This window comes from Muscardinus avellanarius, assembly GCF_963383645.1.
Source record: "Muscardinus avellanarius genome assembly, chromosome: 16".
NCBI lineage: Eukaryota > Metazoa > Chordata > Mammalia > Rodentia > Gliridae > Muscardinus > Muscardinus avellanarius.
The window spans coordinates 25315244-25456199 of NC_137802.1; the positions used below are offsets into that span (position 1 = coordinate 25315244).

The following is a 140956-nucleotide window of genomic DNA, read 5'->3' on the forward strand; positions in this document are numbered from 1 at the left end:
AGCAGAACCGGCGGGAGCAGGCACCGGGGCGGCGACTGGGCGATCCCCCGGGAGGCGGGCCGGGCGGGCCAGGTGCTGCGCAACCCGGCCGCGGTGCAATCGCCCGCGACTGCCTCCAGCGACCTAGGGCTCCGCTGCAGGGCCCGGCGCGCCGGGAGGTCAGAGGCCAAAGGAGAGAGGCTGGCGCGCTCTGGGCACAGCGTTTCCTTTGTATTTATTTATGAGTGTGGTTCTGGGGGAGGGGGTGGGGCTGACCTAAGTCTGCACCCAAAGCAGCCAAGTCTGGGTGCCCTTGTCTTAGGATGCTAATGTTATAGTTTCCATTCCCCGGGGTTTCTGCTTTGCCGGCTGCAGGATGACCCACTTACATCTGTCCCGACTTAGGGCCACAAGACACCAGTGAGGTCTCTCTTAACCAGGTCCCCCAAGTCACTGAAACTTTGAAGACAGGAAGGCAAATTTTAAACTGACCATTTGTGGATCCCATCTACAGTTTTAATGCTAGTGGATTGTTTACTACTTTGTCAAGACCTTTTCCACTTTTTAAAACATTTCTTAAAATCAGGAAAATAACATGAGCTGGAAAAAAGTTTAATCACTAGGAAATGTATTAGGTGGAAAGTTGACGTGTTAACCCTCTTACTTCCTTCTACCAGAGATAACCAGATAAATTTTTGTAAGGAATCTTTCCAGACGTGTGTGTGTGTGTGTGTGTGTGTGTGTGTGTGTGTGTGTGTGAGAGAGAGAGAGAGATTGGGGATTGAAGCCAGGAGTGTTCTACCTCTGAGCCACACCCCCAGCCCTATTTTATTTTACTTTATTTTATTTTGTTGTTCTAGAGATTGGACTCAGGAGCATTTTACTGCTGAACTATACCCCCAGCCCTGTTTTCTAATTTTTACTTGAGACAGGGTCTCCTTAGGTTGAAGAGAGTCTTATTATTTGCATAGGCTATCCTCAGACCTACTATTTTTCTGTCTCAGCTTCCCAAGTACTGGGATTACAATGTATACCACCATGGCCAGGCATGGTGGTGCACGCTTGTAATCCCAGCATTCGGGAGGCTGAGACCAGAGGATCATGGTTCGCAGACAGCCTCAGCTACTTAGTGAGGCCCTCTGCAACTCAGTGAGACCCGGTTTCAAAAAAATAAAATAAAAAAATAAATAGGGCAGGGGGTGTAGCTCGGAGGCCAAATGCCTTTGGGTTCCATCCTCAGACCCGCAAAAAGAAAAGAAAAAAAAAAAAAGAATAGAGCCCCTAGGCTTAAATTCTCTCTCTTAAATTCTCTCTCTCTCTCTCTCTCTCTCTCTCTCTCTCTCTCTCTCTCTCTCACACACACACACACACACACACACACGTGCATGCAGACACAACCTGTCACCTGAATATTCTCATTGCAAAAAACTAAAACTGAGCTGGGTGTTGTGGTGTACACTTATAATCCTAGGGAGGCTGAGATGGAAGTATTGCAGGTTCAAAGCTGGCCTCAGCAAATAGTGAGACTCTCATCAACCTAGGAAGAGCTTATTTCAAAAAATAAAATAAAGCCAGGCGTGGTGACACATACTTGTAATTCCAGCATTAGGGAGGCTAGGACAGAGGATCGCAGTTCACAGACAGCCTCAGCTTTTTAGTGAGACCCTTTGCAACTCAGTAAGACCCTGTTTCAAAATAAAGAATAAAGCTGGGTGAGATGGCGCATGCTTGTTATCCCAGCACTTGGGAGGCTGAGACAGGAGGATTGTGCAGGTTCAAAGCCAACCTCAGCTACTCAGTGAGGCTCTCAGCAACTTAGTGTTTCCAAATAAAATATAAAGTAGGTTTGGGAGTGTATCCCGGAGGTAGAAAGCCCCTGGGTTCCATCCCCAGGACCACACACACAAAAAAATAAAATAAATAATAAGGCTGGGGGTGTAGCTCAGAGGTAGAATGCTTCTGGGTTCCATTCTTAGTACCACTAAATAAATAAATAATAAAAATAAAATAGTGCTGGGGTGTAGCTCAGAGGTAGAATGCCCCTGGGTTCAATCCCTAGGACCACACACACATATACAAAAAAAAAAAAAAATTAAATTAAAACTGTGTGGATGAAACACAAGTCTGCCTTGCCTGTTCTATAATCCCAATCTCTTCCCAGAACATTTATTTTATGAATATGAAAATATATGTAATATACCTGTTTATTCATATACATATATGTAAGTTTTTAAAATTTAACATTATATAGTATCCTTCAACTTCCTTTTTTTTTTTTATTGTGGTGCTGGGGATTAAACTCAGGGGCATTCTACCTCCAAACTATACTCCCAGCTCTATTTTATTCTTTTATTTGAAAACAGAGTCTTACTAAGTTGCAGATGGCTTCACTAAGCAGCTGAGACTGGTCTTGAACCTCTGATCCTCCTGTCTCAGCCTCCCAAGTACTAGGATTACTAGTGTGTGCCACGATGCCTGGTTTAACTTCCTTTTTTCATTTAACAGTGTAGTATAAGCTAGACATGGTGATGCACACCTGTTGGGAGGCTGAGACAGGAGGAACCCAGGTTTGAGGCTAGCCTCACCAATTTAACAATCCCCTGTTTCAATATCAAAGTGGCTAGAGGTAGTATGCTTCTGAGTTCGATCCCTAGCACCAAAAAAATCCAAAACAATATTCTATACTAATATATATGGTATAGGTTTTTGCCAGGTCAGTATATGCAAATCTGCCTCATTCTTTTGAATAACTGTCTAGTTTTATAATTTTGCTATTTGCCTGGGGATGCATACTTTTTTTTTTTGGCGGTACTGGGGATTGAACTCAGGGGCATTCTACCTCCGAGCTACATCCTCAGCCCTATTTTTATTCTCTCTCTCTCTCTCTCTCTCTCTCTCTCTCTCTCTCTCTTGCTCTCTTTCTCTCTCTCTTTTGTGGTACCAGGGTTCCTGGAAACCCTTATACTTCTGGGCTATACTCCCAGACCATTTTTATACTGTGTTTTTTTGGAAACAGGGTCTCTTAAGCCAGCACAGCTGGCTTCGAACTTGTGCAGTCCTCCTGTTTCCACCTCCCAAGCGTGGGGATTACAAGCGTGCGCCACCACACCCGGCTTTTTTTTTTTTTTTTTAAACAGGGTCTCACTAAGTTGCAGAGGCCTCACTAAGTAGCTGAGGCTGGCTGTGAACCTGCGATCCTCCTGTCTCAGCCTCCCAAGTGCTGGGATTGCAAGCGTGCACCTCCACACCCTGATATAATGTGGTGTACATTTATATTTATAGATTTGCTATTATAAACAATTAGCTTTGCTTATTGTGTGAATATCTCTATAGTTGAATTGTCCAAAGAATATACACATAATATTTTCATAGAAAGCTGGGCGTGGTGGTGCACGCTTGTAATTCCAGCATTTGGGAGGCTGAGAAAGGAGGATCACGGTTTGTGCACAGCCTCAGCTACTTAGTGAGGCGTCTGCAACTCAATGACACCCTGTTTCAAAATAAAGAATAAAAAATAGGGCTGGGGGTGTATCTCAGAAGTAGAACACCCCTGGATTCCATCCTGTACCACACACACACACACACACACACACACACACACACACAAAGATTACTCAAGTGCTCAATTCAGCAGCACAAATGGAATGATACAGGGAAAATTAGCATGACCCCTGTGCAGGGTTTACAAACAAATTTATGAAGTTATATATATATATATATATACCAGGTTATACTCCCACAAACACATATGAGGATTTCTGCTTCTCATTCTTTTATTGATGAATGTTACTGACCTACTAAGTAAAGGATTGTATGTACCTATTTCACATGTCTGTGACTGTTTCTGAAGCTGAATATTTGTTCATATTTGTAGGCCATTTGTATTTCTGCATCTATAAACTTGCTACCTGTGTCCTGGGCAGCAGCTACAGGGGCCTCTGGACTTGAGCCATTGCACTCTATGTGTTCACTGGTTGCCTTTACTTCTTTGGGCGTACTTTCTATGTAAAGAGGCCTTCAGCTGGGCGTGGTGGCACACACTTGTAATCCTAGTACTTGGGAGGCTGAGACAGGAGGATCACAGGTTCGCGGCCAGCCTCAGCTACTTAGTGAGGCCCTCTGCAACTTAGTGAGACCCTGTTTCAAAATAAAGAATAAAAAATAGGGCTGGGGGTATAGCTCGGAGGTAGAATGCCCCTGGGTTCCATCCCCAGGACCACACACAAAAAGGAAGGCATAGATATATAGGTATGCATGCACACGCACACACACACACACACACACACACACACACACACACACACACATTTTCCCACTTATCCTACTCCTTATGTGGTAAGTACTATTATTATCTCCATTTTAAAGATGGGGAAGCCAAGGCATTGGCTTAAGTGATTTGTTCAAGACTTAGTAGGTATCAACGTGAATTTGTTCTCAGTTCTGTGGCTTGACATCCAAAGCCCGAGCTTTGTCACTCATTTATTTTTGTATTCATTGAATTTAGCAGTTGCTCGATAGATGTATATTATTCTAACCTTTTATCATAACGATCTGCAAACATTCAGAAAAGTTAAAGAATTTTACAGCCAACACCTCTACCTGCTGGATTAGCATCTTCTTATCCTTGCTTTATCACGTTTTTATCTTGACCCATACATCAAGGTATCTTAAAAATTTTGACATATCTCAAACTATATTGCAGCAAATTACAGTAAATTACTTCATCCCAAATCCTTTAGCATATAAATCATTAACTTAAGTTCAGTATTTGTTTACATTCTTTTTTCTTTTGACTAAATATTTATGCCCAATAAAATGCATAAATCTTATGTATACTATTTGATTACTGTTGAAAAATGCATCTTCTTCTTATCTCAAGCCCCTATCAGCATGCAGGACACGGACATCACAATTTTAAGTTCACTATCTCCAGCATTCCCAATGCCTACCCTGCAAGGATAACCACTGCTCAGATTTTTTTCTCTATAGGATAGTTTTGCCTTTACTAGAACTTCATATAAATATAATCATACTGATACATACTCTTGTCAACAACTTCTTTCCCTCTTGCTTCACTTTTTTTTTTTTTTTTTTTTTTGGTGTATGTGTGGTACTGGGGGTGGAATCCAGGGGCTTTCTATCTCCAGGCTATACTCCCAGACCTATTTTTTATACTTTATTTGGAAACAGGGTCTCACTAAGTTGCTGAGAGCCTCACTCAGTAGCTGAGGCTGAACCTGTGAGATCCTCCTGTCTCAGCCTCCCAAGTGCTGTGATTACAAGCGTGCGCCACCACGTCCGGCTTCACATATGCTTTGATTCATCCCTGTTGTCATGTGCATTAGTTGGTGTTTGCTTTTATTGCTGAGTTGTATTTCTTTGCATGAATATGTACATTGTCAATTCTTATACAGGTAGATGCACATTTGAGTCTGGTTTTAAGATGCTTATTATGTCTTGACGTGATGAAATAGCCAGCTGGGTTAACAGATTATACTTTGTTTTGGTTTTGGAAAGAGGAGAGTCAAGATAATTTAGGTACATCTCCTCATTTACATATACCTTTCCTCTACTTAAAGTTAGAAAAGGCTTTTGGTAGTAAAGTTACCTTCACTAGAGTGAAGGGAGAGGGTAAGACAAGAAGGAATCCAGGCACGGTGGTGCATGCCTGTAATCCCAGTAATTGGGAGGCTGAGACAGGAGGATTACAGGTTTGACCAGCCTCAAAAACCTTGTAAGACTTTCAGCAACTTAGCAAAATCTGATGAAAAAAAGAAAAGAAAAGGAAAGATAAAGCTGGATTGGTGGGCGGTGGTGCATGCCTGCTGTCCCGGCTGCTCGGAAGGCTGAGACGGGAGGATAGCAATAGTTTGAGAACTATAATAGGATAGTTTGAGAACCTCCCTAGCAATGTAGTGAGACATTAGCAGCAACCTAGCGAGAGCCTGCTTCAAAACCAAAAATAAAAAAGGGCTGGGGTGAGCCGGGCATGGTGGTGCACGCTTGTAATCCCAGCACTTGGGAGGCTGAGACAGGATCATGGTTCGAGGAGGTGTAGCTCAGATGTAGAATGCCTCTGGGTTCAATCTCCGGTACCTCAAAATATATGCGTACATAAAATAAAATATAAAGGGTTGGATATATATAACTCAGAGGTAGAATGCCCCTGGATTCAATCCCCAGAACACATGTGCATGCGCACACACACACACACACACACACACACGCAAAGAGGAGGTGGATAAAAACTGCATCCTGGAATGGGGATTGTGGAGGTGGTGGTTTCAGAGCTGTGGGAGGCTTTGGACCTGAAGACAGGAGATGTTGGCAAGTCAGGAAGGTGGTGGAGCCCAGCTTGCTAAAGAACTGAGGCCTGAGGAGCAGCAGCAGCTGCAGCTACATTGTGGATCTTGTTTCAGAGGAGAGGCTGCAGACAGCCAGGTTGCTCCAGACCTGTGGCTTAGGGGAGAACCAGTCCACAGCCAGGCCTGGCGGTATGAGGACGGCAGTGGGAAGGGAGTACCTTGTAAGCTACACAAATAATGGTGGCAGGGTGGGAGTGGTGGGGAAGGGCTCAGGACTCAGTCTCTGCAGGCCCCAGAGTTGGGATGAGAAGGATGTCTTTGGCAGCAAGTTAATAACTAACCTGTATCCACAAGAAATTGAGTAGTTGGAATTTTCAAGCCGGAAGAGGCCTAGATGATCTAGTCCAACCTTGAGCAAAATGACAGGCCCAAGGTCTTCCTGCGATGTGTTGACAGATCCGGACCTAGATATCAGATCTCCTGAAATTTCCAGCTAACACTGTCCCCTTTTTAGGGCTGAGACTGCTGCTTCTCCTGCTGCAGTAATAGTGAGGGGCAAGCTCAGCTGACACAGGGATGTGCGTGAAATTACTTCTGAGGGACTTTTTTTTTTTTTTTTTTTTTTTGTGGTACTGGGGGTGGAATCCAGAGGCTTTCTACCTCCGGGCTATACTCCAAAACCTATTTTCTATTTTATTTGGAAACAGGGTCTCACTAAGTTGCTGAGAGCCTCACTAGGTAGCTGAGGCTGGCTTCATATCTGTGGGATCCTCCTGTTTCAGCCTCCTGACTGCGGGGATTACAAGCGTGCGCCACCACGCCCGGCCTGAGGGACATTTCTAGCTCAAAGATTCTAGAATTCTGGGGACTTTTTTCCATTAAAATTTTTCAGCTATTGCCGGGGGTGGTGGCGCACGCTTGTAATCCCCACACTTGGGAGGCGGAGACAGGAGGATTGCACAGATTTGAAGCCAGCCTCACTTGGCTTAAGAGACCCTGTTTCCAAATAAAATATAAAATAGGTCTGGGAGTATAGCCTGGAGGTAGAAGGGTTTCCAGGAACCTCAGTACCACCAAAAAAAAAAAAAAAAAAATTTTTTTTTCAGCTATTTAACCTCCAGGTAAGGATGGCAGAATGAGAATTGAGTGTCTTTGTGGGACAGCACTATAGGCAGGTGGATTTTTTTGTGGTCGATACTATTATTTGTCTCTTCTAAATCCACAAAAGTTTTTTCCTATTTATTTATTTATTTATCTATTTTTGTGGCACTGGGGACAGAACCCAGAAGGCATTCTACCTCTGAGCTACATTCCCAGCCCTATTCTTTATTCTTTATTTAGAAAAAGGGTTTCACTAAGTTGCTAAGGGCCTAAGTAGCTGAGGCTGGCTGTGAACCTGCGATCCTCCCGTCCCAGCCTCCCAAATACTGAGATTACAAGCATGCACCACCACTCCTGGCTCCCCTCCCTTTATTTCTGTCCACAGATATTTCTGGAGCCATCTTCTAAACCCGTCCCTTAAGAGAGCATGGGTAGTGACTAGCTGACAATCCCACACTGTGGTATATGATGTCTGTACCACATTCCCACCAACAATCAGAAGAGAGACTCCCTGGTGAGAGTAGGGCATAAAAGAGAGGATGTTCCTCATCAGGCACTCCCCCACTCCAGCGCAGTCCAGTCCCGGCTGGCCAGTACTGTCCCTGGCTATGTGCCGTTTGGACTTTAGATTTCCTATTTTCCAACTCCCAGCTACTGTTCAAAGACCATTTAGAATTGGTAAGTTCAGAGGGAACTTTGTTTTACCAAGTAGAAACTGAGGTCAGAGAGGGAACAGGGTTCCACAGGAGCAGGTGACCTGGCCAGATTTCCTACCTCTTTCGACATGCTTTACAACTAAAATTTGCCTTAGAATTGCTCTGCCTAGTGTGGGAGCCTCTAGCCCCATGAAGTTAGTTTGAATTGCAACATGTTCTAAGTGAAAATGCACAGTGCATTTTGAAGACCTAATATGGAAAATAGAATGTAAAATATCCCAATGGTATTAATGTAGATTACATCTTGAGATAGTATTTTGGATAGATTACATTAAATATATTATTAAAGTTAATTTTATTGTGTTTTGAAATGGAGTCTTGCAGTCTTGCTATGTTACCCAGGCTGGCCTCGAACTCTTGATCCTTCTGCCTCAGAGCCTCCCAAGTAGCTGGAATTACAGGTGTGCACCACCATGCCCAACACTTTTTATCTTTTTAATATAGTTAGTAGAAAATTAAGAATTACATATATTGAATTATAGTTCTTGTGGGCAACACTGCTCTAGAAAGATGTGTTGGTCTGCCAGGGACCATATGGAGCAGGGTGCCTTGCAGAGGGGAAACAATTAACCAGTGCACTGGGGCCCTTGGGAGTTCCTGGCCTTGATGCCTTCCTGGGCATTATTGGGGGGATCCCTGTCAGTGGAATGGGGATGCTGGCGAGCCTGGCTTGGTTGTGGGGGTGGGGAACACAGGGAGGAAATGCCTGTCCAGGGCCTGGCAAGAAGCCATTGCCAGAAGGGGTAAACTTATAGATCCCCTGTCTGGAACGCGGAGGGGGAGGTTTTCATGGAGCGAGAAAAAAATTACAGTTAATTTTTAATTAGATGGTATGGCCTACTCTACTTCTTGTTCCCTGCTGGTTAGAACAAAAAGGGCTCTCTCAGCTCCATCCCCACCAGGTTTTTCTGAGTCCTGTCCCCATAGGGTATGCAGGAGTGGGAGTAGGTTGGCGCCATAGGTGCACACATCTAGAGCTGGGGCTTTCTCTCAGCCTGTCACAGCTTTCTTCCTGAGGCTATATTTAGGTGTTGGTCTGGGGAAAAGGATGTGAGTTTTTCAGGATCCTGTTTATCCAGAAGATCCCACCCCACCCCCACCTCGAAGCTGTCTGTCCTCTGTTCAGTCTGAAACTTCCCCTTCTTTCCCTCCTGCCTCACTTGGGGCAGCCAGGACCTAGAACGGACACAGTATTTGCCACTGAGATTCAGCATGGCCACTTATTAGGTGACACTCAGCATATCCTTAACTTCTTTTTGTGTGTGGTACTAGGGATGGAACCCAGGGGTATTTTTATCTTTGAGCTATACCTTCAGCCCAAGGTTTTTTTTTGTTTGTTTGTTTTTTTTTAATTTGAAACAGTATCTCCCTAGGTTGATGAGAATTTCACTACTTTCTGAGACTGCCTTTGAACCTGTGATCCTTCTGTCTCAGCCTCCCAGCTACTGAGATTGCAGGTGTATACCACCACTCCTGGCTCCCTTAACTTTCCAAGCTCCAATTCTTTTATTTATTTATTTTTTGTGGTGCCAGGGATGGAACCTAGAGACATTTTACCTCTGAGCTATACTTCCAGCCCCTTTTCTACTTTTTGTTTTAAAACAGGAGCTTGCTACATTGCTGAGAGTTTTGCTCAGTTGATGAGGCTGGTCTTGAACTTTTGATCCTCCTGTTTCAGCCTCCTTCCTCAGTATTAAGATTACAGGTGCGGGTGGGTCACCATGCTCAAACTCCATTTTCTCATTAGTAAAGTGGAGATAATGGTATATACCTTGCAGGAACACCTTGTGGGTCGAATGGTATAGCATGTGTGAAATGCCTGGTGCCGGGCCCAGCAAGAAGAGTCATTACCTAAGTGTTGGGTCCTCTGAGGTCTTCTGTGAGGCAGTGCCTCGGGCTGCTCCTGTGGGGACAGTGGGCTTAGGAAGGAGCCCAGGGACATGTGGTGTCTGTTGCTTCAGTGGACGTGGCTGAGGAGAGGTGATGGTTCACAGTCTCTTTTCCTTTCCTTTTGTGTTTTAATCTTTAAATCTTTTATCAAGCCAGGTTGGCTTGATACCCACTTGCTTTTGCCAGCAGATCAGGTCTCCCCAGGCATACCTAAACTTTGGTCTAAAGGATTCAATTAGCCAGGTGTGGTGGTGCATGCCTCTAATCCCAGTACTTGGGAGGCAGAGACAAGAGGACACAGGTTTGCAACCAGCCTCAGCAAACTCAGTAAGCCTCTAAGTTGTATCAGGCCTTCCCCAATTTAGTGAGACCCTATTTGGGAAGAAAAAAAAAAAAAAGCCAGGTGTTGTGGTGCATGCTTATGATCCCAGTGCTTGGAAGGGTAAGACTGGAGGATTGCAGGTTGGTGGCCAGCCTCAGCTACTTAGGCCCTCTACAATATAGTGAGACCCTGTTTCAAAATAAAGAATTAAAAACTAGGGTTGGGGGTGTAGCTCTGAGGTAGAATGCCCTAGGGTTCAATCTCCAGTACCACCCCCCCAAAAATAAATAAATTAAAAAATTAGGGCTTGGGGGTATAGCTCAGAGACAGAATGCTTCTGGGCTCAATCCCCAGTACCTTTAAACAAACAAAGAAAGGATTCAGCTGACTGAGCTAATACTGTATAAAGCAGAGGACCTGCTATGTAACTAGTACTCAGTGGGAGATGGTTGGTTATGTCTGGACTAGAGATGCAGGAAGAGGCTCTGCTGGAATAATCTTTTTCTCTGTGTCTGTTTACAGCAGCAAGGTGGGTCCAAAGGCCCTGTGCTCAGCATTCAATCTTCTGGGGGTGTCACCCTTAAAAACAGCATCCCATCATGTTTAATTTAATGAAGAAAGATAAGGACAAAGATGGCGGGCGGAAGGAGAAGAAGGAGAAAAAGGAGAAGAAGGAGAGGATGTCGGCCGCGGAGCTGCGGAGCCTGGAGGAGATAAGCATGCGCCGTGGCTTCTTCAATCTGAACCGGTCCTCCAAGCGTGAATCCAAGATGCGCCTGGAAATCTCCAACCCCATCCCCATCAAGGTGGCCAGTGGCTCCGACCTGCACCTGACTGACATTGACTCTGACAGCAACCGGGGCAGCGTCATCCTGGACTCGGGCCACCTCAGCACAGCCAGCTCCAGCGATGACCTCAAGGGCGAGGAAGGCAGCTTCAGGGGCTCCGTGCTGCAGCGAGCAGCCAAGTTCGGTTCGCTGGCCAAGCAGAACTCCCAGATGATCGTCAAGCGCTTCTCCTTCTCCCAGCGCAGCCGAGATGAGAGTGCCTCAGAAACCTCGACTCCCTCCGAGCACTCTGCAGCGCCATCGCCCCAGGTGGAGGTGAGGACTCTGGAGGGTCAGCTGGTGCAATATCCTGGCCCAGGGGTCCCTCGGCTGGGGCCCCGGTCTCGAGTCCCCGAGCTGGTGTCTAAAAGGTTCCAAGCTGACCTACGCCTTCCTCCCTTGGTGCCCCCGCCGCCCCCTGCGCCCAGGGAGCTGGAGCTGCAGCGACGGCCCACTGGAGACTTTGGCTTCTCCCTGCGCCGCACCACCATGCTGGACCGGGGCCCCGAGGGCCAGGCCTATCGAAGAGTGGTTCACTTTGCCGAGCCAGGCGCAGGCACTAAGGACCTGGCCCTGGGGCTGGTGCCAGGAGACCGACTAGTGGAGATTAATGGGCACAACGTGGAGAGCAAATCCAGGGATGAGATTGTGGAGATGATCCGGCAATCCGGGGACAGTGTGCGGCTCAAGGTGCAGCCCATCCCGGAGCTCTGCGAGCTGAGCAGGAGCTGGCTGCGTAGCAGTGATGGGCACCGCAGGGAGCCAGCCGATGTGAGTGCCTCCGTGGGTATGGGGGTGAGTGGGGATCAGGAATGTGGGCGCTTTCTGCAGTTGTACTTAGGTGGGTGACTGCGAGTACCCAAGAGCCGAGGTTAAAGCCTAGCCAGCAAGGAAGGGGAAGCCATGCCTCTCTCAGGACCTGTAGGGAGGTGCAACCTCAGAAGGTAGCCTATAACAGATGTTCATTAAAGGAGTCACATCTCAGTCTCTACGTTTCCCAGGAGCTGAGGACAAGTCCCAAAGGTTCACCGTGGTAGAGTTCTCAGCAGTTCAGCCAGGCCTCGTGGTATGAGGTTTTCCTTCAATTAGAATTGATTGGATTCAAATTTCCTGACTTGATTGATTGACTCGATTGAATTCAGCAATGCCTTTCTCAAGGTGTGGGAGAGACCAGGTTCTGCCTGAACTTTAGCCACATCCCTGGAGTCCTCTGATGATGGTTGGTAATGGCCATGAAAGTAGTTGGCTTCATTTTACAAGGATGGGTTAGGGGTTTGGGAATCATATTTCCTGTGTCCTTGGTTAGGGCCTATAGGCTAACATGTGCTACTTCTAAATAAGAGATAATGTGGACGCTAAAATATAGGATTTCCATGTTTATTTAGATTTCGGGGGTGGAAAAAATGACAAATGATTCCAATTCAGGGCTGTTATGGAACATCTGGGATGTGCAGCTGCTGTGCTTATGGCTCTGAAGGAGAGGGCCTCCTCCAGGGTCTCTGCCGCCCCTGAGTGAGTGAGGTGTTGAATACCATCGAGGTCTTAGCAGGGGTCAGGTCATGGAGGTCCTTGTAAATCATGGTTGTTTAGATTTTATCCTGGTGACATTGGACTATTGAAGGTTTGAAGCAGGGGAGTGATTTGGTATGATTTATAAAGATCATTTGGGCTCCGAGAATCTTTATTACTCTCCTGGAAGAAGAAAAAACATGGCTCTGGGAAATGAACAGAAATCAAACGTACACAGGTGGTGTGTCCTGTATCTCTGAGCCCCCTCGAGCTGTGATGCTGCCCACAGAAAACCAGTGTAAGGCACAGGAGCAGAAGAGATTTAGATCAGAGCTATGGGCAGGTCTCTATGGGGACCAAGACCTTAATCCCTGGGGTCCTTTGGTGGGGGAGTGTGATGTAATTTGGAATGTCTGTCTTGCCTGGAGACTCACATGAAGGGCAAGTTGATTTCGGGCCACCCGCTCCTCCCAGTCATAGGTTTCAGCACTGTCCAGTGCACAGCTGGCTGGGACTTTTCAGCACCAAGTGACCATACAGATGTGTCAGAGTCAGAAGGGGGAGGAAGTGCTAAGGAGGCAGGCAGAATCCTGCTCCAGGCTCTCTCCCGGGGGCAGGAAGTGCATGCGCAGGACGGCTGCTCAACCTGGCAGCACATTGGGGCTGAAGGGGACTGGGAGTGGCAGGGTCGGGCTCTGGCATGATGCACTGGACTTGGTTTCAGGCCTTCCTTTACCCTGGGGCTAGCTGGGCAGCTTTGCAGTTGGGGCGGGGTAGTGAGTAGGAGGAAGCCTGTGTGGGATCTAGGAAGAAATGGTCTCATTGATTCCAGAAATATACATGGAGCACCAACTATATGTTAGCCAATAAGCTAGCCTGAAGCTGGGGAATCATGACTTAGAGGGGGAAGAAAACGGGAGGGGTTCTTATTTTAGTACTAAAGGTCAAAATATGTCATCATGTCTGTCTATATTCTCCCAGGCTAATGTTGCTTTTAACAGATGGAATTTTCTTCTTAAGGCATGAGTCCCGTAGGGTATTGTTGCCAGCTCTCTGCCGAACCACAGCGAGGCCCCTGTGGGGCCCTCATCTTGGCATCCCAGATGCCGTTGGGTTCTCTCTTTATAGCACAGGGATGGTCCTGGCATCTCACATTTCCCAGCCATTTCCCCTTCTCAGCTAGCTGCTGCCATCCCATCCCCGGGGAAATGAATGGTATAGCTTTGGAACTGTCAACGGAATCCACGTTACAGCTGGCATCCCTGAACTACCTGCTTGTTCTCGTTCCCATGGGGCAAGCCCAGCTGGCACCCGGAGGATTTCTTCCCCAAACCTAAGATTGGTGGATCTGCCAGGGGACATAATAGACAAACTCATCCCCATGTGTCTTCCTGGAGTGATCAGGCAGCACAACAGGGTACATAGGACTGAGAGAATCCCTGTACCTGTTCCCACCTGGCTAGTGGGGGGCATAAGCAGAGGGGAGTGGAGTGAGCCCCAGCATCTCTAGCTTCCTGGGACAGACCTTGGGAGCTGGCGAGGGGGAGGACTGCAGCCCTCCTGTGGCTCTCACCCTCCATCTCCTCCTCTCCCTCCTACTCTGACTCCTGATACTTTTCTTGGCATCGGTTCTAAGTTCAGTTCTGTGTCAAGAGTCTTCTCGGCCTCCTCCATGCTCCTGGTCAAGGCACCCCAATGATGGCAGTCCCACAGGGACAGCCCCTGGCAGCCTCCTTGCCTGTTGGGCCATACATCAACTGCGTCCACATGTTGCCTGTGTCCTGGGAGCTCCGAGGGCGCGGCATCACTGACTGATCTCTCCTGCACACAGATGGGGGCCAGGGCCCTGTGGCTCCTCTCCAGTCCTTTTCTGAAGGCCCCGGGAGAGGTCCCCTGGGGTTTTTCTCTCACACTGTGCAGAATGCTTGGCCTACGCCTTCCTCATGCATCCCTGGGGAGCAGGGTTGAGCCAGGGTGGAAGGATAGACACGAGGTCTGACAACTCACTCAGCATCCCTGAGAGAAGCATCACTTTCTTCTACTATCCATCCTTCTACCACCTGTTAAACAATTATTGAGTGCTTACTGTGTACTCTGTTCTGAGGTTCAGTAGTGAGGAGCATATAATTGTACCTCTGAGGAACACATAGTCTAATGGGAGACAATGATGGGGTGTTTTGTTGTTGTTGTTGTTGGGTTTTTTTTGCAGGTCTGGGGATGGAACCCAGGGGCATTCTACCTCCAAGCTACACCCCAGCCCTATTTTTTATTCTTTATTTTGAAACAGAGTCTCACTGAGTTGCAAATGGCCTAAGTAGCTGAGGCTGTCCACGAACCATGATCCTCCTGTCTCAACCTCCCAAATGCTGGGATTATAAGTATGTGCCACCACATCCGGCTTAATGACAGGGTTTTGGAACAATTCAGTGACCGTATCGAGTACCGGACACCAGGGAACATAGCTGGGGGGGGGAGGGTCAGCAAAAGCTGTCATCTGCACAGGAGATGAGTGATGGGAGGCAGGACAAAGGGGTTGCTGAACCATGCTGAGGCCTGGAGGTTGAGAGGAGCAGGGCTGGAGGACAGAGTGAGGGGGAGAGCATCTGGACCAGGCCACCCAGGCCCCAGTGAGCTCTGCCCAGGAATGTGAACTTCAACCCAGGGGCAATTAAGGCATCTTGCTGGGGAGTACAGGAAGACCATTTAGACAATCTCTCTGGCAGCTTCTGGAAGATTTTTGAGGAATTAGCTGGGGTCACCGTGGGGAGACCAGTTGGAGGGGCCCTTGCAGTAATCCTAGGAGAGTGGATGGAGGCCTCAGGGTGGGTAGAAGCAGTGGGGATTGATGGAAATCTCAGCCTTGATCAGCTGAAGCCAGCGTTTAGTCTTGGTGACGGACTCTTGTGGGGGAGAGGGTGACAAGGGGTCCAGTGGTCTGCCAGCTTGGGGGAAGAAGCTCCTCCTTTCCTTGACTTCACAGGAAAGGCCTTTGGAGGCATCTGTTGGGTCAGCTACTCCATGTTTGCTAAGGTCCAGTGTCTCCTGAGTCTGGTGAGGGTAGGGGAGGTACCGGTAAAGAGGAGGACCTTTAAAGTCAGCTGGATCTCAGTACTCAAGAGGTTGAGACAGGAGAATTGCAGGTTTGAGGCTAGTGTGTAGTAACTTAGCCAGACCCTGTTTTATTTTTTGTTTTTCTGGTACTGGGGATTGAACCCAGGGCATTCTACCTCCAAGCTACTCTCCCAGCCCTATTTTTATTATTTATTTTTAAAACAAGATCTCACTAAGTTACAGAGGGCCTCACTAAATTGCTGAGGCTGGCTTTGAACCTGCAATCCTCCTATCTCAGCCTCCCAAGTACTGGGATTACAAATGTGTGCCACCATGCCCAGATTAGACCCTGTTTTAGAATCCAAAAGGCTGGCTGGGCACTAAAGCACGGGAGAGGTGGCTGGCCCTTTCTGTTTATGTCCTCAGTGGCCCTGATTTTCCCACCCAGAAAAGCCCACCTGCCTAAGCCCTGACCACTGTGAGGAGCTGGCCTACATTGGTACCCTCAGAAAGCACTACCTCCCCACTTTTGAAGATGTATTGGAGGGGGCAGGGAGTTTTAAAGGAAGACTCCTCCTCTCTCGCAGCCAAACCTAGTTTCCAGAATCTGATATGGTTGCTTCTTGTGGACCTTGGAGTTTGCTGTTGAAGGCTCTAGGACTGTCAGGTTCCTTAAGAGCTGGCTTACCTTGTTCATCTAAACCATCTCCACCCTCAGGAGTCTGGGAGCATGCAGGTTATCGTGAGGAGAACTTGAACTTTGGGGCTAGGAAGACCTGGTTTGGGTTTTACCAAAGTTATAAAACCTTTTGAGGCGTCCATGTCCTCATTCGCTCAATTATCAATAGATAATGAAGTCTGCTTTAGGGCTAGGCACTGGGGGATTAAATAAATAAAATACAATCTTTCCTTGAGGAAGAATCAGCCTAACTAAAGACAGGCAACCAGGCATCATGCTGCATCGCGAAGCCTGTGCAGGTACGCGGGGGCCTCAAGGAGGAAGGGCCAGTTCTGCTCAAGGGAAGGAGCAGCAATCAGGAGAGGTTCTCTACTGGGTGTGACCCTTGATCTTTATAAAATGGATGTTCTTCCCCCAGAGTTTGAGAAGTTCAAATTGGAGAAGGATGCACACTCAGCCAACTCGCTGCAGGCATCTGAGGACAGATTTGGAGGTTAGCAGGAGACCTCTGTACCATACTTCGGGGGTCTCTAAATAAGGTGAACGTGTTTGGGTAGTGGATGAGCTCACATATGTGAGAGCTTGGCAGGTGGTGAATGTTAGGAAGCTCAGGTCCCTTCCCCTGCCGGGTCTGTGAAGCCATCCAGGGAATGTGGCCTGCTGGCGTTCTCCTGCCCTTCTCTCTCAAGGGCTCCCAATGCTTTTGTCCAAACTTTCTTTTTAGTTCTATCCTTCAACACAGCTGAAGGGAGAGGGGCTGCTTAGCGTTCCCTAACCTTTTCTACCTTTCTGGAGCCCATCAGGCTTGGGCATCAGTGTCCCTGAAGGAGATTGGCCGATCAGGGTTGGCTGTGCCTGGGAGGAGGGCTGTTGTGGAAGCCCCAGAGCCCTCGGTGGGAATGGGTGCAAACCACATCAACCTTGTCCCCAGGGTTCATGGGTGCTGTCAGGAGTTCCAAGGAGAGCCTGGAAATTGTACTGCTTGTAGGTCTGCCCAGCTGGCACTGGCCCTGGCCCCTGAGCACTGAGCTTTCCTGGGAGTTTCTGGTGGTGGAGGAGCGGCAGGGTGCTGCCTGGCCTCAGTGTTCTAGAATGCTTCTGTTCCTAATTTTACTCCAAATGATCCTTGAAGGGCTGTTTTGTTTTTGTTTGAAACAGGAAATTTTTATTTCATTTTGTGCCAAAGCTTCAGGCACCTCTGGCATGGGAGAATCACGCAATGAGGGCCCAGGCTCGGGGGCTCGGTGTGGAGCCCAGATGAAGTCCTCCTACTAATGAGGGGCACATGGGCAGGTGCCAAGGGGACAGGAAGTGGTGGGCAGAAGGCCTTTGGGAGCATTTGGGGGTCATCTATCTGGTTTAGTAGAGCACATGGGCACCACAGGGGGAGCCGGAGGCTGGCTCATGTCTGTTCTGCCAGGTCTCCCCTCTCTGTCCTTGGGCACCCTTTTCCCTTTTTCCCTGTGGGATGCTAGATGAATAGCAGCCCGAGTCCTGGCCACCCCGCCTGTGGGTGGTGGGCACACTGCCCAGGCCACACTGAGTGGGGTGTGGGTACTGCCCTGGCCACTGCTTGTTTCTGCAGGCACGGTAGGAGCCCTGGCCCTGGGACAGGTCTGAAAGGTAGCCTGCCCTGGCCAGAACCCCTTAGGCCTTCCCTGATACCCCAGCTACCCAACCCTTTGCTTCCTTCTAATCTCTCTTATTTACATTGAAATGGTTCTGGAAAATACCAGATAGGCAAACACCCGGACTGGGGGTGGCTGGGGAGTGGGGTGAAGGGGAGTGTGTGGCGGGTGGGAACACAAATATTTTAAAAATGCTGCAGATCTCTACAGCGTTTCCCAGAAACCACAAGCACGCGCTCCTTCTGCCAGCAGGGTTCCCGCCACCCCACTGCCCTGAGCTGCTACACTGTCCTCCCTGCAGCCTGGTGGAAGGCAGCATGGGGGGGGTCCTGTGACCCAGGCGAGGTGGGGGCTCCCCGCAGCCTGGGCAGCCTGCCTGGTACCTCCATTGTTGATGTGGGCAGCGGGTACGGATGTGCACCAGGCGTCTGGCGGCACTGTGGGCACCGACTGTGTCAGACAGGCACTGGGGAGGGATGGTGGTTTTGCCGCCCCTGCCCCCTGCTGTTCAGCTTTTGAGGGGGGCAGCCAACTCTAGAGTCCTGCTTGGTGTTTGGCAGCAGCTTCTGTTCTATTAAATACAGGGGACCGTGTCAGCAAAGCTTATTTTTTTCAGTTGCTGGTCCTAGTTTGGTTGGGAAACTATTTCCTTAGACCTGGGTCACCACTCTGGCTCCCTTACTCTCCCTGCACACGTCCCTCAGAATCAGGGCATGGTGTACTGCCCCGCGCTTTTGCCTTCCACAGACTGGCCAGGGAAGAAGAGAGGGTTCCATCCGTGGTGCCCAGTACAACACGAAGCACAAACATGCTCCCGAGTGGTGTTTCATGGCCTGGATGAGATTCTACCAAACAGGGCTGGGATGTGGCTCAGTGACAGAAAGTGTGCCTAGCACATATGCGGCCCTGGGTTCTATCCTCAGCACCACAAAACAAGAAAAACCCCAAGATTCTACTGAGCAGATGTGACTTAAAGATGTGAAAAGTAGTGGAAGGTGAGACTATGGTGAGGTTCACTGTAAGCCAGGCACTGTTCGAGAAGTTTCACATATGCTAACTCATTTAATTTCCCCAACAACCCTTTGAAGTAGGTATTATAATGATCTCTGTTTCACAGATGAGGGAACTGGCTCACCCATCACTGGATCGTAGGTTAAAGTTAAACAAGTCGTGTGAGCCGGGCGTGGTGGCGCAAGCTTGTAATCCCCGCGCTTGGGAGGCGGAGACCGGAGGATCGCGCAGGTTCAAAGCCAGCCACGTGCGCTGGCTTATGAGACCCTGTTTCCAAATAAAAAAATGTAAAAATAGGTCTGGGAGTGTAGCCCAGAGGTAGAAGGGCTTCCAGGAACCCCAGTACCACCCAAAAAAACAAAACAAAAAAAACCAAAAAAAACCAAGTCGTGTAAGGTTGCACAGCTATGAACTGACCTGGCAGGGTTTGAACTCAGGCCATCAGTGTAGAGGAAGGCAGTATGTGATGGCCGAATAAGTCAGTATCACCCCAAGCCTCTTCATCTCCTTGTCTCTCTCCAGAAGGGAAGGCAGAGCCAGGATGACCGGCTTCTCTTGCTCTGTGAGCGATATTCCGCAGAAGGCTGTGACAGGTGAGGGTCACCATGGGAAGTGAGCCCAATGGCAGTAGGCAGAATTCAGTCTGGGTGGGGACTGGGAAATGAAGGAAAAGGTGGCCTTGGGAAGCCTCAGGAAGGGAGAGGCAGCTGTGTTGGTGGGTTTGGGAGTGGCCCCCCAGGACTAGAGGAGGGACACATTGTGGTCCCTTTTGCACTTCCTTGCCAGAGCCTAGATACTGCAGGCAGGGACGTTGCTTCTCTTGCCTTTTGGCCCATATTGGCATACTGATTTCCACAGCCCTTGGGGCGGCAGGATCCCCAGTGTCACCTCTGACCTTGAGGATGTGCATTGTTGTTCTGTGTGCGTCATGGGGAGAAAACAGGGCAAGGCCCTTAGAGGCTCTAGCAGGTGGTGCAGTGCAGAGTTCTGACCAGCCTCTACCTGGAGCTCCTGCGGGTAGAGAGATGGTCCCTTTCCTTGCCACCTGCATACACACATGCACAGTGGTCACAGTTTGAATGTCGCTTCCTCGGGGAAACCTTCCCGGATCCTCTTCCTGGATCCACATTAGGTCCCGCCCTGGTAGCACCCTTCTTTATAGCATCCTTCAAGATTCTGAATGATAGCCAGGTGTGAGGTTTCATGCTTGTAATCTTAGTACTTGGGATGCTGAGACGGAGGATCACAGGTTCAAAGCCAGACTCAGTAACTTAGCAAGGCTGTCCACAACTTTTGAAATCCTGTTTCAAAGTAAAAATAAAACAGGGCTGGGTGTATACCTCAGAGGTAGAATGCCCCTGGGTTTAATCTCTAGTAACACATACACAAATAGATTTTTTTTTTTTTTGGCAGTACTGGGGATGGAATCCTGGGGCATTCCAAGTGACATCCCCAGGCCTATTTTTTATTCTTTATTTTGAAACAGGGTCTCACTGAGTTGCAGAGGGCTTCACTAAGTAGATGTGGCTATCCTTGAACCGTGATCCTCCTGTCTCAGCCTCCCAAGTGCTGGGATTACAAGCATGTGACACCACGTCCAGCTCACAAATAGATTTTTGAATGATTATAATTATCTGATTCTTTCTCTGATACTAGATACTCCATGAGAGCTCTGAATAGTTTGTTGAAGAAAAGATGATTCTCTAAGCAGGAGCAGGTTTTCATCCTCCCTTTCTAGTCTTCCCTGTTTAGCTTAGTTTTGGTTCCTGGAACCCTCCCTCTAATGGGCCCTGAAGACTGCTCTGTAGTGGTTACCAGGTCCTGCCTCCATCCACTGTCTGTTGTGTGCCTGGGGTCTTGGCATCTCATGGGAGTGGAGGAGAGCTGGTTCCATCGACATCCAGTAGCAAGGGCCTGGGGAAGGAGGGTTCCAGGGACAGCCTGCCTCTTGCCTGGCATAGGCGTCCCCAGGAAGGCACTGGGTTTGAGTGAGAGGACTGGGGGTTACCTTGGGGCCACACAGTGTTGGGTCAAGGGGATCTGGAGACCTGTGCCTGTCTCTCTGGCTGCAGGTCGCTGAGGGTTGGAATGTGGCCCTGCAGGGCTCAAGGCTTCCTCTTCCCTCCTGCTGCTTTTCCTAGACTGCCTTCGTGCAGGAATGTCAGCAGGCTGGGAATTTTCATGGCAAGGATCTTTCCCAGTCAGAGCAACAGATTCCATCTGGAGCCTGAGAACAGCTCCCACATGGGTAGGGGCATGGGGGCAGGGGGGCCATGACGGTCGCTCTGCTCTTGGGGGCTAGGATCTGTCCGGTCCCCTCTGGGACACAGACACAAACATCCCTCTCCCTCTTGGGCGGGTCAGGAGAACTGGGGCTTCTGGTGCTGCAGGGCTCAGGAGAGGCAGCTGGAGGCCTTGGAGATGAGGACTTCACTCTTAGGAGAGAAGAGGCTGGCCACTTCCGCAAGGCGCACTTCCTCCAGCCCATTCCTGAGTCAGGAAGGGAGCCGCCTTGGATTCCATCCTCAGGCGGGGCCTGGCTGCCCGACCCAGGTCTCAGGTCTACTGGGCCACCCGGCCAGAGCAGGAGATGGTCCTGCTGAATTTGTCGCCCGTTTCTGTCCCCTTCTCTGTGGCCCCACAACCTCCAGGGCCTGGTTCCTCTCTGAGTGACTTTTCCTGGCCCCTGTGCCCTTTGGCTCCAGATCTCATTTCTGCTCACTCCCCCCTCTTACTTCCATTTCTGTAAGGAGCTGACTCACTCCCTCCCCACCTCTAACTGCCAGGCCCTTGGCAAGCAGGGCAGGACGGGGAGGCTGCCCCTGGCCCTGGGGCAGGGAAGGCTGACTACGAGGAGGGGAGGAGGGTAAGCTCCCCAGTGAATGAATGCCTTTGCTCAGTCAGGGAGGATGTCAGCAAGTCCTGAGGAGCACCCGCTCCACATCACACTAGGGCTTGGCTTGGTCTGTGGAGGAGAAAGGTCAAGGGTGCTGCCCCTGTGATTAGAGAGCCTGCCCTTTCTTCAGAACTGAAGACATCTATGAAGAGCTAGGTCTCAGCCCTGGGTGGATGGGCTAGAGGCCAAGCAGTGACAGCACGGTCAGGCAGCACGAGGCCATCGCGATTCTCTGTGACACCCGGTTGAATGCCCAGCCCCATCACATGGGGGGAAGTAGCTGGAGATCCCAGCGTGGTGATGCAGAAGCGCCTGAAAGGATCTGCTTGTGCAGGCTCTTCCTCCCTCGCTGGGCTGGCATCTCCCACCTCGCCCTCTCCGGAGCTGTCCAGGCTGTGGCAGCCTGTGTGCCTGGCACTCCAGGCAGCAAGGGACCCGGCCCACACCGAGCCTGGCACAGCCTCGCATCGTCCGCACAGGTGCCTCGGTTACCTAGAGGACACGAGCGCTGGGTGAGGTCATGTCCCACGCGCTTGGACAGGCATCAACATCAATAGAGGCAGCAGGGAAACGGGGCCTGAGCCTAAGGGCCTGGGGACTGCTGTGGTCGGTCTTCCTGGAATCCAGTGACCAGCAAACATCCAGCCCTTGGCTTTGCCTGGCAGGCCCCCTGGCACAGCAGTCTGAGATTCTGGCCTCAGGATTTCTAGACAATGACAGAATTTCTTGTATAGGTAGGTATAGGGGGACAGACAGGGATGAAGCCTAGGTTGGAAGAAGGTGAGAGGTGCCAGCCCAACCACTCCACCCCAAAGGCTGTCACCCTCCCTGGTGGGAGGAACTGCCCTGGACGGGTGCACAGATGGCTGTCTGCATTCCTCTCCCAGGGCTCCTGTGTTGTTCCTCGTCTCCACCTATCAGTACTTGGCCTCAGTGTGAGGAAGATAACCAAAGAACTAGGCTCTGTGACACCCACTTGGGAATGACCTGGCCATACACATACACTTTGCAGAATCTAGACGGGGTATCCTTTTCTCCAGACCTCCTCCAAAGTATTTCTGCCATTCTCTGCAGTCCTAACCAGCCCGCACTGTCTCTGTCCAAGGGAAGGCTGGCTTCAAACCAGAGGACTTGGTCTCCAGGGAGGGGAAGCTGAGTTTTTCTGCTTTAATCAGGGCCCTGGGTTTTCCACCCAGTGCCTTTGTCTTTCTTCCACTGCTCTTTTTCAGGTCTCTCTTCTGAAAAGAGGGAGCCATCCTAAAAAGGCCTCCCCACCCTTATTCCCACCCATACTCTTCATCCCCAGTCGGCAGTTCTTATTGTTGCTGTAGGAACAGATGCTTGGCAAGTGGGAGCTGGATGGAAGGCTGGTTTGGGCTGTAGGAACTGCTTCTAGCTTGGAGGAGGAGGAGGAGGAGGAGGAGGAGGAGGAGGAGGAGGAGGAGGAGGAAGAGGAGGAGGAGGAAGAGGAGGAGCAGGAGGAAAGTACAGGCAGAAGTGCCCAGAAACAGGAGTTTTGTGAGGTTGTATGAGTATCATGACTAAATTGTCATGTGTTAGGTGGTACATGGACTCCGGCTAGACTGCCTGGTTCAAATTTAGCCCGTTACTCACTGGGTGACCTGAAGCAAGTTGCTAAATTTCCCTGGGGCCTCATTTTTCTCATCTGTAAAATGAGAATAATAGTTCTTTCCTTCTAAGTTTGTTCTGAAGATTAAATGAACCAATACATATAAAACCACTCAAAATAATGTCTCTTAGCCAGGCATGCTGGTGCATGCCTGTAATCCCAGTACTTGAGAAGCTGAAACAGGAGAATAGCAGGTTCAAAGCAACTTAGGGAGACCCTATTTCCAAATAAAAAAGTAAAATAGGGGTAGAGTATAGCTCAGAGGTAAATCGCCCCTGGGTTCAACCCCTAGCAACACACACACACGCACACACACACGCACACACACACGCACACACCAGTGACTCTTGCACATAGCAGCCTCCCCATCCATGAAGAATCTATTCCAACACGCCCAGAACTATGGATAGTGCTGAATCCTGTGTATACCATGTTTTCCTATCCATTATAATAAAGTTTAATTTAAAAATTAGGCACAGTAAGAGATTAACTAATTCTAAGAAAAGTATACCAGTATACTCTAATAAAAACTATGTAAAAATGATTCTCAAATTTTCCATTTGAGAAACATATTGTAGCAAGTGGCATAAGGGGTGCTGCTGTAAGGGCTCAGCAGTGCATGTCACCATGACCTTTAATCTGTGTCTGACACCCTGGGGAGCACTTGGTGCGGTACATGGGCCTTTTTCCACGGGAATGCCACAGGCCCTGTTCCTGCTAACGGCTCAACTGCAAGTCCTTTACTGTCATCCTCAGGCTGGTGTTTCCGCCCAAAGTGCCTTTCGGTGGAACAGGGACACAGGCCCAAGCTTACTCAGGGCCACGACGCACCTCAGAGGGGGATGGCTCTGTCCTGAGTTTCCAATCCGGTCTCTCATTCAATGCTAGTTTTTCAAATTGTGCTGCTTTTGACTCTCCTCAGTTAAATTCTTGGCTGATGCCAATACCTTTGGAATGCCAGGCTTCTTTCTATTAATTTCTCTTCCAGTTGGACAGACTCGCTCTGCTTATTTGTCTTTATACAGCCTATTCTGTTTCTTCACACTTGTTTTGCTTCTGATAGCCCACCTAGGTTAAGGCCAAGCAAGAGTCAAGATATTGTAGAGAAAGACAGACAGCCCTGACCTGCCAGTTCTCCAGTCTGTCCTTGGCTTCTTCCTTCACACATATGAGCTCACCTTGAATTTAAACTACTGTAGCAAAACCTTCCAGACCGCTGGGCATTTTAACACACACTTGTAATCCCAGTACTTGGGAGGCTAAGACAGAAGGATACAGGTTTATGGCCAGCCTCCACAACTTAGACCCCAGTTCAAAATAAATAAAATAGAGCTGGGGCTGTAGCTTGGAGATATAATGCCCTGAGTTGAATCCTCAGTGCCCCCCTACACACACACACACACACACACACACACACACACACACACACACAGGATGTAGTAGAATGGTTGGATCTATGCTCTACTGCCTGGTTCTTTGTGCATCCAGGCCTGGCTTGTCTGAGCCTCTCTAGTGTGTCACAGGTGCCTAGGGTCCATTTTCCACTTCTTTCTCATTTGGTCCATCAGCTGGTCACACAGGGAGGTGTCCTGTTATGGCCCTCACTGCCCCATGGCAGAATTCCTGGCATTTCGCCCTGGGCGAGGTTTCATTGGCCTTATTTGCCCTTGAAAGTTCAGGGTTCTGTTGGGCCTTTTCTCTGGAGCACTGACATCTGATGAGTCCTGCAGCGGGTGCTGGGGAAACCCTCAGGCCACTACATTCCAGATGCATGCCCCTGAGACTGCAGAAACAAGGAGCAATTGTGTGGCACTGAGGGGCTTTCTCCCAAGCCTGGGATGCCTTGGGATGGGGGCAGGCTTCCAGTCAGCCTTGCCTTCTCAATCCAGTGACGTCTGGCTTCTGTTCTCAAGCTGGATGTTAATTGATTGTGTTTGCAGTCCCCTCTCCTTTTTTTAAGTACTGAGGGGCAGTTTACCTCCAAGCTACACCCCAGCCCTATTTTTTTTTTTTTTTGTGGTACTAGGGATGGAACCCAGGGACACTCTATCTTTGAGCGACACCCCCAGCCCTATTTTTTATTCTTTATTTTGAAACAGGGTCTCACTAAGTTGCAAAGGGCCTCACTAAGTAGCTGAGGCTGGCTGCAAACAGCGATCCTCCAGTCTCAGCTTCCCAAATGCTGGGATTACAAGCATGCACTACCATGCCTGGCTCCTATTTTTTTTATTCTTTATTATTATTATTTTTTTTTGTGGTACTGGGGATGGAACCCAGGGGCATTCTACCTCCAAGCAACATCCCCAGCCCTATTTTTTATTCTTTATTTTGAAACAGGGAGGGTCTCACTGAGTTGCAAAGGGCCTAAGTAGCTGAGGCTGTCTGTGAACTGTGATCCTTCTGTCTTAGCCTCCCAAATGCTGGGATTACAAGTGTATGCCACCATGCCTGGCTCCCCACTTCTTTCTGAGGCTGAGAGAATAAGACAGCACACATGGGGATGGGACCCTAAGCAGACTCTGGAGTAGAGGTGGGAGAAAGCAGCAGGAGGTCAGGGCACAACCTGAGGAGGCTTTGGGGGGAATGACCAGGCTACATTGGAGGGGGGCCGCTAGACCAGACCTGTCCAGCAAAGCATACTGCAAGACAGTGATGCTCTGTAGCCTGTGCTGTCCAGCTTGGTAGCCATGAGCTACACAAAATACACGTGGCTATGGACCACTTGAGACGTGGCTCCTGTGACCAGGGAACTGAATTTTACATTGTATTTGCTTTTAAGCCAGTGAGAAGTAACCCCACTGTTTTAACTTCAGTGCAGCCACCCAGATAACTAGTGGTTACCATATTGAGCAGGATGGCTCTAAACAGCTCCCCAAAAGCAAAACCTCTCAGACTTAGTCACTTCCAAGTGATAGTGGTCAGATCCACACTCTGTTGCCTGGTCCTTTTGTGCCTCAGATCTGGCTTGTCTGAGCTAGGGAGGAGGAGGTGGTCCTGAAGTTTCTCCTGCCGCAGAGTCCCCTGGCACAGTGGGGCTGGTGGCATTTCCCCTTCCTCAGGAAGGAAGGTTTGTCCCCTCTGCAATTTCTTTGCCTCACTAGCTCTGGAATCCTGATGCCCCGGGGCCAGCAGGTCCCTGGCAGTGTGCCACCACAACTGGGGCAGTGCTTCCGCACCTTGCCAAGCTCTTCCTCTGCCCATCTTGGTAACACACAGGTGCTCACATGCCCAGTGGGTTTGGCAGGCCGAGTGTGGGGGCTGAGGAATGGCAGGCAAGGTAGGGGCTTCTGCTTCCTGCTTGCATGGGGACTGGCTGTGTGCTTTGTTTTTACTTCAAAGGTTTCTAGAAACAGGCCCAATAGGGAACTCCAGAGGCGAGTGCATGGATCCTCAGATACCTACTGAATGAATGTCCAGTGTCTGGGACAACCTGAGACACCTTTAAAGGAGCCTCTCTGACTTTGAGAAGAAGCACCGTAGGCTGCCAGCTCTCGCACCTAGAAGACCTGTGGATCCCTTATTTAAATCTGTGCTGTTGACCCTTAAGCTGGGTTTCCTTTTGCTTTCCTGAGGAAATAGAGAAGAGTTGTCATTTATATGAAAAAGAGAACAATGCTTCATTATGCTCATTCTCACAAGTCTGCCAGAAGGGGTGGGATGGGAGTACAGTGTATGTGGTGTATTTAGTAGACTCGAAAGTGACCCAAGTCTCAGAGAGATTTGGGGTAGGGGCATGGAGTGTTTTGGGACGTCAACTTCAAGGCTGGCCCTTGGCTTTGGGCCTTTTGGAAGCTTGAGAAAGCAGAGACAGTTTGGAAATCCCCACTGGCCCATGAGGAAATTCCTCGTAGCTGTGAGTCCCCAGAGAGCAGCAGCTTACTGGAGCTGCCAGTCAGGTGGTCCCCATGGCAGCCAGGACCTGACTGGCTACTTTTTGGGACACATTCTTGTTCTTGACAGAGGATGGGCCCTTGGAGCCTGGCATGGGCTCTGTGCCCATGAGATGGTGTGGTGGCACTGGGCTCTGAGCCTACCTTTGTGTATTCTAAGGCAGGGGCCAGTGGAATGTAGGGGCTGGGGAAATGCCTGAGCCTTAACACTGTGACCACCTCTGGGCAGTGGTCTGCCCCATGCCCACTGCCCCTCTTGACTGCTGGTCCTGGATCTCTCCCTACAACGCAGACTCAAGGTGTCCCTAGAGTTTCCTGACCATGAATTTAGGTATTCACTAATTCATTTTATCCTATTTTATCAATAGGTATCTATTCAGTGCCTATTTTGTGTAGGACTACTTTATGCACTAGAGCCGTGGTGAGAACAGAGTGGACCCGGAGCGCATTCCTGCCTCTTTTTGCCATATCCCTCCGGGGTAGGGCCAGAGGGCATCTTGCCCTTGCAGCCCCTCTAGCCTAGAGCTCCCCAGGACTCCTTCTGGAAGCAGGCCTGGAGGCCCTCAGAGTGGAGGTGAATTCCCGCGGCTTTGCGGCGCCAGCGAAGGCATGAGAAGGGTGCGGCTGCCCTCTTCTGGGCTCCAGCGGCGCTGCAGGGCGGTGCATCGCGGGGCTCCAGGCGCATGCGCCGAGCCCGGCTCCACCCCTGCGCCGGGCGGGGCCAGGAAGCGGAGGTCGCCGCGCGGGGCTGGGGCCCGGGCCCCTCGGCCTTGCTGCTGCCCGCTGGGCCGCGACCGCGGGGTGATCCGGGTTTCTGGCTCTTTGTCAGTTTGAGTTTTCCTCTCAGCCCTCTTTCCACTCCCTGAAGCCACCCCTAGACGTCTTCAGGGGGATTTGCCCTCTTCCGCTTCCGGACCCATTGTTCATCCATGCCCAGTAAAATTTCAATTTCACACACAAACTTGAGAATTAATGATAGTTTCTCCCAAGAAATAGAAGGCGCTCCTGCACTGTCATTTTCTACGAAAACAGGTGAAGACCCTAATACTGTCCTAAAGCTGATGCGAGGGAACTTCCGAAGTAGCCATCTGAGGGGTGCACCTGTCACCGTGGAGGTTGATGGTCTACCCAGGTAGCACTCGGGGTGCGGGTCCTCCAGGCCTGAGAACTGGGCGCTTAAAACAGGGCTGCACCCAGCTTCTCTAAATAATGAGTCCCATTAGTAACAATTTATATGTTACAAGCTAGTGACACAAGTATTAGGCAGTAAGTATCCACTTATGAAAACAATGTTTATAGACTTTTTTTTTTTCCAATACTGAGGATTGAGCTCAGGGGCTACCACTGATCTACATTTCTCAGCCCTTTATGTTTTATTTTGAGACAGGGTCCCGCTAAGTTGCTGAGGTTGGCCTCAAACTTGAAATTGTCCTGTCCGCAGCCTCCTGAGTGGCTGGGACTTAGAGGTGTGCCTTGCTGTGCCCACCAGACACTCTTTGGGGGAGACTTGATTTATAGGGAAACAAGAAGGACAAATGGGGTCAGGAGAGCAACTTTTGTTGTTACAATATTAAATAGAACCTTGGTTTCACTGTTTTCCAAACTATCTGTTTGCGCTTAAACCAGTCTCCAGTTGACATCACTATTTTGTAATCTCTATTTTGTATACCCGTGCCACATTATCCTTTCAGACTTCCAAGCTTGAAATCTTGGCATCTTTGGTTCCTCTTCCCAACTCTTTTCACCCCACTTGGGCCCATTTCCAATCCTTCCCCAATCTCCACCATGTCTAGAAGATTCTTATGCATCAGCCCCTCTTCACTTGCCAGAATCCTAGGCAGACCCTTGTGTGTGTGTGTGTGTGTGTGTGTGTGTGTGTGTGTGTGTGTATCCCAGGCAGACCCTTGTGTGTGTGTGTGTGTATGTGTGTGTGTATCCTAGGCAGACCCTTGTGTGTATGTGTGTGTGTGTGTGTGTATCCTAGGCAGACCCTTGTGTGTGTGTGTGTGTGTGTGTGTGTGTGTGTGTTGTTGTTGTTGTTGTTGGTGGTGGTGGTGGTGGTGGTGTGCTGGGGATTGAATCAGGGGCATTCTACCTCTGAGCTACATCCCCAAATCCCCAAATTGATTTTTGTTTTTTGTTTGGAAACAGGGTCTTGCTGAGTTGCTGAGAGCCTTGCTAACATGCTGAGGTTGGTTTCAAACCTGTGATGTCTCAGCCTGCCCTGTACTGAGTTTACAGGTGTGTGGCACCATGCCTGGCTCTAGGCACGCCATCTTATCTGTCAGCTGGCCATTTATTTCCTTACTTCATCATGGTCCTCAGCTTCTAGCCTCCTTTCCTTCCCTGCATTCTCTGTTAGACCAGCGATTATTTTATTTCATTGTGGTGTGGGAACTGAACCCAGGGGCATTCTACCTCTGAGCTATACCCTAGCCCTATTTTATTTTATTTTATTTTTATTTAGAAACAGAGTCTCACTAAGTTACAGAGGGCCTCACTAAGTTGCTGAGGCTAGTCACAAACCTGCAATTCTCCTGTCTCAGCCTCCCAAGTACTGGGGCTACAGTTCTGTACCGGTATTCCTAAAGCACAGGTTCAGCCATGCCCTCTTACTCCCCAGAAACCTGCTGTGAGCCCCGTTGTTTGCACACAGAGGGAGGCATAGAAGGGTTAAGGCTTCAGTATCTCAATGACCTGAGTCCAGATCCTGGCCCCTCCATTCACTGTCTGTGATCATTTGACCTCTGTAAACCTCAGTTTCCCCAGTTTCTCTTTCAGTAGTTACCTCTGGGGTTTTGTCAGGAAAAATGAGTAGCACTGAGCCTGCCTCATAGGTACCATGCTCAATCTGTATCTTTTTTCTTAGCTGCTTACCTTGCTTTGGTCTCAGGTGTTACCTCCTTACCTTACCTCCTTCAGTTGCACATGACAGAAAGCCCAGTTCGACTGGATTAACAAAGGTGTAGCCCGGTGGGGTGGAGCACGCTTGTAATCCCAGCATTGGGGAAGCTGAGACAGGAGGATCGTGGTTTGTAGATAGCCTCAGCTTCTTAGTGAAGCCCTTTGCAACTTAGTGAGACCCTGTTCCAAAGTAAAGAATTAAAAATAGGGCTGGGGGTGTAGCTGGGAGGTATAATGTCCCTGGGATCCATACTCAGGATCCTCAATATCACACACACACACACACACACACACACACACACACACACACACACACACAAGAAGGTATAAACTGGGCATTGTGGCACAGCTTTTTTATTAAAAGGCTGAGACAGGAGTATCACAGGTTTGAGGATAGCCTCAACAAGTAGTGAGACTCTTATCAACCTAGTGAGACCCTTCCTGTTTAAAAATAAAATAGGTCGCCGGGCGTGGTGGCACACGCTTGTAATCCCAGCACTTGGGAGGCTGAGACAGGAGGATCGCACAGGTTCGAAGGCAGCCTTAGCTACTGAGTGAGGCTCTCAACAACTTGGTGAGACCCTGTTTCCAAATAAAATATAAAAGTAGGTCTGGGAGTGTAGCCCAGAGGTAGAAAAGCCCCTGGGTTCCACGCCCAGTACCACAAAAAAATGAAAATAAAAAAAAATAAAATAGGTCTGGGGGAAGCTAGGCATGATGGTGCACCCTTGTAATCCCAGCATTGGAAGGCTAGAGATAGGAAAATTGCAGTTTATAGACAGCCTCAGCTACTTAGTGAGGCCCTTTGCAACTCAGTGAGACCCTGTTTCAAAATAAAGAATAAAAAATAGGGCTGGAGGCGTAGCTTGGAGGTAGAATGCCCCTGGGTTTCATACCTAATACTGTAAAATAAATAAATAAATAAATAAATAAATAAATAAATAGCATATACTGGCTCCAAGGTAATGCTAGTTATAGGCTCAGCCTTATTTGGAAAGTTGACCAGGACCCAAGCCTGGTCTATCAGCTCATCTGTGATGGCTTTGTCCTCAGACAAGTAATAACAAAATCCCTCAGCTCCCAGTTCAGGTTTTGAGGGAAAAGAAGCATGACTCAACAATCCCAAAGTTTTATTATATGTCCTTGATACTGATCAGGTCACATGCCCTCCCATGAATCAACCCTATAGCCTGGGGATTCTCTTAACACAGTCTGGCTCTGGTCCCCAGAGGAAAAATGGGTGCTGCTTTGAGAGGGTGGAGGAATGCAGAGTGGCCTTCAGAACCACGCACAGAAGCAACTGCAGCCTCCTGCGTGGGACCCACCTTCCTCCCAGTTTTGTCTCACATTTCCTTTTATGTGTCCACACATTGTCCGTGCTCCCATTGGAGCACCGAGCACATTCTCACTTGAATTATAACTCACAGGGTACTTCTGTTATCTCCTCTGCATGTTGGACGTCAAGAACCAAGTCAGCTTCATTTTAGTTTAATTCACTGGCACCCAGTGAGCAGGGCCCATGCTAGGTGGCGCGGGAACCACATGCAGCCTGTCTCCGGAAGCCCAGGGTAGCCGTGGAGATGGAAGAGAAGCCGTGCTGTGCTTCCCCATGGGCTCACCTTGAGGTGTGACAGGGCACTGCTCCTGAGCAAGTGAAGGCCGGTTTGTATCCTCCCGCTGGCCGAGGACTTTTTCCTCTGCCCCTCTACAAGTGCGGGAGAGCAGAGAAGTCAAGTTGTTACCTACCTGGCTCTCCCCTGGCTCCCCATTCTGTTCCACCCAGCTTATGATTATGCACCTTCCAGATCAGCTGGGCGAAGCCAGTGGATTTTTGTTGGACATCTACTGTGTGCTTAGTGCTGGTGAATGGGATGCGATATAAAGAAATAGGAAATGCTCCTTGTAGGGAGAGCAGGCTCAAACATACGACATGAATTACTTACTGCTCAGAACATTAATTTATGCTCTGTAGTCATGGCATATGTGCAATAAATGTCAACAAATTCAACTATATGGTTGTGTAAGAAGCTATATTATTATAGTCTAAAAAGTACTTTGTGTATATTCTTTTTTTTCTTCTTCCTTTTGTACTAGGGATTGAACCCAGGGGCACTCTACTTCTGAGTACACCCCTAGCTATACTAATATTTTTATTTTTATTTATTCATTCTTCTTCTTCTTCTTCTTCTTCTTCTTCTTCTTCTTCTTCTTCTTCTTCTTCTTCTTCTTCTCCTCCTCCTCCTCCTCCTCCTCCTCCTCCTCCTCCTCCTCCTCCTTCTCCTTCTTTTGGTGGTGGTACTGGGGTTCCTGGAAGCCCTTCTACTTCCAGGCTACACTCCCAGACCTATTTTATACTTTTTACTTGGAAACAGGGTCTCATAAGCAATCAAGGCTGGCTCCGAACCAGCGCGATCCTCCTGTCTCTGCCTCCCAAGCGTGGGGATTACAAGCGTGCGCCACCACACCCGGCTATTCATTTTTCTCCTTTTTATTGGTACTGGGGATGGAACCCAGGGGCATTCTACCTCTGAGCTATACCCTCATCCTTGTTTTCTTGTTTATGAAACAGGGTCTCACTGAGTTGATAAGGACCTCACTAAGTAGCTGAGGCTGTCCACAAAACACGATCTTCCTATATCCACCTTCCAAATGCTAGGATTACAAGCATGTGTCACCACGCCCAGCTTCTATTTTTATTTTAAAACATAGTCTCACTAGGTTGATAAGAGCCTCACTACTTGCTGAGGCTGTCCTCGAACCTGTGCTCCTCCTGTCTCAGTCTCCCAAGTTCTGGGATTACAAGCATGTGTTACCATGCCTGGCTTGCATTGTGTATTTTCATTATGCCTGGTACATGACTGTACATTATACTTTCATACAGATATATATTATGTAAAAAAGTACAGGAGTCCCCCCCATCCCAAGGAATATACTCTAAGACCCCTAATGGATGCCTGAAAGCATGGCTAGTACCAAATCCTAGATATGCTATACTTTATACATATATACACACATACATACCTATCATAAACTTTATAAATTAGGCACAGTAAGATATTAGTAATGGTGGTGCACGCTTGTAATCCCAGCATTTGAGAGGCTGACACTGGAGGATCGTGGTTTGTGGACAGCCTCAGCTACTTAATGAGGCCTTTCGCAACTCAGTGAGACCCTGTTTAAAATAAAGAATAAAAAATAGGACCAAAGGTTGGCTCACACCCTAGGGGACAGAGTGAGATGATGCGAGATTTCATTATGCTTTCATTATGCATTATGAGATTTCATTTTAAATTATTTCATAATTTAAAACTTATGAATTGTTATTTCTGGAATTTTCTATTTATTTTTTTTCAGTACCAGGGGTTAAACATAGGAGCATTCTACCTCTGAGCTATACCCCAAGCCCTATTTTTATTCTTTATTTTGAAACAGGGTCTTACTAAGAGAGGGCCTCACTAAATGGCTGAGGCTGGCCACTAACCTGCAATCCTCCTGTCTCAGCGTCCCAAGTTCTGGAATTACAAGGGTGCACCACCATGCCAAGTTAGCTAATATTTTAAAACTGTGGTTGACTTCAGGTAACTGAAACTGTAGAAAACAAAACTATGGATAAGGAGAGTATTGTAAATACAAAGCCATGTGTACTAGAGTTTGTGAGCAATTTAAGGGATTTTCAGCGGTTTTTGATTATACACTATTTTTGCCTTACATACTGATTTAAGAATCTAATTCCAAGCTGGGCATGGTGGCACACCATTGTAATCCCAGCATTTGGGAGGCTAAGATTGGAGGATCGTGGTTTGCAGACAGCCTCAGCTACTTAGGTTCTCCGCAACTTAGTGAGACCCTGTTCCAAAATAAAGGATAAAAAATAGGGTATAGCTCGGAGGTCAAATGCCCCTGGGTTCCATCCCCAGACCTGCCAAAAAAAAAAAAAAATCTAATTTTATATCATGTGTGGTTCCACTATATATAACTACCACATTAAGTATAATCAAGAATACCACCAAAAATGTGATGTACACATTTACAAAATGTAAATGCTACACCCCTGCCCTATTTTTTATTCTTTATTTTAAACAGGGTCTCACTGAGTTGCGAAAGGCCTCACTAAGTAGCTGAGGCTGTCCACAAACCACGATCCTCCAGTGTCAGCCTCTCAAATGCTGGGATTACAAGCGTGCACCACCATTACTAATATCTTACTGTGCCTAATTTATAAAGTTTATGATAGGTATGTATGTGTGTACAATGAGTACTGTGTTTTTGTTGTTGTGGTTGTATTGGGGATGGAACTCAGGGCCATTTTACCTTTGAGCTACACCCCAGCCTTAGTTTTTATTCTTTTTTTTTTGAAACAGGGTCTCGCTAAGTTGCTGAGGTTGGTTTCAAACCTGCGATCTTCCTATCTTAGCCTCCTAAGTACTGGGATTGCAGGTGCCACCACACCTGGCTTGCTGTGTTTTTCTTTGTTTGTTTTTTTGTGGTGCTGGGGATTGAACCCGGAGATTCTGCCTCTTGAGCTACACGCTAGCCTAATTTTTTTATTCTTTATTTTGAAACAGGGTCTCACTAAGTTGCAGAGGGTCTCACTAAGTAGCTGAGGTTGGCCGCAAATCTGGATCCTCCTGTCTCAGCCTCCCAAGTGCTGGGATTACCAGCCTGTGCCACCACACCCAGTTTGCTGTGGTTTTTAATAATTTAGTGATATGAGCCTGGGTATGGTGGCCCATGCCTGTAATCTCAGTACTTGGGAGGCTGAGACGAGAGAATTTCAGGTTTGAGGCCAGCCACAGCAATTTAATATAAATCATTTAGTCACTACCCATAATTCACCCAGCTAAACTTACATGTACATCTTTTCTGTTCTCACCACAACCCTGTAAGTCAGGTATCAGATTATTTTAAGGCAAAAAATAATGTAGAGACTCTAAGACATGGAGCAACTTTCGCAGACAGGAAGAAAGAGGCCAAGCTGGGATTCAGGCACGAACCGCAGGGCTCTTTGCACTAGACTTCTGGGTTTCAGAGGGGCCTTGAGTTCCAGGGAGGGCTAGAATGGTGGAGCAAAGGCTTTGGTGGAGATGTGGGGAGAGCTGGCTGAGAGAGGGCAAGAGAGTGGAGGCAGAGCGGGGAGGGCCAAGTGCTGAGGACTTGGACCCCAGATCAGCGTCCTTGGAGCGGCTGGCCTCAGCCTGGCTGGCTGTGAAATGCCCACACGGCCCCCAGTGCCATTCTTGGGCTTACCAAAGACAGACACACTGAGCGCCCATCTTTGGGCAACAGAGGGGCTGGTTGTGGTAGGATATGAAGCCCAGTGGGCTCCTGGGGCCAAGGTTTCCTGCTCTGACAGAGGAACCTGCCATTTCCACCAGGGGACATGAAACAGTTTGGAGATGATCTGGGTAACACCTCAGAGAGAACTGACAGGATTCAGTCATTTGAATGGAAGAGGTGTGCGCGGGCGCTGGTTCCCGGTCACTGCGGAGACTGTGCACATAGAGCGTGGCACCTCGGTCCGGAAGTTGTCTTCCAGAGCACTGCTGAGTGGCGGCCACGACACTTAGTCCTTGAGTGACAGGCCCTTTGCGTGCAGGCGTGCCTGCAGGGTGTCAGTGTCCTCTGACACCCACCCCTGCTTTGGACACTCCTCTGTCAGGCCAGGTTATCTCCTTCCTAGTGTCTTGGCGGAAATAGCAGAGAAGGAAGTGAGACTGCTGGAGACAGGCGCACGGCTAGCTAATGCCTGACGCAGTGGGGACGAGACCAAAGAGCAAGAACATGGCCACGAGGCTGCTGGCCTTCCTGACAGGCACATCTGAGGCTTGGGTTGGGCTGGGCACCTGGGAGGAGCGCCAGCAGCATTGGTGGCCAGAGCCAGGCTGCTATAGCTGGGGGGAGGGTGTCAGGAGTCCTCAGAGGGGGCACGGCGCTGGACGTGGTGGCACACACCTGTAATCCCAGTACTTGGGGAGGCTGAGACAGGAAGGACACAGGTTCAAGGTCAGCCTCAGCAATTTAGCAAGACCCTCAACAACTTAGCAAGACCTTGTTCCAAAATAAAAATGGGCTTGGGTATAGCTTAAAGATAGAATGCCCCGGGGTTCAATTCCCAGTACTAACAAACAAACAAACAAACAGGGCTGAGGAAATGGCTCAGTGGTGGACACTTACCTACTCAGCATATGAGCATGTGTGGTGCCCTGGGTTCAATATCCAGTAAACACACACACACACACACACACACACACACACACACACACACACACTGGTATTTTTATTTAGAAATTTAGAAAGCTACCTAAAATAGAAAATATTTTGTTAAAAGGTGTAGATTTAGCCAGGCATGGTGGTCCACACTTGTAATCCCGGTATTTGGGAGCCTGAGACAGGATTGTGGTTCGCGGACAGCTTCAGCTACTTAGTGAGGCCTTTTGCAACTTAGTGAGACCCTGTTTCAAAATAAAGAATAAAAAATATAGGGCTGGGGTGTAGAATGTCCCTGGGCTCCATCCCCAGTACTACCAAAAAAAAAAAAATGTAGATTTTAGTTACCTGTAAATTATTCTATGCTTCTCTGCACCCCCCTACAGTAATCTAGGCAGATACTAAAAATGAAACTTTTTTTTTTTGCAGGTCAGGGGATGGAACCCAGGGGCATTCGACCTCCATTCAATCCCTACTATCAGAAAAACATCTAAAACAAACAAACAAACAAACAATCAAACAAGCTGGGGTGGTGCATGTCTATAATTCTAGTACCCTGTTTCCAAAAATAAAAATAAAAGGCTTAGAGGTGGAATATCCCAGTATCAAGAAAAAATAAGTTTCATTATTATTATCTGCCTACATCATTGTAGGGGGGCAGGGAAGCAAAGAATAATTTCCAGGTAACTAAAGTCTACATTTTTTTTTTTTTTTTTGTAGTACTGGGGATGGAGCCCAGGGACATTCTATACCCCAGCCCTATATTTTTTATTTTTTATTTTGAAACAGGGTCTCACTGAGTTGTGAATGGCCTCACTAAGTAGCTGAGATTGTCCACGAACCGTGATCCTCTGGTCTCAGCCCCCCGAATGCTGGGATTACAAATGTGCACCACCACGCTTCGCTTGAAACTTTTTTTTTTTTTTTTTTATTGATGCTGGGAATTGAACTCAGGGACATTCCACCTCTGAGCTATATCCTTGGCCTTTTTATTTTTTTTTTTTTTGGAAACAGGGTCTTATTAGGTTGCTGAGAGTCTCACTATGTTACCTATAATCCTCCTCTCTCAGCCTCCCAAGTACTAGGATTATAGGCATGCATTGCCACCCCTGGCTTTTTTCTTTTCTTCTTTTTTAGATTTTTTTCTGGTTCTAGGGATTAAACTCAGAGGCATTCTATCTCCAAACTACACTCCTACCCCTTTTTATTTTGTGGTTTGAAACAGGGTCTCACTATTTTGCTGAGGATGGCCTTGAACCTGCTACCCTCCTGTCTCAGCTTCTTTAGTACTGGGATTACAGGAGTACACCACCATGGCCAGCTCTAGTTAAAACTCTAGAAAGCTAATGTGCCGAATAGTGTTCTTAGAGCTTTGAACACACTAATTATTTTACCCTCTATAATATCCTTTGTGGTAGGTACTATTACTTTCCTCGTTTTATAGATGAAGAAATTGATGCACATAGATTTTGAGTGGTATACTTTACACGTGGAAGAGCCAAGATTGACGCAGGCAGTCTGGCTCTGAAGGTCTCATGCTTAAAGATGGCAGACTATGAATAATTCTTCTGAGCACTGATTCTCAGACTTCAGTGCACATCAATCAGAATCACCTGGAAGCTGGTCCAGCCACAGATGCTGGCCCCACCTTGAGTTGTGGATTCAATTGTACGGGGTGATTTGCATTTTTAACAAGTCCCCGGGTGATGCTAATGCTGCTGGTTGGAGGACCAGCCTTTGAGAATCAAAGCTCCTTCACAACCATTCCATGCCTGTCTCATGTTGACTGTATGAGCGTCAGTCAGTACAGGTCTAATTCTCATTTTACAGGTGGAGGATATTCAAGTCACCTGCCAATGGTCATGTAGCCGAGTCATCCATTCATCCATTCAGTCATTTACTTAACAAATGGGCCCATCTGTGTTAACCCTTGAGTGGGCCCAAGTCAAGCAGTTCCCAGCCTTGGATACAATAAGAATCACTTGGGGAGGGTTTTGTGTGTGTGTGTGCCTGAGGATTGAACCCAGGAGCATTCTACCCCCAAGAGCCAGTCCTATTTATTCATTCATTTGTTTGTTTGTTTTTTGCAGTTCTGGGGATTGAATCAGGGCCGGTCTACCTTTGAGCTACATCTCCAGGACTATTTTTTTATTCTTTATTTTGAAACAGGGTCTCACTAAGTTGGACACTAAGTAGCTAAGACTGACTATGATCCTCTGTCCCAGCCTCCCAAGTAATGTGAGTTACCACCCCAGCTTGTTTTTTTGTTTTTGAAACATGGTCTCAGTAGGTTGATGAAAGTCTCATTGAGGCTGTCCTCAGATTTGTGATCCTTCTGTCTCAGCCTCTCAAATACTGGGATTACAGGTGTGCACCACCACGACTGGTTTACTTGAGGAGTTTTAATAAATTCCAGTACCCAGGCCTATTTCCCAAACCAATTAAATCAGAAACTGGGAGGGAAAATGTGGGATCCAAGCATCAATATTTTTGATCCAGGCAAAACTGGGAGGAAAAAGGAAAGGAATCCAGGGTCTATATATATACCCAAGATTGAACTACCTCTGAGCTATACCCCCAACCCTACTTTTTTTTTTATTTTGAAACAGGGCCTTACTAAGTGCAGTGGGCCTGGCTAAGTTGCTGAGGCTGGCTGCAAATCTGTGATTCTCCTGTCTCAGCCTTCAGAGTACTGGAATTACAAGTGTGCATCACTATGCGCAGCTCTTTTTTTTTTTTTAAACAGAGTCTCACTAAATTGCTAATAATCTTGTTAAATTGCTGAGACTAGTCTGGAGCCTGTTTGCCTCCTGGCTCAGCTTCCAAAGTATTGGGGTTATAGGTATATACTGCCATGCCTGGCTAAGACATCAATATTTTTAGCCCCTCAGGGGCTATTAGTTGCAGTTGGCACCACTGTACTGAGAGGACCGTGGAGATGCAGAGACCTATGCCCCTGCACATGCCCCTGATGGTCCAGATGATCTCCCTGGAAAGGTTCTGCTCTCTGGAAAGCAGAGGTACAAGCACTGTGTCCTAGTAGCCCACAAGCGTAGTAGAGTCTGGTGGGGAGGACAAAGGCTGGGTTTCTGTCCTCTTGGGTAATCCTCACCAGTGTTTTGCTGGAAGAAGTACTGGTTACAGGGTTCACTGGTTTTTAGGACTGGCCCCGGGTGACAAGCCTGGCTTAGGAGTCAGCTCTGCCCCAGGGTTTCCTACCATCATCTACCCCCACCTTCTTCTTTCTTTCTCTCTTTCTTTCTTTCTTTCTTTCTTCTTCTTGGAGAGGAAGCTGGAGGCAGAGCTGATACCTTTTGGGACTTTTTCTGCAGAGATGACACCTTTGGGGACTTGCAGATCCTATCTTTTGGCTCCTTTCCATCCTGTTCCCGACTCTTGGGGATCCCTAACCCTCATCTGAGCATCCTGCTGTGCTAACTAGAGCCAGCCCAGGATTTCTCCTGAGGAGTGCTGGCTCTTTGCTGGCAGCCCTTGCTTATTGGCCAGACACCCACGGTTTCCTCTGTCTGCAGGGCTAAGGCCCACCCTCCTGCCGCCCGCACCCACACCACCTTCCTCTGTGCCTGCACAGCCACTGGCTGGTGCTATAGACAGAGAGCAATAGATCCCTGCATGTTCCCCGCATGTTTATTACAGCGAGGCAGCGACAGAGGGCCTCAGACTGATCGTGTGGGACTCTGCTCCTGCTGGGCATTGGAGGGCTGCCATGTGGCCGCTGTTTGGGCCCAGTGCGCAGTGGGCCCTCTGTGTGGTATTGGATGTGACGTTGGTGGCTGTGTTGGCCTCTGCTGCGGTAATTAGATGGCGGGATAGGCCTGTGGTTTGTGTGTTCTTTAGAACATTGAGTGTTTTCGTGCTGGGGTGTTGTGTGTACGTGGATGCGCACGTGCTTAATCACAGCCTGTGGGCTGGGGGCTGCAGGTCTCACATTTCTCTGCTATTTTTAGGGTCCATATCAGCTCAGCTGTCTGAGAGTCTGGGTGTGTGTCAGTAGGAAAGTGCCACCCTCCCTGTCCCTTGCCCCTTAGCCCTCCAACACTGCCTGCCCCCAGCCCTTGCTCTTATCTCAGAGCCGACTCCTTCCCTGCCTGGGCTGCATCACCCCCTTGCTCCTGCCGCATACCTGGAACCCACAGCCCTCTGGGCTCTGCTCTCCCCTCTGGCTCCAGGGCTGGGCAGCTGCGGAAGGAGGGGCCTGGGGAGAGGGAGGGGCCCAGGGGCGGGGCTGCAGCCTGTGCTATTTTGAGCCGCTAACTGAGCAGTAGCTAAAGGAGACTGTGCTCTAGGCTGCTCCAGGCCAGGCCATGCTGGTGAGTGTTCCTCTGACCCCCACCCCGGAAATGTCCCAGGCTCCTCGTCCTGTTTCCTCCCTTAGCAAAGGAGGTGCCTTTCGATATTTCCTCAGATGTGGCTGAAGTAGCTGGGGAGGAAGGGGTGGGGCTGCCTTGGGGCCCCTCTACTAGCTTCTTGGTGGGAAGGGCAGTACCCAGTCCCAGCAGCCTCAGAACCCCCAGAGGCGAGGGGCATCCTAGGCCAGAATCAGGACCTGGGGAGCTTTGGGGGAGCTTTCTGTCTTCTAAACCTCAGTTTTCTGGGACTGCATCTGCCATTCCACAGGCTGTGACACGCCTTCCACACACACCAGTAGTGCTTGGGAGGCCTTCATTGCTTAGAACAGTTTTCTTCCAAAGCCCCAGCACGCCGGGCCTTCAGAGGTCTCGTTCCTGCTTTGGGTGGCCCCTGTCACCCTCTGTCCCCTCTTCCTCCTGGCTAGACAGGAGAGGGGTGCTTATGAAGGGGTGGCCCTCGGAGTTGTTGGGGATCCTCCTCACTGTCCTCAAGAGGAGACCCCAGTGGCTCTTCTGTTCCCTGTGCCTAGGACACTTAGAAGGGGCATCGATGGCATCTTGGGGACACCCTGACTGTCCATAAGTCTCCTTTTTAGAAGAGATTACGCCAGAGAAGTAAGTTCCTTAAAAAAGCAAGTGAGAAGAGACATAGCTGCCTCCCAGGCCGTCCAGTCCCCCCACCCCACCCCTCCCAGCCACTGAGGGTAGGGTTTCCAGTTGAGTCAGCAGTGGGCAGAGTATGTGGCTGGCCCCGTGCGGAGGTGTATCGGGAGCCTGGGATGTGCCCGTGAACATTTGTATCTCTCTGTGCCCAGGGACTGCCCCACCCTCACCCCTGAACCGGCACCAGTGTGAGGTGTGGGCAGGGTGGGGGCGATACAGAAGCCCTCCTCTGCCTGAGAGGCAGTGTTTCCTGGCCTAGCTCACTCCCCACCCGTCCTGCGCTCCTGTTACCAGCACCAGGTCCATCACAGATTCAGGGCTGTGCACGGTGATGGGCAGGCAGATGGCAGAGTGCCTGCAGAGGACGGGGAGGGGAGGCCTGGAGCAGGCCAGCCAGCCGTTGGAGGAGGAAAGCCCAGCCCTTCTGTGACTGCAGTGGCACAGGAAGCCATTCCAGTGCACCTGCTTCCTCCAGGCCGAGGGCTGGCCAGGGCACGTGGCTGCTTTCTGTCCACCCTGGGGTGGGGAAGGACTCTGGCTGGAGTCTGGACCAAAAGGGTCAGGGTGTCCCTGCCAAGCTCCTTTCCCCCTCCTCCCCTAGCTGGCAGCATGGCCTTCAGGGCCACTCATTCTCTGCAGAGCTCCCCTCCTTTGAAGCAGCTTGGTGCAAAGTGTGTTCTTGTTCAGGTTACGGTGGGAGGCAGGTCACCCCTGGAAGCCCCAGCTTTCTACCCAGGCTGTGGTTCCAGCTGATGTGTGGAAAGTCCAGGGCACAGATGAGCAAGGGAGGTGGGGGAGGGCTGACCTCCCTCCTCAGAGGGAGCCTTGAAGGCTCTTGTTAGAGCACAGACCTAAGTGAGTCCCGGGTCTGCTGTTCACTGCCACGAGGCTTGGGCAAGTCACTCGGCCTTTGTCTAAGCCTCCTTTTGCCCACTTGTGGGACTCATCCCAGTGTCTATTCCAGAGGCCTGTCGTGAGGATCAAAGGGGATAGACAATGCATGCAAAGGGGTCAACATAGTGCCTGCCACTTAATGAATGCTTGGTAAGGATAAGTTGTTGGAACTGGGCATGTGGCACATGCCTATATTCCTAATGCTTGGGAGGCTGAGCCTGTTTCAAAATAAAAAAGGGCTGGGGGTATAGCTCAGAGTTATAATATCCCTGAATTTAATCCCCAGTACCAAAAAAAAAAAAAGATGATGAATTGTTGGGGCTGTGGGTATAGCTCAGTGGTAGAGCATCAGAGCATTGCCTACCATGCTCAAGGCTCTTCATTGAACTCCAGAAGTCCAAAACAAACAAGCAAACCCCAAAAACTGTTGTTACTATTATTACTATTATTTCTTCCCTTCTTCATTCATTTCCCCACCCCACTTCCACTCCTTAGAGAAGTTGGTGCTCAGTTGGGCCTGGGAGGGAGGGAGTCTCCTGAGAGCTGCCCTCTGTGCCTCAGAATGGAGAGAGGGGGAGAGGAGAATGTGCCTCTTTCTTCTCATAATGAGAAGGTCAGAGTGTTGCCAGTACTGGTGGGGAGGCTAGGAAGTGACCTTGGCCACAGGCCACTTCTTGGCTCTCCTTAGATGCTCCCTTTTAGGCCTACCTATAGGGTTACACACTGTGTGTGTCTCTCTGTGTGTCTGTGCATGTGTGTTGCTGGAGATTTAATCCCGGGGCACTCTACCACTGAGCTATACCCCAAGCCTTTTTATTTTAACACAGGTTCTCCCTAAGTTGCCCAGGCCAGCTTCAAGTGTATCATCCTCCTGCCTCAGCCTCCTGAGTAGCTGGGATTACAGACATGTGCCACAGTTCTCAGATCTACGTGTCGTTCTGGGGCTCATGGTTTGTAGATGTTTGACTCAGACGCTGGTCTCGATGCATCTGTCCGGGCTGGGCATTCCTGGGGCCAGTCAGTAGGCGGGATTGTCCTCTACGGGCATTTGTACCCCCGTTTCCTCCTGTGAGCAGCACAGGAGGTGGTAGTTACGGGGGGGGGGGGTGTCTGTGCTGGAGCCTGGCCCTGCCGCTGAGCGACAGGAGCCTTCTGAGGCTGAGGGTAGATGGTCTCTCAGCACGTGTCTTGTATTTCTCCTCGAGAACAAATGTTTCTAGCGAATATCTCCTTTGCTTTTTCTTTTCTTATTGACTAACCATCTTTACAATAAAAATAAGCAGTAAGTAACATATGCATAAAAGAATAAATACCAAGTGTCTCATTGTGTCTAATTCACACAATTTACAAGATTATTATGATCGCCATTTGCATACTATTTAGATTCTATTCCTTTTGATTGTTGTCATTATGTGTGGAGTTTTCCATATGGTTACGCTGTCCACATTTTTTGTCAGCTTAAATGCCAATGTAGCAATGTGTTGGACAAAAGCTCTGTAGTGTACTTAACCGTTCTCCAATTCTAGGCCCTTGGACTGTTCCCAGTTTGGAGTTGTTATAGAGCATCTATAAAGACGTTTGCATGGTTTGTGGGTTTTTGCTTGTTCTTTAAGTCAGCTCATTGGACATACATTCCTAGAGATGGGATGACTAGGCCAGAGGGGGAAACATTTTGTGGCTACTGTCATTCCACAGAGAGCTGCTAAGCAATTTCAAAGTGCCCTTTCCTTCCCCCTAATTCCATGGCATTGAGTTTACTATCTATTTGTTGTTGCTAAATTTAGCGATTACAACTCCCTTGTTTGTGCCACATCCCTGGGATATTCTCTATAGTTTGCACTGGGGGAAGAGATCAGATGGGAATAGGAAATTTGGGCAAAGAACCCATTGTTAAGTGTCTGTGGTATGATGGGTAAGACAGAGCCTGCCCATGAGGAAGTCACAAAAGGCTCATCGGGATCCACACTGGCTTGAATCCTAGCTTTGCCACCTACTAGCTGTGGGGCTCTCAGCAACGTACCCTGCTTCCTTATCTAGGAAGTAGGTTTTTGCAGCCAGGCGTGGTGGCATACACCCTGCAATCCCAGTACTTGGGAGGCTAAGATAGGAAGATCTCTGGTTCGAGGCCAGCCTCAGCAGTGTAAAAAGACTCTGAGCAATTTAGTGAGACCCTGTCTCAAAATAAAAAATGAAAAGGGCTGGGGGTGTAGTTTAGAGGTAGGGTGCTCCTGGGCTCTATCCCAGCCCCCTGCCCCAAACACAAAAGAAAGTAGGTTGTTGTGACGATTAAGAGACAAGTATAAAATGTCTGCTGTGCCTGGCTCATAGTAAGTATTCAGTGAATGTTGATTTCTCTTCGCTTCCCTCAAGGGAAGAGGTGGGAAGCTCTGCAGAGGGAGGAGCTGGCCAGAGCTTCCTAAAGTGGCAGGGTCGTGGTGGGATCTCCCTTTCCAAGTCCAGAAGCTCAGTTTGAAAAAACTGAACGCTAGTGAGCGTTGAACTATGAACCCAGGCTTTGGCTTGACCTAGATCTCCTGGACCTCAGCGCTGATGGAGTCTCTCCACAAGATTTGGCTGCTAAGTGTGACTCGGCCCCTCGGTGCCAAAGGGGTCCTCGAAGGAAGCAGCACAGGCCTTGGAGTCAGACTTGGGTTCAAATCCAAATTCTCCCACTTTCTAACTTTGTGACATAGTCTCTTGCTGGAGTTCTTTTTTCTTGTCAGTAAAATGGGAATTCTAATTCTCATGTCATGAAATTGTTGTAAGATTTATATTAGAAAATCTGTGTTAGCTGGGTGTGGTGGCACACGCTTGTAATCTCAGTACTTGGGAGGCTGAGACAGGAGGATCAGAGGTTCATGGCCAGCCTCAGCAATTTGTGAGCCTCCACAACTTACTGAGACCATGTTTAAAAACAAAGAATGGCCGGGTGTGGTGGCGCACGCTTGTAATCCCCGCGCTTGGGAGGCAGACAGGAGGATCGCGCAGGTTCGAAGCCAGCCGCGCGCGCTGGCTTAGGAGACCCTGTTTCCAAATAAAAAATATGTAAAAATAGGTCTGGGAGTGTAGCCCAGTGGTAGAAGGGCTTCCAGGAACCCCAATACCACCAAAAAAAAAAAAAAAACCAAAAAAAAAAAAAACCAAAGAGTGAAATAGGTAGCTCTGAGGTAGAATGCACCTGGGTTCCAACCCTCGTACCACAAAAAAAAAAAAAAAAAAAAGAAAGGAGACAGGAGGATCGCGCAGGTTCGAAGCCAGCCGTGCGCTGGCTTAGGAGACCCTGTTTCCAAATATAAAATGTAAAAATAGGTCTGGGAGTGTAGCCCCGAGGTAGAAGGGCTTCCAGGAACCCCAGTACCATCAAAAAAAAAAAAAAAAAAAAAAGAAAATCTTTGTTATATAGATGAACAAGGCCTCTCATGTAGGTGTTCCATATTCAGCAATTGATGTTGTTCCTGGAAATGACAAAAATCTCTAGAGAGGCATTGGTTCTGGGCACACTTGCCATTAGTCCCCAGCTCTGGGGGCCACTGTCACAGAGACACTGCCATTACCTTTAGCTTAATGGATAAGACAACTTGTTCTTGAACTTAAGCAATATTTAGTAAAATCCAGTGAGCTGGGTGTGGTGGCACAGGCTTGTAATCCCAGCATTTGAGACTGGAGGATTGCGGTTCGTGGACAGCCTCAGCTACTTAGTGAGGCTCTTTGCAACTCAGTGAGACCCTGTTTCAAAAAAAAAAAAAAAAAAAAATAGGGCTGTGGGTATAGCATGAAGGTAGAATGCCCCTGAGTTTCATCCTCAATGCCACACACACAAAAAAAAATCCAGTAAATAGAGCGGGGCATGGTGATACATGCCTGTAATTCCAGTACTTGGGATGCTGAGAAAGAGGGATCATAGGTTCAAGGCCAACTGAGACCCTCAGTAACTTAGACCCTGTTTGAAAATAAAAAAATAAAAAGGGCTGGGTGTATATCTTAGAGGTAGAGCACCCCTGGGTTACATCCCCAGTTCAGAGAAGAGAGAGAGAGAGAGAGAGAGAGAGAGAGAGAGAGAGAGAGAGAGAGAGAAAGAGATCTAGTGATAAGGAAGAGAGGGAAATTATCCAGGCCATTCTGTAGAGAAGGCACAGAGAGAATTTGCTGTGTGAAGAATCCCACACTTGGGTTCAGAGTGATGGTCATAAGGAATAGCTGATGTAGAAGAACAGCCGGATGTCAATAACCTGTGTCCTTTTGGGCCAGATGGGACCTCACTGAACAAGGAAAAAAACTTGAACAAGAGATCAAAGAGCAAATGAGTTAATTAAACAAATAAAGTCTCTAGCATACTAACTGAATTGTAAGAAGTCAACAAAACAGATTCAAAGTAATTAATTGCAGGTGGGGAATATAGCTCAGCAGTAGAGCACTTGCCTAGTATGTGTTAGGCCCTGGGTTCATTACCAGCACTGCATAAACATATAAATAAATAATCAAAATTTTAACAAGTAGTTCATCATAAGCAGCTGTAAGAATAAACCAGTTTTAAGGCTCCAGTGACTTGAGCTGATTCTTTGGGCCGGCTGTGGTTTCTGAGCCACGATGAGGCGGTTTTGGGGTTCTCCAGGCCCCTTGCCCCTGGCAGGTCATTGTGGGTAGCAGGTTGAAGGCGGAGTTACAGGGGTCCTGGAACAGCTTCCCTCGCCCCTCTCCCAGGTCTCAAGGGCTCAGGTGGCTCTCACTGCCCAGATTTCTAAGGTGCCAGACCTGGAAAAGACTTTTGCCATTTTCTAAATTAGCCTACCTGCTAATTTTCCTGAGTGCCTCGGCAAGGTGAAGTGGCTTATTCGAGGGCACACAGCTTCCAAGCATAGACAGCTCTGTGTTCTGCAGCCACTGTGCCTTCCCTTCCTCATTTATCCCTGGACTCCTCTATATGGCCTTTTGAGATGTGTAATACCTCTCCTCCCCCATCCCCCTTTCCTCTTGTTGCCTGCAGCCTTGGCCCGGCTGGTCCTGGCCTTTAGGAAGACTCTGAGAGACCCTGCCCCGTTTCTCCTGTGACTGACGGGTGGGCACAGGCCGCCGTTGGTGCCATGGCCTTCTCATCAAGGTTTGCCTTCTGGGAGCAAAAGGAAAGTTGGATTCCAGTCTTGGTCTTCCCGGTGTGCTCGGCATGGTGTGTCTGCCTGCTGGAGACTGGCGTTGGGAGGGGACGCTTGGGACACTAGAAATGGGTTGGGGCATACATGTGCACTTGACCTGGGGTGCAGGAGAAAGATCAGGGGGCTGGTGAGCTCTCTCCTGGCTTGATGGGCTCCTGTGCTGAGTCATGTGCCTCCCCCAGCTCCACCTCTGGTAAGCTGAGCTGCCTTTTGTCCCACTGGTGCCCCTCCAAGTTAACCCTCACCGTCCTGCTGCTGTACTGCACTCCTGGGAGCTCAGGCTGCTATGGAGAGGCCGCTGGGAGAGGGTCGGCTCTGAGGCCTCTAACTGGGTCTCCCTATCTAGGGATCCAGGTGGGCAGGAGAAAGGGGCTGAGAGAGGTGCGTCAGGCCTCTTTGGCGCCTGGGTCCCTGAGAGTGATTCAGGCTGCTGCAGACCTGGGCGTGCCTGTGTGTGTGCACAGTCCCCAGCCAGGCAGTGACCTAGAGCAGCCAGAGCCTCTGAGGGGGGAGGGGGCAGTGAGTCAGCCTTAGGCTAAATCCAGAGCTGAGCTCAGAGCTGAGCCCAGTGTCCCAGACACTTCGGGGGACAACCAGTGTTCTCCCCAGTGCCTCACCTTGGGCCAGATGTTTGGGGTCTCAAACTTAGCCCACCCGTGGGAGGACAGATTTGGAGCTGGTGAAGGCCACAGAGTGAACTTGGAATCTGGGCCATGTCTGAGCCTGAGCTAACAGCACTGCGTGCAGTAGTGAGTGTGTCTGTGTGGTTTGCAAACATCTGCTGTCCTCTAACCCATGTGCCGGGGTGGGGGGTGTTCGTGCATGTTGCGATCCCTGGGTGGGGGGTGGTCCTTGGTGTGGGCAGCAGGTGCCGACCTAGCCATTCTTTATTCCCTCTGCACTTACGCCAGTTCCTAAAGTAGCGGGGTCCTTTCTGATGAATATCTGTCATCTTCCCTCTGTCCATGGCAATGTGAACTCACTTTGAAGCTTGAGCCCTTGAACAAGGTACAGCTTTAAAACTGCGGCAGACATCAGGCTGGCCAGGGCCCCAGGTACCGCTAATTGGAGCTCAAAATTGACCAGGGACCCTGGTTAAAAATAGAGTCTCCCCAGTGCATAATTGATTCTGGATGTTTCTAAGGATCTTTTCCATTAGGATTCAAGGACGTCTTCACAGGCTCCTACCCTCATTGTTCAGGGACAGAAAGGCATGCTGAGGATGGCGTGGGGCTGGTAGCAGGCCTAGACAACCAGGGAAAGATGAGAAATTAAACCTCCTAGGACCCTGGACTTTAGGAGGGAGAGATACAGTGAGACAGGAGAGGAGGCTCTCCCAAACTTGGGGCCTGGCCGCTTGGAGTCCCTTTTGAGTCCATCTCTGAACTGAAGGAAGCTTCTGAGCTTCCACATGATCTGTTCTTTAACCAGAGTTATGGTGTCTTCTCTTTCCCCTCCCAACTGCATGACTCAACCAGCTGGTTCCCAGGCTCTGGCACAGACCCCTGGCCAGAGTTTCCAGAGCTGGGCATCCTTCCTCCTCCACACCCGCCCTAGACTTGGGGATTCCTACCTCAGCTGCATGGTTGGCAGTCTTGCGACCCTGAGGTTGGAAAATATCTGACCTCCTGAATCTCTTTCTCTGACCCACTTCCTGCCCCCTGTCGAGAGCTCAGTGCTCTGAGCTAGGGGAAAATGGCGCAGGACCTAGAAGCAGCCAGAGCCTGACGGGGGCTACCCGTCCTACCTTGGATTCTGCAGGCCCTGCAGGCCCCCCACACTGGGCTCATTCCCTCCTCAGTCACTAGGTCAGGGGCCTTCTGTTCAACCCACTTCTTCTCTGGGATTGACTTCACGGTTCAGCGTGTACAACCAAGGCCATGATGTCACCTGGTAGATGGGCCTCCTCAGACAGCCCGACTAGGCTGAGTACTGAATACCCTGGTGCTCAGGACCAGACACTGAGACTTTGCTGCCACTCAGACTCTTCATTCTGAAGCTGTTCCTGGGCAGTTTATCCCAGGAAAGGGAATTTCTTGCCCAGCCAGATCCTTAGTTCCAGTGCTGCTAGAAACTCAGGGCTACGCCTCTTCGCTTGGCCTGTAAATGTTTTCTTCTCGAGCTTTTCGGACTCGGTCTTCCATCCCTGACCTGCCTGTGACTTCTTTGTCTCCTCCCTCAGGTTAAAGAGGAGGACAAAGCTCTGCCAAAGCCTGGCCCTCCTGGAAAGGAGGAAGGGGCCGTAAGTGCTTCTCCAGGACGTGTGTGTGTGTGTGTGTGTGTGTGTGTGTGTGTGTGTGTGTGTACCTTGCTCCTGGCCTTAGACTAGCCTATGAGGCAGTTCCATGGAGTGGGCAGGGATGCAGGGGTTCTTCCTGCTGGCATGGCTAATGGGGATGCCAATAAAGGGGCAGAAAGGGAGCATGAGCAGAGCCAGCCCGGGGTGTGTGACAGCGGTGGGAAAGCCAAGAGGTATGTGGGGGCCGCCCTCTCATCTCCCACCCCTTTTAGTTGCCTAGCTTTAGTCCTGGTTTTCTGAACCCTTTGGGGCCTGAGGGGCTTAGATGGGCAACTCTCAGGTCGGGAGCTCAGCTGTTGGGACTCTAATGCCTACTCTGGTGGCACAAGGCAAGGACACAGAAGGATTTCACCGCAGCTGCTCCTGTCTCGTCTAAGACCCCGTCAGCTGCTTCGTTGTAGGCCACCCAGAGGCCAGCTACAGCTGCCTACTTCCCCAACACCCACTGCCTTGGGATAGAGACCCTAAATAAAGCTGCATCCTTCTAAGGCAAGAAGGGAGAGACAGTTCCCAAGTGGCCAGGTCTGGAGACTGGTTTGGAGTGCACTGCAGGGAGTGCAGGAGACAGGAGTATCAAGGTAGATCACAGAAGAGCTCCAGGCTTTGTTAGCCCAGATGGTGGCTGTCTCAGCTGCCCCCACATCCTTGGATGATTTGATTAGCTAGGCATTGTGGCTTCTCCGGATCTGTAAACAGTCTTGCAGGGCCAGCCTGTGATTTCAAAGGGATATATTTGAGACACATGAAGGAGGCCTCAGAGTAGCCCGGATTTTCTTTTTTCTTCTCAAAAATTGCATGTAAAGTGCTTAGAAGAGTTGTCTGGCATGTAGAAATGCTGTGTACATGATAAAAATTATTGCCATATTGCCATCATCTTCCATTAGGGGGGATGGAAGGTAGGCCAGAGGAGGGAGGAAGAGGGCAGAGGACCCAGCAGCTAGGTTCACCAGCCAGCTCTATAGTACATGCCGTGGAACACTCTTGGCCTATGATGTTAAAGAAGCCTCCTATGGCTGAGGCTTGGACCAAGGCCCTTGGCTCTGCTCTGCTTAGGAGATGGGGCAGACTCTCCAGAGGCAGCAGCCCCCAGGTCTGCCACTCCATGAGCATCTTCCTCCACAGAGCTCAGCACTTAGGCCCACTCTGGAGCCAAGGTTATCTGTGGGAGAGCGCAGACTGGAGCGCAGCTCAGTTAGTGTCAAAGTGCTGCCTGGCCAGCAAGGCCAGCAAGCAGCCCCACCTTGACCTTGTTCCCTGAGGCAATGTGGCTTTGCAGGAAACTCTGCCTTGCCATTAGCCCAGTGGCAGTCCCTTGCAACTTCAGCCAGTTTCCAGTAGGTGTGGGGGAAGGGTAGGTGCCTCAGGTGAGTGTGCCAGCATCCTCCAGCAGGCTCTGGGGTGCCAGGGAGAGGCTGAGCTGGTCCTGCTCTCGGGCAGAGTGGAGCTGCGGCCGCTTGCTTGCTTAGTGCTTTGTGGGCAGCAATAGCCTCCTCTTCCTCCCATCATCCCACAAGTGCTCTCCGAGAACTGGCAGATCTCCAGGCCCTTGAGAGTTTTGCAGGAGAGAAGCTGCACACAGGCTGGCAGAAAGCAGACTGAAGTGGGAGCTTTCCAGGCTGGCACTGGGTCTATGTAGCCTTTGAGAGTATAGGTGAGAGCCAGACAGTGGCCACAGACCAGAGGAGCTGGGGAGAGAAGGTCTTGCTGCGCCTTAGAGACAGAAAGAGCACCCTTCCGTCGCTTTCTTCAGGATGGGCACACTCTGGGTCCGACCATCTAGAAAGCTGGGTGATGGAAGGAGCAGGAAGCCTTAGAGCCAGGCCTCGGGTCAGTGCAGGGCATGGCCGTTTAACTTCTGCACACTTCCTCTCTCCTGGGTATAGGCTCAAGGGAGATAAATTTAGCTGGCGTAGGGCTTGGTCACTATCCCCTGACATAAAACCAGTAACTTTGGGGTGCTCACAGGCTTCTGAGTCCTCTGTGATCACATCTTCATGAGTTCCATGCTCAGCCTGGGGACAGATAGCAAACAACAGCAGTACGCGCTGCTTGTGCTTTATGAGAAAGAAAAGCCAAACTCTTGGATGCAATTGCCCTATCTGGAAGAGAGGAGTGTCCAGGGTAGCCCCTTGGAGCTGTGTGTTGTTTGGTGAGTGAATGGAAAATCTGTCCCAGGGCCTGAGGTCAGGCCCTCTTACTTCCTCTGCATGGGGTGGGCAGGGGTGCAGGGTTGATGCTAATGTCTACCTGTATTTGTATGACTATAGCTAGAGGGCAGCGCCAAGGACAGTGGTGGCCCACCTAGGAGTCCTCAGCCTGCCACCAGCCCGATACCCTCAGAGACTTCCCAGAGAAACAAGAGCCCTGTACCCACACCCGCCATGAATGGCCTGGGGCCTGCCTCAGCAGAAGGCCCAAGCGAAGAGACCCAGGGCCTGTCCCGGAAGCGTGTGGCGAATGCAGTGAGGAAGGTAGTGAGCAAGGTGCTGCCCGGGGAGGAGCCTGCGGGTGCCAAGGAGTCTCCAGGCCGAGGGGTCAAGTCCCCTGAGCACCCAGCTCGAAGCAAGAAGGGAGAAAAGGTAGCCTCTGGTCCCAAGCCGCCGCCCCCGCCCCCTCCTCCTCCTCCCCCTGCGCCCTCGAAGCCGGAAGCCAAGGAGGCAGCCAAGGATGAGCTTTCTGTGGGCCTGCGGAGCCTGATGTCTCGGGGCCGGGGCAAGGACCACAAGCCCCGCAGCAAGCTGTCTCCTGTGAAGGGGGAGAAGCCTTCCAGCCAGGAGCCAGGCCCCTTGGGGAAACCAGGTTCCCCAGACACGGTGGACTCCCCAGACACCGTGGACTCCCCAGAGAAAGTAGGCTCCCCAGCCAAGCCCCACGCCCCAGAGAAGCAGCATTCCCCAGCCTCACCGAGAGAGCTGGTGGACCCAGGCTCTGCGAGCCCGAAGTTAAGCCTCGCCGGAGAGGAGCAGGCCAAGCCAGCAGCTCCTGGTGTACAGCAAGAGGTACTTGAGTGTGCCACTAACCTCCACGCCCCACACCGCCCGCTTCCCATGCCTCAGCCAGCCTCGCATGACAGACGCTGGCCCAGGGCCATACCCATGGCAGGGTCTGCATGGTTCTCTAACCAAATGCCGGAACCCTGGGCTGGGCCTGGGCTCTGGCCCAGCAGCTGGGATGAGAACTGCTAACCAGCATGCTGTGGGCCTTGCCGCGAGGGTCAGGGCCTGGTCTCTGGCCACATGGTGTCAGCTTGAGGCCCCAGGTCCCGGGCCAAGGCTCAGTCTTGGCAGATCAGCACCCAGAGTAGGCAGGGTGCCTTTTCTTGTCAGGTGGCCTGGGCTCACTCCCCAGCCATTTCCCCCGTGCCATCTCATCAAGGTCTCATTTCTGAGCCTCTACATATCAAGTGAAAATAATACAGGTCCACAATCCCTTCTTTGAAGCCTCGGGGGCCAGAAGTATTTTGGAATTTAGCAATTTTTGGATTTTAGAATGTCATACAGTATACATAATAAGTAGTGACCTGTACCAAATACGTCAATATTTCCTAAGTGAATCTATGAATATTTGTACTACAGGAGATAGAAGATCAACAAGTTTTGCCACCAAAATAGTTAAGAAAGTTTTGTCTTGGGAGGATTTTTGGATTTTGAAATCATAAATAAAGAGTAATACTTGCTTTGAAGGGTTGCTGTGAAAAATTAGAGATAATGCAGGTAATGCACCAAGCCCGGTCCCTGGCATGGGTACCCATAAATAGCAGCCTAGATAGAGAGGAATGCCCTCACTGCCTTCTCCAGGCCCGGTCAGCATGTCCTACTGGCAGCTGGACTCTCGAGGAGCCGTGTCTGGGTGGCAAATGGATACAGTGAGTTCTTTGGCTCTGGGGCTACTCTGTCTTCCCAAAAAGCACCTTCTGAGTGGGGCAGGAGGCTGAGAGGCAGAAGGAGGCCAAGAATGGCTAATCCAGTCCCTTCCCCAAAAGGGTGATGCCTGCTTGGCTGGTCCTTGAATTAGGGACCATTCTATTCAAGCTTCCCCACTTGTAGCCCTTGCTGAAGCCTCAAAGGGGTGAAGAGACATCAAGTGTCATCTCTGCTTTCCTGTGCCATCAGAGGCTCAGGAAGGTGCTGTCTGGAGGGTGCTGTGGGCACAGCCTGAGGCCCTCACTGACCTGGGAAGTACCTTGGGTCCCAGTGCTTCCCAGGCACTGCAGGACTCATGTTTGCAAACACCCTCCTGGCACATACTGTGAGTCAGTACAGTGGCCATTCCTGGTACACAGGGAGGAGCTAGCAGAGACATCCTGGCTTGATGGGCAGGGTTGGAGCTGCTCTTCAGACCCTGAGGAGAACTATAAGTAGTCAGGGAGCATCATGTGCCTGCCGGAGGTGCTGTCCCCCCCCCCCCGCCCCTCCTCTTCTCAGCGGGGTAGAATTGGGGCTGAGACACAGTCTGACTTAGAGTTCAGACACCTGTCACTTGGGCCTGGGGCAGGGACCAAATGGGCAAATGGCATCATAGGGCCATTTGGTGCTTGCAATGATAAGGATGGTAGGAAGAAATAACCTCTAACCCTCCCAGGCACATGCTCTTTTTTCTCATCCGACAGTTGTTGTTTTGGGGGGTTTTTGTATGTGATATTGGAGATGGAACCCAAAGACCTTCTAACTCTGGGTTATAACCCCAAACCTATTTTATTTTTTATTTGGAAACAGGGTATTACTAAGTTTGGACTCTCTGAAAGCCTCACTAAGTTACTGAGGCTGGCTTCAAACCTGCAATCCTCCTGTCTCAGCCTCCCAAGTACTGGGATTTCGAGCATGTGCCACCACACCCAGCTTCCTGTGACAGTTTAAAAACTCAAATTGGAACCAGGCATGATGGTGCACGCTTGTAATGCTACTACTTGGGAGGCTGAGACAGGAAGATCCAGGTTTGCAGCCAGCCTCAGCTACTTAGTGAGGCCCTCTGCAGCTTAGTGAGACCCTGTTTCAAAATAAAGATTAAAAAATAGGGCTGAGAATGTAGCTTGGAGGTAGAATGTCCCTGGATTCAATCTCCAGCACCACAAAAAATTAAAATAAATAAAAACTCAAATTGGCACCTAGCTTGTCTCCCTGACCCTACTCCACCTCCCCACTGGGTCTCAATGGCTTGCTGGGCTGGGAGCTTGGTGTGCAATGCCCCTGCTATTTCCCGGTCACAACTAATAGAGGTTTAACATCTAGGTAGGAGCTGCCCCTGAGGTCCAGCTGAGCGCTGCGGAGGAGGCCCACCAGCGGCTTGAGAGGATCTTCACAGCTTCTGTAACACCGTCTCTTTCATGTGTGGGTCCTCAACATCTGGCCCTCCTCTTTCTGAGGAGGCTGGACTGTGTGTGTGTGGTAGCGCCTGGCTGTGGGAGGGAGGCTCCTTGGTGGTCTGTGGCCCTCACACTGGTGCGACGCCTGGGGACCTGAAAAGAGGGCTCTGAGGATGATTGCCCCAGAGAACCCAGAGCCCTGTGTACATGGGAAGGGGCCCTTCTTGGGTGGGGGTCCAATCCCATTCTTTGGCTCTGTTCCTCTTCCTCAAGGATGTGTCATGGTGCCTGGGCCTAGTAGGCAGCAAAGCAGAAAAAAGTTGGCACACTCCCCGTTTTGTTGTATCCCAGGGCATCTGTTGGCCCTTACCCATTTATTTTTGTGTGTGTGGTACTAGGAATTGAACCCTGGGGTATTCTTCCTCTGAGCTACACCCTTAGCCATATATATATATATATATATTTGTGTGTGTGTGTGTGTGTGTGTGTTTTGGGTTTTTTTGGGGGGTGGTACTGGGGGTGGAACCCAGTGGCTTTCTACCTCCGGGCTATACTTCCAGACCTATTTTATATTTTATTTGGAAATAGGATCTCACTGAGTTGCTGAGAGCCTCATTAAGTAGCTGAGGCTGGCTTTAAACCTGTGCGATCCTCTTGTCTCAGCCTCCCAAGCACAGGGATTACAAGTGTGTGCCACCACGCCCGGCTCCTTAGCCCTATTTTATTTTATTTTTTTGTGGTACTGGGGATTGAACTCAGAGACAGTCTATCTCGTGAGTTACACCCCAGCCCTGTTTTATTTGTATTGTCTTGAAAGAGGGTCACACTAGGTTGTTGAGAGTCTTGCTAAATTGCTGAGGCTGGTCTTAAACCTGTGATGCTCCTGTCTCAGCCTGCTGGGATTACAGGCATGCGCCACCAAGCCTGACACCCTTACCCATTTCTAACAGGCCACATCCAAGAAAGGCCTTTGAGGGCCGTGTGTGTGTGTGTGTGTGTGTGTGTGTGTGTGTGTGTGTGTTGTACTGGGGGTGGAACCCAGGGGCTTTTCTACCTCCGGGCTACACTCCCAGACCCATTTTATACTTTATTTGGAAACAGGGTCTCACTAAGTTGCTGAGAGGCTCACTAAGTAGCTGAGGCTGGCTTTGAACCTGTGTGATCCTCCTGTCTCAGCCTCCCAAGCGCTGGGATTACAAATGTGGCCACCACGCCCAGCTTCCTTTGAGGGCTTTAAGTTAACCAGACAAGAGACAGAGAGGTCAAGGCTTGCTGGGATCTGCCCATAGTCCCTTGGCTCTTTACTAGGTGGCAGGTGACCCCCAGGTGGGACCTGGATGGGGTGATGCCTCCTCTAGCCGCGGGGTCCACGTGCCCACCTAATGGACAGGCGTGGTCCAGGGTACAGTGGCAGCTAGAGGAAGGGGTCCCAGATGTGTGCTGCTGGTGGCCTTGTTTCTGAGTGGTGCAGGTGACAGCTGAAGGGCAGCCTCGGGGAGCAGCACTGCCTCTGGTATGTTTGCAGTGAGGGACCACCCTGTGCTGGTGGAAGAATGCCGTAAGACTCTTGGGGGGGTCCCATCTCTGGGTGAGGTGAGGTGACCTGGCCTGACAGGCACACAGAGGAGGGAACCAAACTCAGAGTGGACTGGATAGCCAGCTCCGGAGGACCTGGCCAGGGGCAGGGTAGCAGGGAATGACTCTCGTGAGCCTCTCCTCTGGGGGCCGATGGTGACAAGTCTTCCCACCACCTTGCTGTCTGGGCTCTCCTTGATGGTTTGCGTGCTGTTTTCCTTCTATGGCCAGCCCCTGGAGCCTGGCACTAAGCCCCTACTCTGCATCTCAGCATCTGTAGAGTGCTGGTCCATCGTCCCAAGGGCTTGTCAGAGGGGACATGCCAGTGGTCCACTTGTGTTCACCCCCCCTTCTCTCTCTTTTCTTTGCTTGCTGCCTATAGCTGGACCCTGAAGCCGCCTCTCCTGCCCACAGCCAGGTAGGGTGCTCCTGTCCCCCTCAGGAGCCCTCCGCATCCTCCAGTGACCACCTGGCCTGTGCCTGGGCTGGCGTCTGTGCTCGGGCCTCATGCTGGAGTGTAAGGCCTCTTTCTCCTCCAGGCTCCCACGCTCTGTCGGGGTGGGAAGGGGCCGTGGGGAGGCCATGCTGGGAGCCGAGATGGGGACAGGCCCTTGGGGAGCATCCCTGATCAAGTATGGCTTTGGTGGCACATGGTTCTTAGCCCCTGAAGCCTAAGGCTGGTTGAACTCTAGGTGTTTCAGCCATGTCCTTCCTGGGCACAGAAAGTCCAAAAGGCTCATGATCTCTGCCTGTCCCTAGCCTGAGCCTGAAGATGAGGCTGTCTCTGTCTCCACCTCCTGGCCAATATGAGACTAGCTCTAGAAGAGTTAGTGATAGGCCATGGCCCTTTGATGTCACAGGGAACACATGGCCATGCTTCTTCAAGACAAAGATCTCACCTGTCTCATGTAATCTGAAAAAACTCAAGCACTGTATTTTTTTTTATAAAGTTATATTTCTCCAAATATAAAACTATCCTTTTAAACTAAAATGTCCTCACTTTAACACATCAAAATATTGACAAATCATCCTACTGAAGAATGACTAATTTCCCGGTCCATGAAACCCAGAGGAGAGGTCGGGAGGGAGTGGTATGACCCAGCCCTCTCACTTTATATCTGGGTAGGGTCATCCAAACCACAGGGGTTTATCCTAGGCCAGACTCCAACCAGGAGTAGGACCTGGATCTCCTTTTCCTTCAACCCCAAAGAATGGGACAAAGAGCATGCAGTACTACTCTCTCCTTACGCGTTCTTACCCTCTCCTGAACCCTTCACCAGGGGCTCAGAATCACAAAGCAGTGTTGGCTTTGGCCTTGGTTCTCATGAGGAGAAGACACCTAGGGTGAGGGGCTTTGGGTGACTAATTGTACCTCTAGCTGGGGACCCTCAGCAGTGTGGGGGCCAGTGCTGGCCTAAGGGCTGGTCCACACTTCTGGGGCAACCAGCCCCATTCCAGGGGCCACTGGGTGGTCTTGTTGCCAATTTCTTGTGTGTGGTACTAGGGATGGAACCCAGGGACATTCTATCTCCAAGCGACACCCTCAGCCCTATTTTTTTTTTTTTATCTTTATTTTGAAATAGGGTCTCACTGAGTTGTGGAGGGCCTCACTAAGTAGCTGAGGCTTTCTGACAACCTTGATCCTCTGTTCTCAGCCTCCCAAATGCTAGGATTACAAGCATGCGCCACCATGCTCGGCTGTCTTGCTGCCAGTTTGCCCATACATGACAAGGAGTCTGATGGGCCATGACAACTGGGCCCCTCTCCTATGATCCCAACTCTCTCAGGCACCATTGCATCCCAGCCCAAGTATCCTTCTTAGGGAACATCAGGTTTGATAGCCCTATGCCCTGACAGTGACTATGAATGCTTATTTTTGTGTGTGGTACTGGGGATGGAACCCAGGGGCATTCTGCCTCTGAACTACACCACCAGCCCTATTTTTATCCTTTACTTTGAAACTGGGTCTCACTAAGTTGCAGAGGACCTCACTAAGTAGCTGAGGCTTGCCGAGAACCTGCGATCCTCCTGTCTCAGCCTCTAAAGGCTTATTTTTGATTGGTGACCACCTTGGGTCCCTGGGGGCCCCTTGCCCCTTCACAGCCATTTCTGTGCCCATCTGTACGGCATGTAGGACCCTCCTTGTGTTTGACAAGGCAGTGCTGCCCCCGCCCACATCTCTGACCACGCTGCCTCGTGCTGTTGTGTGGCATCAATACGTCCACCAGATCTGTGTAATTGCTGCCTTCCAAGCAGGGACCTTGCTGGCCATGACCTGGAGGAAGAGCAGGGAGGCTGGCATGTGTGCCTAGGCACTGTCACCTTGCTACGGTGGAGCATCCTCTAGAAGCCAATCTGAGGCCAGGGCTCAGGGCCCATCTGTCATTCCATACTACAGAGACTTAGGAGGGCACTCTCTCCTCAGGTCTGGAGGACAGGGCCCTTCCTAGCTTGGTGAAGGTGGCCTGTCATTTGCCATGAAAGAGCCTGTGGCTGTTGCCCAGAGTTTAGGGCTTGAGCTGGAGGTGGAACCTGGTGGCTTGCTTTCCCAGGGCCGGCGCTTTCCCGGAACATGTGCAGGTGTCGCTGTCCTTCCTCCCCTCAGTGCTGCTCTGGCCCTCAGCCTCAGTGTCCTTGTTCCCTGGCCTCCTCAGAACCACCACTACCTCCCAGCTTCTCCCTCCTTCCCTGACATCTCTAATGCCCCTGTGTTCTGTGTCAGCTCCTGACTGTTCCTTTGGTCAGTGGCTCGTCTTGAAAGCCTTCCCCTCACTTGTCTCCTCTCTCCTGCTATCTCCATCTCCCAGAGCAGGCCCTGATTATCTGTTCTTTCCCTCCCTCTGACAGGCCAAAACAGAAGAGCAGATTGCAGCCGAGGAAGCCTGGTATGAGACAGAGAAGCTGTGGCTGGTCCATAAGGATGGCTTTTCCCTGGGTGAGTCTCAGGACGGGTGTAGATGTCTGTGACTCTCTGGGCTCAGGGCTGGCAGTGGCCATGCCTGTGTCTGGTGAGGGCTAGGGTTTGAGCAAAAAAGAGGCTGGTGACCCAAGGGGAGAGGGGTGGAACCAAGAAGGGTCCAAACAGCAGCAGAGGCTTCCCAGTCCCACATCTGTCTGTGCCTGTTCTGCAGCCAGTCAGCTCAGATCAGAGGAGCTCAGCCTCCCCGAGGGGAAGGTGCGTGTGAAGCTAGACCATGATGGCGCCATCCTGGATGTGGACGAGGACGACGTGGAGAAGGTTGGCAGGAGGCTGCTAGAGGAGATGGAAGGGCAGCGGGCAGGCCTGTCTCTTGTGGTGGAGGTGGGGTCAGCTTCATTGCCCGTCTGCCTGTCCTGCCCAGGCTAACGCTCCCTCCTGCGACCGTCTAGAAGACCTGGCGTCACTGGTGTACCTCAATGAGTCCAGCGTCCTGCACACACTACGTCAGCGCTATGGTGCCAGCCTGCTGCACACCTATGCTGGCCCCAGCCTGCTGGTCCTCAGCCCCCGTGGGGCCCCCGCTGTGTACTCAGAGAAGGTGTGGCTCCTTCTAGAATCCTGTGCTCCCTCCTGGACCTACCCCATTCCTCTGGCTGGCTCTCTCCCTTCCTCTGTGGTGTCTGCTGGACTCCTGTCTGCTTTTATGGTTGACCTTGGGAAGAGGAGTCATCTCCAGGAGTGGGGCAGAAGGACCTCCTGGGCCTTTAATGGAGTGCAGGACTTGGCTTGTATCTGTATTTCCTTGCACAGCCATGGGCTTGGCCTCCTAATCCCTGGGCACCCCAGGGTGAAAATCCAGGAAGATGTGGACCCTGGGGCTGAGGGGTGTGTGGGTGAAGCCAGCTGAGAACCTGTCCTTCCCTCCTTCCCTCCCCTGCTCCAGGTGATGCATATGTTCAAGGGGTGTCGGCGAGAGGACATGGCACCCCACATCTATGCTGTGGCCCAGACAGCATACAGGGCAATGCTGATGAGCCGTCAGGACCAGTCCATCGTCCTCCTGGGCAGCAGTGGCAGTGGCAAGACCACCAGCTGCCAGCATCTGGTGCAGTACCTGGCCACGATCGCAGGCACCAGTGGGAGCAAGGTGTTTTCTGGTGAGGCGGGGACAACTGAGAGTGGGGAGGTGCGGGGGGCTGGAGAAGGGGGCCCTCCTAGGGTACAGCTCTTTTTCTCCCTAGCCTCTCTGTCCCCTGGGAACCTCTCTGACCCTGGGTAGCTCTGATCTGAGTGGCCCCAAGCATTCATGTCTCTGGAGCCCACAGCTGGGTGAAAGCTGCTTTCCTGATGTCCCTTGGGACTGTGTTCTGCAGGGGAGAAGTGGCAGGCTCTGTACACCCTCCTGGAAGCTTTTGGGAATAGCCCCACCATCATGAATGGCAATGCTACCCGCTTCTCCCAGATCCTGTCCTTGGACTTTGACCAAGCTGGCCAGGTGGCCTCAGCCTCCATTCAGGTAAGAGGGTGCTGCCCAGGCCTCAGGTAATAGGAGATGCCTTAGAAATCATTCTGTCTTCAGTGAATGGGCAGGGATGGCTTGGTGTCACTATTCTGCTCTCCAGGCCTCCTGTCCAGCTCCCTTCTCTTCCCCACCCTGGGGCTGTCCACACCCTGCTGCGGGGTCCCAGCCATGCCCACTTTCTGGGGTCCATGCTCAGGGCCTTCTTTTAGACTGATGTCCTCCAACAGAGGACAGCATATACGTAGAGTGAGGCTTGGCAACAGCTGGTCTGCTCCCATTCCAAATGAGTTTTCTTTCTGCAAAGCTTCTATATCTTTAGGAGGGCTGGTACCTGGGCTCTGGGTGGGATGGCAGAGTCATCTATAGGGGCATGGCCTTGTCATCTTCTGTCTGGCTCTGGTTTCTGCCTCCTGTTTGGCCCCGGAGTAACCTGGTGGCTGGCCAAGCACCTTGGGAATAAGATACAGCTGCTTGTTCCCAGGGCCTGAAAGATCAGGGGCCTGGTTCCTTCCACTGGGGGTGGGAGGAGCTGGACTCAGCACTGTCCCACTTCCCCACCTCATGCTGTGCCATAGACGATGCTTTTGGAGAAGCTGCGTGTGGCCCGACGCCCCGCCAGTGAGTCCACGTTCAACGTCTTCTACTACCTGCTGGCCTGTGGGGACAGCACCCTCAGGTGAGGTGGGCCAGAGGACATGTGAGGGGGCTCTGCATCCAGCCCATTAACTGGCCCCTGTACCTCACACCTGATTGCCCACTGTACTCTGCGTTCACTGTCTCCTGAGAGCCAGGCTGTGAGCTGGGCCCCGGGGATAGGAGAGGAGTGAGACACAGGCTCTATGGGAGGGGCACAACTGACTCTTCCACATTCCCAGGGCCTCTTTGGAAGCTCCGATACCAGGGGAAGAAATCTCACTGGGGATGCAGTTGGTGGGTGATTCACCTGCAGCTGCACAGCTAGTATGGCACTGTGAGAGTCTACCCTAGGCCTAAGGCCTAAGGCCTAAGCCTTCTCCAGTGTCCTCTGGCTGGCCCTCCCTGCCCTGTGTGCTGTCCCTGCCATGTTCTTCCTTTTAGCCCTTCACACTTGTTGTCTATCCTCTGACTAGTATAAATGTTGAGCCCAAGCAGTCAGCCCCAAACATTATTCTTTTTAGCTCTGAGGCCATCAGTTCTCCTGGGGGTACCCTTCAGGCATGTCCCCTGCTCCCTTCCAAGGGCCTGGCTGCACCCTCTCTTCAGGACTGCTCTACTGACCTCTCCAAGGGAGGCTGGTGCTCTGTCCAGGCCTCCAGGCCAATTAGGAAAGGTGGCAGAGCTGGCCTGACTATCGGGATGAGGGGCAGAAGGAACTTGGGAGTCTGGACTCTGCATCTATTTGTCTCTGCCCTGGGAGGGAGATGGCCTTGGCCTAGGGACCAAGCCTGCTGATATCTCATTTGTACCCCTAGGACAGAGCTCCACTTGAACCACTTGGCAGAGAACAATGTGTTTGGGATTATGCCACTGGCCAAGGTGAGGGGGCTGTGGACTGGGTTGGCAGCCCTGGACCTTGGGAATAGAGAAAGTCTCAGTTGGCATGCAGTGCCCCATGGGTGGCACTCCCCAAGCCTGAGGGACCAGTAGTATGGGGACATGCTGAGAGAGACAGTCCCTCTGAGGCCCAGAGCATGTGCCCATCCACCCCTGTAGCCCGAGGAGAAGCAGAAGGCAGCTCAGCAGTTCAGTAAGCTGCAGACGGCCATGAAGGTGCTGGGAATCTCCCCTGATGAACAGAAGGCCTGCTGGCTCATCCTGGCTGCCATCTACCACCTGGGAGCTGCAGGAGCCACCAAAGGTAAACTGCAGTGGGGTGCCAGGAGCCTGGCTTGGGGAAGCCTGGACACCTAGGAGAACTTTTGGGGGCCTTGCCTGTTCCCACTTCTTGCCCTGCAAAGACTCAGCTGTCACTAGATACGGCTCCTTTGCTGTGTTCCTTCTCAGTCTCTGGCATTGGGGCAGAAGGCCAGAGAAGCATCTCTGCCAGTGATGACCTGAGACCTAGCTTTAATGGAGGACTGGGAGCAGCAGGTGGTCGGGTGTGGGGCTGAGGGAAGGGAAGGCACTCTCCCACAGCAGACCCTGGAATAACTCTCCTTCTCCTTCCCTTCCTGACAGAGGCTCTCGAGGAGCAGGAGGGTAACTGACCTTGGCCCACCCTGGGGCACAGGGGCTGCCTTGCCCTGTCCTGGTGCTTCCCTGGGCTCTCCTGGGGGCTGGGCTCCTTCTCTCAGAGCACTGGGGACTGGCCCGAGGAGAAGCCCCAGGGTTGAGAGTGGAGGGAGAAGCTGCTGGCTGTGGGGCTCCTGAGAGTCCCTGGAATAGCTGTTTCTTCAATGTGTTTTGCATCCAGATCCTGGACCCTCTAAGGATGCAGGGTGCCCTCCATGGGGCTTAGGTGGGGTTGGGTGAGCTTGATCCCTGGGGCTTCCTGAGGCCAGTCCTCCCCAGTCTTCTTCCCTTCTTTTGGTTTTGGTAGCCATCGCTATTGCTCTTGCACATCAGGGTGGTAGCCACCGGGGTCACAGGCCCTGTGGTGACTGTTGGGCTGCAGTTGAGTTGCGCACTTCCTCTCCTGCACTCATGGATGGCGAGGGCTGGGGCTGGCTTGGGAAAGCTCTTGCCTTCCTCAGAGACTGCAATGGAGGATGATGGCTTGAGCGTCTCCTCACCCCTTTCTCCTGCAGTTTAAAGAAAGGGGACGCTATCTATGAACACCACCTTGCACTTTGGCTCTGTCTTGTCCTGGGGTGTGAAGGGCTCTGGGCTGCACAGCAGGAGTGGGAAATTCATGGCGGTGGGTGCCTGGCAGAACAGGTGTCTGGGTATCTGGCCTCTTATGATCCCAGCAGGTAGCACCTGTATCAAGGGAAAGTAGCATCTGGGTTAAAGGAGCCATCGCCAGACATTGTGGGCAGGAGGGTGGGCAGGCGTGTGGCTGTGTCTAGAGAAAAGTTCATTTACTCTGAGGGGCCAAGCCCAGGCTGACTGCAGGTGGAGCACTCTGGGCACTGAGCCCTGGTATTGCCTTCTCAGAGCTTACAGTATTTTCCAGGGCTGTGTGTGTGTGTGTGTGCGTGTGTGTGTGCGTGTGTTTACACTATATACAATACACACACATCTTTGGGGGTCTCTTTCTCTGTGTGTCAGTGTGATGACATCCACAGCCATACTCTTTGAGACTGCATGTGAATGTGTTTTTGTGTCTCCTGGGCTAGATGTGGTTGGTGTTTTCTTGCCTGCTCATCCATCCTCACGAGTCCCTACCCCCTATGGTCCCTTCCTGTGGGCCTGGCAGCTCAGTTGATGACTGTTTGCTAACACACTGTTTTTCTTTGCATGCTGCATGCTGGTCCTTTGCCTTACAGAAGCTGCTGAAGGTAAAACCTTGTTTCTTGTTAGCTTTCCCTAATTGCTGTGATTAGACACATGTTGGCTGAGGCGCGGTTGTCTGCGTAGGCTGTTCCCTTTCCCCTGCGGCTTCGTTGCCTCCCCACTGTTGAGCCATGGAGGTGTCTGTGGTCTCCCCTGGGGTAGAAGGGGGTGGGCTGATGCGTCTGGGGAAGGAGCTCATCTAGTACTCTCTTAATCCTGGGCAGGCAGATGGTTCCTGTGCTGATCCTGGGTGGGCTGGCTCATCCTCTGTCTTTGTCCTTCCCCAGCCCAAGTTGGGCATCCTTGGCTGGACTGAAGGGACTTTTGCAGCTGGCTGGGTGCCCTCTGGTCGCAGCCTGTGGAGTTGCCTCCTCTTTTAGGACGTTTCTTCTTTCCACCCTCAAGGGCCACAGGAAGCGCTAGCAGCTGCTGGCTCTCCCTAGTCTTGTGAAGCCTATTTGCTGTCAGTGGGGCTGGGTTTTGCCTCCAGAAGATGCCTGCTCCCCGGTTCTGTGGGGATGAGGGGGCCCAAGGCCACAGTGGTCGTCAGTCAGCCTAAGGAGAAAGACCTAGAAGACTCAAGATAACAGATCACTTTTTTCACCCTACAGGTGGGCGCAAGCAGTTTGCCCGCCATGAGTGGGCCCAGAAGGCTGCGTACCTGCTGGGCTGCAGCCTGGAGGAGCTGTCCTCAGCCATCTTCAAGCACCACCTCAAGGGCGGCACCCTGCAGCGCTCTACCTCCTTCCGCCAGGGCCCTGAGGAGAGCAGCCTGGGTGATGGCACAGGTACCCTCAGCCCCTGGGTGGATGTGATTAGGAGGTCTCACTGGGGCTCTGGAGGTGAGAGGACCACAATGGGTGCTCCCAGAAGTGGGAGAGGCTCAGCCCCAGGGCCCCACACTGCCTGGGCCTGGGAGGTAGGAGGCATTCCTGGGCAGGTGGTGTGGCCTAGGGGACAGGAGATGGAGCTGATCCTCTTGCCCCACAGGCCCCAAAATGAGTGCACTGGAGTGCTTAGAGGGCATGGCATCTGGCCTCTACAGTGAGCTTTTTACCCTGCTCGTCTCCTTGATAAACCGGTGAGTGGCAAGCAGAGCCCAGGGGCTCTCCACATCCTGCTTTGGCAAAGGTGAGGTGATGCCTTTGTTCTTGGGTGTTGGCTGCGGCAGGGCCTCTGTCTACCAGCAGAGGGCGCACTGTCTTTGTGGGCGACGAGGGCGAGGCACCACCTCCCCACCCTGCCCTGGGCATGCGGCAGGGACCGCATGTGCTTCAGGCCAGGGGCAGGCTCCTGGGAGGACGAGTGGGGCCCGCTCTGTGGTAGTGATCTCGCCAGCTCTGACCCAGGCTTTCCTTGTGAAGGGCTCTCAAGTCCAGCCAGCACTCGCTCTGCTCCATGATGATTGTGGACACTCCGGGCTTCCAGAACCCTGAGCAGGGCGGATCGGCCCGCGGAGCCTCCTTTGAGGAGCTGTGCCACAACTATGCCCAGGACCGGCTGCAGGGGCTCTTCCATGAGCGCACCTTTGTGCAGGAGTTGGAAAGATACAAGGAGGTAGCTTTATACCTCCCTGCTGCCCAGGCCCCACCCAGCCCCACCTCTGGCCATGGTGCCCCAGAAAGGGCCTCTGTGGATGGGAAGGCCTCACCCTCCACCCTGGCTGCTGCTTCCTAGCAGTCTGCTCTCTCCTCCATCCCCCTCGCACCCTGCCCGGCTCTGGAGTGGCTGTCTGCCCCTCGGCCCCGGCCCCTGGTCTTGGCTCCATTGTTACTTCGTGGAGAGTTGGCTCCCCACAAAGCTGGAGGGACACTCAGTGTCTCTGGGAGCCCCTCTGTGGCTTCCGCCAAGGCACCCTCCTGGTCTGTGAGTTGCCTCCGGGCCCTTCCTGCTTCCACATGGGTCTGGTCCAGCCCCTCCCCATCCCTGCTTCCCTGGTGACCTAGGGCCCCTCCCTGAAAGGTGCCCCAGATGGGACTTGATCTGGAAATCCTTCCTCATGTAGGACTTGAATGAACTGAGGAGGACATTTATCTTGGATGAAAAAAGACCGGGGAGGACATGAAGTTGTCTTTCCTTGTTTCAAGGATGATTACGTCAAGTGGAGAGTAGTCTTATTCTGCATTGTCTAATCAACTGATTTGAATAACAGGAGAATGTGACTCCTGTTGGGGGGATGGGGGAGGGACAGTGTATTACTTGGGAGGTGGTAAGCAGTTTGTCCTGTGAGATGCTAGAGGAAGCCCGTGAGGGATGGGAAGCTGGACTTGTCCCCAGAGGCCCCACCTGACCCTCTCGGGGTTGCATCCTGACACAGGTCCCACGCTCACTACTGCTCTGCTTCCTAGGAGAACATTGAGCTGGCCTTTGACGACTTGGAGCCGGCCACAGATGACTCGGTGGCTGCCGTGGACCAGGCCTCTCACCAGTCCCTGGTAGGAAAGCAGGCGAGACCGGGTAGCCTCTCATCTCTTACTCCTTCCTTGCTGAGCTGTTGCCAGGGCTGCCACCATGGGCTGAGGGAGGGCCCTACAGCCATGCCTGGTCACCAAACACTGGAGAGCTCCCAGACCCTGCCCCTGGGTACTCACAGTCTGGCCTGGGAGGTGGCGGTTTCTTCTGCTCTGTGCATTGGGGAGCCCCAGGCCATATGTTTCAGCCAGGCAGAATTGTAGCTTCTCTCTTACCTGCCAAGGCTCAGGCCCTACCTTGTCACTGGCTGAGCCTGCAGTGTGTCTCCCAGGACCCCTGGTGTCTACTGTTTGGGGCTGAGGACCTGGACCCAGAGGTTGTAATCATTCCTTCCCATTGTCTCCAAGAAGAGGACTGACATAGCCTAGCAGGTGGCACGAGGAGGGGGCACCTTGCTCAGACAGGGAAATACACCAAGCTCTCAAATGCCCTGTGGGGGATTGCCATGGATGTGAGCCTTGCCCCTCAACCTCAAGGCGGGCTTTGGGGCACTGGCTGGCCTGATGAACACTTGGCATTTGGTGATTACCTTCAGTTGGGGGAATTGGAGGAAGGTGCTTTACTGGAAAATGACATTTTTGCTAGGTTGCCGAGCTCTTGATTCTGCTTGGATTCCTGCCCTACTCTCCTCACTCTCTACAGTAAGGCTGCTGGACTAGCACAGGTGGTGGCGCCTGGGGACAGATACTAACCCCCTGGGGACAAGTGCTTAAAGTACTGCATCTCCCTAGGGAAGGTGGATTTCCTTTTCCTAACACCTGGGCTCACAGTTGGCCTCCCAAGAGAGCCTTTGCCATTCCCAGGAGATGGGAGGATCTGGTACATGTGGTTCATGAGTAGCACAGGGTCCACCGTATGCCACTAGCCTTTTCCCGCCTCAGTCCCCTCTATTTTATGGGCCCCAGTTCCACTCTCTGTCCGATGGCTTCATTGCTTCCTTCTGGCCAAGCACCTCCAGCCACTAAAGGACTGGAGTTGCCCACTGGTCCTTTGCCATGTTCTGTTTCCGTCTGGTAATCTATTGATTCCCTTGGGCAAGTGTGGTGAGGACATGTGGGCAAGTTGGGGTCAAAAGGGGGAAAAATAGCCGGGCGTGGTGGCGCATGCTTGTAATCCCTGCGCATGGGAGGCAGAGACAGGAGGATCGCGCTGGTTCGGAGCCAGCCTCGCTGGCCTAAGAGACCCTGTTTCCACATAAAGTTAAAAAATAGGTCTGGGAGTGTAGCCTGTGGGAGTGTAGCCCGGAGGTAGAAGGGCTTCCAGGAACCCCAGTACCACCAAAAAAAGGGGGGGGGAATAACACTTTTCCCATTTTCCTTATCCTTTAGTCCCTAAAGACCAGGCCCAGATGAGGTATGGGAAAGTTTAATTCTTCTGCCCAAGGAAGACATGAAAATTGTATAGAAAGGCCACTTCAGGCCAGATATGGCCACAAGCCTAGTTTACTTGGCCTTCATGAGGTATTAAAAATTAAAACTCGGAGCTGGGCATGAGGGTACACACCCCAGTATTTGGGAAGCTGGAACAGGAGGATCACAGGTTCAAGACCAGCCTCAGCAATTTAGTGAGCCCTTATTTAGAAAGGGAGGAGGGCCGGGCATGGTGGCACACGCTTGTAATCCCCGTGCTTGGGAGGGGGAGACAAGAGGATAGCACAGGTTCAAAGTCAGCTGCACTGGCTTAAGAGACCCTGTTTCCAAATAAAAATATAAAATAGGTCTGGGGGTATAGCCCGGCGGTAGAATGGCTTCCAGGAACCCCAGTACCACAAAAAAATAAATAAAAAGGGAGGAGAGCAAGGGTATAGCTTGCAGGTAAAATGCCCCTGGGTTTAACACACACACACACACACACACACACACACACACACACACACACACACAATTAGAACTTAAAATTAAGTATTTCTACCTTCTCTTGAAGAACCGGTGGTTTATCAGCATTAGGTCAGGGTTCTTCCAGGACACAGTCAGCAGCAGCTGATTGGTTGTTCCGTCAGTCAGGAACTCCTGCTCTTTAGCTCACTCCAGGCTCTACTCCTTTGGGCTACCAACCCTTATCCACGAAGTCATCTGTCCCACACCTTTGGCCCTTGAGTTTATGCTCTGCAGGGATTCTTCAGCAATCTGAGCCTCCTCTGGGTTCTCCCCTTGTGGGGACCAGTGTTAAGTGTCAAGAGCTTCCTTTGGGCCATGCATTGTGCTCAGGGCCCTGCAGACTTTACCACACCTAGTCTACAAGGGTGTAAGGGCAATGTGGGGCTTACTGAGCCCCTCGTGCCCACTGCGGGACCAAGGATGGAGAGACCCTCTGGATGTGGGCTCAGGTAGTAAGAAGCCTTCTCTCTTCAGTGCTTTTGGACCCCCAAGTGTCACCAGTCATCTTTCACTGTGGTCTCTCTGATCTCTCTCCTCTCCTGGCCCTTCTTCTTTCTTTCCTTTCCTTTCCTTTTCTTTTTTTGTGGGATTGAGGATTGAACTCAGGGGCATTCTATCTACAAGCTACATTCCTGGCCCTATTTTGTGTTTTATTTTGAAACATGATCTCACTGAGTTGCAGAGGGTCTCACTAAATAGCTAAGGCTGGCTTTGAACCTGTGATCCTCCTGTCTCAGCCTCTCAAGTACTGGGATTACAAGTGTGCCACCACACCCAGCTTCTGGGCCCTCTTTCCATTCACTGCCCACCTTCTCCACAAGGTGTCAGCAGCGAGTGGCAGGAGCCACAATGTGCTCGCCTGTGCTTGTGTGTGTATGGTACAGGGTTGGGGTAAGAACCTCCACTCCTTTCCCACAGCTCCACAGAGCAAGGCATTTCTTCCCTTCTCCATAGGTCCGCTCACTGGCCCATGCAGAGGAGGCAAGGGGCCTGCTATGGCTGCTGGAAGAGGAGGCGCTGGTGCCAGGGGCCACTGAGGATACCCTCCTCAAGCGCCTTTTCTCCTATTATGGTCCCCGGGAAGGTGATAAAAAGGGTAGGTAGCATTGCTGGAGGATAGCTCTTCTGCTTCCTCACCAGAAGGCCCACCTGTGTGGGTTCAGGTAGCACTCGTGGGGAGGCTCACCAAGGCCCTAAGATTTGTGATGTGCCCTGACAGTCGGGACCTTGCTTCTTCACCCACCCTCAGGCCAAAGCCCTCTTCTGCGCAGCAGCAAACCACACCATTTTCTCCTGGGCCACAGCCATGGCACCAACTGGGTGGAATACAACGTGGCTGGTTGGCTGAGCTACACCAAGCAGAACCCAGCCACCCAGAATGCTCCCCGGCTCCTGCAGGACTCCCAGAAGTAAGGGTACCACTCCCTCTGCCCATGTGCTGTCCCCACAGCTGTTTTCTGGTCCCCTTTCCCTGGAGGTGTCTCAGAGGCCCCTTCACCAGCAAAGTGGACAGCTTTTAGTTCCTAAGATGCAGCAACCAGGGCCAGTCGGCCTAGAGAGCATAGGGGTGGCCTTCTGAAATAGAGGTAGGAGACAGACATGGCTGGAGGTGCTATAGTTGTCAATAGGAATAATACTCCCACATTCTTCAGAGAAGGCAGAGAGAGCCTTAGAAACAACTCAGTCATATAATCCCTTTGTCCATTCCATAGATGATTATGTCACCTACTCTGTGACAGGGACTTCTAGGTGCTTGGCAGGCAGTGAAGTCAAGAAAGTCCCTGCCCTTGTGCGGTTTACACTCGAGTAGGGGACAGAGACAATAGACGGGACTCTGGCCACAGTGGGCACCCTTCCAGCCCCGGCCTCTCCAGTGGGGGAGAAGAGTGGGTCACCCCCCTTTGTCCTATTCTTGCTAGTTCCCTGGCTTCTGCCCACCTCGGGTTTTCTCTTCTTAGAGTTTGAAAATCTCTCTCCAGTATCTCTTTAGGATGTGGAACCTGTGGCTCTAGTCCAGATACCCCAGGCCCTAGACAGATACCACAGCTGTCTGGGGTGGTTTGGTCCCTGGGAGCTGGCAGGAAGAATGGTCTTTGCTGCCCCATAAGTGTGACTCCTTTTGTTCCCGTGCCCCCCCCCTACTTCTGGCAGAAAGATCATCAGCAACCTGTTTTTGGGCCGGGCAGGAAGTGCCACGGTGCTCTCGGGCTCCGTTGCAGGCCTGGAGGGTGGCTCACAGCTGGCGCTGCGCCGGGCCACCAGCATGCGGAAGACCTTCACCACGGGCATGGCGGCTGTCAAGAAGAAGTCACTGTGCATCCAGATTAAGCTGCAGGTGGTGAGTGTGCAGCCAGGCCCCACATCCCTTCCCTGGACACACCCAGGCCATCCCATACCCACATCCCTGCCGGTAGGGTCACCCTTTCAGCGGTGCCGCCTAGGAGTGGCCAGCCAGGCCCAGGGAGGGCAGAGTTGTCCAGGCTTAACACGTCTGGTCCGGCAGCAGGATACCTGCTATCCTGTGAGGAGTGGAGGTGCCGGCCGAGCCCCTGCTCTCCTGGGCATGGGCCATTGTAGCCATTGAAAGTGGCCCCTCCTCCTCTGGCAGGATGCCCTCATCGATACCATCAAGAGGTCCAAGATGCACTTTGTGCACTGCTTCCTGCCTGTGGCTGAGGGCTGGGCTGGGGAGCCCCGGTCCGCCTCCTCCCGCCGAGTCAGCAGCAGCAGCGAGCTGGACCTGCCCCCGGGCGACCCCTGCGAGGCCGGCCTCCTGCAGCTGGATGTGCCCTTGCTCCGTGCCCAGCTCCGGGGCTCCCGCCTGCTCGATGCCATGCGCATGTACCGCCAAGGTAAGGCTCCTTCCCTTCCCATCCCTGGTATTTTCTCCTGGAGCCAGCCCACCCACCCTTCCTCCACGCTGGGGTCTCAGGAGCCAGATGGTGCTGCCCCTCCTGTCTCAGGACCAGCTCTAGGTCTCCTTCCTCCCACTCCATTCTGCCCTGTGCCTCCTCCCTCCCGGCCTTTCTCTTTTTTTTTTCTTCCTAAACTTTGTGACTCTTCTCTTCCGTATTCAAGTCCTCTGCACCCTCCCTACCCCACAGGCCCCCTCGTCGTTTCCACGGCTTCCCCCTAACCCCTAGTGTGGGCAGGTCCACTCTGCCCACAGCTGCAGGCCCAGTGCCCTTTCAGAGCCATCTGCCCAGGGAGAAACTAGGTGCTAAATTTCTCTGAAGTACTTAAAATTCTCAGGAAAGGTCAGACAGACCCTATTTATGGACCCAGCAAGAAAAGGGGACAGGAGATGGCAGTAGCAGGAGAGTATTTACAGCATGCCGGGTATTATTCTCAACTCTCACACATTAACTCACAGCCTCATGACGTAGGCACTGCCATCATCCCCAAATGAGACCAAAGCCCAGAGAGGCTCAGTAGCTTGCCCAAGGTCACACAGTAGCTCATGATTAGCACAGCCGAGTCCACCCAGGCCGGCTGGCTCACGTCGGGCCTCTCAAGTAGGCTTTTGTTTGCCTGAGAAGTTAGGAGTTGTAAGGCTTCTGTTTTTTATTCCCTAGCTAGAACAAGTGGGCCACCCCCCTACCCCAGCCAGGTCCCCTTGAGCTATCCCTGTGGACGCTGTCGCTTTTCCTTGGCAGCCAAAGCCAGGAAATGGGCTCCCTGCCCTGCTCTAAATAAATCATCGATCTGTCCCCACGTCTTGATATGGAGTTGGTGTTTATTATTTCAAAACCAGATTGTTACCGCTCTGAACCAAAATCAATGTGCTTTACTCAAACAAGCAGATCGATGAGGCCGGCAGCGGCAGGCCCCCTCCCCCCTCCCCCGGCCCCCAGCCACCATCGATAGCGCTGATGATTAATTAAGATGCCAGGCGTCCAGACCTGCTATCCTGGCCCATCAATTTAATTGCAATTCAGATACAATCAATAGCTCACTTTGTCTTGGCCCCTCAGCGGCCCCCGCCTCCTGTTTCAATTATCAGGCACATGCATCAGCCTCATCTCCCAGTTGGAGGGTTTCCCAGCGCTCGCTAGCCAGCGTGATGCAGCGAGCCCTGGCTGGCAGTCAGGAGCCCACGTGTGAAGTCCGGCTCTGCCTCAGCTGCAGCCCCTGTGACCTTGGGCGAGCCCAGCGCTCCACCTTTCAGACCTGCTTCCTTGGCTGAAAGATGAAGCAGACCTGGTCTAGCCCCGTTTCCTGATTCTGTAGGAACGGCTCTCTTGGTCTCCCACCTTGGGCTCTGGAGGGATCGTGGTGACTTGGGGTCACCTCCTGCTGGCCACTCTTCTGACTCTGTTTCAAGCCAGAAGTTATCTCACCCTTTCCTTGACCTCAAGACACTTCAGGGAAAGAGAGGCTCTGAGTTGTTTTGGTCACCTTGCCTGGGCTCAAGGGCAGGGAGCGGAGCCGGTGCTGAAGTCTGGCTCAGGTAGAACGAAGGAAAGCAAAGGAACATTTTAGTGGCAGCCACCCAGTGAGCTGAGCTGTGCTTCCTACATGTTTTATCATTTCAGTCTCCATGACTACCATGTGGGATAAGTGCTGAGGCCCCCCATTTAAAGGTGAAGAAAGTGAGGCTCAGAGGCACAGTGACTAGCCCAAGGTGGCACCATTCTGAGAGCCAGGGCCTGTGGTTTTTTTTTTTTTTTTTGGTGGTACTGGGGTTCCTGGAAACCCTTCTAACTCTGGGAAACACTCCCAGACCTATTTTTTAATATACTTTTAATTTGGAAATAGGGTCTCTCTCTCTCTATCTCTTTTTTTTTTTTTTTTTTTTTTTTTTTTGGTGGTACTGGGGTTCCTGGAAGCCCTTTTACCTCCGGGCTACACTCCCAGACCTATTTTTTATACTTTTTTATTTGGAAACAGGGTCTCCTAAGCCAGTGCGTGCGGCTGGCTTCAAACCTGCGCGATCCTCCTGTCTCTGCCTCCCAAGAGCGGGGATTACAAGCGTGCGCCATCACGCCCGACTTGGAAACAGGGTCTCTTAAGCCAGCACGGCTGGCTTCAAACCTGCGTGATCCTCCTGTCTCCGCCTCCCAAGCGTGGGGATTACAAGTCTGGGCCACCATGCCCAGCCAGGGCCTGGGTTCTAAGGCCAGCCCCGGAACTCCCCCTCAGCTACAACCTGGAGCCCTGTTGTTGCGGTTGTTGTTGTCTTCCTCAGCCCTATTTTTTATTCTTTATTTTGAAACAGGGTCTCACTAAGTTGCTGAGGCTGGCCGTGAACCGCGATTCTCCGGTCTCCACCTCCTAAATGCCAGGATTACAAGCATGTGCCACATGCCCAGCCTTGTTGTTTTTAATTGAGCCCTGAAAGTGTCTTTCTGCATTGCCACAGAGTGGTACACTTGGAGGGCTAGAACCTTTAACCCTCCCTCTCCTGTCGGGGCGCAGGCCCGATGCCCCCTGGGCCTCTTCTCTGTTTGCCTTTTCTGGGTGGCCTCATCCACAGGTTTCTATCCCTGCAGTTTCTTCCCCTTCAGGTGCCTCCCTACCTGGCACCAGTGGCTGTCAGGGTGTGCTAGGAGCAGGTGAGGCACTGACAGACCTCACCCTGGGCTGCCCTCTCTCTCCAGGTTACCCTGACCACATGGTCTTTTCTGAGTTCCGCCGCCGCTTCGACGTCCTAGCCCCACACCTGACCAAGAAACATGGCCGCAACTACATCGTGGTGGATGAGAAGCGGGTAGGTCAGGGCCCCCAGACCCTAACTCGCCCCTCGTCTCTTGTTCAGGCCCCTCTGAGTAGCTGCCCTTCTCAGGCTTGCCCTCGCTCAGGTTTCTGCCAGCCGGGACTAGTACGAGGACACCACACTGTGAAGTGTGGGAAGGGGAGCCTGGGACATGGACCCTAGAACTGAGAAGAGCCGGTCTCTTTGGAAGCTGGAGCTGCGGCGTCTGCTCTCTAGTGAGGCAGGCAGGGCCAGGGCCTCCGGGTGGCTGATCAGGACTAGTGCCTAAGGTGCCCCACTGGTGACACCTGACCCCTTAGCCTCGGCCTCCATGGCAGGATCTTCCTGTGGCAGGAAGCTGTCTGGGACTGGGACAAGCCTCCCTCCCAAGAGTGAGGATGAGGCTGCAGGGCCCCTGGCCAGCCTAAGCTGGTGGATTTATGACTACAGAAAGGGTGACTGTCATTCTAGGCTGGCACCTTGACCCTGGAGGCAACTCCTCAGGCAGCCAAAGTGTTCCTTGAGCAGAGGAACTTTCCTTCCCTGTGAGCTGGCCTCAGGCACCCTGTCTGACTCTAAAAGCATCTCCGATCATAGGCAGCTCCTTTCTTAAGAGGCACTCTGGAGAACGGGCAGGATGGCCACCATTCTGCCCTGCCTGTCTCCACATACCCCCTCCTTTGCCCGCTGAGCCACAGACCAACATTCACGGAGGCCTCAAAGACTAACTCCATTCTCAGGCCTATCAGTGTCCTGGGAGACCTTGGCATGACCTGTCTCACTCCTGCTTCTCACTGGCCTTTGACCTCCATTCCAGCCTCTCACTCATGGACACACCCTGCACCTTGTCATTCCTGGAAATGCCCGCCTCCAGAATCTTAAATTTCAGTGTGGCCTCTGACCACAGCCTCCTACCTGTGGTTCCCATGTCTCCCTTCCTCTCAGGATGTATGCTCTTTGACTCCATCAAGACCTCTCCTTTCTGGACCCTGCTCTGTTCTCGCTACTCTGTCAATTCCTTTTTGACTAGGCTTCGTTTCTGCTCAACCTTGGCGCTGTTGTCCCACCGCCACTCGCCCGTCCTTCATCGCCCTCAGCTCTCCTGAGCCTTCCAGGCACCTCCCTGAAGACCTCTGCCTGGAAGGGCCAGCCTTCAAGTGGACGCAGTCTTGATTGTGAACTCCCAAGGGCTGCAGGAGAAAACGCTACAACCCTGTAGACTTGTACTCCTACAGGTTCATGGTCGTCAGCCTTAGGTGGGCTTTCAGGGTAGCCAAGCAGATCTTCCATGTGGCCCATCCTCTTCTGGTCCTAACCCAAGTTCCTTACCTACTATCCCATTCTCCATCCTTCTCCTCAGATCCTACCCTACTTCCCAGCTCATCTTCCCAGCAGGTGACCTTGCCTTCAAGCTCTAATAAAATCAAGGCTCCAGCTTCTGCCATCTTTAAACTTCTGCCTCTTCCTCCTCCTGAAACTCCTTTCTTGGTGGGAGAAAGCCCCTCATCTTGCACAGTCCCTTCTCTTGTGCTTTGGAACCACCCCTGCTGGTCCCTTAGGACTGTTCTGTCCAGGTTAACTCTTTCTTGTGCTTCAGCCTATCCTGGCTCCTCTCTCCATGGAAAAATACTCTGCAGATGTGCTCTCTGAAAGGAACCCTCTGTTAAACCTCTCATGCTACACTCAGTTCTGTCTCTCCCCTGCCTGTCAGGACTGGCTTCTCTCCTGAGCCCCACCGTGGCCACCGTTTGTTGCTCCCCCACAGCTGCCCTGTCCCCCATCCCTGGTTCCCTGGAACTGATCTCCTCATCTCCCCATTCCCTCCACATTGCCAGAGCCAGTGGGCACTTTTCTATCCTTCTGTGACTTGAATTCTTGGCAACAAGTGACTTTGTTGATAGCTCTGTTTTTGTTTTTATTGCTGTTGTTGTTTTGCAGTACTAGGCATGGAACCCAGGGGCATTCTACCTCCTAGCTACACTCCCAGCCCTATTTTTTTTTCATTATTCTTTATTTCGAAACAGGGTTTCACTGAGTTGTAAAGGTCCTCATTAAGTAGCTGAGGCTGTCCTTGAACCATGATCCTCCTAACCTCCTAAATGCTGGGATTACAAGTGTGCATCACCACACCTGGCTCTGTTTTTGTTTTGTGATACTGGGGATTGAACCCCAGGGCCTTCTACCTCCAATTTCCCCTCTTTGTGTGTGTGATTAAACCCAGGAATATTCTACCTCTGAGCATTCTACCCCAGTCCTTTTTTGTTTTGAAACAGCATCTCACTAGGTTGTGGAGAGTCTCGCTACTTGCTGAGGCTATCCTTGAAACTTCAATCCTCCTGTCTCAGCCTCACAAGTGCTGATACTACAGGTGCACGCCACCATGCCTGGCCGGCTCTGTTCCTGAGACAGTCCCGCTGGCCTTCTTTGTGGCCACTCCTGGTTCCTCCTTGTGTGTTTTCACTCCCTCCCAGCTGCTCTCCCTTTGGTAGGGTTTCCCCCTTCTCTCCTTGGCTGGATCTGTTTTCATCTCGATTCCTTCCTGGACAACCTCATTCACACCCATCACTTCAATTACCGCATATAAATTGATGATTCTCAGATCAATACCTCAGCCCAGGCCACTCTCCTGAGCTCCAGACATACCTTTCCGTCTAGCTGCCTTCTGGGTTTCTCTCCCTGTGTTTCTCTTACACCCCCAGCCCAGTGTGTTCAGACCAGATTCATTCTCCTCCCAGATCGCTGCGTTCCCTGCGCGGGGAGGGCCGCCTTTGCTTGTTTCATTACGTAAGTCAGAAGCCTCAGCACAGCTCTGGGTTCCTCCTCCTTCTGTACTCTCCTCCCGGCTCCTTCTCATCTCCTGCTGCTCCCCTCTGCTGCTCTTCCTTTTGAGGCAGGCTGTAGCCTTCCATGTGGATTACTGCCAAGGGGGGCCTCCGTCCATCTTCTGCCTATTTGCCAGTGGGACCTCTACAGGATGCAAACCAGACGTGTCCCCCTCCACCCGAGAGAGGGCAGAGCTCCCAAGGCATACAGCACCACACCCACACTCACCTCTCCACTGCGCCCGCCCGCCCCACCCTGCGCTCCCCGGCTCCCTCCTGCGCCCCACCACCCTTGCAGCACACCTTTTTGCTCACGCTGTTCTGGTTGGGCTGCCTCAGTTGCCCTCTTCCCTCCTCCCTCTAGCTATAATTCTTACCCGTATCTAAATTCTCAGCCCAAAGCCCTCTCCCATGGTGCCCACCAGGGTCCCCTCTCTGACTTCATTCGGTGCCGCCTCCATGCACTGTACGAGTTACCTCATCTCACTTCCCAGCAAGAGAATTCTTTCCTCTTGCCGATGCATCTGCATCCCAGAGTCAACACAGTGTCTGACACTGCAGAAGCCCACCAGACGGGCCTACGGACTAAATAATGGCTCTCCTGGGCCGAGGGAGGGGAGGACTGAGTGCCGAGATGGGGAGGTGCCAGCTGGGTTCCTGACTGGGCCTCTCTTCCCAGGCGGTGGAGGAGCTGCTGGAGTCCTTGGACCTGGAGAAGAGCAGCTGCTGCATGGGCCTGAGCCGGGTGAGTCGCCCCACAGGAGCGTAGCCAGGCCCTCACTCTGGGCCTTGTCAGAGGGCTGGTCCTCTTCTCCCTGCCCAATGAGATGTCAGAGGCCTCCCGGTGCCCTCTGAGTCCTGCCCTCCAGGTGCCCCGGCCACTCAGGCTGCCCCTCCTTGCAAGCTTCCCCTTCAGGGCCAGGAGCCAGTGGAGAGATGTTCCAGGGAAAGCAAACTTCCACCTTCTGGATATCAGGCATGTCCAGTGCCATGAACACCTCTGTCATGTCAAGAGGGGATGTGGGTTGGAAGGTGGCCTTCATCTTGGGCTGAGTTCTGTGCGGGGAATGGAGGTACAAAAGGGCTGGACTCAGGCACATCAGCCAGAAGAAGCTAAAAAGCAGTGGGGAGAGGGCTCCAGAGGGCAGCACACTCACTGGAGAGGTGTTTAGGGCTGCCAGGGCCCAGGGAGTGAGCAGTACATGGTGAGACAGTGCCGCAGCACCTGCCCACAGGCCGGGTTCCTCATCTGAATGGAACGTGGTATATAAAAGGTAGGCATGCCCAGCCCTGGGCGCAGCACACCGCACTCCACACCAGAGGGTCAGCTGGGCCAGCATCCTCCTGTACCCTGCAGCCCTCGCCTCAGACCGGGACGCTTAGAAGGCAGTGTTTGTGTATGTGCTCCAAGGGCTAGGGTGCAAGGGAGGGCAGGGTGAGCCAGAGAAGGGTTTCTGGACCCATCCCTTGTCCGCAGGGAGGGAAGGAACCCTGGGTCCCAGGGCCCTCGGGGAAGTGTGAAGTGGCAGGAGGTGCTTGATAAGACTTGTGTCTAACTTGTCCTCTTCGTTCTCCATCCTTCTCCCTGGGCTGCACTCTGAGTCAGGGCCTTGGATTCTCCAGCCCTTCTCACTGTGAATCCCTTCCCCTCCATCTCCCTCTCTCTGCACCTCTGTTGCCCTGGCTTCCCTCTCTCTCTGGGCCCCAGCAGTCCCTGCTGCTCTCTCCCTTGTCCTCTGGGCCTGTTCTCCATTCCTCTCTTTGTACTGTGTCTGCCGTGGTCCCCTTTTGGTGCCATTCTCTGGCTCTGGACTCCACTCCACACTTCTGTGTTTGGCTCCCTCCTCTGGCTGCCACCCCCTCCGCAGCCAGGCTTCCTCACTGGGGCTGCCCGCCTCAAGATGTTTCTTCAGCTGCTCGTGTCTCCCAGGTTATCTCACACTCGAGCTTTTCTGTAGGCTCCCGCCCTCTTGCTGGCCGGGGCTGCTGCTGGCTGGCACGGGGTGGCATCTCTCCAAGCCGGTGTTCGTGTTCTCAGGCATGTCTCCAGCACAGCAGGCCTGTGTGGACTGATCCTCTTCTCCCTGCCGTCTTAGACCCCCTGCCCTCCTGAGTCCTCCCAGGTGCCTTGCTGAGGTGGGGAGCCCCGGGGCCCGCTCGTGCTTGGAGCAGAGCTGAGGGCAAGGTTGGATGTTTCTTACATCTGGTTTGAAAGAAAGCTCCAGTCCACAGGCCGTGGTTGGCACTGGCTGGTGAGCCAGGACTCCCTGCGAGTCCTCAGTCTTCAGAGGAGGGTTTCATCTGAGCCCAGAGGGTTCTGAGGGTCAGGCAAGGACATGGAGAGTCTAAGAGCCTCCTGGTATCGTAAGCTTTGTGTGAATTGGTATTTGGGGGAGACGGCCCTAAGCTCTCCCCTACTACTCAAGTGGACCCTCAGCTCCACAAGTGCCCAAAAGAAGTTGTGGCTCACTGCTGTAGCCTCAAGACTGTGCTTTCTCTTCTCATTATTTCCGGGCCGCCTTTGTCTCCCAAGCTGGCCCCTCTCTTCTGCCCTGGCAGACAGCTATGTGTGCTAACCAAGCATGCTCTCCCACTTCTGGGGAAACTTGGACATTCCCTCCCTGCCCTCTCAATGGGATTTCAGGCTCGAATATTACGGGGAAGTTGAGAATCCGGTTGGGTTTGAGACCTATGAGAGGTGGGACTGGGCTGGCTTTCTCCAAGACTGGGCTTGGGGACAAGGCTTCTGTGCAGTTTCCAGAGGCAAAGCTTTCTCAGCAGAAAGTTTAGGCCTTCTCCACACTTTTTCCCTGAGGGGGATCTTGGGATGCCACGCCTATGGGCTATGAGTACATTTATAGGGCCTGTGTTTCCCACAGAGTTCCCATATTCTCTGTCCCACAAAAGACAATCTTCTGTATTCAGTGCCAGGTAGAGGTGGCCATATACCCAGGTGCGTCCCTTTGCCTTCTCTCAAGGACATCTGCCCCTCCCCTTCCCACTCCTCCTCCTCTTTTTTTTTTTTTTTTTTTTTTTGCAGAACTGGGGATGGAACCAGGGGCACTGTACCTCCAAGCTACTCCTCCAACTCTATTTTTTAGTCTTTTTTAAAAAAAAAAAAAAAAAAAAACAGGTTCTCACTGAGTTGCAGAAGGCTTCACTACGTAGCTGAGGTTGTCTGTGAACTGTGATCCTCCAGTCTCTGCCTCCCGAGTGCTGGGAGCATGTGCCACCATGGCTGGCCTCCACTCCTCTTCTTAGTAGGGAACTTTTACCTGGCCTCTGCTCAGGGCAGTGAAGAGTGAGAGGCCAGGCTGGGTGTGGGGGCGTCTAGCTGGTTCCTTGCTTGTCTGCCCTCCAGCCCCCAAACCTGTATGACAGGTCCCTTGATGGGCCCGGCTCCCGCCCACCTCGCTGGCTTCTTCATGAGGTGAAACCTGTGTGTGTATGGGGTGGGGGTGGAGCGTTGGCACCTGAAAGAGGAGACGGTGTGGAGCGAAACTGGGCAGAGGGTGAGAAGGGCCCAGCTTCCCACCGCCCATCCCCCTTCCTACTTGCTGCCCCCCACATCACTTCATACCCAGACATCTTCCTGCGCCCTCCTCACCTGGTCCCAGGCGCCTGCAGCCTGTGGTTGTGCCCTGTGACGGGGTGTGGCAAGACTGCATGACAGTGTTGCTGGCAGTCCCTGGGGAAACGCCACAGATGTTGCTGAAGGGCATTCTCTCCTGTCTGACCAGTGACATCTTCATTTCCCTCCTCACCCCTGGTGTCTTCCCATTGGCCTCCCTGCCTTTCTAGTTCCTCCAGTCTATAACCTCTCCATCCCAGCCTGGCAGAGCTGTTCCTCCCTCCCCCCTCCTCCTCTCCTCTCCTCTCTTGGGCAAGTGGATTTTCAGGCTCCTCCCAAACCCGGGGCCACATTCCTGACCCGCCGGCTCCTTGTGCCAGCTGCTTGTCCCTCCAGCTCCTCACTCTGCCTCCCCTGGGCTGCCTGGCCCAGTCTCAGGTCTTTACCTGGCTGCTGCCTCCCTGCAGGTTTTCTTCCGGGCAGGCACATTGGCACGGCTGGAGGAGCAGCGGGACGAGCAAACCAGCAGACACCTAACCCTGTTCCAGGCGGCCTGCAGGGGCTACCTCGCTCGCCAGCACTTCAAGAAGAGAAAGGTACCACCTAGGGATGCCACAGCTTTCATGGCCACAGCTGAGTTCTGAGGGGCAGGTGGGGTATAGGGAGCATATAGGGGTGAGAGGTCTTGGGATGGTGGGTTGTCATCATCCAGGGGAGAGGAGATGGGAACCTCCCAGGGGTTTCCTGGCCAGAGTGGGAAGTGTGCTGGTGTGCCCAGCGACAGGGCCATGCAGCCTGTTGGGGAGGGCAGCTGTAGAAGGGTGGGGGAAGCAGGGCTCAGGCAAAGGTGGGCTCTGGATCACAGCCTGCTCCATGAAGATTAAGGAGCTGTGTCAGCGACTCCTTTTCTTATTAGCAAGTCCATAAAACAGCCAGCACTGCCGCCTCTTGTGTTTCAGCAAGATTAGGTTTTATAGCACAGCTAGGCCAGGGTGCTGGAAATAATCAGGCAGCAAATAAAGCAGATGAAGTTATTCCTAATGATGGTGGAGGTGAGTGCCCAGTATGGTGCTCCCAGGGCTGCCCACCCTGAGAGCTGGAGGGAGGTGGCGGGCAATGTGGGGCATGGAAAGGCCTGGCTCTGGCTCGAGGACAAGGGGCACAGGTCCAGGGGCTGTGCTGGTGGTACAGAAGGTCCCTGGCCAAGCTTGGCCAGGAGACTGAGCGCCCTGATCTGTGCCATCCCCACCCCAACTGCAGATCCAGGACCTGGCCATTCGCTGCGTGCAAAAGAACATCAAGAAGAACAAAGGAGTGAAGGACTGGCCCTGGTGGAAGCTTTTTACCACCGTTCGGCCCCTCATTGAAGTACAGTTGTCAGAGGAGCAGATCCGCAACAAAGACGTAAGTAACCACCTAGATAGCCAGGTTGTAGGGGAGAAGCCATTTGTACCAGGGCCTCGCTGGCTCCTCTTGGGCTCCAGGATACTCCTTTGTTTAGTCCAGAGAGCTGGTGTCTGGTGTCTTTGAACTATGCCTAGCAAGCAGGTATCTGTTTGGGGTGCTGTTGAGCGTCCTTGGCTTACAAGGAAGGTCTAGCTGCTGGGAGGCAGCAGCTCTCCCATTGGGAACATCCTCCCCTTCATGTCCTGGCCTGAGCTTCATCAGCTCTGTTGCCACAGGGATTTGGGACCCCGATGCCTCACAGTGCCCCACTCTGCCCTCCTTGTTTCTCCCCAGGAGGAGATCCAGCAGCTGCGGAGCAAACTTGAGAAAGTGGAGAAGGAGCGGAATGAGCTGCGGCTCAACACTGACCGGCTGGAGACCCGGGTGAGCGCTCCTGGCCCAAGACAGACTGGCTGCATTGATAAAGTGCCTGGCCCACAGGGGCCCCCGATGCTCTGGCCAAGGGAGGCAGGTGCTTCAGCCTGTACTGATCCCCTCCCCCCCAGATCTCGGAGCTGACATCGGAGCTGACAGATGAGCGTAACACAGGAGAGTCCGCCTCCCAGCTGCTGGACGCAGAGACCGCGGAGCGGCTCCGAGCCGAGAAGGAGATGAAGGAGCTGCAGGTGAGGGCAGGGGCAGGGTGAGGAATCGGCTCCTGACCACATGGTCTCAGGCCCCCAAAGCCAGTCATCATCTCCCCCACTGACCGAGCATCCCCGTCGCCCTGGGTAAGCATGCGGTCTGTGTGCTTCAGGGCACGAGTTCAGAGTGAGGGGCAGGACAGCACACCTCACGACCCCCTCTCTTGCAGACTCAGTACGATACACTGAAGAAGCAAATGGAGGTGATGGAAATGGAAGTGATGGAGGCGCGGCTCATCCGGGCAGCAGAGATCAACGGGGAAGTGGATGACGATGATGCAGGTGGGTCTGGGACAGAGGCGCCGTGTGGCAGCCTGGGTGGCAAGCCTCCATGCCCACCCCTAGGTAACCACGGCCCTTGTCCAGACCTTTCTCCCCTCTGCAGGCTGTTATAAGACTAAAGTGAAGCCAGGCATGGTGGTCCACACTTACAATCTCAGTACTTGGGAAGCCGAGATAGGAGGATCGCAGGTTCCCAGCCAGCCTCAGCAGCTTAGCGAGGCCCTCTGAAACTCAGTAGGACCTTGTTTCAAAATAAAAAATAAAACAGGGCTGGGGGTGTAGATCAGAGGTAGAATGCCCCTGGATTCAATCCCCAGTAGAGTAAAGTGAAATAAATAGATGAGAAAGTAGAGGTGCTGATAAGTGCAGGGGGTTACAACCATGAGAATGACAATGTCTGAGGAGCATGGTCCTGGCAGTCCTTAGGGAAGGGCAGCACATGTCACCACGTCACCCCCTCTAGTCTTCTCCCAGCAGGTGGCTCCTCCCTCCCTAGAAAGAAACCATCATCCCAGGGACCTTGCTGAGTCGCTCTGCTCCACCTACTGCTCCCTCCTTCCCCTCTCCTTCCTCTCTGTCTCAGCACCTCTGTCCTCCCTTGTCTGCCCCCTACCCTGCAGGGGGCGAGTGGCGGCTGAAGTATGAGCGTGCTGTGCGGGAAGTGGACTTCACCAAGAAGCGGCTACAGCAGGAGCTAGAGGACAAGCTGGAAGTGGAGCAGCAGAGCAAGAGGCAGCTGGAGAGGCGGGTGAGGCTGGCCAGGGAACTGAGGCCCGGCCTGGAGGGCAGGGGCTAGGTGCCATGAGTCAGCCCAGCGAACAGCTGGAGGCAGGCAGGCCCCAGGAGGAGGAGCAGAGAAGGTTGGCATGTTAGCCTGTCCTTCAGGGACAACCAAGAACAAACTACAGGTAGAACATCTTAGCTTCCCAGAACGGCCCCGACCTTACCCCTTTTCTCTGGGGCTTCCCCTACCCACTCTCCACCCTCGTGCACCTTCTCCACCAGCCTCTGATGGCTGCTGACCTCGTATGCCATCTTGGCCTCTAGCTTGGGGACCTGCAGGCAGATAGTGATGAAAGCCAGCGAGCTCTGCAGCAGCTTAAGAAGAAGTGCCAGCGGCTGACAGCCGAGCTTCAGGACACCAAGCTGCACCTGGAGGGCCAGCAGGTCCGCAACCACGAGCTGGAGAAGAAGCAGAGGAGGTGGGTAGGCCTTCTCAGCAGGCTCAGATGGGGCTCCCCACCCCTCCCAGGTAGTGAAGAAGGGAGGACCTGAATTTGGCTGGGAACCATGCCTACATGGTCATTTGTGCTGGCCTATGTGTGGGGACCCCTGACTTCCAGGGAGGACTCGGATTGTGTCCCCACTGAAGGCCCGCTCAGGCCTCTGCTCAGAGGTGCTCCACCTCAAGCACCCCATCCTATCCTCAGGTGCTGTGCAGGAGCCTTGGCCCTGTCGCTGCCCCTGCCCCTGCCCAGCTCTATCTGCTCTCACTCGCCTCAGCTACACAAACACACTCTCCTGACTAATGTCGTTAAACTACCGTGCCACTTCCATCTCATTATGATAATGACACAAAGGAGGGGGGCAGCCTCGCAGGAGAAAATCCAATCTAAATTAATTTCCCTGGCTGGGGATGGGAATGGGACGCCTTTATTAGCAACACCGAGGGGCCCTCACACCCTGGGAACAGCAGGGTGTCCCGGGGAGGGGGGACAGCACCCATTTCTCCTCTGCAGGGAGGGGCTTCTGGCAGTCACCTTTGTAAAGGACAGTCCATCCCATGACCCTGGAAGCAAGGGAGGCAGGGTGGAGCCCCACAGCGGTCAGTGCTCCCCTGGCCACCTCCCTTCTGGCTGCGAGGGGAAGTAGGAAGGTTTTCTGTTCCTTCCAGCACATGGGATCCACTTCTCCTATTCTTATCTTTACCCTACCCCACCCTTTACCCAAAGGCTGGCACCCTTAGCAGCTCCTCTTGTGAGCTCCTAGTTACCATGTCACTGCACTCCCCGCTGGGCAACTTATTAGGTTCCAGCTGCCTGGAGTTTTCTTACTATTTTTTACTGGGGGTGGGGGGGTGTCTGTTCTGTTTCCCCAGGAACCTGATTAGCTATTCAGGGAAGGTGTTAAGAGGGATTTCAGCAATTTGCTCCTTATTTAGAGTCACCGGGCCGGAAATGGAGGCCTGGGAAGCAAAGGAGCGAAGGAGGCCCCCAACTGGGAATGCTGGCTTCCAGCCCAGCGTGGCGTGGCCTGGTGGTGACCTGGGCTCTGCCGGGGCAGGTGGCCCTGGCCAAAGACAGGTCCCCAGAGGTGGGGGCAGGAGCTGGCAGCTCACCACACAGTCACTGAGCTGAATTGTGGGGAACAAATTGTATGAGGATGGATGTCCACTTCTACCCATTCCAATGCCGACTCTGCCCTAACCCCGACCCTCACTCTTTGATCCATTTGAAATGGAAAATATAGAGACTTAACTCCCGAGGAGAGAGTCTGTCTGCCTCTTTTCTAGGATCAGTCTAGGTGCCCTCTCAGGCCCCACAGAAAGGGCTGACTTAATGAAATCCCCCCAGCTCAGGCCAGGCTGCTCAGCAGTGCCTCAGTAGCCTGACCTGCAGCCTCTGAACATAACCCCCTCCTCACAGCTGACCCCATTAGGGCTACTTGCCACCCCTCCCAGCTCGGCTTGTGTCCCCTCTGCATCCTGGCAGTACTTCCCAGCAGTCTCTGTGTGGGGACCTGGACTCTGCCGGTGTCTGAGGAGGCCACCGCGCTCCCTTGCAGGTTTGACAGTGAGCTCTCACAGGCGCATGAGGAGGCCCAGCGGGAGAAGCTGCAGCGGGAGAAGCTACAGCGGGAGAAAGACATGCTCCTCGCCGAGGCGTTCAGCCTGAAGCAGCAACTGGAGGTGCGTGGGGTCACCGAGCCTCTGTGCCCCACCTCTCACAGGCTGGGGCCCACCCTGCACCAGCTTCATCTTCTCTTTTACTGCAGGAAAAGGATATGGATATTGCAGGGTTCACCCAGAAGGTTGTCTCACTGGAGGCTGAGCTCCAGGACATTTCTTCCCAAGAGTCTAAGGACGAGGCCTCTCTGGCTAAAGTCAAGAAGCAGCTCCGGGACCTAGAGGCCAAGGTCAAGGATCAGGAAGAGGAGCTGGATGAGCAGGCGGGGACCATCCAGATGCTGGAGCAGGTGCTTGGGGCTTGGCCAAGGGAGGGAGGGGGCACGGCAGGAGCCACTTCCACACCACCACTACCCAGGGTGTGGGCCAGGCAAGGCAAGATCCACCTTTGTTCATTTTATTCACTTGTTCACTTAGAAAATATTCAGTGAGCACCTGATCTGTGCCAGTCACAGCAGGAAAACAATTAGCTTTCCACAAAAACAAATCTCAATTGAGCTCTAGTGACGAGGGGCTCAGGAGGCACTATAGCCAGAGGGCCATGAGCCCACCTAGCCTGCCACTGAGCTGCCAGGTCCATTCAGGGAGCTGGAGCCTGCAGGCCAATGGGAAAAGCTGCAGGACTGTCCCCAGACCTGGTAGCCCCTCCTGGGTCTGGGCCAGACATGTAATAAGGGAGCTCGGCTTCTGCGGAGAATCCTGCTGCCACAGGAACAAGGCCTGAGCAAGTGAAGGGGACTGGTGGCACAGACGTGCCCTGCTCTTGAGGCTGGGAGCGCTGCGCCTTGGGGTCAGGCCTTGCTGGGAGAGGAACCCAGTCCCTCTTCCAACCTCCTACAGGCCAAGCTGCGTCTAGAGATGGAGATGGAGCGGGCAAGGCAGACCCATTCCAAGGAGATGGAGAGCCGGGATGAGGAGGTGGAGGAGGCCCGGCAGTCCTGTCAGAAGAAGGTATGGCATCTGGCCGCTCCTCTGTCCAATATAAACGCCTGTCCTCTCATCACCACTCTACAGTGAGGGCCTTGGTTTCCCTGCTTTAGCCATCCTGTCTTCCACTCTGGACCCAGAATTCTGTCATGGACTGGGCTATCCTAGAGTCTGTGGAGAAGCCCGGCCCCCAAAGTGCCATGCAGCAGCCCACCCTGTGCTGCTCTGGGGGTGCTTGTGGTTAGCTAGCCTCCGGAACTCTGCATGGGGTCTACACTGGCTCTGGTGGCCACTGTGGCCTGCCATCCCCTCCCCTCGTAGATGCTGTAAAAAAAACTCAGCCCCATCCCACTGTTTTCCTTGGGTGGGAGACCCAGCAGGAAAGGGGACCGCCTGGCCCTGGACTGAGGGACGCTGGGCCTCTGTCCCCTTGGCATTGCAGTTGAAGCAGATGGAAGTGCAGCTTGAGGAAGAGTATGAGGACAAGCAGAAGGCGCTGCGCGAGAAGCGGGAGCTGGAGAGCAAGCTCGCCACGCTCAGCGAACAGGTGTGTGGGGACGCCTGCAGCCTGAGGATGGGCTGGAAAGCTGGGGCAGAGGGGCCGGGGAGTGCTCCGTCATTACCTACACTGGCACACTCACGCCTTCCTTGTTGGCTGGCGTGACCCTGCCCCAGCATCCTTGCTCACCTGAGGGCAGGGCTGAGGAGCAGGCTTGAGGAAGACGGGAGGAGGCCCCCTTGTGGAGTCCAGAGCCTCTCCTCCCGGTGTCCATCCAGGTGAACCAGCGGGACTTTGAGTCAGAGAAGCGACTGCGGAAAGATTTGAAGCGCACGAAGGCCCTGCTGGCAGATGCCCAGATAATGCTGGACCACCTGAAGAACAACGCTCCCAGCAAGAGGGAGATTGCCCAGCTGAAGAACCAGGTATAACGCCCCCAGCTGAGGAAGTCTCTGGCTCCAGGGGCAAGGGAGCTTGTTTTTTTCAGTTCTCTTCTTTCCTTCTCCCTCCTCAGTGGCTTTTTGATCCTTTGGAAGGAAGGTGACAGGAATATAGAGAGAAGCCACTTGTAGCAGCCAGACCCCCCAGGGTCTTTGCATGCTGGCTTGACTGCCGAGCCCTAGGGTGATGTGGATGGGGCCTGGGGCCCACCACCCTGTCATAGGAGGAATTGCAACTGTGGCCCTGGGGGAGGAGGAAGAGAGCCCTTGGGCCCCTCTCCTCTGTGAGCACCCTGCACAGCCCTCCTACCTCCAGGGAATGGCTGATGTTTCTTCCTGGGGTGGGGGCGGCTCTGTATTTAGCTGGAGGAGTCAGAGTTCACCTGTGCAGCAGCCGTAAAAGCACGAAAAGCAATGGAGGTGGAGATCGAAGACCTGCACCTGCAGATTGATGACGTGGCCAAGGCCAAGACAGCGGTGAGCATCCAGGGCATAAGGACAGGCTGTGGAGGAGCCGAGCGGCATGAACCTTGCCCCCAACCCAGATCGCTCCCTTCATGCCAGGGCTTCCTGCGAGGACAGGCGCCTCCCCTCCTCTGCCTCTCTCCACTCACAGCAGCAGCCTGGGAGGAGGAAGCCAGCCAGGGCCCATCTCCCTGTTTAACCACCTGCTTTCGGGAGCCTGGCCGCTTGGCCACAGGCCCCAGCACCATAAATAAAGACAGCTAATGTGGCTGAGGGATGTAAACAGGTGCCTCGAGATTAGCAGAAGCACCGATAAGAGGATGGGATGGCCCAGCTTCTCCCCCTCCCCTGCCCAGCCGCTGACAAGCCCAAGCGGCAGCTAATTAGAGCTCTTATTTAACGCCTCCCTTTTACTTCCCCGCCTCTCCCACCGCCCATCCACCGGCAGACAGTTCACTACCGGGATGCGGCCACCGGTCCCTCTGGGCTGGGAATGGGGCGGGGAGGAGGTCGGGTCTGGCTGCGGGCTTCCCGGCCCCCAGCCAGTCACCGTGCTGCGAGAGGCGCCAATCTCACGGGCTTGATCCATCCTCGTGACATTTGTGCTCCTCAGCAGTTTTCAGGTGAGTAATTCAAATTCCTTAATTGTGTTAAAAAAGGCTGTTATAAAATTACCATTTTATTTAAATCCGAGTTAATAAATTTCTTGGCGGAGGCTTCCCCAGCTCCCCACAGCCCAGTAACAAGATGGATGGGGCAGAGAAGGAGCCAGCGCAGTCATTTTGGTTTGGAATTACAGGCTAATAGATTCATTCATTTCCTGAAGCTGCTGTTGGCTGTCTCTTCCCTTCCCCCCAGGAGTGGACTGGCTGTGGGGCTGAGTGGCCGAGGAGTGGGCAGTCCCAGGGGACAGCACCAACAGAAGGGGTCCTTCCCTGGGGCGTGAAGTGGGCGGAATGCATGCAGGTCAGGCCTAGGCGGACAGTGCCAGGATGACGGGTCATTTGTTCTGGGCAGACTTTTTCTGCCTTCTCATTAGCCTCAAAAGAGCTGCCAGAAAGCAACTGCCACTTAGTGCAGAAGCCCAGGTCCCGCGTGTCTTGCACAGACGGCCCTTTCCCTTCATCTCCCTGCCCGGAGCTCACTGCATATCGCTGGGGACCCACCGCACAGGGGGCCCAGCCATCGTCCTCTCCCCCTGCACCGCCACCCCTACCTAGCGGAGGGGGCACAGGGGCAGGTGTGGACTTGCCACCTGAGGCCTTCGGGCATGCCGGGCCTGTTGCCCTCTGATCGGTCTCCGCCTCCATCCAGCTGGAGGAGCAGCTGAGCCGACTTCAACGTGAGAAGAATGAGATCCAGAATCGGCTGGAAGAGGATCAGGAGGACATGAACGAGCTGATGAAGAAGCACAAGGCCGCTGTGGCTCAGGTACCCGCCGCCGTGCAGGCGCTGTCCTCTGAGCCACTCCTTGGGGGGCTGTGCTGTGGGAGCCTGGGTGCCCTGGCCCCGAGTGGGGGCTGGGCTCGTGTGTAGGCGATCCCCTGCCCCATGCGCTCGCTCCTTCCCAGGCCTCCCGGGACCTGGCGCAGATGAGTGATCTCCAGGCTCAGCTAGAAGAAGCCAACAAGGAGAAGCAAGAGCTGCAGGAGAAGGTGGGCACAGGGGCTCCCTCAGGGAGCACGCCGGGTCCCTGTGCGGATGAACCCCTGAGCTCAGAGTATGGAAAGTGCCCCTTCCTGCCATCCGCGTTCCACAGGATGGTGTAAACTAGCAGGGACAGCTAGGCTCGGAGCCATATCACCATAGCAGACATTTTGGCTTCAGCTGCCTCATTCCACATTTCTATTCCCTCCCTAGTCCTTAGTGTTCGCCTTCCTCTCCGAAGGGAAAGCTCTGTGCCAAGTGCTGAGGCAGGTGGAGGGGGCGGGGCGAGGCTCTGGCCCAGGGTCCCCCCCTCCCCTGTTCAGCCCTCCCAGCCTGGTCACCATGGTGATGGCGCTTGCCCCAGACTCTGCCCCCTCCCTTTCTGGACTCAGTTCTTTCTTCTCTCGCTCCCCTCCCGACTCCAGCTTCAAGCCCTCCAGAGCCAGGTAGAGTTCCTGGAGCAGTCCATGGTGGACAAGTCCCTGGTGAGCAGGCAGGAAGCAAAGACCCGGGAGCTGGAGACACGCCTGGAGTTCGAGAGGACCCAAGTGAAGCGGCTGGAGGTGGGCTCCGCTTCTCTGGTCCGCAGCAAGCATTTGGAGCCACGCATGCTCCACAGCGCTGGGCAGGCCGGGGATGCTCCTCAGAGGCCTCTGCCAAGCTGCCGGGCCAGCTGACAGGGCGGGGGCTCCTCTCCCGCCCGCCGGCCTGCTCTCTGGCCCTGCAGAGCCTGCTTTACATTCTGTTTCCGTGCTTGCTTTCTGCCAAGGGACCGGAGCAGCTTAGCTTTTCGTCTTCATATTTTCCTCTGCCACGAGCTCCCCCCAGCCCCCGCCTGTCCCCTCACTCAGCAGGGTCATAAATATGCAGCGGATGGCGCCAGCGCTCCGAGGGTTGAAGTCTGTTCTCATCTCGCTGCTCTCTCCTCTCCCCTTCCTTTTGAGCTCCCCCTTTCCCTCACTTCTTCCCGACCTGCCTGACTCTGCTTTTGCTCCTCTTCATTTTCCCCTATAATTACACTGTTTTTCTTCTCCCTTTGTATTTTTTCCTCTCCTCAATCTTGTCTTCTTTCTTGCCCTCTCCCCATTTCCTCCTTTCTCCCCTTCCCAGTCCTCCTCTCCCTTTCTAGTCTTTTCTGTAACCCTCCCCAACCCTACTTGTATTGTCATTGTTCCTGTGGGTGTCTGTCTGTTTCTCTCTCTCAATCTATTTAAACTCCCTTGCTCCCAATGGAATCTGTACTCCAATTAAGTCCTTTCCCTTCCAGTCTCCCTACACCAGTATGTTCCAGCCCTCCCCCTCTGAAGGCACAATTCTCTCTCTGGGTCTGCTCCCCTCTTGCCTTATTTTTAAGTTCTCCTCCTCCTTCCCAGTCTTACCCACTGCCTAAGCACCTTCAGTCCTGCCCGAGGACTGCACACCTGTTTGGTTGCTGAGGAGCACCCCTGGCATTCCTCCATGGGGAATGACGCGGGTGGGCATCCGAGGGCACTAACAACCTTGGTGTTGGAAGGGAGTGTGGTGAACCTCTCACGACAGAGTCCCAGTCCTCAGGAGAGCCAGCAAGCCTTAGAGGAAACTTAGTAATTCATTTTCTGTCCCCCACAAGTCCCACAAATATTGGTAATATTTCAATCCCCATTTCGCATACGGGAAAGGTTATATAGGTTGCCTAAAATCCCAAACCTGTCAGGTGGCAACAGAGGCCACTGGGTTGTGGGTATGGAGCTAACCTTCTGGACTTGTCTCCTTTGTTCTGGGCCCTAGTCCCTTCCCTCGAGTTTCCTTTTGCCCAGAAAGGCAATATTGTGGCTTAGACTCATTGGTATTGAACACAAACAGCTCTTAGCCATCATGTAGCCTGAGTCTATTACCTAAGAGACCTAGGGGCTTGGTGGAGGCTATCAGTAGTAGAACTAGTATTAAACCCAGATGCGGGGCCTTCCCTCACACTGGGTCCCTGGCACCTCTTGCTCAGCATACAGGGAAAAGGAGTTCAGATTTCTGAGGGAAGAGAGACTTATGAGGCTTAGAGAATGGCTCTCTGCTTGGGATCTATGCCTGTTTAGTCTCCTCCTAATCTGGGAGCTCTCAGTAAAGCCAGTTGCATCTGGCTTTGGAGACTTCTGGGCTCAGGGTCTCTGAGAGAAGCCCACTGACCATGCCTACATAGCGGCCAGCCAGGACTTTGCCAGACCCAGGCTCAGAGTAGTAATAGCGACCAAAGCATTTCCTCCTCTAAAGTGCCTTCACTACTGTCTTAGGTCTTTAAAAGACCCCAGGCAGGTCTCATCCCTCCCCATATTGCAGAAAAACAAAGGACACCCCCAGGGCGTTAGCGAGGGCGGAACCGGAGCTGGGCCTGGCCTCCTGCACATCCATCCACCAGGCTGATGGCCAACCCGCTGGTCTTTCTCCCTTACCTGCCCACCCAGAGCCTGGCCAGCCGTCTTAAGGAAAACATGGAGAAGCTGACTGAGGAGCGGGACCAGCGCGCTGCGGCCGAGAACCGGGAGAAGGAGCAGAACAAGAGGCTGCAGCGGCAGCTCCGGGACACTAAGGAGGAGATGGGCGAGCTTGCCAGGAAAGAGGCGGAGGCCAGCCGCAAGAAGCACGAACTGGTAATACCCCAGCCCCAGCTGGAGCCCCAAGGAGCACTGGGTGCATCCCTGGCCCTGGGCTGGTGGGGTGAGCTACAAAGGCACTGTGGGTTAGAGAACTGGAGGGAGGAGGAACATGTCAGGAGGATAGTCCAGAGAGCCGGCGGGGGAGTCAGGGGAGCACCAGGCTCCATCAAGTGAGGCCAGGCCCCTGGCCCAGCAGCCCTAGAGCAGAGAAGGCTCTGGAGGCTTCTAGCAGCCCCCAGAGAGCTGGGAGAGACTTGCTGCAGGCTCCTGGGGCAAAGTGGAGAGAGTGGCCCTCTGCACATTGGCTACTCACCTTCCCTTCCAGGAGATGGATCTGGAGAGCCTGGAGGCTGCTAACCAGAGCCTGCAGGCAGACCTGAAGCTGGCGTTCAAGCGCATCGGGGATCTGCAGGCTGCCATTGAGGACGAGATGGAGAGCGATGAGAACGAGGACCTCATCAACAGGTGAGGGGTGGCCTCTGGCACTGTGGCCTGCAGAGGCCCGCTGGATCCCTCTGGGAAGGCCCCAGGTGACACCTTCAACCTGCCTTCCCACCACCAACCCATCAACCCATTCTCCCCTCGCTGCCAACACCGCAGCCTGGACCCCAGTGTGAGGGACTGGGGGTGGGCCAGGCGCCGGGGGAGGAGCCCTCCAGCTCTACTCCCCAGGCCTCCCTGCTCAAGATGAGCTATCCCCCCCCCCCCCCCCCCCCCCGTTTAGCTGCATTTCCGATGGTGCCTGCCCCACTCTGGGGAGAGCAGAGATTTAAAGGCGGTGGTGCCTTGTTACTGTGCCAGAGATTTTCTCATAAAACCCACCCAGGGAATGGTTTAGGGAAGGGAGAGATTTGTAGTCCTGAGCTGAGGAGAAAGTCACAAGCAGGAAGACTAGCAGGTCTGGAGAAGCCCCAAGAATGCCCTGGCAGTTCCCAGACCCCTCCCCACCTCAGGACCAGGCCATATCCTCAAGCCAGTCTGGGGCAGCCCAGGGGGCCCACTCCTTGGGGGTGGGGGACAGCTGCTGGGGGCAGCACCGGCCAGGCTCTATGGATAATACTATCAGTCATCCCCCGGTCTAGTCTCAGCCAGCCAGAGCCGTCTCCCGATGAGGAAAGAGAGGACTTTGGCTCAGAGGTCCACCTCCAGGGGCCCATTGACTTTCCTGTCTGCTTTTGCCCCCCTTGCCCACCATTTTGTCTGTTTCCAGTTTGCAGGACATGGTGACAAAGTATCAGAAAAGAAAGAATAAACTGTGAGGACCTGAGCACATGGGCTCTCTGCCTCTTCTGGGGGTGGCTAACCACCCTTCCCCCAAGGGCTCCTGCTGCATGCCGCATGGGGACACAGCTTTCCACTCACTCCCCCAAGCCGGTCTCTAACGCTAACACCACTGACTACCCTTAGAGGAAGCAGAGCAGGCTTGGCCCTGGCAGAGGCAGAGGCAGAAGGCAGGAGCTGGCCCCTGCACGCTTGGTGGACAGGATGGGCGCTCCAAAGAAAAAAACACAGCCTCATTTAGTGGGACGCCCATCTACCTTCCTGGTTCCAGCCCTCTCCTCCCTCAGGAACCAAGTGTGGTCTCCTTCCAGGCCTGATTTTCTGAAGGAATGCCTGTCTAGGCTAGACTCTCCTGCATCCTTAGGTTCCTCTGGAGCCCGAGCTGTCCGAAAGGAGTGGGTATGTTTCTGTTTAAAGCCTGCCATCTTCCTTTGGCAGGCAGAACTAAAAAGTAAGGGTACCTAACACTGCTTGTTTGGAGAAAGCATTCAGGCAGCTAATCACAGGCACTCTGTCCAGGCAGCAGAAGGAAACATGGCTAGTTGTGTTTCCTCTGCCCCCAGCGAGCACCTCAGGAGAGGCCCCAGCTTCTGCGTTGGTGCTCCGAGTCACGTGGTGAGAAGCCCAGGAAATCTGCCCCTCTCTTCTTTCCCCTTTCTGGGAGGGAGCTGGAAAGCAGACGCATAGGCTTTCAGGTGGATCTGGCTGGTCCTCGGTCAAGTTCAACAGGGTTGTTTTTGAAGCCGTTTTTGTTTTGTTTTATTCTGGCACTGTGTTCCCTCCCCCTCTCTCTTGCCTGGCTGTCCTCCCCTGGCCAGGATGGGCTGGCGGCCGTGCAAAGGACTTCATGAGCGCTAATGATAAATGTAATAGTGTGTAACAGTGATAGAGGGCCGCTGGAGCCCAGTTGTCACACACAATTAATATCCCCCGCCGTTCTGTCTCCGTTTGTTTGTTCCCCTGCGATTCGGCTCCCAGTTAACTAATAGCACATGAGCCCAGACATAAATTGTATTTGACACGAGGTTTAATTCCGACCATTTAAAATTTCAACTGCCCCCTGAGCCTGCCTGCCCCTGGAGTTTGTTTACGGGCCGATTATTTAAGGAAAAGAACCTGAACATCATCTAGATGCTTGCAACTAAGGGAAGCAAGGACCAGCAGGTCAGCTTCTCAAGCCATTTGCTGTTCTGAATGGAAGGAGGAAAATTTTGTATTCTGGGCCCACATCTATCTGTCCCCTGGGTGTTCTAGCCCTGCCATCCTTGGGCAGAAGGATCTAGGGCTGATAAAATGCACATTTAAGATCATATTCCAAACCAGTGCCAGACACACACTCATATGCATGCATGTACACACGTACACACACACACACACACACACACACACACACACACACACCAGCGTACAGTCAACACAGGCACATAGGAACGTAGATTTCTAAAGGGGTTCCTGTTGAGGGCAGAGAGGTGGTGTGACTTCTTCCTCAGCAGCTCTGGGCCACGGCTCCAAGTTATCGAGCTGAGCGTGCTAAGGCGGGCAGAAAAATAATGTTTCGATTTACTTAGAGATACAGTTGTTATTGCCATAACCTTAATGAAAGCAGTAAACAGCGCAGTATTAAGGGAGATTTATACAGAAACGCTTTTAACATGTAGACATAGATTTTGCGATGCATACAGCACCTCCTTTCTAAAGGCAATCAATATGGTTATGAACGGCGGTGATAAATTACAGGCTCTGAAGCTACAGAGGGAGGTTTTTTGCACGCGTGTATAAATCAGGTGGTATTGGCGTTCCATGGGGCCTGTGCACCACAGTAAATCTGCCAGGCTTATATGGGCACGGGGCTTGCATTAGCGATTTCAGGGCTGTCTGCTAAACTCCTGTTTACCCGGGGCATCAGCCAGCCTCATCTTTGTTATAATTCTACATTTGACGGAAGCCCATAAAATATGCCTCCTTATTCCCCTCTCCACAAGTCAGGCCTTCTCACAGTCCCCATAACTGAATCACTGAGTCTAGTGGTTTCTTCTGGTGTGTGTGTGTGTGTGTGTGTGTGTGTGTGTGTGTGTGTGTGCGCGTGCGCACATGCACACACACGTCTGCATAGCTATTTATTCGGGAACTTAATTCAGGAACAGGGCTTCTCCTATTGACACAGATGAAAGAAATTTATATCAAGGAGAAATCCCAGCCTTTCAGTAGCAGGGGAATGTGGTGAGCTGACATATTGCAGAATTGGAAAAACATGCCCACTCAGAAGCTGTCTCCTCGCCCAGCTGCCTCAAGGAGGGCATCACTGTGACTCCAGTCTCAGAATTGCGTTCATTTGGGCTTTCTGACAAGTCCTGGGGTCAGCACCACTAGAAGCAACAGTGGGGACAAGGGCCAGAGGCTGCCAGGGTAGAGGGAGGGAGGGAGCTAGAGAGTCAGAGCTCTTGTCGGGGACTTTCTGGGCCCAGGTGGGCCTCTGGGGCAGTCTGGATCCTGAAGCCTCGGCCCTTCCTACATATGCCCTCCCTCTCCTCCCTTCTGTTTTTTTATGGGTCAAGGAAGCCACTAGATGGGTCTCAGATATAACCAGTGCCTCCTAAATCCAGTGCCCAGGTTGGCGTTGCCGCCAGCTAAGGAGACCTCCGGGTTCAAGCTAACTTGGAGCCGTGTGAAGCCCTTCTCCTCCCCACACCCCACCCCATGGCCAGCGGCCTTAAGGAATAGCTGAAGGTCCCAGGCAGTGAGTGAGTGAGTGTGTGTGTGTGTGTGTGTGTGTGTGTGTGTGTGTGTGTGACTAGGGATTGAACTTGGTGGCATTCTACCTCTGAATTTTACCCCCAGCCCTATTTTATTTTATTTTGAAACAGGGTCTTCCTAAGTTAATGAGAGTCTCACTACTTGCTGAGGCTGTCCTCAAACCTGTGATCCTCCTGTCTCAGCCTCACAACTACTAGAATTACAGGTGTGCACCATCACATCTGGCTTGGCAGCATCTCTTTAACCAAGGGCCACTTGGCTCTAACCCCTGAGTGGAGGCCCCCCTGTCTTTCTCATTGAGTAAACCAACTGATCAGCTACCCACCGCTGATGCCTGGGGCGGGGATGCTGCTGAGCTGCCGCACACTGTGGCCTGCCAAGTGGGGACAGGCTCCTTGTGAGTGGTGTGGTCTAACTTTTCTGCTGTCCTTTCTGACTCGCTGACATGCATGCCACCTGCACCCCGCTCCTGCCCAAGACACACCCACTCCTCTCAGCTCTCCCCCCGGGCAGCAGTGGTCACCACCTGCGGGCCTCGCCTACCTTTCTTCTCACCCCTACAGTGAGGGCGACTCGGATGTGGACTCAGAGCTGGAGGACCGGGTCGATGGTGTCAAGTCCTGGTTGTCAAAAAACAAAGGGCCTTCCAAGGCAGCATCTGATGATGGCAGCTTAAAGAGTTCCAGGTGAGCATGTGGCCTTGAGCTGGGAGGGCAAGCCCCGGACCAGGAGCATGCGCAGCGCCTTGGTGCCTTGAGGGCTGGCCTCGTGCACCTGCTGCTCTCCTGGCACCTGCTGGATAAGCCACCGGAGGAAGCGGCTCTGCTTTAGCCAGGCTCTGTGTCTCCCTTATTCTTCCTGGGTAATGCTTTGCTGTCAGGCCCAGAGCTCTGGTATAGATTACCTTCATCGGCACTTACCCACTCAGTATGTGCGGAAAGAACCGCCTGACCATTTGGGCCCTTGGATTCAAGGCACGGGGACTCCGGACCCCACACCTTAGTACTGGGGGTGCCCTGGCCAGCTCTGGATCACTGCTGCCCTGATCAGAATGGTGTGAAAAGGCACTGGCTCCCTAGTCCTGTCAGAGCCAATGCCAAATCTCCATCCTCTGCTGGCTCTCTCCTTCCTGTAATCCTCCCCGCCCGCCAGGCTTCCTGCTAACACCCGTCCTCTGCAGCTACTAGCTCCCCTATTGTGTAGCCAGCCATCTTCTGTGGAGACAGACAGACAGCTACCCCAGGAAGCCAGGACCCCTTCTCATTCACTGTGAGCCAGCATTGTCCTCAGTGCGAGCACGCACGCACACACGCACGCACACGCATACACACACACACACACGCGCGCGCGCGCGCGCGCACCATCCTTATCCTCCAGGGTACACCCTTCCCTGCCCCTCCCTGAGACAGCAGGTGGACTGGGTACAAAAAGTAATAGCCCTCCCCCTTCTCCAGCTCCCAGAGGCCCCTCCCCCAGGCCGGCCCTCACCACCAGCACCCGGCGGCCCCCTCTAATTGGCTTAATTTATTCAGCCAAACAACATTTTGTTATTGCAGATAATGCTGCCTTCCCCGCCCCACTGCCGTTCACCACAGTGTGGCACGAGGCTCCAGGTAGTTGACAATGAAATAAATTGAACTAAACGTTTTAGAGGGGGAAAAGTGATGAAATAGAACAATAGTCTAATTTACATGACATTCTCCATGAAGCTATTTTCACTGACGCAAATTATTTTGCTTCATTTCCTCCGACGCTCTCACCACTGCTTTGCCAGGGCTGCTGCCGCTCCTCCTCCTTTCGCCTCCCTCCCTGTGTCTTTATTCTCAAGGTTTTGTGTGTGTGTGTGTGTGTGTGTGTGTGTGTGTGTGTGTGGCACTGGGAATTGAACCCAGAGACATTCTACCTCTGTGCTGTACTCCAGGCTGATTTTATTTATTTGGAAACAGAGTCTCACTAAGTTGCTGACAGCCTCCCTAAATTGCTGAGGCTGTCCTCAAACCTGTGATCCTCTGGTCTCACTCAGCCTCCCAAGTACTGGGATTACAAGCATGCACCACCATGCCCGGCTTATTCTCAAAGTTTTTTTTTTTTTTTTTTTTTTTTTTTTGGTGGTACTGGGGTTCCTGGAAGCCCTTCTTCCTCCGGGCTACACTCCCAGACCTATTTTATATTTTTGAAACAGGGTCTCTTACGCCAGCACGGCTGGCTTCGAACCTGCGCGATCCTCCTGTCTCCGCCTCCCAAGCGCGGGGATTACAAGCGTGCGCCACCACGCCCGGCTATTCTCAAAGTTTAATGCCTGTTCCTTCCCCTCTCTCTCCTCCCGGCCTCCCCCTCCCCCTCAGAACGGCCCTCAGCAGCCTCCCCAGAGAGGGAAAGGGGGTGGAGGAGAGGCCGGCCTCCGCGCTGAGCTCGCTCAGCTATCGCAAGCGGCTGGCCCTGAAGGACTCCATCGGGGGCACAGGGGATGAGGACTCGCTCTTCACCACACTGAGCGAGCGCGCCGCCTCCCCGGAGAGGCCACCCCGGAGGGCCCGCGTGGTCCCCAGGGAGGAGCCAGGCCAGGCCTCGAAGTCCGAGGAGCCAGACGATTGCGGCTCCCTCTTCTCCGAGGCTGGGAGGCGCTCGAGCCGGGGGCTGGAGAAGCGGTGGGGCTCAGACTTCGACAGGGCCTCGGCAGTCTCCGCGCCAGTGAGCCGGGCCTCCTCGGCCACTCGGGGTGGCTCTGGGGAGGACGGGGCGCGCTCCTCCCTGAGCTTCTCGCTGTCCAGCTCGCCCAGCGCCCGCCGCAGCACCTCCCGGCTCGAAAGCCGGCCACGCACCCTCAGCCCCTGCTGGAGCGGGGCTTCAGGCCTGGGCCGCGAGAGCCCCGACTCCCGCCTGTCCCTGGGCCGGGGCTGCCCGGAGGAGTGGGATGATGGCGCCAGCGTGGCCCTGAGTGAGGCGCGCTCACAGTTCAGCCACCAGTCCCTGGCCCGCAGCCTGTCGGTGCCTCCGCAGCCACGCGGCTCGGCCTCAGCCACCGACGAGCCTCCGGCCTCCAGCGTCCGCTCCCGCTCGGCCAGCCGCCACTCCTACCTGGACCCAGACCTGGAGGCTGCCATCAACGAGGTCCTGAGCTACAAACCTGACCGATTCCGGCGCCGCAGCCTGGAGCCCGACTCTGACGAGGATGACCGCAAGAGCATCCGCAGCGCCCGCAGCGCCCAGCTGGACCCGCCCGAGCGGGGCGCCAGCCTCCGCCGCTCCGCCTCCGCTGCGGACGTCTCGGGGTCACGCAAGAGCCGGAGCAAGCGCAGGAGCCGGCGGAGCAGCCCCAGCCCCAGCTCCAGCTCCAGCTCCAGCTCCAGCTCCGAAGGCTCCTCGGAACACAGGCGGCGGCGGAGGAAGGGGCGCTCTCGGAAGAGCAAGAAGAAGGCCAGATCCAGAAGAAAGAGAACCGACACAGAGTCTGAATCCTCCTCCTCCTCATCTAGTGGCTCAACTGTCTCGGGCCACAGCCGCTCGAGCGTAAAGAAGGGCCCTGCCGCAGAAAGTGAGGATGCTGGGCAGGGCCGCCGGAAGTCAAAGAAGGAGGAGAAGAAGCGCAAGAAAGAGGTGGACAGTCTGATGATGCGGTACCTTTACCGGCCCGAGAGCGACTAGCGCAGTAGGTGGCACTTGGCGTGGAGTGCGCATGCGTGAGCCACCCCGTGTGAACTAACTGCTCCCGGCCCCGCAGGGCACCCCGGCAGGCCCCACTTGGCCCTGGGAGGCTTCTGGCTACTCAGAGGGCAGAGACCAGCCGAGTTGGGTAGTCAGTCCTGAGCCTGGTCAGCTGACCTCACTGGTGACTCCCATCACAAACAACTCTCCCTTACCTAGTCCTTACCCTGGGCCAGGGGCTGTCCTAGCATGGCTACATACTTAACCCTCAACCTCATAACAAAGGGCTGAAAAGCCATGTCTCATAGAAGAGAAAGGAGAGGTTAAGTCACTCGCCAAGGTCACAGAGCTGGGAAGTGATGTTGTCAGGAGCCGAATGGCACTTGTTTAACTCCAGCACTCTTACCCTTAGCCAGTTCTCCAAAGGCTCAATGAAGAGCACATGGGCATCATAGGGGTGCCAGGTGGCACTCATTTGAGAACTGTCATTCCGCACCGGGAGGCTGGGCCTAGGAAAGGGCCCTCCCTAGCTGCTACCCAGCTCTGGATCGGTGTGTGAGGGGCCACAGCTATCATGGGGCCTTTTGTTCTGCTCTCCCACTCCCAGTGCCACTTTCGGCCTGGCCTGGATCTCTAGCCTAGGAGGGCAAGGCTCCCAGGGCTGCAGCCCACACTGTACCAGGCCCTACAGACCCAGAAGCTGCCCCCTCTCCCTGCACGCAGCCCACGGGTGGGTGTCACCTCAGTTCTGCTCATCTTGTAAAGTTCTAATGAATAGAAATTAGCAGCTGCTGAGTGACAGCCCCCTCCCAGCTCTTCTGCCTCCCCCAGCTCTTCTCCCCAGGGAGAAGGAGATGTAGCAGTTAGGTCCTTTCTGCCCACACTCCCATTGTGGAAGAGAGGCAGAGCCTGACTCACTGGAATCCCATTGTTGCCAGTTTCCCTGGTGGGTGGTGACATTTTGGATCACCCAGCCTTTGTGAAGCTGTTTTCAGCATGGTACCCCTCCTGGGTAAGCTTGCTGCCTCCCGGGAGGTATGACCCCAAAGTGCAGCCCCCTGAGGCACGGGCAGTTGTTTCCCAGACGCATGAACTAACACACCTGTTGCATGCTTGTGCCACGAAACAGCTGGACAAATGCACTGACTTTGGGATGGGTTACGCCGAAAGGGACGGACCGAAGGTACCTTTAAGGACTGCAGCAAGTGGAAGTGAACGTTACCTGCTCTGTGGAGATGTGTGATGGAGTGGCACTGGGGGAGTGGACTGGGAGGGGGAACTTGAATCTAACCGGGCTCTGGCTGACCCTTCCTTGGGCTCAGCAATGCCCTGTTGCGCCCCTGTGTGGCAGATGGTTGCAGGGTTCTCTGCATTAGAGCAGGAAGCATCTCAGTAAGTCGCTGTCAGGAGAAAAGACAGGAGTCAAAATATTTGATCTACCATTTCAGCCTTTCCCTTAGCAGCCCTGCCAAGTGCCCCCACCCCTAGGGCAGGAAGTCAGTTGATGGATGGAGGGGTTAAGTCTGGGAAGCATAGAAGGCCAGGCCCTTCTGCTACTGTACCTCTGCACCCAGAGGGGGACACAGGCCTCCCCCAGCCTGCCCCATAATAACTGGAGGGCAGCTAGCAGTTTTTAGACCCCAGCGCCCTCAGCCCACTGTCAGCCTTGACCCAACCACCAGCAAGAACAAAAAGACCGAATGCCTGTTTCTTCCACCGCCCACCAGCTCAGTCAGTCTTGTCCCCTCGGAAAGCAGGAGTCCTGAAACCCTATGCTCCGCCGGTTCTGAGTATTGGATTCAGTGTTGGCAGAGTGGCCCCCAGCCAGAACCTAGCCAACCAGCACGGAGCCGTAGATAAGAGGCAGGCGAGGGAGGACCTCGCTGGCACTCAGCATGGAGTGGCTTTGGGGTGGGTGCGCTGCCAAGGGCGGGGGTGGCTGCAGGACAGAGCCGAGGCTTAGCTTCCCATCTGTGATGAAGACCAGCGAGAACTGGTGAATTCAGAACACAAATGCAGCATCCATAGCAAAATCCAGGGGAGGGGAGCCGCCGCCCGGGGCTCTCCCAGCAGGAATTAGCTTATGTACCAAATTGTTTGTGACAGCGCTGAGCAGGAGACACTGGCTTGTGGGGAGCAAAGCTTTTTAAACAATTTGGTTAAAATGTTCCAATTGCTAGCCCTGACTCGCCCTGGGGAGGGAGGGAGCTGCTTGCTTTTGGCCTATTGATGGCTGTGGCAGCAGAAGCCCCTAAGGAAACTGGCTAAAGAGCCCAAGGAAGCCAGAGGGATCCTGTGGACCCACAGCCCAGGGAAGAGCAAGACACAGAGCTTGCCACCTCCCCAGCAACGCCATCGCTGCCCAGTCTTGAGGGGACAGTAGAGACACCTGGCTACCATTTATCCAGGTGTCTGGGAAGCAGGCACGGGGATGTGGAGGTGGCCAGGAAATGGCAGGGCGCACAGGGCCATGATTGAGCATTCATACAGGGCTGGGTTCTCCAGCAGCGCCTCATTTGCATCTGGACCCCAGCCCTGGCATCCGCCTCACCCCCCCCCTGCTCACAAAATAACCCCACTGTCTTGCCTCAAAGCCAGGCAGTCCATTGCCCAACTGTAGATCTTTAACACTGGCACCCAGAAATTCAGTGTGAAAAATGAAAACAAAACCAGGCCTCCACTAATTTTGAATTTAAACAACCCCAAAGCAAAAACAACCCCCATTTTTTTCCCTGTGTTATACAGTCATTGTTGAGGTTTATAATTTTGTCCCAGAGACACCTCAGAGTCCTTAAGTGCTTCTGGTCCATCAAAGTAAGACTCATTTATGTTCAGTCGAGTTTGTATTAAGTGTGTTTTGTGCTATTCAAATTCCTCTAAAAATGTTAATTCATTCATGAGAAATAGAATAACTATTAGCCAGACTGCCCCATTGCCGAGCCATTTTGCATAATTGAATATGCATTCTCTCAGGCTCTTCCTTCCCCCAGGGAGAGAGGCGGAGAGACCTGTCTCTACAAGTCCTTTGGGCTCTCACCAAGGCAAGCAGGCGAATTCAGGTTTGGTCTTGTTTTCTTCTTAGGTATCCATTCAAGCAGCAGAACAGAGTCCTCCAAGGACTTCACGGTCAGTCGGGGTTCAGGTTTAAGTCCTGACTGTGTGTCCTTGGACAAGGTGCTTCAACTCTTTGAACCAGCTTCTTTGCAATATCCCATTAAGATTGTAATGAAGAACATAACTCATATCTAGAGGGCTGAGGGAGGCCTAGGTCTCACAAAACCATTTCTCACCTTCACCTTAGGGGAAGCCAAGATTGTGATTCTTTCTTCACAGTACCCTATTTCCTCCCCTTGTGTTTTGGGGACAGAACTTTAAAAGGACCAGTAAATAAAGGGCCCTCCTATGATTAGTTCAGAATAGTAGGCCATGGGAATCATGGAATTCCTGTTGATCCAAGTTCTAGGACCTGGAGGCAGGTCTTTGTATGCTGCTCTGAGTGCAGGACGAAACAGCAGCTCCAAGGACCCAGCTGAGTGCAGGGTGCCGGGGATAGAGACACCCTGGGCCAGATTTCCTCCAATGGCTTTGAAAATATGGTGCACTTGAATTGCAGAGGAAATGAAGGCAGGAGGGGCTCCAAGGCTTTGGGAAAGAAAGAAAGAAAGAAAGAAAGAAAGAAAGAAAGAAAGAAAGAAAGAAAGAAAGAAAGAAAAACAGAATGGAGCTGGGCGTGGTGGCACATGCCTGTAATCCTAGTATTTGGGAGGCCAAGATGTATGGATCACAGGTTCAAATCCAGCCTCAGCCACTTAGTGAGGCTCTCCACAACTTTGTGAGACCCTGTTTCCAAATAAATAAGGCTGGGGATGTGGCCCAAAGGTAGAATGCCCCCGGTTCCATCCCCAGCTCTATACACGCACATGCACACGCACACAGGCAAAACAGAATGGAACCAGAAAATGGAGTCCCGCCCTCCCTTGTTAGATGCCATGGTTCTACTCTGTCAAAGGGATGGTGCTTCTTTATATCTCAGGGACAGCTGGAGGCTTCCAGAGCCAGGGGCCTGAGGAAGACTGTGGAGTCAAGGTCTCACCAGCCCCTGCTTTCTCAGTCTTTGTTCTCGTCACCAATAGAGGATGCGTGATCAGGCCTTAGGAAACCTGATAAGGAAAAAGAATTAGAATTAGGATCTGGGACTATTCTCTAGGGAAAGCCCCTCCTCCTTAGAGTCAGTCTTTTTAGGACTAACTTGCCTGAGAGAGCCCTTACCTTAGACGAGGTATAATCATGTAGTCGCCAGACCTCCAGTCTCCAGCAGCCTGGATCACAGATGGCCTGTGTTAGAACCTTCCGGGAAGGGAGCTGAAAATGCAGAACCCCTGGGTTCCACTCAGGTGCTGTGGAGTCAGATTGTAAGGAGCAGGACCAGGAATCTGCTGCTGATTGTCCTGCCGCCTGCGGCCCAGCCACGCCGCTCTTCAGCATCCTGTCCTATAGGTTTTAAAAGCTTTCAGTCAAAATTGGTGCGCTGCTTTAACTATATTGAGTAACTTCTGGGTAAGCCAAGGAGAGTTTTGCTTAGCAACATTTGGTTTCTGGAGTGCTCTAACAGGGCTTTTGTGCCCCATGGTAGAAATCATTCTCCTTTCCTTGACCTCCCTCCTCTCTCTACAGCCCCACCAGCCACTGGAAGCCCCTCGCCCCCGACCTGTCAGATGACGAGCATGACCCTCGGGACAGCACCTCCAGACCCCGGCACTCCCAGAGCTATCTGAGTGACAGTGACACAGAGGCCAAGCTAACGGAGACCAACGCATAGCCCAGGGGAGGGGCTCCCAGCCCTCGCCCACAGCCTCTGCCGCCTCAGCGCCTCTCCCAGGAAATGGTGGGGGACTGGTCCCCACGCTGACGACCAGTCTTCCACATGGAACCACTCTGACCTGCTCTCAGGGGGACTTTCCAGGCTGTGGGTGTCTCCCCATGGAAGGGGGGGGGGAGAGGAGTTCCTGAAAAGAACTTTTTGCTCCTCCCTGCCTCAAAAAATGCCACATTCTCGGCTTCCACCCTGGGCAGTGGCAGGTGGCCTTGGCGCTGCATGGAGCCAGCAAGTGGACCTCCATCTCAGCCCCCTGCTCAGGGACGTTGGACAGATCGCCTTCTGGGCCACCAAGGTTGCAGGTCCATGAGGAGGAGTCAGGGGAGGGATCAGCAATTCCTTCCCTCCCTTTTGGGGTGAGGGCTTTCTCTTCTCAGTGCCTGCTGTCTTTTTACTTTTTAATTTAAATACCCAGCCTCTCCATTGCAGCTGAGTCCCTGAAAGCAGGAGGGGGCTGTGGTGGCGGCTGGGCCCGCTTCCTCTGGTGCAGTCCTTTCTCTGTACAACCCGGAGACTGGTGAGCGGGGCTGTGGCCGGGCCAGGAGGCGCGCGTGCGCCATGGGACTTGTAGCCTCACCCACCCTCTGCCTCATCAGCCTGTTAAGTGCAATGACCTATTTAGAGAAAGCCCATTCCACTCAGGTGGCCCGAGCAGTAAGCTCAACTTGAGAGGAAAGGCCTGGGCTTGAGGGCTCGCGAATGCTGAAGACAAAAGCATCAGTCTGTGTTGATGTGTGGTGGACACGAGTCCTCACCCTGTGTCCTGAGCCAGTGTCAGCTCCCTTCCTGTCTCCCTGCCCCCACACACTTTTCCTAGGCCCAGGAACAAGCGGTCTGGAGGTCTCAGCCCCCCCCCCCAAAGTTATCCCAGCCACTCCACCAGATTTGGAGATACAAGGGTCATCCCCCTTCTCTACTGAAATTGGCTTGTCCTCACTGGGCTGTGCTCTCCCTGTTTACCTAATGTATGAAAATAAAGGCCCTTTTCCTCCTGGCTACTCCAGTTTAACTGTCTCTTCCTTTAGGCCCAGGGAGAGTCCAGTGTGGTCACCGAGGTGGGGCAGGAGCAGGATTCTTTGTGTGTGTGCATGGGTGGAGGGGAGTAACTGGGAATTGAACCCAGGGGGACTCTACTACTGCGCTATATCCCAGCCCTTTTATTTTGTTTTGAGACAGGGTCTTGCTAAGTTGCCATGGCTGCCTCAAACTTGAGATCTTCCTGCCTCAGTCTCCTGAGTCACTGGGACTATAGATGTGCCACCATTCCCAGGCCAAAGCAGGATTTTTTTTTTTTTTTTTTTTTTTTTTTTTTTTTTTTGGTGGTACTGGGGGTGGAACCCAGAGGCTTTCTACCTCCGGGCTACACTCCCAGACCTATTTTCTATTTTATTTGGAAACGGGCTCACTAAGTTGCCGAGAGCCTCACTAAGTTGCTGAGGCTGGCTTCGAACCTGCGTGATCCTCCTGTCTCAGCCTCCCAAGCGCTGGGTTTATAAGCGTGTGCTGCCACACCTGGCTCCAAAGCAGGATTTAGATGGGGATGCATGAGAGTCACTGGTCTCTGGTCTTCTCCCATGCCAGACCGGTGCCACTCAGCCTTGGCAGGTCATCTGGGACAGGCAGAAGTAGAGGGGTGAGGAGCCAGGGAAGATAAAACCACCTGTTATGTTGAGGGCCTATGGATAGTAATTTGGGATGGCAGAGCTATCCAGACCTCATCTGCCCCTGGCCTCTGCAAGGAAATGGTGAGGTCCAGCTGGTCATTAAATCTCACCCGTTACAAGGATTCTATCTTCTCTTTTTTTCCCCCAAGGATTCAAGCCCTTCTCAGAGCTTAATTTTAGTCATTTCAAAATTTTTTATCACAATTTGGCAGAACTCTCTCTGAGTGCTTCTCACCTGTCAGCATCAGACAAGGCATGGACGGGGACGTGCAGACAGGACTGAGCAGGGCGTAGGAGACGGCACCCCAGCTACCCAAGATGCCCTATGGGCCAGGGGCTTGAGAGCCAGAGAAGAACACAAGTCCCACCACCTCTTCTACCTTCTGTAGTGTGGCCAGCTAGAGTCCCTGCAGGAATGTAGTGCTTGGGGCAGGCAGGAACGGAAGGGGCCAGCACTGTGTCCAGGCTCCAGTGGTGTCAGCCTCCCAGAGTCAAGAAAGGGAAGATGGAGAAAATGCCAAAATGGAAGCGAAAGAAGTGTGAAGTGGGCCCATCTTGAACATAGGAGATTGCCCCCTCACTACCCCACAATAGAATAGACAAGGTAATAAACATGCTGGCCCACGTTCAAGCCTGTTATTCACATCATTGTGTGTGTGTGTGTGTGTGTGTGTGTGTGTGTGTGTGGTACTGGGGATTGAACCTAGGGGCATTCTACCTCCAGGTTACATCCTCAGCCCTATTTTTTGTTCTTTATTTTGAAACAGGGTCTCACTGAGTTGCAGAGGGCCTCACTAAGTAGCTGAGGCTGGCCACGAACCACGATCCTCCTGTCTCAGCCTCCCAAATGCCGGGACTGCAAGCGTGCGCCACCACGCCCAGCTCATTCATATCTTCTATTGCTGCTCTTCTGTTTGTCCCAGAAACTAGAGTGACAAACTCCCTGCCATCTGCCAGCAAGTTCCCGAATCTTCATCCACGCTGAGCCTGGCCTCTAGTTCACTGGCAAGTCCAACATCAACCTCCGATAGCCTGGCCTGGAGTAAAGGGCTTTGCTCAAGTGAGAAAATGTGTATTCATGTCTTCATTTTCTTCTCACCAGTGGAGAAGTAGTTCATAACTGCCTGCTGTGTTCTAGGCACGGTCCTAGGTACAGAAGATCCTGGGTGCTCCTTCACAAAACATATTCTGGTGGAGGAATCCAATGCACAAAATACGTACTGCACTGCTAGTGCGTGCAAGCTCTGTGCAAGCTCCGGGTGGGTAGAGAGAAACAAATCTTAGTACTCATCCTTCAGGGGTTTGGAGACAACTAGAGCGGAGACCCCTGTGGGATAAGAGGTAAGACATAAAGAAGACAAAGAAGTCGCTTGATTCCCTGGCATCGACTCCCCAGGAGTCCAGAGGCCTACAGGGCCACCAAGACTCATGTTCAAGGGTATCCCTTGAGAGCTCTGCTAAGCTCCTGCCCTCACCTGTATACTCACGGTAGCTCTTGTCCCTAAGAGTAAGTGATTCCTATGAAACAAAGCAAATCTGTTCCTGTGCCAGGCTCAAAGGCACCCCATGAGATCCTCCTCTCTAATCACAGAGCCTCAGGATTTCTCAGGATGACTCCTGAACAAGAGGCGAGGGCGGGACCAGAGCCCTAAGGGATGCCCCGTAGTGCCAGAGACCATACAGCAGGCAGTGACCCCCAAAATGCCTCCTTTTGTCCTTGCATCCCCTTGGCAGATTATCTGGGTGTCCTTCCCCATCCCCGCCCCCATGCCTGGTGGCACAGACACTTAGCGATTTGCTCCTTAATTGTCCCCCAGCTAAGCTGCGCAGATGCCGCTCTTTAATCTCTCCTGATAAATGAATCGCGCCGCTCCTTTAATCATATGTTCATATCCAAGCCAATTTGAATCAATTTGGCAGGGAGTGTGTTGCAAGAGATGCCACGACTGCTGCGCCTCCCCCAGGGCCCGGGCGCCGGAACGGCTGCCGTCCTCACCCTCAGTGAGAGCCCAGGGGGCCCGTTCAGAGAAGCATCTCCTACCTGAATGGTGGGGACTTTTAAAAGTCATCTTGTTCGTTTCTGTCCTATAAGCAGGCTGCGTGGGGCTAGAAGATGGATTCCTAAAAGTCTCAAAAGTGGAAGGGAGGAGGACAAGTCCGTAGCCTGCCTCGGTCACTGAATAAAGGGCCCCATTATCATCCCTGGGAGAAAATGCTGCCTTAAATCTAACTTTTATTCCTTCTGTTCCCCTTTCATTTGCTCTGAGCTGGTTCTGGGGGAAGGTGGAACAACACTTCATCACCTTTTGTAGAACAACTCATTCCAGACCAGTCTTTGAAAATTTGTTCTTGGCTGCTACTGGCAGCCACCCCAGTTCCTTCCATCTTCCCCTAGGACATGTTCTTCTCTGACACCTCCAGCCCGTGGGCGATCCTGGACATGCTGGGCTGCCCTCTTCACCTCTGTAGGGTGTCCCCAAGCAGTTATGGAAATAAAGCAAAAGCAGACAAAACCTGCTCAGCTGAGGGCGTCCGCTGTTCAGAAGGGGGCTCAATGTCTCGGGCCTCACTTTCCCCATGTGTAAAGCAAAGCAGTAGTGCAACCAAGAACTTTTGGCACCTAAATTCAGAGGGATTGCAGGTTTGGGACCAACCCCAGCAACTTCCTGGGGCCGGAATGAAATTTCCCACCCCACCCCTTCTTTGCCCTGGTAAGGAGCAAGAAGGACCGGGTGGCTCCAGTGGGGCTGTGAGACCTGCACAGGGGGAGGAGCGCTCCACAGCACGTGGCCCGCCGGAGTTAGGTTTTGATCCAGCGGCTCCTTGGCACTTCAACGTCCTTTTTCATTTCCCGTTCTCCTCTCCTCACAGCCCTGCCAGTATCAGGCAGGTGCCCAGTCCTTCACTGGGAAACCAACAGGTCATTAGCATATACATTTGCGTATCCATCACCTTTGAAGCTTTGGAGCCAGTAGCTTCTGGCTCCGCCCTTCCCCAAAGCCACACCCCATAAAGGGGCACCCCTTTAGGTTCCTTATGTTTTAAGCTGCTCTTCATAGGGCCAAGACCTTGGCAATGTTCTTTTAATGATTATAGAGTGGCATGAGGTCGGATCTGCTCTCCACAGTGTGGAAATATCGTTTCCTACCCTTCCTTCTTTCTTCCTTTTCTTTCTCTCTCTTCTCTCTTTCTTTTCTCTTTCTTTCTTTCTTCCTTTCTTTTACTGGGAATTAAGCCCAGGGGCATTCTCCCTCTGAGCTACACCCCAACCCTTTTTTTTTTTTTCCATTACTGGGGATGGAACCCAGGGGCATTCTACCTCAGAGCGACACCCCCAGCCCTATTTTTTATTCTTTATTTTGAAACAGGGTCTCACTGAGTCACAAAGGGCCTAAGTAGCTGAGTCTGGACGGAACCGTGATCCTCCAGTCTCAGCCTCCCTAATGCTGGGATTACAAGCATGCACTACGACACCCAGATCTTTTTTATTTTTTGTTTTGAAACAGGGTCTCTCTAGATTGCTGGGAGTCCTTGGAACCTTTGATCCTCCTGTCTCAGCCTCCCAAGTACTGGCAGGTGTGTGCCACCATACCCAGCTATGTTTCCTGCCCTTTAAGGGCCCTTGGAAGCCTTAGCCTGAGCTAAGGCTGAGGCTGAGGGAGTGTCAGTGGTGACCTATGCGATGATGAAGAAGGTAATAAAACCAGTTCCTATTTGTGGAGCCCTTACTGCGTCCCCAGCACGTGTGCTCATAGCCTGCATAATCTTGGTTGGCTTCCATCACAATTCTGTGAAGTGTCATTGTCCCTGTGAGGAAATGGAGGCTAACCCGTGACATCACCTTTCCAAGCGAGGTCCTCAGCTTGGGTCCAATGATTCTGGCCTTGTCAGCGACTGAAGGAAAAGGCAGGAAAGCAAAGGCTCATGGTCACAGTCAACTGTCATCTCGAATGTTGTGTGCTTGGTAATTGCCAAGGCCCAGCCTTAGGAAGGAAGCACTCCTGGAGGATGTGGGGGGAAAGTGCCTACCTCGTGCTTGATTACAATCTCCAGCCCCTCTTCTACATTAGCACGTTTGCACTTCATGCCCACCGTGCCAACAATATGAGTAGCAGTTCCACATGGCCAGGGATGCATATTTTAAGCTTTATTCGCTTGAGTCTAATTTCATGACAGCTAAGCAGAACAATCCAGACCATTCTCTGGGATTTGATCTGGGAGGAGAGATATCCAAAGCAATCACCATTCTGGAGTTACAAGAATGCCAGATTTGTTTAGAAGGAATTTTACAGAGAAATTGAGTTTTCTGTAGTGTATGCCCTGTGATGGGTCACATAAATAAGGGAGATTCTAAAAAGGCTGTGTGCTTTGTGATTGAAGTCAGTGACATAAATCTCCTAGTGGAATACTTATATGTGCAGATAGGATTTGCTTTCCACATCCCAAGTCAGCAATGAGTTTTATAAGAAAAAAAATGTTAAGGATATTAAGTTTTGACACCATTCAGGCAAATTATATTTGAGGTGGCTTAAGAGTCAAAGAGTTCCCACATTTTAATAAATTTTTATATGTTTTGTACCCATTTATGATCTGACTAGATTAGGAAAAGAAGTAAGTGGATTCGAGGAAGAGAGGACACTAGAGAATTTGAAAGTGGAGAATATAAAAAAAGGGAAGTTAAAAAAATAGATCCTAGCTGAGCACAATGTGGCATATGCCTATAATCCCAGTACAAGGGAGGCTGAGACAGGAGGATCACAGGATCGTAGCCATCCTCGACAAATTAGTGTGACACTGTTTCAAAATTAAAAAAAAATAAATAAAGAGGGCTGGGAGGATGTAGCTCAGAAATACAAACATCCCTGGGTTCAATCCCCAGTACCCAAGTATAATAAAATAAAATAAAATAAAGTAAAATAAAATAAAATAAGATACTGCTATAGGAAAGATGCAGCCAACAGCTTGAGAAACATTAGGTCTTTGAAAGACAGTCAACAACTGAAAGCCAGGAAAATATAAAATTGTGATGAAATAGGTCTCAAGGCCCATCCTAACCCTAGGGCCTGGCGTCAGTTGCAGACTGAAACCTTGCTGGAGGGCGGCTTCTGATCCCCTAGGGACTACTCTCTTGTGCAGACCAAGGAAGAACGACCCTGGTGAGTGATAATCCCTGATAGATTCTGCACCAGAAGTATGGGTCTCACGGACCTGCCTCTGTGGGTCCTGGAGCTCCTCTGGGGGGGGGGCGGATGCTCTTTCTGGGGGGACCTCAAACTTAGCCATCAAGAAATATTTAATAATCTAATAAAAAAGAAGCTTCTGGAAGTCATGGTGGCACACATCTATACTTAAAAAGCTGAAACAGGAGGATAAAAAGTAGTGAGACTCTCATCAACCTAGAAAGACCCTGTTTCAAAATAAAAATTTAAAAGTAGGGCTGGGAGTATAGTACAGCAGTAGAATGCTTCTGTGTTCAATCCCTAGTAACTAACACACACACACACACACACACACACACACACACACACCCTAGAGAACCAACTAGTGCCAAGTGAGGCAGTCTTAAAGCACTGTTAGTGGGTTTTTAAAGACACATTACACATTACAAAAGTACACTGGAAAATACACTTCAATCTGGGGTATATTGGCACATACCTATAATCCCAGTACTTGGGAGGCTGAAATGGGAAGGTTACAGGTTAAAGGCCAGCCTCAGCAATGTAGTGAGACACTTATTAACCTAGCAAGATCTTGTTTCAAAATAAAAAATAAAATAGGGCTGGGGGTGAAGGTTGGAGATAGAATGTCCCTGGGTTCAATCTCCAGCACCACAAAAAAAGAGAAAAAAGAAGGAAGGAAGGAAGGAAAGAAAGAAAGAAAGAAAAAAAGGGGTCTTTGAAAATGATAGTCTTGTTTGGGGATGTGGAATTATAAAATGTCTGTGCTCTTAATATCAAATTTTTAGCCCATAAACTAATGGAGCTGGGGGTGTAGGTCAGTGGTAGTTTGCACATATAGCATGTGGGAGGCCCTGGGTTTGATCCTAGCACCTCAACCAATCAATTAATCAACATTAGAAGGATAAAGGTGTGGTGTCACCCACCTGTAGTCCCGCACTGGCTGGAGGCTAAAGGAAGAGGATCACTTGAGCCCAGGAGTTGGGGCTAGACTAGATAACAAAGAGCAATCCTTTTTCAAAGAAGAAGGAGAAGGAGAAGGAGAAGGAGAAGGAGAAGGAGAAGGAGAAGGAGAAGGAAGAAGAAAAGGGGTCTTTGAAAATGATAGTCTTGTTTGGGGATGTGGAATTATAAAGTGTCTGTCCTCTTAATATCAAATTTTTAGCCCATACTTTGGAGGCTGTATTTGGAAGGCTGAAATAAGAGGATCTCAGGTTCCAGCCAGCCTCAGAAACTTAATGAGACCCACCGAAACTTAGTGAGAACCTGCTTCAAAATAAAAATTAAAATAGGATTAGGGCCGGGCGTGGTGGCGCATGCTTGTAATCCCCATGCTTGGGAGGCAGAGACAGGAGGATCGTTGCAGGTTCAAAGCCAGGCTTGCTGGCTTAAGAGACCCTGTTTCCAAATAAAAATATAAAATAGGTTTGGGAAGAAGGGTTCCATCCCCAGTACCACCAAAAAAAAAAAAAAAAAAAAATAGGATTGGGATGTGTCGCAGACATAGAGAGCCTCTGGGTTCAATCTTCAGTACAAAAAAAAAAAAAGAAAGAAAAAGAAAAAAAAAAGAAAAAGAAAAAAGAAAAATATTCACGCAGTTGTTTTATCAGTGCAGATGTGTATACCAACACCAAAGAAAGCCCCCCAAACTGTCATGAGAGGGTGACTATAGAGTGGCTTCTTTATCAGCATTTTCTATATCAGCATCTTGGGGGGGGTGGTAAAGCTTGTGGCCAAGCTGCTTAGAAGCTGCTTCGATCCCTTGTTTAGGGAAAGCGGCTCTTAAAGCAGCAGAGCCTCCTGGCAGGCCTAAGAGTGAAAGCCGGGAGAGGAACAGATTGGAGGGTGGACCCTGAACAGCGCATTTAGGGGAGGGGCACAGGAATGGGGAAAGAAGCGCAGAAGCATCTAGACCTCCTCTTTTAGGCAGCCTGGAGCCCTGCAGGCGGCGATCAGGTGGGGACATCATGTTGATGAAGGGTCCAGGGTGGAGTTGAGAAGGTCATCTACGATCTTTGTGTCATGGTTATACACTCTTCTAAAAAACAGATCCCTGAGGGGGGACACAGCTCACTGGCCAGATTTTGTACTTGGCTGATAGATTTGGGCTTTTAATACCTGGCTCCATCTGAGAAGATTTAGCCCCTTAAGTAAAAAGGAATTGTTGCTGAGGTAAGCGGCCAGGGGAGCTTCTGGGAGGAATGAGGCTTCCAGGTAGAAGGGAATGCCTGGGACTCCGGGCATCCCAGAAGGCCCAGGAGGAGTAAGTCCTCTGGGGTGTGATCCCCATCTCTCTCCCCACCCCCACCCCTTGCTCCCCAGTAGAAATCAGCTACAAATCTCAGCTTGTTGGGAACAGATGGCCTTGGCTGACGAATAAGCCACCGCAGGCTGCTCCACCTGTTCTCTGGCTGGAATAATCAGCTCGAGACAAACATCGGCGCTGAAATAACTCACGGCAGCGGGTGATGCACAGGCACGGATTCCAAAAATCTCTTAAGCAGACCCCTCCACTTCTCCCCCTCCCCAGTCCCTAGAGGCCGCGGGGAAGGTAATGAAGTGGAGAAGACTGATTGAGCCCCAGACCGAGCAGGAGACCCGCTAGCGCTGCTGTGGCAGGGCTGGGTGAGTAGGGCTGGGTTCTGCTGTGGACGGCGGCGTTCACCTTGGTGGGGCAAGAAATTCTTTTTCAGAAGCGCATAGAGAACATGTGAATGGTTGGCCTGTGGGCAGCGAGAGGTGAAGAGACCCAACCAGTCCAGGCTGGGAGAGAGCTGAGAATTTGGAATTCCTTTGGATTTGTTCATTAAAGGAGTGAAATGCAAATAAGATCTCCTACCAGGCAATCTCTCAGCCGCCTGACAGCTCTGGCTGCAGCCATGGAGACCTTGTCTCTGTGCCTGGTGCCTTGGCTCCCGTGGACTCCCCCCATCTCCCTGTTGACGTCCACTGGACTGATGTTCCCTGACAGAGGCAGCTGAGCCTGTCGGGGCAGTGACAACGCTGGGAAGTGGCCCATGGGGTCTGGTTTCCTATGGAGCCAGTCAGGACAGGGTTGGGCAGGGCCAAGAAGAGTGAGGCTGACTGCTCCTGGCAGGCAGCCTCCCTCATTCACCCACCAGGCCTTGGGCATGGGTTTGTGTCACCAGTGCTGAAGCCTGCAGAGCCCTGGGTGTGGGGGGAGGGACACCCAGTTGCTATCTGTCAGTTACTTCTGCTCTTAGGCAGCCTCCACTACGCTGCCTGGGATCAGGCTCTGCAGGACGGCCCCCTCCCCGGTTCCGTGGGTTCCTGCCTATCTGCTCTCTCCTGGAAGTTGGTTCTGCTCAAGGCACAGTGACCCCTGCCTGCTAAGCACCGCATTCTGCCCCATGTCACAGACACTCCAGGAGTCCTGGCTATTGTAGCTTGCATAAGGTGGCTCATGTCTATAATCTCAGGAGGCTGAGACAGGAGGGTTGCAGTTTTAAGGCCAACCTCAGCAATTTAACAAGATGCTGTTTCATTAAAAAAAAAGTAAAATTCAAGCAGCTTCAACGGTTACTTGACAGCAAATCTTGCCCCACCTACTTCCCCTTTATCAGCTTATTTTGAGACTGATGACAGATCTGATGGTGTTGTAGCTGGGAATCCCTTCGTATTGATCCACCAAGAAAGAGAAAATGACTCTTTAAAAAACATAATCACAATACTCTTATCACGCTTACAAAGTGATCAATAGTTCATTAATATCCAGTCAATGTTCAAATTTCCCTGATTTTATTATATGCCTGTATTTACATATGTTTATCTTATTTACATATGTGTATGTGTAGGTGTATGTCTAAAAATCTACATTTGTTCAAACTGGGATCCAAACAATATGGAGAAGCTTTATTAAAAAAAAAAAAAAAAAAACCCTGTGCTCCAGGCCTTTTCTCTCAGGCATTCCCATTTAATTGGCCTTGGGTGGGGCCCAAGCATCATATTTTTTAAAGCTCCCCTGGTAGCTTTAATGTGCAGCCAGGGTTGGAAACACTCTGCCTTTCCCCCCACCAGGCGTTTCCTGCCAACTCCTCCACATCCAGGCTGTTAACCACTCCCTGGCTTTGGCCAACAAGCCGCAGGCGGCTCCCTGGGCAGCCTCGGAGCTCAGAGGCCTACAGGGACAGGCGAGGGCTTCAAATCTCCAAGCTCCTCTTTGACATGTCCTCGAACTCTCTGTGGACGGAGCATTCTTTTCCCTGCAAATTCACACACCTTGTGCACCTGTTCCTATCTCTTTCTCCCCTGATATGCCCGGTGCTTGTTCTTGCCTTGCAAGTGTAGCAGGTTTTTTTTTTTCTTTCTTCTTTTTCATAAAAATAGCAAAATTCCTGCCTCAGGAGAAAGTGAGAACTTCCCCGGGGGCTGTACTCATTGGGCTGCTCTGGTGGCTGTGTGCCTAGTCGAAGCTGAGCGAGGGGCCTGCCGCGGGCTTGTCAGCAGATGTAAGGAAAAACGTGGATTTGTGTGGGATTTGAACCCGGCATATTTTGGGGAATCTAAGAAACCCGTCTCTCCTGAAGGTGTTGGCCCCAGGAACACGTTGGAGGATTTTGCCCGCATTTCCAGCTGCACGCCTGTTGCGGATCGACAGCCTTCCCACAGTGGGGCCGTGGCATCTGTGCGCGGTTCCGGTCCCTCCGCTTCACCTGCCTCTTGGATTCGTTCCTCCCTCCTGTGTCCCCCACTCCATGCCTCACTGAATGTTGGTGAAACAAATCTAGTCTAAAATAATGAGCAATCAACTACCCCATGCTTGGGGCAGGCTGGGCAGGGCTGGGGGAAGGGGTAGGGAGCTGAATCATTTATAAAGCTTAATAAAGATGCAGATGAGCAGTGCAGACTAGGAACCCTAGAGCCGGGCTTATTCATTATTCAAAGTTATGTAAATGCCACCAGGTCCTCCATGCTAAAATCCTGCCCCCTGTCCCTGCTACCTCCCGGGCTTTCAGATCCAGCCCGCCTGGTCCCACTTTCCCCCTAGGTGCTAGTGGCCGTACCCAAGTACTCATATCTTTTCGTTTCTTTTTTATTTATGTATGTATTTATTTATTTTGGTACTGGGAATTGAGCCCAGGGTCACTCTACCTCTGGGCAATAGCCCCAGCCCCCCTTCTTTTCAAACAGGATCTCATTACGTTGCTTAAGTCCTCACTGAATTGCTGAGACCGACCTTGAATATACAATCCTCCTGTCTCAGCCTCCCAAGTTCTGGGATTACAGGCCTGTACTGCTGCACCTGGCGTGTGTGTGTGTGTGTGTGTGTGTGTGTGTGTGTGTGTGTGTGTTACTGGGGATTGAACCCAGCAGCATTCTACCTATGAGCTATACCCCTAGCTCTTTTTTTTTTTTTAAACACAGGGTCTCACTAAATTGCTGATGCCTTGCTAACTTTCTGAGGCTGGCTGTGAACCTGCGATCAATCCTCTTCTCTCAGCCTCCCAAGGACTGGGATTACAGATGTGTGCCGCCATTCCCGGCCTCCATACCTGGTTTAGACTCACATCAATTAAGCCTTTAAACCAAATTCCAGGGAGGTTGAGTTAGTAATAACAGCCATGATGTGTGTCTTCTGTTCACCCACCTGGTACTGGTCTGTACCCACAATCGCCTAGCTCTTAGGACCCAGGATCACTCTCCTGGCCTTTCCTCCCTCTGCCCTTTGTGGATATCTCCACCCAGGGCTTGTCAGTTTGGTGTGGCTGAGAGAGGAGGACCTGTGTGAGGGTGGGGCTGGCATCGATCGCCTGGGCTCTCCCTCCTGCTCTGGCCAGGCTCTCCTCCCCTCCACCCCATCTATTTTTAGCCTGCCTCTGTTTTCCTCAGCCTGGTTAGCAACTGCACTGGCCTCTTTCTCTTCACTGCCCTTATCTCTCCCTGCAGCCCGCAGGCCTGGCTGCCCTTCAGAGGTCTCTTACTGCCTGTGAGATTGATTTTTATTTTCTTCCATCTCTGAGCTATGTAGGGGCACCTGGAAGGGGTGCCTGGCCGTGCTCAGGCAGAAGGAGCACAGGGTAAGACTGGTCTGTCTGAGTAAATCCTTCAAGTTTCCCTCCAGAACCTTCCTCCTTGACCTCTGCTTCCCTCTGTCCATTCCTCTGTCTCTTTTCCCCTCTGTGACCCCGCTGCATCCCAGCTGAGAAATGCCTTTCCTCTCATGCATTCAGGGCCCATCGCCTTTGGCTTTGGGGGTATCAGCACCCTGGAGATCCACCTGTCTTTATGGTCTGCACGTGGCCAACTTTTTCTTGTCCATTTCCTTTTCTCGCTCCCTTCTTTGCTGACCCCATTCTTCCCTGCATGCACCTGCTCTCCTATGCACTCCTTATTTGATTTTTTTTTTCATTTTTGGCACTGGAGATTTAACTCAGGAGCAGTCTGCCTCCAAACTATACCCCCAGCTCTTTTTTATTTTTATTTATTTATGTGTGTGTGGGGGGGGGTACTGAGGATGGAACAGGGGTCTTCTACCTCCAGGTTATACCCTCAGACCTATTTTATATTTTTATTTGGAAACAGGGTTTCCCTAAGTTGTTGAGAGCCTCACTAACCTGCTGAGGTTGGCTCTGAACCTGCGATCCTCCTGTCTCAGCCTCCTAAGTACTGGGATTACAGGCTTCTCCCCTTTCTAGCACACACAGGGCTCTGGCTCGGGCCTTAGCCAGCTCAGGCAGGGCTTGGTAGCATCCCCCATTTGTCCTTTCTCTGCCTCCAGGAGACATTGTTCCCCTCCTTAGCTGTCACGGACAAGCTGAATAAGGCTGGATATTTTGGAAGGGGAGCTGCAGCTGGCTGGGGGAGGAGGATGGCACCAAGGGAAGAGGCAGAGACACAGGCGGCGTGGAGCGAGCAGCGACGCTCCTTGCACCCTTTCTCCCCAGCTCTGTCAGCTTGAGGGGTCACACCGGTCCCTCCCCCATCTCATTTCTCTCACCCCTTCAAGGCAACTGATACCATTCTTTTTCATACATTCAGATACCTGCATATCTCATACCTTCTCCTCCAAGTCTGCTCCAAGGCCTCTCCTCAGCGAAACCCACACTGACCACCCCCCAAAAAAGGCCAGCTTCTCCCTGGTGCTCTGTCCCTGCCCTGCGCTGTGTTCCCCAACGCACCTATTACTCTCTCTTTCTTTTTCTTTTTCTTTCGTGGTGCTGGGGATGGAACCCAGGGGCATTCTACCTCATATACCCCAGCCCTATTTTTTATTCTTTATTTTGAATCAGAGTCTCACTAAGTTGCAGAGGGCCTCACTAAGCAGCTGAGGCTGTCCGAGAACCGCGATCCTCCGGTCTCAGCCTCTAGCTCAAGGTGAGCCACACAAGTGTGCATCCCCACGCCCAGCACCACAGTTTTCTTTGTTCTTCTTGTTGTTTTTGGTGGTACTGGGGATAAAACTCTCCTACCTCCGGGCTACACTCCCAGACCTATTTTATATTGTATTTGGAAACAGGGTCTCTTAAGCCAGTGAGGCTGACTTCGAACCTGCACGATCCTCCTGCCTCTGCCTCCCAAGCATGGGGATTACAAGCGTGCGCCACCACACATGGCAGTTTTTTTTATTTTGTTTTTGTTTTTTTCCCCTACTGGGGATGGAACCCAGGTGCACTGTACCTCTGAGCTATACCCTCAGCCCTATTTTTTAGTCTTTTTTTTTTTTTAAACAGGGTCTCACTGAGTTGCAAAGGGCCTCACTAAGTAGCTGAGGCTGGCTGCGACCTCAAACCTCTAGTCTCAGCTTCCCAAATGCTGGGATTACAAGCATGTGCCACCACGCCCAGTGACCACACTGGTTTTTGAATGAAAAATTTTATCCGTTTTGTTTACTGATACATTCACAATGCCTGGCACAAAGTAAAAACTAAATAAATATTTCTTTATTGAATGAATGAATAAAGAGATGATTGTGTTTTATCCTCACATACAGCCGGGCATGGTGGTGCATGCTTATAATTCCAGCATTCAGGAGACTAAGACAGGAGGATCACGGTTCACAGACAGCCTCAGCTACTTAGTGAGGTCCTTTGCAACCCAGTGAGACCCTGTTTCAAAATAAAAAAGACTAAAAAATCGGGCTGGAGTTATAGCTCAGAGGTAGAATGCCCCTGGGTTCCATTCCTAGTACATCAAAGAAAAAAGAAAAAAAAAAGCAGACTTAGCATGGAGTTGACAGGATCTGCTAGCTTATATAACTTGCAGGAGAAATGAGAGCTAATACATGTGCCTGGGCCTTTAAGGGCTGAGAAGATTTAAGAACAATTTCTTAGCTGAGGTATGGTGGTGCATGCCTGTACTTTAGGAGGCTGAGACAGGAGGATCACAGGTTTGAAGCTAGCCACACATAGCAGTTCAGTGAGGCTCTTAGCAATTTAGCAAGACCCTGTTTCCAGATAAAAATAAAAAGGAGCCAACGCACACACTGGTAATCCCAATACCTGGAAGGCTGAGACAGGAGGATCACAGGTTCATGGCTAGCCTCAGCTACTTAGTGAGACCCTGTTCAGAATTCAAAATTAAAATTAAAAGGGCTAGGAGTATAGCTCAATGGTAGGGTACCCCTGGGTTCATTCCCCAGTACCACACACACACACACACACACACACACACAAGAAAAATTTATTCTGTGTTGTATTTTCTTTTGGAAGTATTTTCTTTTTGTTTTTTTTTTTTTTTTTTTTTTTTGAGAGGGAAAGGGTACTAAAAATAAAACCCAGGGGCATTCCACCTCTGATCTATACCCCCAACTTTTTAATTTTTAATTAAATTTTTAAATAGGTCTCACTGAGTTGCCAAGAGTCTCACTAAATTGCTAAGACTGGCATCAAATTTTCCTATCTCAGCCTCCCAAGTACTGGGATCACAGGCTTGTGTCATGGTGCCCGGCTTCTTTGGGAATATTTTAACACTCCCACTGCTCACTCTAACCCACTCATGACTCCTCCTGACGTGTCCACCCCACCCACTGCCAGCTTTTCTCTCCTCAGACCACTTAAAATCCTGTTCTGTGAGGTGGAACTGGCCCAGTGCAGACGTCCCCTGCTCAGCTTTTGCCTGAGCACATCCAGCCTTGCCTGAGTCTGTTTCTACCCCTCGCCCTCCGCCCACCCAGGGGCAGTGGTGAGCCCATTCCCTTCCAAAGCAATTAGTGCAAGGAGGCCAGCCGACTCGGTGCTAATGCTATTTCATTAAGTGGGAGCAATCCTAATGATAATAAAATGGCACATTTAACATTCAAACATTGAACGGGGTTTCTGAGCGAGTGTGTCTCTTTCTTTCTGGTATAACAGTTCCATCTTCATAAGGACCTGACAATACACCTTAATGAGAGACTGGGGAGCTGAGCATCTTTACATTCAGGGAGAGGATGAGGAAGAGATAAAGAACTCAAAGACAGGAGGTGCAGAGCGTCGAGGGGATAGACTCTATGGGTTCCTGGGGTAATGGATTCTATGGTGGTAATTTAGATAATTAGAGCCTGTAAGAAATAAGGTCACATGGAAAAGAAAGCCCACCACAGACTTTTATGCAATGCCGTTGTTTGTTAGACAAATCTTTTTCAACAAACGTTTATTGTGTAGCTAAGAGGAGGCACTTTGGGAGTTTGTGATAGAGGATGACTCTAGTTTTAGGAAAGGGAACCCCAAGGACATTAATGATCTATAAGATATCATCTGTAACCTCCCCTGGGCAAATTTAAGCAAATCCATCCTGATTTTTTCAAATATCCCAGTGAAGGGGAGAGAGAGAGAGAGAGAGAGAGAGAGAGAGAGAGAGAGAGAGAGAGAGACAGAGACAGAGACAGAAGGGCAGCTTCTGGCCAGGGGTCAAAGGTGAGCTTTGCCCAGGCCAGGGAAGCGGCTGATTCGAAAAAGTGCCAAGTCATAGGATGGTGTTAGTTTCATGCTTAATTCATACAGGATCTTCCCCACAACAGGGGACAGCTTGAATCCATGCCCTAGAAGAACAGATTGTCAGGCATCCTCAGGGACCCAGAGGCTGAGCTCTACTTCCCCACCCAGGAAGATCTCTCCCACCTCCCACCATGACTACCCAGCCTCCAGACACTCAGTGTCCAGGCTTTAGCACCTGTCCAGGCAGCTAAGACTGTGGAAAAAATTTCCTGGCACCAAGGTAGGTCAGCTTACACACACCCATCTCCCCCTCCTCAGGCTCACCAGAGAATCCAGCACCGATGACAATGTTGTCATACTTTGGGTGGCGATCAAGGACAAAGTGCTCATCAGGGGTGTTCTAGAAAGAAGTAATCACACCTGTGTCCTTTGGAATCGGGGAGGACAAACTACAGTCTCTGATGGGAAGGGACTAAGCTGGATTTCCGTCCAGAAAGAGCGGGATGGGGCGCAGGCATGCTCGCACCCCCCTGGGTGTGCTAGTCTCCCTTATTCGTCCATCTGTCTCCTCCTCCCTTGGAGCTGTGAGCACGGTAGGCGCTCAGATCATCTCTGCAAACTAACTTTAGCCAATACGCCTCAGGTCCTGGTGACATCTGTCTCTTCTCTTTGTCCCTAAGGCCTGTTCAACTGGAGCATCTTGCCAAAAACTCTTTTAGAGTCTTCTGGGAAATATAATGAAGGGCTGCCAGGCCTAAGCTTAGTTGCCTAATGAAAAAGAATATGAAAAACCCTAGCGGGCCCAACTCTCATGGAGGTGAACCAACCCATGGAAATTAGCTCGCCTGTTGCAAGTCACATACTGTGCCAGGGGTCAAATGGAGTCAGACCTGGCCTGCACAAGGTCTATCTGACTCGTTCTTCGTGTCTCCAGTGCCAGAACAGGCCAGGAAGGCCACCAACCCCCTTACCGTGTACATGCAGCGCTCCATGATGTCAGGCTCCGGCTTCAGGCCTGGTAAGTGATCTCTGACAAAGCGGCACAGGACTTGGATGTCTGAGACGGCTGTGGGGCAGTCCCTCTTTTCAGGGTCCACACTGTTGCCATGGTGATAGCAGACCTGTCCCCATCAGAGCAATGTGGGTGGTGAGACGCGAGGTACAAGGGTGGACATGGAATGTCCCCATCCACCATCCCAGCCTGATCCTGACAGAGGCTGTTGGCTGTCACCTGAGATGGCCTAGTGTCTGTCTCTGTGCCTGCCCTAGTTTGCAAAGGAAAGCCTCCCTTGGCTGGCCAGGTCAGCTAAGGGTCTTGAGCTGTGAACAGCAAATAGCAAATAGCAAAGTCTACCCCTACAGCTGCCCACTGGGACAATACTGGGGTGGACTGCGGCCAGGGTGCAGGTTAGAGCAGCTGCCCCAGAACCCGTGGGCACCTGGGAGTCTTCCAGCCCTCTGCTCACCTTCACCAGCCCCGGATACTCTCCTGATGGCAGCCCATAGATGTGGTGGGGAGCCTGATCCAAGCCCAGGAAGCACGGAAAGGCTCTGGACGCGCTGTAGCTCCCAGGAACCTTCTCTCGCCAGTAACACACGTTGATCAGCAGGGTCTGAGGCAGGGGAGGTAGAAGCGATAAAGGTGGAAAGCATGAATCCTCCACACCTGAGACACATCTCTTTGGGGCCCTGCTCCTTCAGACATCTATCCCGTTCTACCCAATCCGCTTGTTTTATGCAGTGTATGTGGGGTCAGGGGAGTACTGAGGATTGAACCCAGGGATGTTCTATTTCCAAGCTACATACCCAGCCTTATTTTATTTTTTATTTTGAAACAGGGTCTTTCTAAGTTGCCAAGGGTCTCGTTAAGTTTCTGAGGCTGGTCTTGAACCTCCCAAGTACTGGGATGACAGATGAGCACTGTCATGCCTGACATTACATACATTTTGACATATAAAGAGCTCCGAACTTCTGTCTCTTTCCCGATTCTTCGTTTCTCCCCATAACTACCCCCCAGCCTGACTTTCCTCATTCTAGGATTTGATAATACATCATATCTGTCATGGATTCACTGTAAGCCAAGCTGTCTCCTAGGGCTCTATAACACTGTACAATTTAATTCTCCACCAGCCCTTTGAGGTGGCTGTTCATCCCGTCCTATATGCATAAAACTGAGGCTCAGTGAGGTGTAATTTTATCAAGGTAGTTAACTGGTAAGGAGCAGATTCAAGACTCAAAGTCAAGTTAATCTGGCTCCAAGACTTCTCTTTGTTTTTGGTGTGTGTGTGTGTGTGTGTGTGTGTGTGTGTGTGTGTGTGTGTTGCTGGGGATGGAACCCAACACCTTACACATGCGAGGCAAGCAAGCACCACAGTTGTATGCCTCCAGCCCAAGGCTGCATCTTTTAAGCACTGACTCTGAGGCTTCCTCCTTCCCTTACCTGGAGCGGTAACTGGATTCCCAGGGGATGAAGGAGCTGGTTGGTCCAGGGACCTGCTGTGATCACCAAGCTCTTGGCTTGGTAGCTCCCGGAGGTGGTTTTCACCACAACTGGAAGCCCGGGTCTTATCTCCACCACCTTCTCCCCATCACGCACTGTGCCTCCTAGCTGGCAAATTGCATTCTGAAAGGGCAGAATGGAGAAAGGTGAATTAGTTGTTTTTTGTGGTTCATCCTGGTGGACAAAGAGCCCATCACTTAGAGCAGACAAGAGTGCAGAATTGCTGGGCATGGTGGCACACACTTGTAATCCCAGCATTACAAGGAAAAAAAGAAAGAAAGAAAAAGAATGCAGAACCTAGACCTCCTTTCCCAGGATGACATCAGGGTTTATAAAAATAAACTGAGCATGGTGGCACATACCTGTAATCTCAGTACTTGGGAGGCTGAGACAGAGGATTATAGGTTCAAGGCCAGCCTTAGAAACTTAGCAAAACTCTCAGTAACTGAGCAAGACCCTGTTTCAAAATAAAAAATAAAATAGAGCTACGATGTAGCTTAGTAGTAGATTACCTTGGGTTCAATCCCCATTGCCAAAACAAACAAAAAAATTCCTGCCCCAAACTGGGCACTGTGGTGCACAACTGTAATCCCAGCACTTGGGAGGCTGAGACAGGCAGATCGAAGGTTTGAGGCCAACCTCAGCAATTTAGCAAGAACCTCAGTGACTTAAACCCTATTTCAAAATAAAAAGTAAAATAGGGCTGGAAATGTAGCCCAGAGGTAGAATGCCCTTGAGTTAAATCTCCAGTAAAACACACACACACACACACACACACACACACACTACATATATCTATCTATATCTATATCTATATATATCCTGCCCCGAAGGTCAAGACCAAAGCCATCAAGGCAAGGGCCTTCAGCCCCAGTGTCACCTGGAGGACTCTGAGGGCCTTGTCTGCATAGAGAACTCCTCCAGTCTTGTCCAAGAGCCCCACTTCTCCCCCAGTGAACTGAATATTTGGGAAACGTTCCTTCAGTTCTTCTGATGAAAGACACTGGTGTTCTATCCCCTGCCTAGACAGAGTGGCCTGGATCGTCTTTAGTTCCGGATTCTCCTTCATTCCCAGCAGCAGTAGTTCAGTCTGCCTGTTAAAAAGAAAGAAAGAAAAGGCCTTCTGGGTGAAGGTAAGTGTCAGGGCTCTGGGCCATTGGCGCTCAGCCTTCAGAGAGGGTCCCGGGTTGAGGGGAGTCATGGCCTCGCATTCAGAGAACAGGTGAAGCACACAGTTTCAGTCGTGGAGTCCAGGTTGGTAAGATAAGGTTGACTGATAAGATTTCCTCCTCTTCCTTCCATCCCCTGACCCGCTCACTATGTTGATTCCTCTTTTCTGCATTCACCCACCCCGCTCTTCCTTCTCCATTTCCTTTCTTTGCTTTCCTTTCTCCTTCCTTCCTTCCTTTCGTCCTCCCTTCCTTTTCATTTATTGTGGTCCTGAGGATTGAATCCAGCAGCATTCTACCTCTGAACTTAACCCCAACCATTTATTTATTTATTTATTTATTTATTTATTTATTTAGTTAGTTAGTTAGTTAGTGGTATTGGGGATGGAACCCGGGGACATTCTACCTCCAAGCTCCGCCCCTAGTCCTATTTTTTTTTTTTTCCTTGGTGGCACTGGGGTTCCTGGAAGCCCTTCTACCTCCGGGCTACACTCCCAGACCTATTTTTTTTATATATTTTTATTTGGAAACAGGGTCTCTTAAGCCAGCGAGGTTGGCTTCAAACCTGCACGATCCTCCTGTCTCCGCCTCCCAAGTGCGGGGATTACAGGCATGCGCCACCATGCCCGGCCTTATTTTTTTATTCTTTATTTTGAAACAGGGTCTCACTGAGTTGCAGAGGGCCTCACTAAGTAGCTGAGTCTGGCTGCGAACTGTAATCCTCCTGTCTCAGCCTCCCGAATGCCGGGATTACAAGCGTGTGCCACCATGCTCAGCCTTATTTTTATTTTTAAGCAGGGTCTTGCTGAGGTGCTGAGGCTGACCTCCAACCTGTGATCCTTCTATCTCAGCCTCCCAAATATTGGGATTACAGGTGAGTACCACCAGGCCCGGCTCCCTTCCTGTGTGTCTGTCTCTCAGTTCCTCCTCAGAGGCTGCCTGTTTTGTGGGACATAAGTCAGGAGAGCCTGCTGTGTTTCTAACCCTGGCATCCCCTTGGTATGACCTTATCCCGGTCACTCGCCTCTCTGAGCTCAGATTCCCGCTCTATAATAGACACCTGTTGGACCTTGGGTGGTTCCACATCAGGGTCATACCCCCTTCTACCCAAGGACAGGTAGAAATGGAACTGTCGGTGTCTGGGGTTGCCACTCACACTGAATGCGCAGGGGCCAGGGATGCTGAGCCTGTGATACTTGAGAGGACCCCGCCCAGTGCCAGCGGCACTTAGTGCACAAACCCCAGTAGATGATCTCTTCGAGCTCCAGCAGTAAATTCAATGAATCTCTGATTTCGCCCTATACCACCCTCTATCTTTCTTACACTGTAAAGGTGTGAAAGCAATTTCTCTTTAATGCTTTCTGCCTCTCCGTCACAACAGACTAGAGCTTTCTTTTTCTTGGGGGAGGGGGAGTGTCTAAACAATAAAAGGGTCTTTCTGGTCCTGGGACCACTCCCCTGGTCCCTCTTGCTTCACGCAGCCGCCCTGGCCAGCAGCATTCTGGTACATCCCCTAGGTGCTGCGTATAAAGCTCGTAATAGCCTATAATGGAGTCTCATGGATATTACATGCTTCCAAATCCCACATTATCTGGTTGGGGGGATTAAAGAGAAGATTGGGAGGGGGTAGGGACACAGCAGGCCCGGGGCCGGTGTCAGTACACAGAGCCGCGCAGCGTGCCCAATCCATTCGCCATGGCCCCCGCCTACCCGGCATTCACCACTGGTGAGATAGCAACGCCCGCCACTGCTCTTCAGAACTCAGCAGAGGAAAGACGACGCTGGAGAAATCCCTACCGGCCAGGAGACAGCCTCTTCTCTGTGGCTCCCAAAAGGACTTCAGATTGGTTCTCAGGTAATGAAACTTGCCTAGTAAACATCCTGGCCAACAAGATGATTTAGAAGCCACCCAGGTTGATGGGAGTTCAGCCCAGTGGTAGAGCACTTGTCTAGCATGCGTGAGACCCTGGGTCCAACCCCGGCACTAAAAGATAAACTTACCCACCTGGGGGCACCGCAATTTAGCAGAGACCTTGTTTGAAAATAAAAAAGAGCTAGGGATGCAGTGCCATGGTAGAGTGGCCCTGGATTTAATATTAGGTACTGAGAAGGGTTAAAAAAAAAGTTACCCAAGTAGGTTTGTTATGTTTTTACAAGTGCTGAGATCAAACCCAGGGACTCTTGTATGTTAAGCATGTGTGCTACTGCTCCTGAGCTATACCCCCAACCCTAGGTGTATGAGCTCTGGCCTTCTTTTTTGGGGGCGGTTGAACCCAAACTTTACCCCCAGTTCTTTTCATTTTTTAATTGAAACAGGGTCTCACTAGGTTGGTGAGTCTCTCTCTGCTGCTGAAGCTGTCTTTGTACCTGAAATGCTCCTGTTTCATCTTCCCACGTACTGGAATTATAGGCATGCACCACCTGGCCGGACTTTTGAGCCTCTTTTTGCCTGATGGAGTCCTGGCTATGTAGCGCTCTGAGAAAGACCTGGCTTACACCACACCTAGGCAGACACAATGTCAGATCTGGCCTGGGCCCCTACAGCCGCGCATTCTAGCCCCTGCCTGCCAGACAGCAGCCTTAGCCTTTCTGTCCTCTGAGATCTGCTTCGCTTTTTCTACCTTTCTCTTCTTCCTGCCTTCCTTCTTTCCATCTTCCTTCTTTCCTCGAAATAAGAACTCTTACAGGGACGTACTGCATGGAAGAAATGAAGTCATGCCAAGACAACGGGAAAATCTGTCGAATTATGAAATTCTGAGTGATGTTCTAATTCCCAAGCCGTCCTGCGGTGGGCGAAGGGGGAGCTCCCCATCCCTAGGAGTAATCAGTGAGCTGATTCTGCCGGTGAATGTAATTGTGCCGATTGTAATCATTTTGCTCCAGCTCTCTGCCCCTGTGGCATTTATTTCTTAGCCCAGATATTGATCTAACAGTGGGAAATTTTCCATCTGAATTTGTGATGCCGGACCCTCCCCTGGTCTGGAGACGCGTTTGGGAAATTCTCATTTTCCGTGGATCACAGCTGAGCTATTTGGCCTGAGGGAAACCGTGCGCTGCTGGAGAAATGCCTTGGATTGGAGAGAGATTTTTGACCATTATGAGCAAATCGGAAATAAATGTAAAACACTGCCTGGAAATGCAAAGGCCTGTCATTATGGGAGATAGGTGAGAGGCTCCTAAGGGAAATGCTCGGAGAATTGGAAATCAGTCAGTCAAAACCGGGACTGGAGAAAGGGCCCCCCCCCCCCCCAGTATGAAGACAGATGACTTCCATGGTCAGATTGAAAATCATTTAAGTGCTTATTTTCTTAATGGCTTTTCCTAGATCCCAATAAATAGACTGCTCATTCTGCATCAATTTCTCACCCTTTGTGCTCTGGGATTTCCCCTCCTCTGTTTAGACCCAGGCTACAAAGTTTGGGAAAGAGAAGAATAAGAAGAGACAAGAATATCTGCAGGAAGAAAAAATGGCCAATAAATGACTGCTCAGGGGTAGTGCAGAAAGGAGGGTTTGAAGCCATCACAGGGCTTCCAGGGAACCCTAGAAAATTTGCAAGTCCCACCTCCCAGAATGCCCATCGGCTGTGTCAGGAGCATTTGATAGGAACTGTGCCTTCCTTCCCACCCCGCATTGATCCAGCGCCAGGAAGGTCATTGAAGATTCCTCCTAGGGCCTTGTTGACACCTCTGTGGTCCAACTAATGTCTCTGATGGGACTTAGGGAGCTGGTGATCGGGATTTCCACCTAGCGTGGCTCAGGGTGAAGGATGGAGCCAGAAGGAACTGGAAGGGGAGACGGTGTTCCCTGCGCCTGCCCTCCCCACTCCAGGCCCCAGCTTTTCCCTGGCTGGGTTGAAAGTGCCAGGCAAGCCGGCTCTGAGTCACCTTGGGGAAGGGCCTCGCAATGGCTGCCGTCTTTGTTGGTTTTGGAGGAGCCCTCTGTGTTTCATCTCCCGCTCTGTGGGCCGATGTGGAATTGGTTAACAAAGACTGCTCCAGGGAGGGGACGTGGCTGACAAGCCAGACACTTCGCAGACACAGGAAGCAGCAGCTGCGGAGGGGGCCACCAGGTTCTGCCAGCAGCTGTACTGCCTACGGCTGTGATCTTGTCTGATATTGTCAGCGAAGCAGGGGCAGCCCGGGTCAGGAGCTGGATAGTAGGACTCAAAGGGAGAAGGCGGGACAGGAGAGAGACAGGGCGCAGAGCTGGGCTTTGCTGTGGGTATCGGCATCCTGGCTGCTCGCATCACAAAAGATGCAGACCTTGTGATCTGACACATGTGTGTTGTCTGTTCCCGGAATATATGCAAATATTCTGAGCCCACCCATGTTTAGTATGCGGCTGTCACAGGGAGCAGGAGAACAGAATAAAAGGTATTGGATAATCACTTGAACCACCAACTCCTGAAGATTTTTATGTTTTTAAATCATCATTGAATTATGTTAATTTTTATTTATTATGTTTTTTGCTTTTGCTTTTGTTTTTGCAGTCCTGGGGATTGAGCCCAGGTGTGCTCTTCCACCAACCTATATCCCCAGCCCCCCCTTTTTTGTGGTACTGGGGATGGAACCCAGGGGCATTCTACCTCTGAGCTACACCCCCACCGCTATTTTTTATTCTTTATTTTGAAACAGGGTGTCCCTGAGTTGCAAAGGGCCTCACTAAGTAGCTAAGGCTATCACAACCAAATGCTGGAATTGCAAGCGTGCACCACCATGCCCGGCCCTCCCCAGCCCTTTTTATTTTTTAGAGAAAAGCTAACTTGCCTAGGCTAGCTTCAAACTTGTGATCCTCCTGCCTCAATCTTCCGAATTGCTAGGATTACAGGTGTGCACCCCCGCTCCTGGCTCTCAAAAAGGATTAAATATACTAATTTCTATCAGTTATACTATAGTACTGTGCTGATTCTCCTAAAAAAAAAAAAAACTAAAGAAAAATAAGAACCACAAGGATGAAAATCAAAATTAAGAGTAGAAGCCAAGCTGGGCGTGATGGGGCACGCTCATAATCCCAGCATTTGGGAGGCTGAGACAGGAGGATCATGGTTCTGGGACAGCCTCAGCTACTTAGGCCCTTGCAACTCAGTGAGATCCTGTTTCAAAATAAAGAATAAAATAGCCGGGCGTGGTGGCGCACGCTTGTAATCCCCACGCTTGGGAGGCAGAAACAGGAGGATCGCACAGGTTCGAAGCCAGCCCCGCGCGCTGGCTTAGGAGACCCTGTTTCCAAATAAAAATGTAAAAATAGGTCTGGGAGCGTAGCCCGGAGGTAGAAGGGCTTCCAGGAACCCCAGTACCACCAAAAAATAAAAATAAAAAAAAAATAAAGAATAAAATAAGGGGGTTGGGGGTATGGCTCGGAGGTAGAATGCCCCTGGGTTCCATCCCCAGTACCACAAAAAAAAAAAAAAAGAGTAGAAGCCAGGTGTGCGGCACACTTGTAATTCCAGTACGTGGAAGGCTGAGACAGTAGGATTGCAGGTTGTTCGTGGTCAGCCTCAGGAATTTAGTGAGACCCTGTTTCAAAGTTTAAAAAAAAAAAAAAGGACTGAGGATGTAACTCAGAGGTAGAATGCCCCTGGGTTCAATCCCAAGTGCCAAAATAACAATAACAACAACAACAACAATAACAGTAAACAACATAAGAATAGAAGTTGTCTGGGTGCAGTGATGCACACCTGTAATCCTAATACTTTGGAAACTGAGACAGGAAGATCTCAAGTTCAAGGCCAGCCTCAGTAAATACATAAATAAAAATGGCTGGGGATGTAGCTCAGTGGTTCAGTTCAATCCCTAGTACTACAAAACAAAACAAAGAGTAAAAGCTAAAACAGTTGAATAGGATTTAGCCCAAAGGTAGAGGGTTATATTCAGATATTCTGAGAATGGAAGGTGTCTGCTCTGTGTCCCTACTAAGTAAAAGAACCATTTAGCATGTCTGAGTTAAACTGGGTTAGCCATAAGAAAGGACCTGTTAATGACAGAATAATAACAACAATAATAACAATAATAATAAGTACTTTCCAAACACATTCTCGTTACTCTTTGCTTTTTTTTTTAATTGAGGGTTGGAGTTGTCAGAAAAGTCTTCTATTTAATACAGGCTACAATACTTCCTTGTCTTTAAATGTACAGTAACAGTCCTTTTTTTTTTTTTTTTTTTTTTGGTATTGGGGATTGAACCCAGGAGAATTCTATCTCTAAGCTACACCCTCAACCATTTTTATTTTTAACTTCCAAACAAGGTCTTGCTAAGTTGCTGAGGCTGGCCTCGAACCTGCTATTCTCCTGTCTCAACCTCCCAAGCACGTGTCACCGAGCCTGGCCTGTTGCAGTCTTTTGACCCTGGATGATATAAGCCTGAATGTGTTTGGAGTCAGAGGAGTGGGCAACACAACCAGTTTATAGTATCTTCTCAAACAGGGCCCAAGCTGGGCACGGTGGCACAGGCTTGTTACAGGAGCTTGGTAGGTTTGAAGCTAGCCTTAGCAATTTAGTGAGACCCTGTCTCCAAATAAAAAACAAAGTCAATTCGGAAGTGTAGCTCAGAGGTAGAATTCCCCAGGTTTCAATCCCCAGCACCACAAAAAATAAAATAAAGTAAAATAAAAATAAATTTAATGAAAGTAAACCAGGAGCCAGCAAACTATCACTCAGGCTTTCTGCAAATCTGGCTTTCTGCCTGTTTTTATCTGACCCACAAGCCAAGATGATTTTTATATTTTTAAGTGGTTGATTTTAACAAAATCAAGAGAAGTATAACATTTTATAAACATAAGAAAGTTATATGAAATTCAAATTGGAGTGTCCAGAAATAAAGTTTTATTGGAACACCTCCAGGTTCATTCATTTCCATCTTGTCTGCGCTGCTTTCACACCACAGTGGCAGAAATGAAGAGCTGCACTAGAGACCATATGGCTGGAAAAGCCTAAAATAGTTACTATGTGGCCTTGATGGAAAAAGTATGCAGACCCCTGTTCCAGGCTAAGAGTTTACTAATTCTGTGATTCGATGAATACATTAAGATCCTGGGGATTGAGCCGGGCGTGGTGGCCCACGCTTGTAATCCTAGCATTCTAGTGGCTGAGACCAGAGGATCGCGGTTCGCGGACAGCCTCAGCTACTTAGTGAGGCCCTCTGCAATGTAGTGAGACACTGTTTCAAATTAAAGAATAAAAAAGAGGGGTGGGGGTGGGGGTGTAGCTCGGAGGTCAAATGCCCCTGGGTTCCATCCCTAGACCCGCAAACAAAAAAAAAAGATCCTACGGATTTAACCCAGGAGTATTTATTCCAGGCACAACAGTTATACCTGTAGTCCGAGTTACTCAGTAGGCCCCCTTGAACCCAGGAGGTCAACGCCAGTCTGGACAACAAAACAGGTCCCGTCTTTTAAAAAAGATAGTCAGAAGCTGGGTTCAGTGGCATACTCCTCTAATTCCAGTACTTGGGAGGCTAAGACAGGACACAATTTCTTTTCTTTGTTCTTTCTTTTTCTTTTTCTTTTTTTTTTTTTTTTTTTTTTTTTTTTTTTTGGTGTTACTGGGGTTCCTGGAAACCTTTCTACCTCCTATCTCCGCCTCCCAAGCGTGGGGATTACAAGCATGTGCCACCGCGCCCGGCGACAGGATACAATTTCAATACCAATCTCATCAGGGCAACTTAGCAAGATCTTATTTCAAAATAAAAAATAGGTTGGGTGTGGTGGTGCGCTCTTGTAATCCTAGTGCTTGGGGGCTGAGACAGGAGAATTTCAAGTTCACGGCCAGCCTCAGCTACTTAGTGAGACCCTGTTTCAAAATAAAGAATAAAATATAGGGCTGGAGGTGTTGCTCGGAGGTAGAATGTGCCTGGGATCTATCCCTAGTACTGCAAAAAAAAAAAAAAAGAAAAAAAGAAAAAAAAATAGGGCTAGTGTGTAGCTCAGAGGTAGAATGCCCCTAGGTTCCATCCTCAGTACCACAGGGGAAAAAAAGATAAAGTCAGGAGCTGGGTGGGCATGGTGGTACACGCTCGCAATCCCAGTACTCAGGAAGCTGAGATAGGAGGATCACAGGTTCAAGGATAGCCTCAGCAAGTAGTACGACTCTTACCAACCTAACAAGACCCTGTTTCAAAATAAAATAAGGCTGGGGGTGTAGGTTGGAGGTAGAATGCCCCTAGGTTCAATTCCAAGTACCAAACACACAACAAAAGATAAAGTCAGTCATGGTGATGTACACCTGTAATTTCACCTGTAATTTCACCTACTCAGGAGGCCAAGGCAGGAGGATCACAAGTTTAAGGCTAGTCTCTACAATCTAGTGAGACCCTGTTTCAAAAAAACTAACTAAATAAAAAGGGATGGGGTGTAGCTCAGACATACAGCACCACAGCACTGGGGCAGGGGATAAAGGGGCGGGAGCCTGACTTCCCAATAACAACTCTCTGGTAAGGCAATGGGGAGAAGTAAATGAGTTGTATATACCGGTGAGCTTCCGCACCTGAAATGCTGGGAACTGGAAGTGTTTGGGATTCTTTTGGATTTCGAAATATTTGCACATATATAAATGAGTTATCTTGTGGGTGGAACCCAAAGCTAAGCCCAAAATTCATTTATGTCTCATATATACCTTATACATAGCCTAAAGGTAATTTTTATGATATTTTACTATGCCTGTTTTGGCTGTGAATGGTCACATGAAGACAGGTGGGAAACTTTCCACTTGTGTGTCATGTCAGCACTTTAGGAAGTTTTAAATTTTGGAGCATTTCAGATTTTAGGCTTTCATATTAGGAATGCAAAACCTGTAAATATCCTCTAATTTCTTCTTCTCCTTCTTCTTCTTTTTTTTTTTTAATTTTATTTTATTGGTGCACTGTATTCATACATCATAGTGGGATACAAACTTTTGTAGACATACATGCACACATCGCCCAGTCAGCCCCCACCCGATCCCCACCCCATTCTCTCCCCATCCCTCCTTCCCATGCTTGGCTTAGTGGTTGACATCTAGTATTACAGCAATTTATCCAAAATTAAAAATGATAATCTCACATAACAGTTTCATTTGTCTGATACCAAGCGTTTGATGATTTAAAGATAGCATTTCAATATTTCTTCTTGCTTTCTTTCTTACTAGAGCATATTTTTTTCTGTTTTTTTAGGTGAAACTATCATATATTTATATATTTATTTTTCAGAAAAAAATCTATCCTAATATGGAATATGAATTCTAGATACCCAAAACGATCTCGAAAAAGAACAAAGCTAGCAGATATATATTTTCTGATTTCAAACCATATAAAGCTACAATAATTGAAACAGTGTAGTACTGTTCTAAAGGCAGATATATAGACCATTGGAGTTAAATACAAGCCTAGAGCTAAATTCTTCCCTATATTGTCAAGTTATTTTTGACAAGGTTTCCACGAACATTTGGTGGTGGAAATAATAATCTTTTAACTAAATATTGTTGAAAAATAATAATTACATGGAAAAGAATAAAACTGGACCTTTACCTAATCCCATATACAAGTATTAACTCAAAATAGATAAAAGACCTAAATATAAATCTTAAGACTATAAACTTTTAGGAGAAAATCTGGGTCATAAAACCTCACAACATTGAAATTGGCAGTGATTTCTTGGATATGATTTCAATGGCACAGGCAACAGAAGAATATACAAACTCCCTAAAAAATAAAAGAAAATATTGTATATCCAAAGACAATGTAAACAGAGTTAAAAGTTACTAATAGAATTGGATAAAATATTTCCAAATGCTATATCTGAAGGTATATTAATATTCCAACTAGAAATCCTAAAAATTAACAACAATAAAGGCAAACAATACAACTTAGAGATAGGTAAAAGACTAACATAAATAATGAGTCTCCACAGATAACCAATCTTAGTTGTCTGTTGGATGGAAACTCTTGTTTCTCTGGTTCTGGTGAGTGTTACCTATTTCTTCTTTGTAGTTAATCTCTTTGAGTATTTTCTCTAGCGCTGGTTTTGAAGACATAAATTCCTTCAGTTTCTGTTTGTCATGGAAGCTTCTTATTTCTCCATCTAATTTGATAGAAAGTTTTGCTGGATAGGAAATTTTTGGCTGGAAGTTGTTTTCTTTCAGAGTTTGGAATATGTTACTCCAAGCCCTTCTGGCTCTCATGACTTGGTTTGGGAAGTCTGGAGTGATTCTAATTGGTTTGCCTCTGAATGTCAGTTGGCCCTTTGTTTTTGTTGCCTTTAAGATTCTCTGCTTGGCTTCCACATTGGTCATTTTGACAATTATATGGCGTGGGGATCCTCTTCTCCGATCCTGTCTAAAGGGAGTTCTATAAGTTTCCTGGATCTGTGTATCAACCTCTTGCTCTATATTTGGAAAATTTTCTGCTATTACTTCCTTGAAGAGATTGTTGATCCCTTTGGTATCACTTTCTTTTCCCTCCTCTATTCCAATTATTCTTAGGTTAGCTCTCTTAAGATGGGCCCATATTTCTTCAATGTCAGATTCCTGCTGTTGGATATTTTTTTCTAGATTAGAAACTATGCATTCATTTTTGGATTGCTCATCTTCTAAGAGCGAGATTCTGTTCCCCATGTGGTCTAATCGGTTGTTTGTGCTTAGAATTGAGGCCTTTACTTCATTAATTGCATCCTTTATCTCTTTTTGGCTCTCTCTGAGTTCTTTTCGAAGCACCTCTATTATTTCTACAGTTATTTTCCTGATTTGATCTTCTAGAAATCTCTGATTTTCTGTTTTATCAGGTTCTGATGTTGTGGGGTTGTGCACATTCATTACTCCAGTGTTATTCCTCTTTCCCATGATTTCGGAGGTTTGTGCCTTCTCTGGGTTCTTCCCTTGGGTCACTATGACTTCACTTAAGGTGCTCTGGATCTCGAGTCAGTAGTATTTCAGACCCCACTACTCCTTTACTGGGTTGTATCACAGAGTCTCCGACTCAGGGAGTCGATAGAGGCTGCTTTAAACTATGGGGGGTGCCAGGTTGCACGTTCTCCTATGGTGTGATATCTCTGCCACCACCACTCCCTCACTGGGTCAAGTCCCAGGAGGTACAGTACTGGGATTTCTCCTCTGTGGCCCGCAATTTGACTCACTGTTCTTGAGTACGCAGATGTAGCTGTACTGGACTCGGTGGATTCACTGCTGCTGCCGCCGCCGGTGGCAATATGGCGCCTCTGCCACGCCCTCGGCCATGAGGCTGGCGTATTTTTTCTTCTCTGGTTTTGATTTCCACTCTGAATCCCTGCAGCGTGTGCTGAGCTCAGCCACTGGGAGCTTTAAATGCTGTCTGCGCCGAAAGATCCCGCCTGGCTGTTCCGCAGCGGCTCACCTGGCTTGCTGTAGCCGTCCACTGAGTTCGCCGCTGCCGCCGGCAGTATGGCGCTGCTGCCGCGTCCTCGGGCACGTGTGTCTCCTCTGTGGCCCTGAGCTCTGTTCTCAGTCCGCTTTCTCTCTGGAGCCTGGTGGTTTTTTTGTTTTTCTGGTGATGGTGTTTTCTGGCTATGAAAGGCGCTCTTTTTGTGGTAATGGAGATTGGTTGTTAGCGGGACTCTTAAGCCCCGCTTTTCTCGGTCGCCATCTTCCCGGAAGTCTCCTTCTTCTTCTATATATATATATATATATATATATATATATATATTTGAACTCAGGGGCATTATACCTCTTAGATACACTCCCAGCCCTATTTTTTTAAAAACAGGGTCAACCAGGCGTGGTGGCGCTTGGGAGGCTGAGACAGGAGGATCGCACAGGTTCGAAGCCAGCCTTAGCTACTTAGTGAGGCTCTCAGCAACTTAGTGAGACCCTGTTACCAAATAAAATATAAAATAGATCTGGGAGTATAGCCCGGAGGTAGAAAGCCTCTGGGTTCCACCCCCAGTACCACAAAAAAAGGGGGGGGGGTCTTGCTAGGTTGCTGAGAGCCTCACTAAGTTGCCAAGGCTATCTTTGAACTTGCGACCCTCCTGTCTCAGCCTTCCAAGAACTGGGGTTATAGGTGTGTCACTATGCCCAGCTCACCCCTAATTTCTTTCTTTCTTTCTTTCTTTTTTTTTTTCGGTACTGAGGTTCCTGGAAGCCCTTCTACCTCCGGGCTACACTCCCAGACCTATTTTTATATTTTTATTTGGAAACAGGGTCTACTAAGCCAGAGCTGCTGGCTTCGAACCAGCTTGATCCTCCTGTCTCTGCCTCCCAAGCGCGGGGATTACAAGCATGCGCCATCACGCCCGGCTCTAATTTCTTATTTTGAGCACTAGTTGATGATGATTTTCCAGGTAGCATTCTAAATCCACTACATAGTTATCCTCACAACAGCTCCATGAAGTAAACATTATTATCCACCTTATAGGTGAGAAAACTGAGTCTCGCAGGGGCTAAGCAGCTTGCTCCAAAACACAAAGCTAAGAACATATGAGCTGGGAGCCTGAGGCCGGGCGTGGTGGCGCACGCTCATAATCCCAGCATGCGGGAGGCTGAGACAAGGATCGCGGTTCGCGGACAGCCTCAGCTACTTAGTGAGGCCTCTGCAACTCAGTGAGACCCGGTTTCAGAATAAAGAAATAAAAATAGGGCAGGGGGTATAGCTCAGAGGTCGAATGCCCCTGGGCTCCATCCTCAGACCTGTAAAAAAATAAAAATAAAAAATAAAAAAACTACACCTGACTGGTTCCAAAGTCCTTCCAAATTCCTGATCTGCCAAACAAGAGGATTGTGGGATTTTGAGAATCTCCTACCTAAGGATCTCTTTTCTCTTCTGCAGTCATTCCCATGACATCTGTGACTGTTGATTGCTACATTCCTTTTGTGTCCTCCAGTCTTTTTATTTATTTATTTATTTATTTATTTATTTATTTATTCTATTTTATTTTTTTGGTGATACTGGGGTTCCTGGAAGCCCTTCTACCTCCGGGCTACACTCCCAGACCTATTTTTACATTTTTTATTTGGAAACAGGGTCTCCTAAGCCAGCGCGCAAGGCTGGCTTCGAATCTGCGCGATCCTCCTATCTCTGCCTCCCAAGTTCTTAGACTACACTACCACAACATCTTAATCTTCATAAAGCCCCATGATAAAAAAAAAAAAAAAAAAAGTAGACACAGGTAGAGAAACACTCTCAAGATCAGAGCTGGTAAAACATAGAGCACAAAGTCAAACCCAAGCTGTCAGACTTTCAGAATTGTCTCCCTCTGAAAGACTCACACATTTTTTCCCCCCTGTGGTACTGGGAATGGAACCCAGGGCATTCTACCTCCAAGCTACATCCCCAGCTCTATTTTTTAGTCTTTATTTTGAAACAGGGTCTCAATGAGTTGTGGAGGGCCTCACTAAGTAGCTGAGGCTGGCCATGAACCGGGATCCCCCTGTCTCAGCCTCCAGAATGCTGGGATTACAAGCGTGGCCACCACACCCGGCTAAGACTCATGCTTTTAAGTCAGACATTTGCCAGACATCCCTGGGTTGTTTCACTCTCCACTGGGAAAAAGTGTGCCCTCCAAGGCCTTGGGCACTTTTAGCACAGGACATTCAGCAGTATTTACCAAAGGCTGCCGGAGAAGGGTCCCTTTGCCAGACCACCCCTTAGCAAGATAGCTTCTTTATTTGGGTGCTGGGTGCATTAGCTGCCTCTGAATAAATCCTTAATTAGCTGCCCCAGCTGAATTTGCATAATGGATTTCACTTTGTTCTTAAGTTAATGGTGTTTTTGCAACAGAACAGTAACCTCTTGGTTCCTGGCCATTAAAATAACTGCTGCCCTGTGGGTAGGGCTTGGGTTATGTAAAGGAAGTTCAGCTAGAAGTCACAGAGGAGGTGGGAGGGGAGGCAGAGGAGGCTAAAGTCCCCATTGCACCACAGGTGTTCTGCTTGCTCCACCCCCCTCCCAAGGGTGTTTAAAAGGTAAGTGAGCACCAGCACGCTTATAATCCCAGCATTCTGGAGGCTGAGACCGGAGGATTGCAGTTCGTGGACAGCCTCAGCTACTTAGTGAGGCCCTCTGCAACTTAGTGAGACCCTGTTTCAAAATAAAGAATAAAACAGGGCTGGAGTGTAGCTCTGAAGTTGAATGTCCTGGGGTTCCATCCCCAGACCCACCAAAAAAAAAAAAAAAAGTTAGTGAGGCCTTTGTGGTGGTGCACCCTTGTAATCCCAGCGTTTGAGAGGTTGAGACAGGAGGATCGCACGGGTTCAAAGCCAGCCTCAGCTGCTTAGTGAGGCTCTCAGCAACTTAGTGAGACCCTGTTTCCAAATAAAGTATAAAATAGGTCTGGGAGTAAAGCCCGGAGGTAGAAAGTCCCTGGGTTCCACCCCCAGTACCACAAAAATAAATAAATAAATAAATAAATAAATAAATATAAAAGGTTTGTGAGGCCAGGCCTGGAGGCACACACTTGTAATGCCAGTACTTGGGAGGCTGAGACAGGAGGATCACAGGTTCCCAGTCAGTCTCAGCAATTTAGTGAGGCCACCTGTAACTTAGTGAGACCCTGTTTCAAAATAAACAAATAAAATAGGGGTGAGCATGTAGCTTGGAGGTAGAATGCCCCTGCCAATACCAGAAGAAGAAGAAGAAGAAGAAGAAGAAGAAGAAGAAGAAGAAGAAGAAGAAGAAGAAGAAGAAGAGGAGGAGGAGGAGGAGGAGGAGGAGGAGGAGGAGGAGGGGGAGGAAGAGGAGGAGGAGGAGGGGGGGAGGAGGAGGAAGAGGAGGAGGAGGAGGAGGAGGAGGAAAGGGGGAGGCCAGTGAAGTTCAGTACTCGGAGACTGAGCCAGGAGGACAGCAGGTTTGTGGCCAGCCTCAGCAACATAGCAAGACCCTATTTTAAAACAAAAAAATAAAAAAATAAAAAGGGCTTGGGGGTATAGCTCAGAGGTAGAGTGCCCTTGACTTCCACCCTTACTACCCCAAAAGAAAGATAAAAGAAAATGAATTTATAGGGTTTTCATGGGAGAGTGAGAACCCAGCCTGAAAAGTCAGGACACCAGTAGGAATATAAAGGATCAAACCCAGCCCTAAAGAAGGCCCCACAGAGCTGGAGG

At 51.3% G+C, this 140956-nt stretch overlaps 2 protein-coding genes across 7 annotated transcripts in view; one reads left to right on the forward strand and one right to left on the reverse strand.

Moving 5' to 3' along the window:
* Positions 1-10912: 10912 nt before the first annotated feature.
* On the forward strand, positions 10913-105472 carry MYO18A (myosin XVIIIA; the record flags this gene model as incomplete). 6 transcript variants are annotated; one of them, XM_080712683.1, is made up of 40 exons in its annotated part: positions 10913-11911; positions 55150-55227; positions 59646-59733; positions 59930-60036; positions 60140-60316; positions 60662-60875; positions 61092-61234; positions 61816-61916; positions 62692-62755; positions 62933-63077; positions 65266-65442; positions 65645-65735; positions 66019-66211; positions 67003-67089; positions 69958-70099; positions 70253-70412; positions 71155-71341; positions 71612-71855; positions 74604-74713; positions 78200-78265; positions 81559-81687; positions 82352-82495; positions 82832-82921; positions 83044-83163; positions 83352-83463; positions 84084-84211; positions 84511-84665; positions 86248-86371; positions 86458-86658; positions 87209-87319; positions 87738-87842; positions 88073-88219; positions 88598-88711; positions 90014-90130; positions 90271-90354; positions 90772-90909; positions 92782-92967; positions 93299-93438; positions 97572-97694; positions 105328-105472. In XM_080712683.1, 40 exons carry the CDS (start codon positions 10913-10915, stop codon positions 105470-105472), a joined length of 6186 nt encoding a protein of 2061 aa, XP_080568809.1. The 6 variants fall into 6 exon arrangements, with proteins under 6 accessions (XP_080568809.1, XP_080568808.1, XP_080568811.1 ...); XM_080712682.1 differs by lacking the exon at positions 55150-55227 and adding an exon at positions 57181-57315 and having other exon boundaries at positions 62933-63092; XM_080712685.1 differs by lacking the exon at positions 55150-55227 and adding an exon at positions 57181-57216 and having other exon boundaries at positions 62933-63092.
* Positions 105473-122218: 16746 nt separating this feature from the next.
* The window catches only part of PIPOX (pipecolic acid and sarcosine oxidase), a gene marked incomplete at both ends in the record, with an annotated part of 22627 nt that continues 3889 nt past the window's right edge, over positions 122219-140956 (reverse strand). The window contains 6 exons of the mRNA XM_080713469.1: positions 122219-122349; positions 122570-122645; positions 123217-123366; positions 123712-123858; positions 124686-124868; positions 125626-125839. Of these exons, the coding sequence (XP_080569595.1) occupies positions 122219-122349; positions 122570-122645; positions 123217-123366; positions 123712-123858; positions 124686-124868; positions 125626-125839 (901 nt within the window). The remainder of the gene's footprint in view (positions 122350-122569; positions 122646-123216; positions 123367-123711; positions 123859-124685; positions 124869-125625; positions 125840-140956) is intronic.